This window comes from Hippoglossus stenolepis, chromosome 21 (assembly GCF_022539355.2).
Source record: "Hippoglossus stenolepis isolate QCI-W04-F060 chromosome 21, HSTE1.2, whole genome shotgun sequence".
NCBI lineage: Eukaryota > Metazoa > Chordata > Actinopteri > Pleuronectiformes > Pleuronectidae > Hippoglossus > Hippoglossus stenolepis.
The window spans coordinates 145,678-289,856 of NC_061503.1; the positions used below are offsets into that span (position 1 = coordinate 145,678).

General features: G+C 41.2%; 4 protein-coding genes and 1 long non-coding RNA gene across 11 annotated transcripts; 2 read left to right on the plus strand and 3 right to left on the minus strand.

Moving 5' to 3' along the window:
* Window positions 1-29,457: 29,457 nt before the first annotated feature.
* Window positions 29,458-66,549, minus strand: LOC118100767 (ras-related C3 botulinum toxin substrate 3). Of its 3 annotated transcripts, none has more exons than XM_035146142.1 (6): window positions 63,895-66,549; window positions 55,539-55,610; window positions 34,499-34,645; window positions 34,350-34,446; window positions 33,621-33,780; window positions 29,458-32,181 (listed from the first exon to the last, which is right to left on the minus strand). In XM_035146142.1, the coding sequence occupies exons 1-6, from the start codon at window positions 63,927-63,929 to the stop codon at window positions 32,051-32,053; spliced, it is 642 nt and encodes a 213-aa protein (XP_035002033.1). In that variant the 5' UTR covers window positions 63,930-66,549; the 3' UTR covers window positions 29,458-32,050. The 3 variants fall into 3 exon arrangements, with proteins under 3 accessions (XP_035002033.1, XP_035002031.1, XP_035002032.1); XM_035146140.1 differs by having other exon boundaries at window positions 34,350-34,412; window positions 34,528-34,645; window positions 63,895-66,545; XM_035146141.1 differs by lacking the exon at window positions 34,350-34,446 and having other exon boundaries at window positions 34,528-34,645; window positions 63,895-66,545.
* On the minus strand, window positions 61,052-63,882 carry LOC118100769. The gene is made up of 2 exons (XR_004694474.1): window positions 61,971-63,882; window positions 61,052-61,294 (listed from the first exon to the last, which is right to left on the minus strand). It is a non-coding gene; the product is annotated as an uncharacterized LOC118100769 (long non-coding RNA).
* A 4,649-nt stretch (window positions 66,550-71,198) lies between the features above and the next one.
* Window positions 71,199-109,110, minus strand: lrrc45 (leucine rich repeat containing 45). 3 transcript variants are annotated; one of them, XM_035145025.1, is made up of 19 exons: window positions 109,019-109,110; window positions 104,039-104,362; window positions 102,594-102,655; window positions 102,424-102,494; window positions 99,477-99,655; window positions 98,658-98,786; window positions 98,336-98,448; window positions 91,351-91,409; window positions 91,034-91,111; window positions 90,695-90,830; window positions 88,929-88,970; window positions 86,600-86,677; window positions 84,960-85,071; window positions 82,974-83,044; window positions 82,283-82,375; window positions 79,598-79,690; window positions 75,308-75,481; window positions 73,131-73,278; window positions 71,199-72,843 (listed from the first exon to the last, which is right to left on the minus strand). In XM_035145025.1, the coding sequence occupies exons 2-19, from the start codon at window positions 104,265-104,267 to the stop codon at window positions 72,644-72,646; spliced, it is 2,067 nt and encodes a 688-aa protein (XP_035000916.1). In that variant the 5' UTR covers window positions 104,268-104,362; window positions 109,019-109,110; the 3' UTR covers window positions 71,199-72,643. The 3 variants fall into 3 exon arrangements, with proteins under 3 accessions (XP_035000916.1, XP_035000917.1, XP_035000918.1); XM_035145026.1 differs by lacking the exon at window positions 88,929-88,970; XM_035145027.1 differs by lacking the exon at window positions 79,598-79,690.
* Window positions 109,111-109,442: 332 nt separating this feature from the next.
* trub1 (TruB pseudouridine (psi) synthase family member 1) lies at window positions 109,443-120,734 on the plus strand. 3 transcript variants are annotated; one of them, XM_035145029.2, is made up of 8 exons: window positions 109,443-110,030; window positions 110,119-110,217; window positions 111,897-111,952; window positions 115,130-115,211; window positions 115,337-115,409; window positions 119,155-119,294; window positions 119,425-119,481; window positions 119,561-120,734. In XM_035145029.2, exons 1-8 carry the CDS (start codon window positions 109,883-109,885, stop codon window positions 119,725-119,727), a joined length of 822 nt encoding a protein of 273 aa, XP_035000920.1. In that variant the 5' UTR covers window positions 109,443-109,882; the 3' UTR covers window positions 119,728-120,734. The 3 variants fall into 3 exon arrangements, with proteins under 3 accessions (XP_035000920.1, XP_035000921.1, XP_035000919.1); XM_035145030.2 differs by having other exon boundaries at window positions 109,445-110,030; window positions 119,551-119,821; XM_035145028.2 differs by having other exon boundaries at window positions 109,447-110,030; window positions 119,577-120,734.
* A 7,107-nt stretch (window positions 120,735-127,841) lies between these two features.
* hhex (hematopoietically expressed homeobox) lies at window positions 127,842-132,875 on the plus strand. The gene is made up of 4 exons (XM_035144882.2): window positions 127,842-128,524; window positions 131,330-131,508; window positions 132,079-132,129; window positions 132,248-132,875. The coding sequence occupies exons 1-4, from the start codon at window positions 128,128-128,130 to the stop codon at window positions 132,491-132,493; spliced, it is 873 nt and encodes a 290-aa protein (XP_035000773.1). The 5' UTR covers window positions 127,842-128,127; the 3' UTR covers window positions 132,494-132,875.
* Window positions 132,876-144,179: the final 11,304 nt, after the last annotated feature.

Below are 144,179 nucleotides of genomic sequence, written 5' to 3' on the forward strand. Positions count from 1 at the left end.
CTTGTCCGTTTTTGCAAGGTATTTAAATATATAATGATGTATAAACTAAGAAATAAATAATTGTTATAAAAACTAAGAAATACATAAATAATTGTTATAAAAACTAAGAAAAAAATAAATAATTGTTATAAAAACTAAGAAATAAATAAATAATTGTTATAAAAACTAAGAAAAAAATAAATAATTGTTATAAAAACTAAGAAATAAATATATAATGTTATAAAAACATTTCTTTTCCTTTCTCTCTTTTCAGATCACCATGCCTCTGTGCCCAATCTGCCAGAGCACCTATGAGCAGCTTCGCAAGCACCTTGTGAGTGCGCATGCTGTCAACAATGTGGCCGAAAGCCGAATCCTGCTAAACCTGGCTTCGGGCCGGGTTAATATCAGGCATTGCCCTTGCCCGGTCAGTGGTTGCTCATATGCACAGTCCCGGCTGGACAAACACATACTTGACACCCACACTGAGATGAGCATTAGCGAGAGGGCCAGCAGTGTGCAGGTGGCCAAGCGACGGCAGTGCCTCAAGCTCCTGCGTGAGCTCCAGGACACGAATCCCACACCAGAGGTCAGCAGAGCTGTCGACCTTCTCGCGGTGGTCGGGGAGGAGGACATCACAGTTGCAACAGAGCCCACCCCCAGTCCTCTCACTGATTGCGGCGTCCATGGGTGCCAAATCGAAAAGCGGGCATTCGCCAAGGAGGTGGAAAAACTCCATGCCCAGAGAGACGAGCTGCTGCATGATGTTAAGGTGCTCCGAACCCGAATGCAAATGATTGAGAGGAGTCTGTCACGGAAAACGAGTCTCGACAGACCAGTTGACGTGACACCCAAGTCGCCAGAGGTGAGACTCCTGGTCCTGAGCACCCTATGATAACCCTCCCGGAAAGCATGGGTAAGGATATACTCTGTGTCTGTGGGCTGGTAAAAATATTATTGTAATGTATTATAACATGACTGATTGATTGTGTCATGTACCGCGCCGGGACCCTCCGGCGCGGTACAGGGACTGGAGTGTATGCCGCCGGGACCCCCGACGCCGGAACTGGAGTGACGTCAGCCGGGACCCTACGGCGCGGTACAGGGACTGGAGTAGCGCCTGCCGGGACCTCCGACGCCGGAACAGTTTGTAACCATTTCTATAATCTATATGTACTGTACATTATCTAGAACTACATCCAGATTAAATTTGATCACTAGCCACCTTGACCATATCTCATCAAATCAATATTCACATTAATTTTGGACCTAAAAGTAATAGCCTGCATCATACCCAGCCCTACTGTCTGTACCCAAGTGTGGGTCATAGCATCTTTCACTCGTCATTGATTTGAGCACTGAATGAAAGATTTCACTAACGCGTAACAACTCTTTTCCTTTCCTTTCCCCCCTCTTTAGTCTTGATGATGTTTTCCAGGCAATGGCTGATGCAGTAACCACAGATGGCAAAACTTTTGACATCACAGTGTCACGCCAAAACATGTTGGAGAGGGGCCTAATGCAATGGCAGTGCCCAAAAAAAACATCCCCAACTAACCAACTGAAAGTTACCTTTTTAAGTGAAGCTGGTATAGATACAGGAGCTCTCCGCAAAGAATTTCTGACAGGTATGTGTAGGATACAAAAAATTAAAATATGCCATCAGAATAATTTGAAAGGTTCTAGAGTCTCACATAAGTTGTACTTTAAATATTGTATTTATGCAAGATATGTAATTGTGCATTTTATCAGGAAATGTAATGTAATGCATAATTCTAATCTTGTTTAAGGAATGGTGGAGGGCATCGAAAAGTGATTCTTTGTGGACAGCACACATGGCAGAACACCTAACTATTCACTGTCTGATTTGGACAAAGGTCATTTCAGGTATGTGCTTTATGCTCCACTTCAGTGTCTGGTATCTGGATTGGGTTAATCTGGGCAACCATTGACTACTAATAATATATTTAAACCTGGGAGCAGCTGAAACGAGCTATTAACACAACTTTGACATATCACCTTTTAAGTTGAAATGGCAAACATGGCAGCAAACAGTTGTAGATTTCCACATACAGTGGATACATATCAACATTATCATTCATTTGGAGTCATGTTTCTGTCCACTTGTTGCATCACAATCCAAACTTCCATCTCTTTTAGCTCTGTTTTTGGTCTCCACCTACTCCTGAGGGAAATATCTGTATCTTTTCCTGCTAAATGTTCCACTATGTTCACCAGTTAGTCTACAGCTAACTGGCTGTTTGCTGTTTGGTGCTGAGCAGGTACTGTACAATGGGTTTTTAGAGCTTTTTAGAGCAAAACAGCTGCCTGCTGCAGCCAAAAATGACGCTATGAGAGCACTGAGAGTGAATAAAAACAGTAAACCAAAACAATGAGCTCCAATATCTGTAAAGCTCAGGGGAATTAAAGAGTTGGGTGTTATCTTATCTCTGCGTACATCACAGCGAGCAACAACAAAAAATGGTAAATCGTTTTTTTAACAATTCATTGTGATTAACCATTTACATCAATTTTAAATTGGCACCTGTGCCCTTGTTGTTTTTTTAGGACTGTTGGAGAAATAATGGCTTCCAGCTTGGCCCAAGGAGGACCAGCTCCGAATTTCATGATGCTTTGGTGCTACAAGTTCATGTGCACTTGGTCCATGGACATTGAAAACTTGGACAAAAACCATCTGGGAGATGATCAATATACTGATCTCTTATCAAGAGTAAGAACAAAAGACACGCCTCAAGAGTCATGCCACATTAGTTTTATGGGAGGAGGGGGGGAGGGGGTTGTTGGGTTATGAAAGCTGCCTCCAATACGTCACCTGCCTCCAGATCAGCCAATAGCAACATTCCATTGAAATAGCCGGGTTTCAACCAGTAGAGGGCAGTGGCTATGCATATTTATAAACAAACTATGTAGAATTCAAATACTTTGCACTAAAATGTCAAGATTTGGACCTGAATCTATCAACAACACTACTAAATAACCATATACACTGGTTTTCAGCTGAAAAAGTTGTTTGGGGGTTTAATTACTCTTTAAATATACCAAGCGAAATTACAGTTACAGAGTCTTCGTAACATAAGCCTTTGTTGACATAAACTAAAGACTATTTAGCAGTCTAGATCTGACAAAACATGGAGACAACCAAAATACGATCACACTTTATTGATCACCTGGAAGAAAATTTAGGAATTGAACAGATCAAGGCACCAATTATCTCTGTCACTCATACAATCCTGTTATCAGGAGCAGGCCATACAATAGTCAACATACCTATAGCTCGAATTGTGTCATTCTTGAAAAATCTGCAATATAGCTTGATGTGTATGTTGACAACACAAAAGCTGTCAGCTGTTGGTTTTAATTTCAGGTGGAGGAAGCCACTGAGACAACAATTCAAGGTCTCACAGAGGAGATCTTGAACTGTGGGTACACAGGATCAATCACTTTGGAGAAAAAGGATGAAATAATCCGGTATGTTAGAGGTGCTGGTGCTTAATTGTACTGTTTCAGAATCTACACTACACTTTGGCATCATCACCTGTCAACATGGTCAAGCTATAACAATCACTTTTTCATTACTTGATTTAACCATCGTCCTATTGAGACAAAGTCATTATGTCACTGTATTACGTATAAACGTATGCCTGACCAGACTTTCTGTCAATTTGTTATTCCCTTTAGCTGCTATTGTGCCACAACTGGGTTCCCATGTTTTGGGAGTAAAATGGCCTTTGTTAATGAAATACGATACCCCAACTGCTGATTAAAAACATTTGGTGGCTATACATGGATGTACACATATGATGATGAGTAATGCTGCAAAATTTGGTTTCATTGTATTCCCAAATAACATTACATTCTCCATGAAATCCTTAAGTTTAAGTATTCTGTGATTAACCATGTTTATGTTTGTTTTAAATGTTTGTTCTATGATTTATTACAAAAACAGTGCCGTTTCCAATTCTGCTGCTGATAAGGGATGGCTTGAAGTAGTATGGCTTGTGTGATATCATGGCCAAATACCCAGATATCTGTGAGCCTTTGTTTGTACCAGGTCTAGAAGGATAAGGACAGAGAAGAGAGAAGCTGCTCTAGCAGTGTGAAGTAGCTCAGAGACAGCAAGGAGTGCAGTCTCAGTTGAGTGGCCTGCCTTGAATGGGATGGGGTCAAGGGGGCAGGTGGTTGGGCGGGCGGAGGTTACCAAGGTAAGAACTTGATAGGGAGACAGGGGGGTGAAATAGGAAAGCAAAGGGGATGAAGATGAAGTTGATTGAAATGTAGTTACAGAAGGTGGATTAGAAAATGATGAGCGTATGTCATCTATCTTTTTAGTAAAGTAGTTGACAAAGTGGCTTGGTAGAAGGGTGGAAGGAGGAGGGGGACTGGGGGGGTCAAGGAGGTTGGAAAAGATGGCTCTTCTAGTGGACGGGACAGGAAACAAATCGGAGAGTGCGTGTGTATTACCATCATCCGTACGCTGAGGGGAATTCAACACTTCCAGTGTGGGAGTAACCTTACCTCCGTCTATATCAGGGGTCAGCAACCTAAGGCACGCGTGCCGCGCCATAATCATTGGCACACAGGCGATTTGTTATTAAAGAAATATTCCAAGGTTTTGCCGTCACGCAGCCTGTATTATTTAGCTTGATTGATGTTAACACCTCCCAGCCACTAGCACTGCATGAAAAGAAGAATTTGGGTCAGTTAGTGTCGCTGCAAATTTTGGGGGAATTTCAGGTTAACGGCTGCTCACAGGAATCTGCAGGCAGCACAGAAAACTGCCAGGAACTGCCGGGAATTGACGCAGTTTCTGGCAGTTTTACAAGCCTGAGAATGTTGGCAGGTGACCCCCCTTCTCCTAGGCCTAGGGGAGGCTTTCACATGTAAATGACAATGCTGTGAGCTTTACAAATGCAAATCAGGATAGTTTCACTCAGTGGTGCAGAGGTAACACCTTTTTCTAAAAGGTACTAACTAAGGTACCAACTAAAATATCTGGCATAAGTACACCAGGCTTAAAATAAATATAAAATCTGAAATTGTAGCTTATATAGATTTCCCTTATGTAAGTAAGTGGGCTATAATGAATTACATTGTATACCATGAAAAGAATTTGAAACAGTGCAATTTATTTCAACATTTGCCTGTCAAGCTCATCCAAGATAATATGTTGTAATGGAGAGAGTGGCACCACTGTACAGTTTTCTAAGAGAAGTCTTTCTGCTGACACCAAAACACTGTGCTTCACATAAAGCATATCAGCTGTGTCATCGCTTGTCAAAGTTCCAACCATTTGGCAAACTCAGCACCATATTCACATGTCCATGGCATGCTAAGCTGTTGACTCTGCTGAAATTGCCTCATAATTTGAACTTCAATTGTCCTATTGTTGTTATTAAACTTTCTCAGTATTCCATTAAAACACTCAACACTTTTATCCAAAGCGACTTACAATAAGTGCATTCAACTATGAGGGTACAAACACAGAACAGCAAGAATCATGTAAGTACATTAACTTAACACCAGAAATAATAAACTGGTCCTCAGTCACATACTCATCCCATATAAATGTAAAGTACAATTTAAAAACTGTTATAACCGCTGCTTCAAAAGTGAAAAGGTCATTTGTGAAGTTTTACTCTGAAAACGTCACACTCAGCTTCATGCCACATCACTCGTTAACGTCAACGCGGTAGAGGGCTGGTCCAATCACCGCCTCGTGAATGAAGCGTCTGTCTCCCGCAGACAAGAAACTACCGGCTCGTGTTTTGCGTGGTCCGACGAGTGACTCTGTTTTCGGTGTAAAAAACTTACTGAAGTCGACACGACACTGTTTCCCTGGAGGAGAGGATGAGTGCGTTGGAAAGTAAAGCCATGGGCCCAGTGTGGACGAGTCGAGGCGGAGAAGACGGGCGCACAATCCTAACATTACGGTAAGAGCTAAGCTACAGAGAGAAGCCATTGCTAACTGCTAAGCTAACTCTTAGATCTGAGTAGCGTGTTAACAACTGTGGGATTAGCAAGAAAGCTGCTAAAAGAAGAAGAGAGCATCGAGTGCTTGAGCAGAACTAGTGCATGTTTAAATATGTACGAACTGCTTAAACTTAAGAGTTTGTTCTCGTTAAGTTTTTTTCATAAACGTGACTTTTTGTCCTGTTGTATTTTATAGGAAACTGCCCGTCTCTTCACACCTCTGAGGCAAATGGCCGGCGCCACGAAGTGGAGCGAGGGTAAGATTAAAGAAGAAACGCGCTGTGCTGTATACAATACATTCTCCAGGTTTACTTTATCTGATCCATTTCATCATTGTGTTTTCACAGCCTGAGCCCCCCCACACACACAACGAGGCAGTCACTGCACATTTGGCCAAGACTAGCTGCAAGTCTGGATTTGCAGTGTGGAAAATGACGCCATTGTCTGTAAGTAACTGTTTAGTAAATATGTTTTTTTACTGTGGATCTTCCAACGGTGATGTAGCGAGGCTATTTCTGTTGATTAATAATATACTCATGTTACTCATGTTGTTTTCCAGCTGCCTGTACTATGACGTACTAAGACGTACTATGAGCCAGTATGAAGGAACTTCCCGTACATCCAACCGGACCTTGCAGCTCTCGCAGCAGCATTGAGAAGTTCACGAGTCGACAGAGAAGAAAGAGGGTAAGATTAGATTCATTAGATCATTTTTCAGTTACATGTATAGGTGTATGTTGTCATTGAACTGTGCTAACTGTACTGATTGTGTTTACAGCTGATTGAAGCGGGACAGATGACATGGATCCATCCTTCCACAGCCAGGAGCTCACCGACCTGTGTGCCACACTTCAAATAAGACTGGAAGCTACACTGGATCTCACAGCTACACATCATAGACGTCTACACACTGGAGCAGATTCGGACAGAGTCCCACAAAGAACTTACCAGAGATCAATTTTGACTGCACATGTATGCGGTGTAAGGGCCAGGGAACGTACCCCATTTCAATGCCACGTAACACCGAACTATAGTCACAGGCGGACTGTGTGGAGAACGGCTAAACAGAGGCGAGATTACAGATTGTGAACCACCAGTGTCTCTCAGAATGCGAACCAGGAACTGCTCAGCAGGCTCACCTGTTAGTGACACCAAACCATCAAATACGGTGTCATCAAAATCAGTGTGAGCGCGAGGCTCTGTTTTAATTAACCCGACGCCTTTTGGCTGTGGCGCATTCTGAGAATATATCTGCTGGTTTTTATGCTTAAGAGCTCAATAACAATCGATAACATGTCCAGATTGGTGGCAATAATAACACTCGCAGCCCCCCCCCCATTGTGTTTGGCACTTTCGTACGACTAGTCTGTGTAATCGGAGTATGGCGAGGCTTCTCCAAAAACAGTTTTGTGCGTCAGCACATACTTGTCGGCTAACACAGAAGCAGCGGAGAGAGAGCTGACCTTCTGCTCATTCAAATACACCACAATGCGGTCAGGCAAACAGTTCTTAAACTCTTCGAGCAATATCAACTCTCTTAGACAATCAAAATCACTCGCTTTACAACTGGTACTCCATTTATCAAACAGAGTTCCCTTTCCCTCGCGAACTCGACATAGGTCTGACTTGGGGCTTTCCTATGATTTCTAAATCTCTGCCGATATGCTTCAGGAAGTCGGAAGTTAAAATAGTTAAATTAAAACAGTGAAGTTAAAACTGTGAAGGTAAAACTATTAAAACAGTGAAGTTAAACCAGTGTTGTTTAAATAGTTAAATTAAAACAGTGAAGTTAAACCTCTGAAGTTAAATTAGTTAAATTAAAACAGTGAAGTTAAACCAGTGAAGTTAAAACTGTTAAATTAAGGCCGTGAAGTTAAAACTGTTAAATTAAAACAGTGGTGTTAAAACTGTTAAACCAGTGAAGTTAAAACTGTTAAATTAAGACAGTGAAGTTAAAATAGTTAAATTAAGACAGTGAAGTTAAAATAGTTAAATTAAAACAGGGAATTTAAAACTGTTAACCCAGTGAAGTTAAAACAAAGAAGTTAAAACAGGGAAGTTAAAACAATGAAGTTGAAACTGTTAAACCAGTAAAGTTATAGCGGTGAAGTTAAACCAGTGAAGTTAAAACAGTGAAGTTAAAAAAGTTATGTCATGGGGTTACCCCATGTCCTGTAATATAGAAGGTGGCAAACACTTCACATACATAAACGATGGTCATACAGTTATACACCTCAGTATCAGTAGCATTAGGTAGCAAGGTAAGCTAGCAATCCCATTAACTCACATAAACCAGGTAATCGTTCTAAACTATACTGATACAGAGTTCACAACCAAAAGTTGGAAATAACCTTTGAGACACGCAGTTTTCACAAGCATTTATTCAATATTTTTGTGTACAGGTGTCTTGGCTGTATATTCACCCTCCCTCACCTTACTGCAGGGTTCCTGGTCCCACTGGCAAACAGGAAGTGGGAGATTCCAACTCCATGTGTAGAGGAGGGAATCTAGAGTGTGCCACATGAAGCCCAGACCAGAGGGGTGTATTAGGCTAATAGCACATTCTAAAGCTATCACATTTTAAGTGCCTATGTGATATTGACAGTGGTGATGGGTCGGGTGAAGTGCTGATGGGTATTTATATATTTTCAGTTTCATATCTTGTAGAGATTTGTTGATTGATATTTGTCTTTATGATTTGTCTTGTGGGAGGGGCTTCTAGTATAAAGCCAGGGGGTAGATGCCATTGATGGCGAGATGAAGCTTCATGAAGCATTAAAGCGTTCCATCCAATTGGTTCACTCATGGGCCGAAGCTTCAAGGTGCTTAATTTGCTCTACTGTGCCATCAAGTGGACAATAAATGTAAAACAGGCAGAGTGATTATAATGACTACAATGCCTCAGCATAGATGAGAGATCAGGAGAGATCAGCTCAAAATGTTCCCAGACAGGGGAAAATCTCCTCTTTCTTGCTGGTTCCATCGCAAAAAAAAGAAGCTTGAATCGATTGCAAACAAACGCGCAATAAAGTCCCAAGTCCACAAAATGTGAGGGGAGATCCATTACATTTCACTGCCCCTTATATTTCGAATCGCACGCCAAACCCGCAAACCATTTCTTGAATCAATCACGTGGTACGGCCGGCTCGCGAGGCTTCGAACGTCACCACATACGTCATCAACACAAGCCTCGATACGCGCTTCACAAAAATCTTCCTGGATTACTCGACACACGCTTTCGAAGCCTCGACACGGAAGGACACATCACTAGGCCTGGAGCCGCATGTGCTAGAGCCCAAGAATCATGGGCCTAGTAGTAGTTATCTTACTAGAGTTTAAAGAGTTTTCTTTTGTTTAGTATTTTTTCATTTTTCCAGCGCTGCATGCTTGCATATCTGTACTTGCACCGGTCTGAGCACCAGGTGAAGATTTCGACTCATGTCTCCTTCCAACAGGAAGTGAGGTGAGGAGGAAGGTGCCACCGTAGGTGCTGTGGAAGAGGATTTCCAGTCGGAAGACAAACCTATGTCAGTTGAGTCGAGTCTCATCTCTATGTTCAAGAGCTTCGTGCAGCTGCAAATTGAGAGAGACAAGAGACAACAAAAAGATGCTGGAAAGCATGAGCAGCAGTACAGTGTATTCGATCATCATATCACACAGCTCCAGTTGGACATGGAGGCAGCCAGAACTGGTCAGCCGCCAGCTCAGACTGCTGGAGTACCAAAAGGAGAACCAAAAGTGCAAAGGCTTGAAGACTCTGATGACATAGAACATTATATTTTAACCAGAGGTTTATAACTGGCCACAGCAAGAGTGGGCTGTCCGTCTGATTCCACTGCTGACAGGGAAGGCCAGAAGTGCTTTTATAGCAATGAACCCTGAGGATGCAAAGAACTATGGTTTATTAAAGGCTGTGGTACTGAAAAAATATGAAATCAATAGAGAAACTTACCGCCAACGATTTCGCTCCTATGAGACGCCAGCTGAGGAGTCCCCTCAAGAACTGTATGGCCATACCCTTTTGTCCAGTTAGAAAACCCAAAACTACAAACCTATGTTATATCCCAAGACCTGAATTAATACTTCCTCCAGACTTGTCAGAGTTACCAACAACTACAGTCCTGGTAAATGGCCGACCCCTTTCTGCATTATTAGACACAAATTGTTCGCACTCTCTTGTTCAGGCTAAATTTGTACAAAGGGACCTATGGAATGTAGAAGAGACAGTACCAGTTGTTTGCGTGCACGGCCATAGTTCAGAAGTGCCTACAGCTGAGGTGTATGTAGAAGTACACAACCAATCTTACCTCATTTTAGTGAGGGTATCTCTAGAGCTGCCTTATCCCTTGTTGTTAGGGACAGATTTTCCCATTCTCTGGGATCTAATCGAGGAGAGCAGGGGTAGGTTGTGTGGTGTTGTCACCAGGGCTAAAGCAAGGGAAATCCTAGTCCCATGAGTGTTGGAGACACCAGATATTGTACAGTCAGATCCAGGCATGTTGCAGTCAGAACCACCTGTGCCATTTCCACCTACAGAAGTGCCCGAGTCTCCCCCACTTGACTTAGGGAGGCCAGCTTCAGAGTCAGCTCCTGTAGAGAGGCAAGTAACTAGTATAAAAAGTCATGAATCCACTCAAGTTCCAGCTACATCTACGTACACAGTGCAGCTCATGCCATTTTATGAGGAGCAGGTAGAGCCAGTGTTAGGAATATCACAGGAAGAAAGGTGGGGATCACGCAGGGAGCAGGTTAGGGAGTGGCTACAACAGTCAGCTGAGCAGCCAGAGCAGGACGTTGAAGCTCCAGAGCTAGCTGAAGAGGATGTTTCTTTCCCCTGTAACCTTGCTCTGCTGCAGAAATCCGATCCCACACTAGCAGAGTGTTTTGAGAAAGCAGAAGCTAGTTCTAATTCTATGGCTGATCATTTTGTGGTTGAGAATGGTCTGTTGTATAGGCAGTCTGAATATGTGAAACAAATTGTCCTTCCTGAGGTATCAAGGGCTGAAGTGCTTAGGGTTGGTCATACTGTCCCATGGGCTGGTCATTTGGGGTTTATGAAAACTCTAATGCGAATAAGTAAAAGATTTTACTGGCCAGGAATGCATGTCCAGGTTCAAATGGAATGGAGTGTCAGCTTACTGCAGGGAAGCATACAGCTCCAGCACCCCTCATGCCACTCCCTGTCATTTCTACTCCCTTTGAGCGTGTTGGATTAGATATTGTTGGCCCTGTAGAAAGGAGTCAAGCAGGCAACAGGTTTATTTTGGTCATTTGTGATTATGCCACTAGGTAAGAGAAGTAACAACCAAACAAGTAGCCACAGCTTTGCTTAAGTTTTTCAGCCAGGTTGGGTTTCCAAAGGAGGTCCTTACAGATCAGGGTCCAAATTTCATGAGCCGCACCCTTTTGCAAGTTTATCATCTCTTAGGCATCAAAAGAGTGAGAACCACCCCTTACCCCCCTTAGGGGTCGGCGGGGGTAATATACCCCCAAAATGGGTCTGGATATTTTCCATTATTTCACCCCTTTCCCGGGGTGCTACAATTTAATAGCTTACATATTCAGAATCCTTGGATATTTTATTTATTACAAAAATATGACTTCTACAACCTTCCTGTGACAAGTTGGAAATATTGCATTACCTCAGAAAAGTAAAGGGGGTGCAGGACTTTTGGCAAGAACCCATTATCTCCTTATAATGGGTTCTTGCCACTCTACCCCTCTACCCCTCAGCCACAGCCGGCGGCTCAGCCACAGCCACGACCACTCTAGAGTGGTCGTCCTCCAACCTGAAGGTCGGTAGTTCGATCCCCAGTCTTCCCCATCTGCATGCCGAAGTGTCCTTGGGCAAGATGCTGAACCCTGAATTGCCCCTCATAGAACAACAAAAGTGCTACTAATAGATGCACTGTATGAATGGGTGAATGTAAAACTGTACTGTAAAGAGCTTTGAGTGGTCATCAAGACTAGAAAAGCGCTATATAAATACAAAACCATTTACCTTACCTGTAAGTTGGGTCTGACCATTATGTCTGTATACAGGCTGTTCCCATCCAGGTTTCGTAGGAAATGCTACGAAAAGTAATGCACAAGAATTCGTATGAAATCCACGGAATCGTGAGGCTGGGGACATTTGACCTATGCGCTTCTTTCTCTCTCTGTGAAAACAAAAAACATGGCAGACATTCATTTTATTCTTTATATGAAATTAAATATTGTCATCATTTAACTGTGTTTTTGATCAAATTTGAGCGGAAATGTGCTTTTTACTTTCATAATCTTCTTTCAGATAGTGTGTATGATCTTTAGTTTGTTAGTATTTGCAAAGGCTTTTATCGGATTTCTATTGTTGTTATGGTTGTTGCTATAGATACTTCCCTCAGTCGCGACACTCACATATAAGGTGACCACAGTTTAAAACTCCCAAACAGGGAGCATTATGTGAACCGTGTGTCGACGTGCTTGTCGTTGACGGGTACTTTGTGAAAGAATCGTCCTGGAGCTCTTTGGTAAACTTTCTCCTCAGCAGGATAGCTAAAGACTAGCATGGGCGTATTGGTTTGTCAAGCCTCAAGACCATTGGCTAGCAACAGCCATGAAAATGAGTGATTGACAGGCTTGCCAGCCAACCAGTATAATACTGACAGGTCCTGTCAGATAGAGCTGCAAGCTCATAGGTTAGCAACAGATCAATCAGTTTTGAATACATTCATGTGGTGTTTTGTTTACGTTTTTTTATTGGGTTACGTAACTAAAAGAATGTCAGCAGTGAAAACATATGTAATGCTAGATGTAATCGTTATTTTGATTCTGATTGAAACCGAGGAAATTAGGTCGTGAAAGTTGAAAATCTTTTAGTGTTTTATAGATATCTAGATCAGGAAACTGGAACAGCCCCCGACAAACTGGAACGTCTGGTCATTGCACTGCAGACCATCCGCCTGGAATTATTCACCTCGCTGAGTTTTAGAGGTTATCTTCTGACTACCCAGTCAAGACGCTGAATGGCTGAATCACACAACGCAGAGGAGGGTATAATACCGTCCCAGGAGAAGAGAGGGGAAAGCCGGGATACGGCACAACAGGACTTAACTAAAGAGGAGACACTGTGAAACTAAGTGCATATTTTGATTCTGCAAATTAGCAATGATTTCCATCTACCTGTAATTCGATGTTGTTTCGTCTAAAAGTCACTGGATGGCGCTGTAGATGTTCAACGGGGTCAACGCTACCAACTGAGAATGCAAACGAATGAGAATGCGCCATTCGCCTAGAGGTCACTTATTATTGGAAGTAAGTAAATTGTTCATCTTTAAATACTAATTATACTAAAAGCAAAACTCAGTTCTATGAAAAATATTAATCAATGGGACAGTCTGGATGAATTTGATTATTTTAAAAATGTTTCTTCTCTGTGGCGGTGGTGTGATAACTAACATTAGTCAATTGTGACCTTTATATACAGTCTTTGGTTGTGACTGCTCAAGTCAGCTACTGCATACACTAAGCTAACACATAATATTAACATAACCCCAGAGTGTGTTCAAGTAAGATAAGGTGACATGTCCAACAAGAGTTAGTTTTGATTAGCACAGTTATTTTCAGTAATGCTATATTATTGTATCATATATAGGCTAATAGCATAAATGTAGCTAATACAGTCAGTTCAAATAGTTTCCATTTTCAGTTTTCAGCAGATGTAAAGAAGATGATATTAAACTTATAGGACTGTTGACTTTGAAAGCATGATATGTCACGTGCCTATGGGGAACAGAATTTACTGCCCTGAAACCCTGAAAAGATTTTAGTAACATTCTTTTGTGTTGGGCCTCCAACGTTTTCTTTGTTCCCCAACTCCCTAGATGGCAGCAAAAGAGGCCAGGAAGTCAACCCAGCAGGTAAGATTTAATCACTATTCTATTTTGTATTTTCCAGATTCATTTCACATTTTTAACCGAGTTAAGGAAATACCTATGGAAGCCCATTTCCGCCACTGTGATGAAGAAAATAAAATTCCTGTATCTCATTATTATGACTTAATATCTCATAAATATGACTTAGTATCTCATTATTATGATTTAGTATCTCATAATTATGACTTAGTATGTCATAATTATGATAAAGTATCTCATTATTATGACTTACTATCTCATAATTATGACTTAGTAAGTCATAATAATGAGAAATGTTGCATAGGCCTATGTGTTGTTTCCTCATATGCGCCAAAGCAACAGAAGTAAGAGGATGAGATAAAGATTCAAATGGATACCATCCTTGAATCAATCAATCAATCAATCAAATTTTATTTGTATAGCCCATATTCACAAATCACAATTTGTCTCATAGGGCTTTAACAAGGTGTGACATCCTCTGCCCTTAACCCTCAACAAGAGTAAGGAAAAACTACTAAAAAACCCTTTTAACAGGGTAAAAAGAAGGTAGAAACCTCAGAGAGAGCCACATGTGAGGGATCCCTCTCCCAGGACGGACAGAAGTGCAATAGATGTCAAGTGTAAAGGAGAACATCAAGATAAAGGTTTTAGCAGCATTGATAATGGTTAAACATTTTGAAGCATAACTGAAGGTCAGTGAATTGGTGGATTAATGTCATTAATGGTCAAGTGTCTGAGGAGAAATACTATGTATCGAGCAGTCCTGCTGCAATCATGGTCTATGGTCAGCAGCCAGCAAGATCATGATCCACCATCAAGATCGGATGCCACTATAGTCCACAGTCATTGTCCACTGCCGCCATTAGGATCCATCATCAGCTGCCACCTCGGTCGTGGTCCACCACCAGTATCTGATGCCAACACGATAAAGGATCCGCCATTATTATCACGATCAGCCAGCACGATGCAGAATCCGCCATACTGGATCCACCATTACGATCTCTGATACGTGATCCACAGATCCTAATCCATGATGTGGCCACAGCCACGGCCCTGGATATGCGAACGATAAGGCAAAGGGACTCCGGGGAAGAAGTCAAGTCAGTAACATGTAGTGATGGGATATGAATTACTTTGATGTGATAACGATTGAGAAGAGGAAGGAGAAGCTGGAAAGAGAAGCTCCGTGTGTCGTGTGTCCCCCGACCTTCTAGACCTATAGCAGCATAACTAAGAGCAGGTCTAAGACAAGCCTGGACCGGCTCTAACTATAAGCTTTATCAAAAAGGAAGGTTTTAAGCCTACTCTTAAACGTACAGATGGTGTTTGCCTCCCGAACTGAAAGTGGGAGATGATTCCACAGGAGAGGAGCTTGATAGCTGAAAGCTCTGGCTCCTACTCTACTTTTAGAGACTTTAGGGACGACAAGTAAGCCTGAATTCTGGGAGCGCAGTGCTCTAGTGGGTTGATAAGGTACGAACAGCTCTTTAAGGTATAATGGTGCCATATTATTAAGGGCCTTGAAGGTGAGGAGGATAATTTTAAATTCTATTCTAGATTTAACCGGAAGCCAGTGTAGCGAAGCTAATACAGGAGAAATGTGGTCTCTTTTCTTGGTTCTTGTCAGGACACGTGCTGCGGCATTTTGGACAAGCTGCAGAGTCTTTAACGACTTACTGCTGGAGCCCGATAATAAGGAATTACAATAATCAAGTCTGGATGTAACAAAGGCATGGACTAGTTTTTCTGCATCCTTTTGAGAAAGGACATGTCTGATTTTGGAGATATTACGCAAGTGGAAAAAGGCGGTCCTAGAAATTTGTTTTAAGTGTGAATTAAAGGATAAATCAGGATTGAACATCACTCCCAAGTTCCTGACTGTTTCATTGGAAGCAAGGGCAATTTCGTCTAGCGCAGCTATATCATTAGATAATGTATCTCTAAGGTGTTTAGGGCCAAGTATTAGAACCTCTGTTTTATCTTGAAGACTACTTTAGACGTGGATTCACAAATCGTGACATTTTTGTGGTTTTGGAGGAACCACATGATATTAAACTAAGCCTCCCGACCCTAGAAAGAAGGCAACAACCAAGAACCAACTTTGGCGGAAACGGAATAAGTCAGATGAAGCTGAGGTAGCATCCTTCATTCACCAACAGCTACAAACGTCTGGCAAACAGCATGGCTAAATATGGATGCACCAGAAATGTAGGATGGTCCGGATAATTACAGACAGAGAAACTGTGCGTCAATTGATGCGACTGATGGACAGTAGTGGGGTAGATCTGCATGCCTGCAACAGTTTGAGATGGCGTATGTATGTCAGCCGTAGGCCAAACTATGTATGGCATATAGACGGCTATGAAATATTAAAGCCTTATGGCATATGTATCAGTGGTTGCATAGATGGCTTCTCAAGAAAAATGATATGGCTAGAAGCATACAAAACAAACAATGACCCTCGTATTATCGCAAGTTACTTCGTAGATGCTGTGACCGAAAACAATGGATGTCCGTAAAAATCCGGTTAGATCACGGTACAGAGAATACCCACCTTGCAATAATGCAAACGTTTCTGCACACCAATGAGGATGAGAATGGTACTGAGTGTGTCACTTTAGGTCCAAGTACTGGCAATCAAAGTATTGAACATAGGTGGTGCACCTTGAGAAGTGAATGTGCCCAGTTTTGGATGGACCATTGACCAGCTGAAAGCAGATGGCTATTTTGTTGACAGCTTCATTGACAAATCACTGATCCAGTTTTGCTTACAAAATATCATACAGGTACAGTATCCTAAAAACCTATTGATTACAGATGTAAGGAAGACCGGGGACGACTGTAACACTTTTTGTCCAAGCACCTTTCAGCTTTCAAATTTTGACACAAAGTACCCTTATTTGTAGTACAAATAAGGGTACTTTCTAGGACTCACCAACGCCCCCGCTGTTTTTCAAGCCCTCGTCAATCACGTTCTCCGTGATGCTTCATCTTTGTGTACCTGGATGACATTTTGATATTCTCTCGGAATAAGGAGGACCACGTTCAGCATGTCCGGTCAGTACTCCGCCGTCTCTGGGAGACTAAGCTTTATGTTAAAGCAGAAAAATGTGATTTCCATGTTAAATCTGTGAGCTTCTTATTATTGAGCAGGGGCAGGTGAAGACAGACCCAGCCAAGGTCCAGGCAGTAGCAGAGTGGCCCAGCCCCACTACCCGCAAGCAGTTACAGCGTTTTCTGGGTTTCGCTAATTTCTACAGGCGTTTCATCCGGAACTATAGTCGAGTGTCGACTCCTCTCACCTCTCTTGCTTTCCCATTTATTTGGACTCCTGAGGTAGAGACTGCATTTAACATGTGAAAACAACTCTTAACTAATGCTCCTGTGCTAATACATCCTGACCCTAAGCTACAGTTTGTCGAAATGGACGCCTGAGATACTGGGGTGGGAGCGGTCCTTTCCCAGCGCTCCCCAAGGATCACAAACTGCACCCGTGCCTTTTTCTCCCGTCGTCTCTCCCCAGGAGAAAGAAATTATGATTTGCGCAATCGGGAACTCCTGGCGGTAGTGTTGGCTCTGGAGGAGTGGCGACATTGGTTGAAGGGAGCCGAACAGCCATTCATCGTGTGAACGGACCACAAAAACCTCTCCTATCTTCGCTTTACCAAGCAGCTGAACTCTCGCCAGGCCCGCTGGGCCCTGTTTTTAGGCCGCTTCAACTACACACTCACTTACCGTCCTGGAACCCGCAACCCTAAGCTGGATGCTCTCTCTTGCCAAACTGCTCCTGAAAAGCCTAACGTCGAGCCTGAGACCATCCTTCCTCCCTCCTGTGTGGTTGGAGCCGCCACATTGGAGGTGGAGACCCTGGTACCGGAGGCCCAGCGCTCACACCCTGACCCAGGTAACGGCCCACCTAACACGCTCTTTGTGCCAGAGTCAGCCAGGTCCTCTAGTGGGGGCACTCCTCCAAGCTCGCCAACAATATGTCCTGAATTGTTTATTGTACATGCCATCTGAAATACAGGCACATGAAAAATTGATTTAAGTAATAGGCTGATGTTTTTATTACCCCATGTCTATATAGCCTTATCACCGCTTCTTACTTCTCAAGCTCCCTGGACTAGTATAAATACATAACACAACCTGGAAAACATTTTATGATTTTTTGTCTAATAGGATTAAGCAGGGAAACTGGAGATAGAGATCTCTTTTTTGTGACTGTGCAGCTTGATCATCAGCACACAATTTCACAAGCTTAACCTAACTACCATCATTTTCACTCACTATTTTTGCTACAGTTTCAATGTCTATCTGTAGAATATATCACAGAAATGAAACGAAAAAAATATCTAGATAATTTTTGTAACTCATCCATTTGTATCCATTTCAAATTAAAAGCCCTCTAGCGTTTCTGTGGATGGAATCCCTTCATTTGTTAATGCTTTTATTGATGGCCATCATCAAATACAACTCCATGTTTAAAGACAGGGCTGGCAGCAGGAGCGCTGTGTGTGTGGACACCAAACGCGCATGCGAGCAACTGCAGTTCAGCGAGGTAGCCAATGCACAGGTAGAGAGGTATAGGCAGTGATGCCCAGGCATAATACTGTAGCATGCATCAGCACCATTGACAGCACTACGGACACTGTAGTGCACGGGGACCGCGGACATGCACGCGGCTCCATTCATAGTTTTTTCGGAAATGTTTAAGTAGGCAAAGAGCACGTGCAGATTATGAAAACGTTTATATTTTTCATTTTGAGCATGTTCATGCCCAAATGTTACATCTGTTTGAGTTCCATTCTAGTCATTACTTTTATAATTATTATTCTGCTGATGAAGCCATTTTGTAAAATAGACTATGCTATGTGTGAAGATGTAGCCTATAGGTGAATCCTTGCGTCACCTGGTGTGGTGAAGGAAAACTGAATCGTTGGTCGGAAGATGAGCGAGACACAATAACACATGAATGACACACACGGAGGAAAAAAAACATTTCAACTACTGTTTCAAATGTGATTTTGAAATTCTTGCAACCCTGACATGTAAAGAAAACATTTTTAAGAAAAGTCAACGAAGGTGGATGATGTATCTTGTTATTAACTAAATGTACTTCATTTCTAAATGTGACTAGATGTGCCTATTGTAGGTTTCAGCACTCCTGCTAAATGAAACAAAAGGAATAAAATCACACCAGCAATTCCATTCTAAACGCACTTCAGGTGTCTGCGTGCGCAGGCCGCTGTCAATGGTGCTGAATGATGTACACCGCAGGCTTTTCCAAAGTTGGATTACCTGACCTGTCCATGTTGCCGATTGCGTAGACAGCACTGTTCATGATTGATAGCGCGCTTGGCAAGCTGATATAGACATCCTGTTATCCTATTATTCATTATTAAAGAAAACATAGACCTATAGTAAATTTTTTGGCTGGTTATTCGCTGCCCATGTTGGTCGGCAGCTATTATAAATCTACATGTTAGTGTTAGTAGCACCCTGGTCTTAAATAGGTGACAACAATGTGAAGCATTTTATTACTTTTGTACTCTGTGAAATGCGCATATAGCTGCGCAATGTCGTTATCTTGCACGGGGTGACGGATTGCCTTCTGCATGCCGTGTATGTAAATGTAACAGATTAAGGTAGACAGCTTATGAATTTCATAAAATCATTCCCATTTATTATTTTTGCTCTGTTGGGTTTGCATCTCCTACCTGTGTGTCATTTGGGGTTTGTATGTGTTCAGCTACATAGGTGTGTGCTCGTGCACGGGTGTTCTAATTCTTTCCAACTGACAGAGACAGGGAGCCAAGCACGCACGCACACGCACACGCACACACACACACCTATATATAGCTACATATAGATGCACCTGTAAAAGTATGCACCATATAGTAACAGTACAGTACAACATTTGTCAAAACTTGGACAATAAAAGAACATGACAACATGGTACCAGTGAATTTACAGCTCCCAACTAATTTCTTACACATATTCCTATCTTCCCTTTATCTGTCAACAAAAAATATTATTCGGTATCTAAATTGTGTAGGTAACATACGTACTGTATATAACGTACTGTATGAGAAAATGATGATGACCATGCTGTAGGTGTGTAACTGGATATGTCTGAAGATTTAGCCAAGGAATTCTTAGACAAAATGGTTGTTTTGAGTGACTAACCCTGAGAGTTAAACAGATAAGCAAGGGATTTGTATCATAGTGCTCTTTTCATTACACATTATGGACATTTCCCCAGAGCAAGAGAACACTGAGCAATTGTAGAATTGTTAATTCTTCCACTTTTGATATAAGATGTTTACACGACTTACTTTAGGCATGTTGTCAGAAAGTGTGGTGAGGCAGATGGACCCAGGATGCAGAGTTTAACAAAACGTGTATTTTTAATCGAAAAAGTCTTTAACAGAAAAAACAACTAAAAGCACACAGGGGAAAACACTGGAGGCTTACACGCAGAGATGCAGAGGAAGGGAGCTCAGGAGACACGGGATACAAAAAACAGGACATAACGACGGGTATTTAGACAACGAACCGACAAGGACAAGGGGAAGCACAGAGACTTATATACACACACAGGGAAGGCAGGGGCAATTGGACACAGGTGGAACACATGAGGACTGGTGCAGACAATTACAGACAGGAAGTGAAGAAAGAAAACACATTAGGAACAGAGACTACAAAATAAAACAGGAAACAGAACACAGGGACACCGAAACAACTCAGACAAACATAAACACAAGGAAGTCAAGAAACACGAGGTAATAATAAAACAGAAAACACTCTTAATAAAGAGGCGGACAAAATAAACACTCAGAATACAAAACCCTTACACATGTATTGGTTCAAAAACATGTTACAATTGTCAGTCTGCTGTTCTTCACAATGGGATTAAGACATTAAACCTTAAACTTAAGAGACATTAACTAATGCCAGCCAAAATGTTACTTTTGTAGTATCAACTTTACATAACAATTTCTTAGCTCAAAAACAAAAAAGCTAAAAGCATAGACCTTGATACCTAAAAGTGACAACAAAATTTGTTTAAATGTAAATCTTTGCCCTTCTTGATCTCCACTGGCATGATGCTGTTATGTCGTATGGTGTTATCCTTAACAAATGATCTAGGTAACAAACAGGACAGTTTAGAGCTAACTTTTGAACTATTTCAGTCTTATTCTAGGTTTTACATGAGGATGCGTGGTCACTGACATTATACAAGGAAATAACAAGATTTTACATTGAAATTGTGTGTGAATACCATAAACACACACCATCTCCCTGGACTAGATTAGATTATGTCCATTACCCACACATTAGACTCCAACACCTTGTTCATATCCTTCAAAAAGTCAGGGTAGCTGTCATAATGGACTGACTGCTCCAGGACACAGCCACAAGTATGGGCCACAGGTCTTCTCTGAAAACCTTGAATCTGAGTAAAATCAATAATAATTTTCTTTCCCCAGGAATAGATCTGACCCTGTGCAGGAACAAACACAGATGCTGCACATCAGCATTCTTTAAATATGTGGTTAGGTACTTCTGAATGTCCTTCTGGTGGACATTCATTGTCTCTGGGAAGGTGAGAGACGTAACAACTTTTCTCACAGTTGGTTGCAGGGTTTCGGATACAGTTGTAAGGTCCTGAAGGCTGTACCCGGCAGTGCTGAATATTTTTGCCAATTGTTCAATGACGTAGGCAGGCCCTTGGACAAGCCTTTTTTGGGCAAGCTCCTGGAGGATTTCATTGACATTGCTGGCTGTTGGGATCCTTCTGCAGCTGTGGTTATCTAGGATCTAAGTTAATTATTCTTGGTCAACACTATTAAACAAACACTGTATGCTCAGACTCACGCATGTATTTGAGGAAATTCTCCACTGCATCGCTCTTCACATATCCAAAGGCGGCTTGCTCTAATATGACAGGTGCGAAGATATTTCTCCCTCGCCCATCCAAAAGCAATTATTCGACCTACACTCTCCCACTGCTGCTGTCCAAAACCATGCCTTAGAAAAGGCACTTTAAGAGCATTTCCTGTTGCGCATTGGTCATAGAATTCACTCAAGAATTCTGAGAGACAATCTCTCACAACTCCTCCATCATCATACCCCATCTCATGTGTTCCATCTGGCAGGAAAAGTTGGATTTTGATGTCAACATCTTGATGTCCATCATCACAGAAATGTGCCATGAGCTCTGGCAGTAGCTGCCCTCTATGAACAACCAATACTCTCTTCACTCTTTCACTGGATGGCGTGTTTTGTGGTGAAACAGGTGTGTCATCCAAATTCTGTTGCTCATTTTCAGAAAAGTCTCCTACAAAAACAACGTTGCTGCTCTCAAAAACATCCTCACTCCCATCCTGTGTGGAATATAATACAAAGTCAATATTGTCATCACTTGTAGTGTTTCCAAGAAATATCACTTCAGGGTTGAGTGTTTCAAATGTAGCAGATGGCGGCGCTGTAGAAACACTGAGAGAAGAAGTGGAGGACTGATTCTGAGAGCTCTCTTGTCTCTCCAAAGATAGAGCCAAACCTGTGCTGTGACTGTGTGGACTGTTGATCATTTTTTTCTGTTTCATTATCAGAATGCATCCATCCTATTTCTATTTTTCTCATTGTCTTGAGAGCATTTATTTTCTGAGATGGTTGTGAGGGCTCCCCTTGGTTTGTGCTCCTGCCTCCTTCATCACAAGGTTTTCTTTTGGCCAATTTTTGTTTCAGTCGCTCAAAAAGCTTGGATTTTCGAGTGTAGTTGTGGCTGTTCTCTTTCCTCTTACAAAATCCTAACACTGCTAGGCGATCACCATATGATGGCAAATAAGTCTTAAATTCTTCATCTGTCATCAGCTGTATGGTGCTGGTATCAATCTAAACATGGACAAAGGAATTGTTTAAAAAAAGAGTAATCATGATTAGAACACCTCATCTTTTTTGATAATATTTAGTTATCTACAGTTTAATGAAACGATCTCCTAAACCTGAAAACAAGCTAGGAATAGTTATATAAAAAACATATTCATTTAAAAAGAATAAATTCAGAACAGGATGAGAACTGAAGAATATTTTAAACATAACTAAACTAACTGTTTCTAGAGCAGAAAGAGTAATGTTCATAACATCCAGAGCGCTCTGGAGCAGGTTTTCATCAAGGATGTCTCTGTACATTGCTGCATTCATCTTTCCCTCGATCCTGACTAGTCTCCCAGTTCCTGCCGCTGAAAAACATCCCCACAGCATGATGCTGCCACCACCATGCTTCACTGTAGGGATGGTATTGGCCAGGTGATGAGCAGTGCCTGGTTTCCTCCAGAAGTGACGCTTGGCATTCAGGCCAAAGAGTTCAATCTTTGTTTCATCAGACCAGAGAATTTTGTTGATGGTTGTCCTTCTGGAAGGTTCTCCTCTCTTCACAGTGCAATGCTGGAGCTCTGTCAGAGTGACCATCGGGTTCTTGGTCAACTCCCTGACTAAGGCCCTTCTCCCCCGATCGCTCAGTTTGGCTGGGCGGCCAGCTCTAGGAAGAGTCCTGGTGGTTCCAAACTTCTTCCATTTATGGATGATGGAGGCCACTGTGCTCATTGGGACCTTCAATGCTGCAGAAATTTTTCTGTACCCTTCCCCAGATCTGTGCCTCGATACAATCCTGTCTCGGAGGTCTACAGACAATTCCTTGGACTTCATGGCTTGGTTTGTGCTCTGACATGCATTGTCAACTGTGGGACCTTATATAGACAGTGTGTGCCTTTCCAAATCATGTCCAATCCACTGCATTTACCACAGGTGGACTCCAATCAAGTTGTAGAAACATCTCAAGGATGATCAGTGGATACAGGATGCACCTGAGCTCAATTTTGAGTGTCATGGCAAAGGCTGTGAATACTTATGTACATGTGATTTTTTCGGGTTTTATTTTTAATAAATTTGCAAACATTTCAAAAATACTTTTTTCACATTATCATTATGGGGTATTGTGTGTAGAATTCTGAGGAAAAAAATGAATTTAATCCATTTTGGAATAAGGCTGTAACATAACAAAATGTGGAAAAAGTGAAGCGCCGTGAATACTTTCTGGATGCACTGTATATAAGCAGTTGCGATTTTGTATTGATTTCCAAAATGTTCCTACAGTAGACCCTTTGCCACTTCATAGCCATACTCCCGAGCCATATGCTGGCAGCTACACACCAGCTCTCGTGGTTTTCCTCTGGTGAACTTTTCTCAGCGTGTTGTTTTCTTGCTGTTGTTCATTGGAGAAGCAATGATGTTTCAAAGCGGTTTTTAATTGTTGCTCAGTTTCCTTTGGTCGCACATCCTTTGATAGTGCTTTATCAAGCGTTTTGTTATGTCGATTTGTTGTGTTGGTTTCCATGATCCAGGTTTGTATAATATAATGCCAGTAAGTTTTTTCCATTTTTCCTTTTCAAAGTATGAATTCATGCCCTTTGAGGGTGCTTAAGAAGAACATTTCATATCAGAGGCCTGTAATAATTCCAGCCTAGCAGTGGATGCAGCTAGTTCAGCTTCCAGTGCTGCTCTATCTGACTCAGGTTTTATTCGTGCCGAGGATGTGGTGCTTGATTTACCACTGTTACAACTCCTGTAACTTGAGCGTTTACTGCCCACATTGGAAATACTGTCATTTGGATAATGTCATCCTCAACAATATCATGATTCATTTCCTGAAAAACATTTTTTGCAGTAGCAACGCATTCATTATAAGACAACATTTATGCTTTAAACCATATTTAATGTTTTTCCTTTTCATCACATGGTAACTCAGGCAGCAGCTGATGCCTTACGCAGAATAGTTTAATGTAGACTTGATCAAGAACGCCAGAAGGTGGACCAATATACCAACAGAGTAACATGAGCAATTGTCACCCCCAAGTCTGAAGATGTCTCACACAGCATCCCAATTTATCTTCCTCACCATTCCAACAACACGTCCAAAAAAGGCTAGAATTGCTGTCACTCTCTATGTTACATGTAGGTGTTTGCATCCTATTGGATAGTTAAGCTTAAAGCATGCATACCTAAATCAACTTGTGTCCTTACGTCTTGCTACTGATGTAATTTAGAAAAGAGTTGGAGTTGGTGCCTCTCTGTCTGGGGCATCTGAATGTTGTATGAAAGCATTGACACTACGATGTACTGCTAGTTAACCCTTTATCTATAACCTGACCTTTGGTATTGCTTGGAGAGAAAAGAGTATGTGTGGAATGAGACAGGCTCTATTCTCCTAATGGTGCTGTACTGATGTAATGTATGAGGATGGTCAACAATTCCTTCACAGTAACAGACCTAACACAGATTCATGCATGCTTTTTGCTTCACCGTACACATCAATGAATTCTTTTAGAGCATTTTATACCTACATTTTATTACCTTTTGTCATTCAACCTTTTTTATGGTGCTTGCTTTGTTGAGCTTCGCTTGTCTTGCAGCTTGTCTACTTTTTCACAAGCGCTTTTGCAGTGAGCTTAATAACCTGCTTTTTTCAGTTTGTGTTTCAACACCGCTAGTCACACTGCAGAGTTTACACATCAGTCACAATACTGTCTGACTCCACGATGTTCAGTCAGTAATCAAATGTTACAAAAACCAGGAAAGAGATCCCATTTCTCCTGTATTAGCTTCACATCACTGGCTTCCTCCTCACCTACTATGCCCTTAATAATATGGTATGTATCATAAAGTGCTCATAAAACCAACTGCACTGCACTCCCAGAATTCATGCTTACTCGTCGTCCCTGAACTCTCCAAAGTTAAAGAAGGAGCCAGACAAAAATAATAAAAATAAAAATAAAAAAGTGCTGCTAATAGATGCACTGTATCAATGTGTGTGTGAATGGGTGAACGGCAAACTGTACTGTAAAGCACTTTGAGTGGTCATCAAGACTAGAAAAGCACTATATAAATATATTTCATAATTTTTTAATTTAGACACCTTCTCTAAAACCTTCCATTTTGATAAAGATAATAGTAAGAGCTGGTTTAGGTCTGCCTTGGACATGTTCTTATGCTGCTATAGGCTTAGATTGTTATGGGACACATAGAGCTTCTCTTTCCTCCTCTCCCTCTTCTGTATTCATCACATTGATATGCTCTACAAAAAAGCCCATGGACTGTAAAAGTCCACTATGATGGATTTTTTGCTAATTTGCATAACTTGAAACAATAATCATTTGACATCTACTTTTTGGTTTCAATCAATCACCAAATATTGTATACATCATTGTGAGACTGAGATAGATGTTTCTACTGTATTATAATGTAACTCACATGAAATAAAGGGCTACTAAAACCATATATGTTGTAAAGATGTAATTGCATATTTTGTCTACACGGTGGCGCAGTTATGTTGCTGCATGTCAGATACGGTAAAAAAGTTAGATGCGCATGCACAGTAATTGCTTTGTTACACTGCTGCTTGGAATTTCTCCGTGGAAACGTGCATTGAACGAACACAGGAACAATAGTTTTTTTTTTTTGTGAACGAGAAAGAGTGAAGATTCAAATGATGGCGAGCCCAGCCCAGCAGAGCTATGGAAAGTGGTTGACACGATGTGGCCAGCCGTGAACCTGTCAATAAGAGACGACTGACTCGATCTCAATTGATGACAGATAAGCAGATACACACACAAAGCCTACCCGGGTAGCAGGGAACATAATATTCCTCACACACACACAAGTACTCAAGTACGGCACTTTTAGGGTCACAAATCCCCACATTTAAAGGACATTTATTCTTTATTTTTCTCTTTTATTTGGTACTTTAACAGAGGTCTATTTTTTTTTCATTGTGGTTCATACAACAAATCCAGTACTGTAAATGTATTTTGATTGTTGTATGGCAAAAAATTTGTCATCTGTTCAACACAGTTAAACTCCTCTCATGAATTATTATTAAGACAACCGCTCACGGACCTAGATAGATATTAGCACCTCAGTTTCAACCATTGGTTTAGAATCAAAAGGGGCTGTTACGGCTGTAGTCCGTGTGTCTGTTTCTGTATTCATTAGAGTCCCCAGATGCTCCTCCTTCTTCCTGGCCGGTGGTGGAGGGAAAGACTGATATCCTGATTGGAGCGGCATCCTCCCTAAGCATCCAATCAGCATAAAGCACTTTGGGCTGACAGTATAAATTATGCCCAGCTGTGTCAGCCGGGGCAGCTGTATGTTGTGTGTGTGTGAACAGCTCGCCAAACTAGCTCTTGCATCACATTTGTCTTAAGAGATAATATTCCTATTGTCTGAGAGTCAGACTAGCCATATTTATATTAGGAGATAATATTCCTGTTGAATTGTTATTAGAGAATTTATGTCTTTTGGTTGAACGAGTTGTGTTGTTGTTTAATGAGTATTGCCCTTGCAGTTTGGTTTACAATAAGGTTTGTGTAGCTCTTTTTTTAAGAGTCTCTTTTTGTTATATTTGTTTTTCTTATCTGAACTAGCACCCTTGTGCTTGCTTTTCTGTTAAGCGTATGTTCCTTGTATTGTCCCACAATCTCAAAACCAAGTTTAAACTAAATTAAACAACTGTGAATTTACCAAAAACACCTGGTTTTATGTTGCCACCTCATGTCTATTGAGCCGGGTAGTAACAGGGGCGCTACAATAACTAAGCAGAATTGGTAAAAAAACATGGCCGCTATTATTCAAATTCTTTTGCCAAGGGGCAAGGCAGAGCTTAGCATGAAATTGGACCATAACTCAGCAACAATTTATCCAATGATCAACAAGCTTAGGACATATGGTCATATTGTGTTAGAGAATAGGCGTGTAGAAGCATTTTGATTTTTGTTTATAGAAAGTGACAAAAATACCAAAAATGCGTACGGTAACCGAAACCGAAGTGCCATATTGATTGGAAGAAGTGGGCGTGGTCAATCGATTATTTGCATTTAAGTCAGGATACCTTTGACATTTTCTGAGCTAGAAACATAAAAAATTGGCACAATAACTGGAAATGATGTTCAAGTGGTTCGCAATAAAAAGATGAGCCCAATCGGCCACATGGTGGCTCTGTAATTAAGCTTTGAAAATGCAATTTTTGACAGTCCACGCACCTCACACTGTAAATCGGATTGACTTGAAATTTACCACACAGGTCCAGCTCAATGTGGTCTATATAAAAGCCTCTTGGATCATAACTGTTGGCCATGATGGATATTTAGGTAATTTGCATAAATTGAAAAACATTAATGTCACATATATATAATTTTTTTTCACTCAATCAATACCATATTTGGTCATAAGAATATTGAGACTATTATAAATGAGGAGGATTGGTCTGAACTTTCGCCAAGGTCAGGGCTTAGGGAATTGGCAAAAACTTGTCAAGAATTTTTCCAATTATCATGGTTTTATTAATTATCGCCTGGTAGATATGTTCATACTGTGTCGGGAAATAGGCCTTTAAAAGAATTTTGAGTTTCTCCCATAGGAGGCGCCAAAAATACAAAATATGTATCGCATTAACCACTGGACAGAATTTAACCAAATTTGGTACCAATGCTCTGGGGTCAAGTATGAACCAAAATCTGAAATGCGATATTGATTGGCCGAAAGTGGGATTGATCTGTCAAATAATGCATATAACTCATGATGCCTTTGACATATTCCCGACAAACCAGACCGATATAAACCTGTCTCCTGAACATGCTCACCAAGTTGCGTACAAATCCGATTGAGGGTGGACAAATGGTGGAACCCTGTGTGTGTAATTACCGCTCCATGCATTGAAATGATGAGACGAGCGACTGTTCTCACTTCGACTGAAGTGACTTTGCTCAACGTAGCCTGAAACCTGTTTTTGCATCTTTTCACCTTAACTTTGGCCAGCTGAGCTGCTTCCTTCTATTGAGCGCGAGAGGGGTTGAACCCTTCTTATTGCCGCTTCCGCACACACACACGGCATCTAACTATGGGCAGCATTTTTTTCTGTTAGGGGCAATTCTGGATTCAGTATCTTGCCCAAGGACACAAAAGTGCACTTTTAGCCTTAATTCAGAGTTTTAACCATTTTCCTGACAGTTGTGTAACTGAGTGATAAAAAATACCATCTTAACCAAATTGCAGCTTTAGCCAAAATTTTGTGTTTAAAGTGTGCAGTTTTTTGACTATCTAAAACTGCAGTTTAAGCATTCATTCACCATTTGAAGACTTTTCGGTTAGTGTAACTGAGAGGTGAATTTAGTTACCATTGTTAAGAAAAACTGCAGTTTCAGACTTTATTCACTGTCTTAAGCATTTTACTGCAGTGTGTGTAACTGAATGATTAAAAGTCACCATCTAAACCAAAACCACAGACGAGGCCAGTATGGGCCATGTGTTAGTATGTATGCTGTGTTTTTGTGTACCGGGTTCAGTGGGTTACTCCCTTTGTTGGGAGGGTGGATATTGTAGTAAAACTTTGGTTTAACTTTGGGCTAACTTGCACTACCTTTATCTTATCTGTTGTAAGTACTGGCCTCCCCCGTTTCGAAGAGGAGGACCACTTTCCGTTACTGCTTCATATTTATTTGTTTATGTGCAGACATTAAATCATGACAGAAAGCACAAGCACTTTACAGAGACATTTGTATTTAGTTTACAAAAACTTTAAATATTTCACCACACAAACGTGAAGTAATAAAAAATAAAACAAACAATTAAAACAAGTGTACAAGTCATCTTACATTACATACGTACATGGCCAATGCATTTCAACATACAACCTCTCCTAAGAATAACAATCGGTCGAATAACCAGTGAACTTCCATGCAATAGTAGATAAGAATTTTTTTTCGGCATTTCTCAGCTACATTTCGACACATTAGTTGGCAGGACCACATGACATGATTCAACCACACAGTTTGCTATGCCAACCAAAGACAGCATGACAGAGTGGACTGTAGTGCTGTGTCTCACCACACGAGGGAGAGAGACACACTGCAGGCCTGCAACCATACAGAAATGCAAGTCATGAAGGTGCAATCGGTGAGGTTTGCCATGACGACAAACTCCACAAAGACTGGCCCCTTTTTCAAACATTGTTAGCAACACTTCTAACTTCGACGTGAGCGACAAAAAACCCTTTAATTTTCACTTTAAGAGCTAAATAATCAGGTACATGTAGATAGATATTTTTTTTCTAAGGATTATTCTGTACATCACAAAATGTCATTGATACCCATTTTTTCTTTCTTTATGTCCACAGAGTGTTGAAAAGTATTGTGTATTCCTACAATACAATATGAAATAGTACCAAAAACTGGACACTAAAAACTTGGCTTAAAACAATACTGTGTGTGTTTTATGATCTATCCCAAACTGTCAAACAACACTGTCTCACTGACACGTTCTTGTCCAAACACAAAAACACCAGCATTCATATATACACATACAGACACATACACAAACAGAGGAAGAGAGACAAGATCGAAACGATGGGATAAATTAAGACCCATGCAAGCTCCCACACCCTCACAGGCAGAACTCAGGCAGCAAGGTTGTTCAGCCCCCATGTTTGGCATGCTCGTCTGTCACAGTTAGATAAAGTTACCCAAAGACACTTGACAAAGATCAGATTTTCATCTGAAGTAAGAACTGAAGTCTTTAAAAGAAATAGCACAGACTGGATAAAATAGTTCCACCTTGCTAAAAGTGAAACATTTCAATTAAAAAACAAATCAAATGACAGACCCCAAGATAGTGTTCGTTGATGAAGAACATGACGTGGTTAAAAAAAAAAAAAAAAGAGTTGACCTTCAGTTAATCTAGTTTTGTCTGACACTATTAACATTTGAGCTTGAATATTATTTCTTGACTTGACTAGTAAATAGCATTTTACAGCCACATCTTTTAAACTGCTTTCAGACATGTACTGAACTCCAGAGTTTTTGAGGACTTTCTCAGACCGGCCCCCTAGGAAGTCTGGAGGAGCTGATGTGAAAACACAGCAGGAGATCTTCCACAGGATTCACCGTGAGGGATGGTGGGGCTGATCCCACTTCTAACACGCGACAGATGCAAAAATGAAAAACAAAAAGAAAACAAATATCTCCAGATGAAAAAGTGGAGCCAAACACATAGAAGTCACAGACGAAGATGTGCTGTAAACAAAAACAAGTGATCTTTGCAGCGATATTAATACGTTGCATCCTGCCTCTGCCTGCTGCGCCAGTCCTCACCTGAATCCTGTGGAGGATTTGTTACTGTTGTGAATGCGTCAGAGCGGAGAATCTCCCGTTGCGTTGTGCATGTGTGTAAGGCAACCTCTGGAGAAACTCCAGACCCGATTCTCCGGACTTCCTGTCTGAAAACGGCTTTAGTTTGGTTATATATTTATGTTATTAACACTAGATTTTGACCCTAGGCCCCTCTATAAGACAGGCCTCAGAGGTCACCTTAAAGCCTTTTCCATTTCAGTATGTTTACCATTTAATCAAATCGCCACAAACTAATTACCACAGAGTGAACACGGGGCCCAGTTAGTAATCTATCACTGTTGTTTGCCTTGATTTACCCTTCAAAAGTAATGTGGCTAACCTGTATGTTTGCTGCCAAAATATCTCAGCATTTGTTTTGTTTAGCACAGCGCTATCATAACCAATAGGCCAAAACCACAAAACAAGCTGAGGCTTTGTTGTAAGAAACCAGATTCTTCCTTCAATATGTCATTCTCATTTCTTGTAGAGGAGCAACACAACATATTTTAGACTCGTGCTCAATATGTGAATTTTCAGAAATGCAGGCAGTAGTATTTTGTTTCCAAATGCTGAGGGTAACTTCTGACCTGAAGGCGGATTCATAGTTCACATATCATATCTAGTCAACACTGCATTAATTAGAGCAAACATGGCTGAGACAGAAGAGATGTTACAGTATGAGGAAGAGATATATACCATTGTCAGCCCTCATGGCAACTTGATGTGGTTCTATAAGTACAAAGAAAGTGGACAGTCACTGTCTTTCAGAACCTATGGCCTATTCAGTAATGGTAAAAAAAAAACTGATGAAGTATTGGTCTTGTTCCCAATATCACTTTGAAACATAAATATAAAGAAAGCAATCTCAGCAGTACACACTCATTCTCTCTAGTTTTCTCTCTCATCCTCTCAGAGAAGTAGTGGTTGTTGTTCATGGTGATGTAGTGTTATTGAAGTGTTTTCTCCTCAAAACATGGTACACCTTTTCCCCCTTTTCTTTACTGGTGGAGGGCAGAGCACAGCTCGGATGGCCTCATCGAATACGGTCTTCAGGCCTCGCTGGGTCAGCGCAGAGCACTCCAGGTACTTCACAGCCCCTGAGAACCAGGGAGAGGACATGATGTGAAACATAGTTCTCAGTGACACTGCTTGTGGTGCTTTTGATTGCAACAGCTAAGGAATATTTGAAAGGAGACAACTAAAATCAAACATATATCATCAACCTAGGGCAACAGGATCTGCCACCTTTTCTGTTTCTCCCTACAAAATTCTGATGCATTTGCAAATTAGTCAGGAGCCTTTCAGTTCATTTTTCCAGGGAGTATTATCAACGGTCACAGATCATAATACCCCTGGACACAATTGGATAGACCTACAACCAATCAGAGCTAATAAAACATGTGACATAGCATGTCATCAAACATGTAAGTGCAGTTTGTTGTTCTTTTAGTCAAAATATACTGTCTAGTTTGTTTAACACTGTCTCTGTAGCAGATTCATCTTGATCGTTAATGAAAATGCTTCTTTGCTTCCTTGGTAATATTTATCTGAAATGTAAATTTTCTTCCAGCCTTACAGTATGAGGGTTCCTGATACACTATTTGACCTGATTTGCGATAACTTCCTCCCTATATTTTACCTCCCTAATAACAAGGCTGCATTAACTTAAACAAGGCTACACTGTTTAAAAAGCCTATTCTTGATGCAGATCCAACCTCACCTACATTTAAAATCACAGAAAAAACTGTTGCAAAGCAATTAAGTTCTACACACACACATTCATACAATGCTTCCATTAGGAAACATTATCAGAAAGCACCACATAAATTTACATTGTTAGATGAGTCTTATAAAACTAATAAGGTAGTCAAACTTCAGGTATGTCTTCAAGACATAAAGGCCTGGATGACCTGTACTTTTTTTACTTCTAAATTCAGACGCAACTGAAGTCATTGTACTTGGCCCCTAGCATCTCAGAGAAAGTAAATTTAAAAGTAAATGGTTTAACCTTGGCCTCGGGTTCTTCTGTTAGGAATCTTATCTTTGGGACATGGGAATGTCTTTAGACACCACAACTGTTGTTTTGGCTTTATCTCTCAGTCCTCATTCTGCAGGTATCCCTGACTTCAGAGCTGCAGGTATTAATATTACTATTGCCCTATTATATATTGTAAGCACTATTATCATTACTATAACTATTGGTAGTGCTATCATTGTCTCTTTTACAACTAGTCAGTACTTAAATACACCAGTTACACATGCTCTGCGCTGCCAAAATCATAATGCAAAACATATGCAGTTGTGCATATGGTAAATGGTCTGTATTTATATAGCCCTTTTCTAGTCATAATGACCACTCAAAATGCTTTGCAGTAGTTTATTGCCACTCACACACACATTCATACAGTGCATCTATGGGCAGCACTCTTTCTATGAGGGGCAATTCGGGGTTCAGTGTCTTGCCCAAGGACATTTTGGCATGCAGATGGGGAAGACTTGGATCGAACCACTAACCATATGCCATACACAGCCTTACCAATCTCTCTTGCCATGGCCAGGCCCTGCGGGTAAGTAATGGGAGAAAGCTTCTTGTCTCGCAGCCTCTCAATGGTATCCTTGTCATCTCGCAAATCTAGCTTTGTGCCCACCAGGATGATGGGTGTGTTGGGGCAATGGTGTCTCACCTCAGGGTACCACTGTGTCGCCACACACGTACACACACAAACACACAAGCGTACATATGCATATACAAGGGACAAAGTCAATGAGAGAAGAAAAAGAGAACAGTTAGCTGGATACAGAGGGAGAGCAATGAGTGCCTTTCCAAGATTACATTCAACAGCGAGTTGTAAAAAAAAAAGAAAAATGGATCGGTCTGAAAGAAAGCATACTTGTCTAAACACAAATCTCCAGTCACATCACATCACATGATGAGAGACTAGTATACAGACTCTACAGAAGGAGGCTGGACCAAAGAAAAGTGTGATTTCATATGAGAGCATCACATGATGCTCAGCAGACTACACCACAGCTGGCCATCACGCACCCTCTGCAGAGTGTTTGCACTAGTTCAGACCTCATCTAACAACATGTCTATGTGCCACATCCCTGGGGGGAATGACTTCAAATTTAGACCGTTCTAAGCCAAGGTCTGGACAAGTGAGGTAACAGTGTAATAACCAGGTGGAGCCATAGATGTGCCTCCTTGTGGTCAGACTCGGCTTGAAGGGGAAAAGGAGGCGGGCTGGTCAGTCAGCGTACTGACCTTAGCTCGGACGTTCTCAAAGGAGGCCGGACTGACCAGGGAGAAGCATATCAAGAACACATCCTGGGAAAGAACCAGAGAGATGACTAGTTGAGATCTAAATATGTGTGTGTGTGTGTGTGTGTGTGTGCGTGTGTGTGCGTGCGTGCGTGCATGTGGGGGGAAAGAGTTTGAATACCGTCTGTGGGTAAGACAGTGGTCTTAGCCTATCGTAGTCCTCCTGTCCTGCTGTATCCCAGAGACCAAGATTCACTGGTTTCCCATCAACCATCACATTTGCAGAGTAGTTGTCAAAGCTGAAGGAAAGACATTACACTGAGTAAATGGCAGCTCCGTTCAGGGAAAGGGGGAAAACACATTGTTGATTTTGTCGCACTTCCAAACATAGTGGTTCATGGAACAATATTTTTTTGTGTGGAACTAAATAATTAGTGTAGACTCTGATGACCCTGATCATGGCCCTGTAGTGATCGATTTTACTAGATGGTGTACGTCTTCCTTTTTAGATAATAATCCAAAATCAAGGAGATCATTATAGATTTTAGGAAGAACCCAAATGTCATCTCTCCTGCAGGGATTTATGGTCAGGCTGTGGAAGTTGTACAGCAGTACATATATAGCATTTCACACTTTTTTGTACAGTTTGAACAAACAAAATGTCACATTATTAGTAGAAGCGCTTCAGAGGTATTGGGTTAGGAGGCTGGACTGGTACCGGGCTGAGAGACAAGTGTAATCCCGAATGACTCATACGGGGGAGGAAGTACGAAACGAGACATTTCGATAACTTATTTCTTAGAATGGACTGAGGGAAAAAGTCCGCGGAGGGACTGTTTTCAAACTTTGAGGATACCTACTGACCCCCTTCAAGTAATTACGGATAGTAAAAGCCCAGAAAGTGTATTTTACACAATATGGTTCCTTTAATATTCATTTTGACAATAATAATGATTGTCACAACTTCAGTCAGCTCTTAACATTTTCATTGTCTTATCTTATTTTTTTGCATGTACTAATTCTCATGTAATTTCAGAATTCAGCCACTCCCCCCTGCTCTGCATCACCTCGTTCCCACGGATCCCATTACCTGCCCCACCCCCAGACTCACCTGCTTTCCATCAGTCATTAGTCACCCAGTATATATACCGGATCATTTCCTCTGTTCTCTGCCAGATCGTCTAGTGTGTTTTCTCCTAGCTTTCCAGCGTTATCCCGTGTTTAACTCTTCTGCCTGATCTCTGCTCTGACCTGCCTTTTGGACCCTGGATTCCCTTTTGCCTGCTCCCTATCGGATTTGTTTGATATCACTGACTGTCTGCCTGGTTTTTGACCTCTGCTCGTCCAATAAACCAGAACTCTTGTCTACTCCCATGACTGCTCAAGTGTCGTGCTTCTGGGTTCATGTCTGCCATTTTGTGCATCCTGACAGTACAATCTGGCCAAAAATGAACCCAGCCGACTCTGAGAATCTCCGGAGAGTGATGGCGGCACAAGCTGGTGCTCTGTACCAACACGAGCGACAACTTACCGCCATGGCAGAGGCTTTCCAAGAAGCTTCCGCACGCCACGACCAACATTTGGAGGCTCTCAACGACCAGTTCCAGCGGTTAGCACAAGTCCGTCAACCACCAGCTGTTTCACGGCCAGCCAGTCCTCCCGCTCGTGCTATCTCCGGTCCGGAACCTCGCCTTAACACTCCCGAATGGTTCTCCGGAGCTCCAGGTACCTGCCAGTCCTTCCTTACTCTCTGTTCGTTGACTTTTGAACGACAGCCTCACATATCCCACCGAGAGGTCGAGAGTGGCTTGTATGATCACCCAGCTTTCGGGACGGGCACGGGATTGGGGAACCGCCGAGTGGGAGAAGCAGTCGATCTGTTCTTCCGTGTCAGCCTTCTCTGATGGTCTCCGGAGGGTTTTTGACCATGCTACCCCCGGCCGAGAGGCTGCCCGTGGACTTTTCAACCTGGTCCAGGGGAGTCAGCGAGTGGTGGATTATTCCATGGATTTCCGGACTCTCGATGCGGAGAGCGATTGGAATTCCTCCTCGCTGACGGACGCTTTCTACAATGGTCTCTCTGACATTATCAAGGATGAGCTGGCGGCACGGGATCCTCCGGCTGATTTGGACACGCTCATAGCAATGGCTATCCGCATCGACGGACGTCTCCAGGAACGGAGGCGAGAGAGGGCGGTGACGAGAAGTCACCGTAGCCGTCAACCCTCACCACCTCCAGACTCCTCGTTTGCATCGATCGCGAGCGTTCCCAGCAAACCAGCGGAGCCGATGCAACTCGGCAGGACCCAGCTGTCATCAGCGGAACGACAGCGCCGCCTTAGGGAGAACTGCTGCATGTACTGTGGGCAGGGAGGCCACTATGTGTCATCTTGTCCGGTAAAAAAACGGGCTCACCAGGAATTCCGAGGGCGCTGGTGAGCCACATCACAAGTTCTGTAATGCCCTCTCGGCCCCTTCTCCACGCCCAGCTCTTCTGCAAAGGACAGACTAACACAGTCTCGATCTTTATTGACTCTGGGGCCGACACCAATCTCCTGGACCGTACTCTTGCCGTGCAGCTGGGTATTGAGCAGGAGCCTTTGATCCAGCCCATCAAGGCCACTGCTCTGGATGGGCGCCTCCTCTGCACAGTAACCCACCGCACCATCCCTCTCCGTCTGGGCATGTCAGGTAACCACACAGAGCTTCTCACGTTTCACCTGATTCATGCACCACAACAACCAGTTATTCTAGGGCACCCATGGTTATGAAGACATAATCCTCACATTGACTGGGTTACTGGTTCCATTTTACAGTGGAGTAACCACTGTCATGCTGTCTGCCTCAGATCTGCGTCATCACTTGCCTCTAGCCCCTCTCCTCCTAATGAGTTTCCAGATCTTTCAGGAGTTCCATCAGAATACCAGGACGTAAAGGAGGTGTTTAACAAGGCACGGGCCACTTCGCTACCCCCACACCGCCCGTATGACTGCGCCATCGATCTCCTCCCTGGTACCTCACCACCCAGGGGGCGACTATTCTCCCTGTCTACTCCTGAGACCAAGGCCATGGAGAGGTACATAAATGACTCACTGGCTGCCGGAATTATCCGTCCTTCTTCATCCCCTGCAGGAGCTGGATTCTTTTTTTGTGGACAAGAAGGACAAGACCCTCCGGCCCTGCATTGATTACAGAGGTCTGAACAACATCACCGTTAAAAACAGGTACCCCCTCCCACTAATTTCTTCTGCATTTGAACTGTTGCAAGGGGCTACAGTGTTCACCAAGCTTGACCTCCGAAACGCCTATCACCTTGTTCGTATCAGGGAGGGGGATGAATGGAAGACTGCATTCAACACCCCTAGTGGTCATTATGAGTATCTGGTTATGCCTTTCGGACTTACTAATGCTCCTGCTATCTTCCAGGCTATGGTAAACAATGTTCTCCGGGATTTTCTTAATGTTTTTGTGTTTGTCTACCTTGACGATATCCTGATCTTCTCTAAGTCGGAACCGGAGCATGTTCAGCATGTTCACAGTGTTCTCCAGAGACTCCTGGAGAATCAGCTTTTCGTGAAAGCGGAGAAATGTGAATTTCATGCCATGGAGGTAACGTTCTTGGGGTTTATCATCAGGGCTGGTCGTATCCTGATGGACCCCACCAAGGTCAAAGCCGTGGCTGATTGGCCTAACCCCACCACTTGGAAGAGGCTTCAGCAGTTCTTGGGGTTTGCCAATTTCTACCGTCGTTTCATCCGCAATTATAGCTCTGTGGCGGCTCCTCTAACTGCTCTCACCTCCCAGAAACTCACCTTCCAATGGTCCTCTGCTGCAGAAAGAGCATTCGGTGAGTTAAAGTCACGGTTCTTGTCTGCTCCCATCCTTGTCTTTCCAGATCCAGAGCACCAGTTTACTGTGGAGGTGGACGCTTCGGACTCCGGGGTGGGAGCAGTCCTCTCCCAGCGGTCAGCAGAGGACCAGAAGATGCACCCATGTGCTTTTTTCTCCCGCAAATTGTCACCAGCCGAACAACATTATGATATTGGGAATCGAGAGTTGTTGGCTGTCAAGATGGCTGGAGGAGTGGAGGCACTGGTTAGAGGGGGCGGAGAAGCCGTTTGTGGTTTGGACCGACCACAAGAACCTGGAGTACATCCGGTCAGCCAAACGGTTGAGTTCCCGTCAAGCCAGGTGGGCATTATTCTTTAACCGGTTTGACTTTTCCCTCTCTTACCGCCCAGGTTCGAAGAATGTCAAGCCTGATGCCCTGTCCCGTCAGTTCCAGTCAGACAGTGGTCCCACATTACCGGATAGTATCCTCCCCTCCAAGGTGGTCATCGGCGTTATAACCTGGGACATTGAGGATAAGGTGAAGCAGGGTCAGGCTGATCACCCAGCGCCCAGTGCTTGCCCTGAAAATCGCCTGTTTGTCCCTGCGAATCTACGCTCTCAGGTACTCCAGTGGGGACACTCTTCTCGCCTTGCCTGTCACCCAGGGGTTAGACGCACCCTAGCTCTATTGAGGCAACGCTTCTGGTGGGGTTCCATGGAGGAGGACACTAAGGAGTTTGTCGCGGCCTGCCAGATTTGTTCCCAGCACAAGAGTGCCCACCATGCTCCTTCCGGTCTGCTCCAGCCACTGCCCATTCCTCATCGTCCATGGTCTCACATCTCTCTCGACTTCGTCACTGGACTTCCCCCATCAGACGGTAACACCACTATTCTCACCATTGTGGATAGATTCTCCAAATCTGCCCACTTCATTCCTTTGCCTAAATTACCATCAGCCAAGGAGACGGCTGAACTTATGCTGCACCACATTTTCCGTCTGCATGGCCTCCCCAGTGACATTGTCTCCGACCGGGGGCCACAATTCACCTCTCGGTTTTGGACATAGTTCTGCAGTTTGTTGGGGGCCAAGGTCAGCCTATCCTCTGGGTTCCATCCTCAATCAAATGGCCAGTCCGAGAGGATGAATCAGGAGATGGAGACTGCTTTGCGGTGCGTTGTCTCCCACAATCCTTCCTCCTGGTCCAAGCAGCTCCTGTGGGTGGAATACGCTCACAACACGCTTCCCAGTTCGGCTACTGGACTCTCACCTTTCCAGTGCTCCCGAGGTTACCAGCCCCCACTTTTTCCTGAGCAGGAGCGTGAAGCCAGTGTCCCATCTGTCCAGATGTTTATCCGGCACTGTCGCCACACCTGGTTGCAGGCCCGTTCTGCTCTCATTAAGTCCCGACGGCGGGGGAAGAGGTTTCCAGTATCTGGTGGACTGGGAGGGTTATGGACCTGAAGAGCGCTCCTGGGTCCCCTCTCGCAGTATCTTTGACCCAGACCTCATCAAAGATTTCCATGGGGTCCATCCTGACCAGCCTGATGGGACGTCAGGAGCCGTCCCTAGAGGGAGGGGTTCTGCCACAACTTCAGTCAGCTCTTAACATTTTCATTGTCTTATCTTATTTTTTGCATGTACTAATTCTCATGTCATTTCAGAATTCAGCCACTCCCCCCTGCTCTGCATCACCTCGTTCCCATGGATCCCATTACCTGCCCCACCCCCAGACTCACCTGCTTTCCATCAGTCATTAGTCACCCAGTATATATACCGGATCATTTCCTCTGTTCTCTGCCAGATCGTCTAGTGTGTTTTCTCCTAGCTTTCCAGCGTTATCCCGTGTTTAACTCTTCTGCCTGATCTCTGCTCTGACCTGCCTTTTGGACCCTGGATTCCCTTTTGCCTGCTCCCTATCGGATTTGTTTGATATCACTGACTGTCTGCCTGGTTTTTGACCTCTGCTCGTCCAATAAACCAGAACTCTTGTCTACTCCCATAACTGCTCAAGTGTCGTGCTTCTGGGTTCACGTCTGCCATTTTGCGCATCCTGACAATGATAGCCTTAGTGTTGCATTCATTTCAGTATTAGACTTAATTGGTTTCAGTCAGTGTGTACACCAACCTACTCATTGTTGTAAACACACACTTGACCTAATAAATCTAATAGTACTTCCACATAATCCGATTCTATCAGACCACAATTTAATAACCTTCGATTTCTCATCAGAATCTACCTGATAGTGCTGTAGCTAAATTTAAGGAAATAATTCCAATTATATTTAACCCCATACTATCCGTTGATATAACCAACGAATTCTTTAAAAACCCTAGCTCCACTGAGATATCTTGTAGATAGCTCTGTAAACTCATTACGATTAACATTAGACTCTAAAGTGCTTCTAAAAAGAAGCGTGTAAAACATATAATCTACCATCTCCTGCCCTCAGTGGACACTAATACCCCATCAAGCACAGAAATCTCAGAAACAGCTGAAAATCCTTTTATTTATTTCGACAGCAGAGAGAATAGAGGGCCACTGCGTCCTAATCCCTGCACCTTCCAATGAGCATTTACCACGTCACGGTATCTGGTCCATGCTAAGTTCCGCCCCGACCAATGAGAAGGTCAAAGTGACAGGTTGAACATGCCCCCACCTCCCTTGACCAATCAGCAGCTGCCACGTGGCAAACTACTCTCATTCGTACCCTTGACTTTCTATATTAATGCATACGTCACTTTGCAAAATCCATCTGGATGGATTTTAATGTTTTTAAATCGTGGCGATGTCCGGTCTCCTAATCCCTTGGTCGATGAGAAGGTAAGGGTTGAAGTTTATATTTTTATAGGTGTGGCGGGGCCTGAAAACCATCTCCGGCCATGGTAAGGACGGCAGGAGGGGCCCAGAGTCTGGAGACAAGGAGTGGGTAAATGAGCTGAATTTGTTTTTCAGCAGATTTGATTCTGTATTTCCACGCAAACTCTGACCCATGCGTACGAACGTTTTGGAGACGGGAAAGTGGCGATACAGACGTGAGGTGGTGAACTTAAGCCAGATTATTTATCCACTTCATCATTTACATTAAAACCAACAGCTTTAGTTGTGCTCGTGCGACATATCTGTTCCACACAAACCTTTTAATTGAAAAATATATAAAACAACTTACAGCAAATTACGTTCAGATTCCATTAAACAGCGGAGTTACAGAGCTGAGTCATTAATAGGTTTTAATAATATCTTCTATCACTGTGAATGTATCATCAAATCATTTCAGTGAACGTGACTGTGCCATAAGGCGCACAGAGCGCACTGGAGAACACTTACAAGAAATGAAGAAACTTTCCAAATAATATCTCAGAGTGGAGGTTAGGATCCACTGATGTGAGGTAATCAGTCCGGTTGCTCTAAATAAATAAATACTGCCGTGACACTGGTGCGTGATTCTGCGTGATGGATGCATGCGAATGGAAGGACGAGGAGGAAGCGAGGGTTGATGCCGTGACTCTGTCAGGACTCATGGTGGAAACCCATTGGTCAGCAGCATAATTTAATATTCATGACGTGCTTTGCATTGACCATTTATGGTTGAAAGTGGGCTTGTGGAGGGAGGACTTGAAGGCAGATCCAGGTACGAACGTTTCCAGGTGGAGTGTGATTTATAAAGTGAACATTGCGTTCAGGTGTGCGTGCGCATGGTTTTATTAATCGGAATTTTCTTTTGCGTACGCCATTTCCAGCTTTTGTGCGCACGAACACTTGTATGAATCCCACGCACTGTTTTATAAATGAGACCCCAGCTCTGTGAGGTGGTAGTGCACATCTTCAATCTGAGTCTCAGGCTGGAGAGAGTCCCAACCATGTGGAAAACCTCCTGTGTGGCCCCGGTACCAAAGACTGTGCACCCCAAGGAGCTAAACCACTTCAGCCCGGTAGCCTTGACCTCTCACCTGATGAAGACAATGGAAAGGATTATACTCCAGCACCTATACCCTCTAGTGAGCACTGAGCTGGACCCCCTACAGTTTGCATATCTGCCAGGCTTTGATGTGGATAACGCGGTCATCTACCTCCTGCACAGATCCCTTCAGCACCTGGAGAACACTAGGAGCACTGTGAGAGTCATGTTCTTTGACTTCTCCAGTGCTTTCAACACAATCCAGCCATCACTGCTCAGGGAAAAGCTGGAAGGTGCTGGAGTGGACTGCCACCTGGCTGCATGGACCATCAACTACCTCACCGACAGACCACAGTATGTGAGGCTTTGTGACTGTGTGTCGGATGTAGTAGTTTGGAGCACAGGGGCCCCTCAAGGAACAGTACTTTCTCTTTTCCTGTTCACCATATATACATCAGACTTCAGAAACAACACAGACAGCTGTCATATCCAGAAGTTCTCTGATGACACAGCTATCGTTGGTCGTGTATCAGAGGGCAACGAACTTGAATATAGTGGGGTCATCACTGACTTTGTCCACTTGTGTAAACTGAATCACCTTTACATCAACGCCACCAAGACAAAGGAGATGGTGATAGAATTCTGCAGGAAGTCACCCCAGACCACACAGGTGAACATCCAGGATATGGACATTGATATTGTGAAGGACTATAGATACCTGGGTGTTCACCTCAATAACAAACTGGACTGGTCCACACACGCAGACGTCCTGTACAAGAGGGGCCAGAGTCGCCTCCATCGGCTGAGGAGACTGAGGTACTTCGGAGTGTGCAGGACACTACTAAAGACTTTTTATGACACTGTGGTGGCTTCCGCAGTGTTCTATGCCGTTGTCTGCTGGGGATGTGGATGCACTGAGAGGGACAGGAAAGACTAAACAAACTGGTTAGGAGAGCCAGCTCGGTCTTGGACTGCCCTCTGGATCCCACTGAGGAGGTGGGTGAGAGGAGGATGCTAGCAAAGTTTAATTCCATCATGGATAACACCTCTCACCCCCTACATGACACCTTGGGGGCCCTTAGCAGCTCTTTCCGAAGCAGACTGCTCCACCCACGGTGCAAGAAGGAAAGCTTCCGCAGGTCCTTCATTCCCACTGCTGTCAGACTGTACAACACCATCCAGAATGTTAAATAATTTCTGCTTTGGTCATGTTTACTTACTTACACTATTTGCAAAAATTTGTCTTTTGCACAATTTTCAGTACTATTTTGCACTACTTTTAAAAGGGAAGAAACTGTTTGCACACTTGTTTTTTATGTACAACGTTTCACTCTTATGTACAAAAGATTATTTTACTTGCCACGTACTATTCATCCTGTGTGGACAGAATGTTCATACTCAGCATTTTTTATTTAATTTAAACATTTTTTACTTTAAAATTCTTTATTTTTATTCTATTGTTTATTTTTATTTCTTTATTCTCTTGTCTGCCTCATTCTGACCTGCCTGCTGCTGTAACAAGTGAATTTCCCCGATGTGTGGATAAATAAAGTTCTATCTAATCAAAAAGGGTACTGGTTCCTACTCTGCTCCTCACTGTGGTATTTAGGACGTATGCAACATCACAGGATGTGTCTGATTATTTGCCCCCTTCACTCTTGCAACACACACACACACACACACACACACACACACACACACACACACACTTTAATGAAATGCTCGGTCCTTCATCTGTGACCTCCGCACATAAAAAAAAGTGTGATATGCCTGTTGAATGAAATATTGCTTTGTTTTCTAACGTCCAGTTTTATCACCAACGGGTAAAACATATGCTTTATATCACGTCATCGTGAAATCTGCTGACAATCTCTGCTGAGGAGGTGAAACACACATATCCGATCCTTCAGCCACGGTGACCCCAACACTAAAAAGTGTGAATCGTCCACCAAAAGGCGAGAGTTTAGAATGAAATATGGCTTTGTATACTAACGTCTTGTTTTATCGCCTATGGGTAAAACACATGTATGCAGGCTTTATGGACGTCACCGGGAAATCTGCTGACAATCTCTCCTAAGGAGATGATACACGCATATCCGATCCTCCAGCCGCGGTGACCCCGGACACTAAAAAAGTGTGAATCGTCCACCAAACGGCGAGTGTCTAGAATGAAATACGGCTTTGCATACTAGCGTCTGGTTTATGTGGGCTTTATAGCAACGTCTCCGGGAGATATGTTGACAGAAAAACTCATGATAGATTTTTACGCAATATAGAACTTAAAACCGTTGATGAGATTCATCCTGCTTTTCCCCGATAAGCGACTGCCGGGTAAGTTACCTTGTTTTCATTCAGACATTTAGTCAATAAAAAAAAAACATTTCATAACATGTACTCATCTTTAAAGTTTTAGCGGAGGACCTTGAGGACTTACACCTGACGCAGAGTGATTACGGTATGTATTTACGTTCTCTCTTTATATGTTTTAAAAGTTTTTATTTGGTACTGTAGTAGTATAAAACTTACAGATTTTATAGAGGCCTCGGAGATGAGATTTGGTGTCCTGCCGTCTACCACGGAGAGATAGATCAGTTAGGTGGGGAAGAGGATCTCGCGGGGGTCATCTCCCGACGCCCGAAATGTCCAGCGCATATCCGAGCAAGAGAACCGAGAACAGTCACAGCGGAGGTCGTCTCCAGTAGTTTGGCTCCAACCGCTGAGACCCGGGTGGAAGTACCGACAAATGTTTCAGCGGAGAACAGCCCCTGCCGACTGAAATGTCCAGCACTGGCAGCCGAAATCCAAGCGGAAGAACCGACGAACGAATCCACTAAGCCGGGTAAGAATTTATCACGTTAAAAAAAAATTACAGTATGGGAAGCCGATGTATACAACGTAAGTTATGACTATAACTATGGATCTATGAGACCGAACGATGACCGTTACCATGGTCTTTACCTTGAATGATGCCCTCATCTCCCTATCCTCGAGACCATATATCAACAAAGTCACGTGAGTGAACTTAGGGGGCTGGGCTTGCCGGCCATAAAGCTCCCCGGTGAGCGCGCCACCTCCTCCTTGTCTGAACGCCTCAGCCCGTTCTGAGCGACAAGAGAGGGTGACGGTCATCGTTCGGTCTCATAGATCCACAGTTACAGTCATAACTTACGATCTATTTCGACCTCACTCAGACCGTCACCACGGTCTTTACCTTGGATGACTAGTACCATCAAGGTCGCGAGGAACAGAGGAGTCCACCACCTCACATCCTCGCCCAGCAGCTGAGAGCAGCACCGCGGAAGCCAATGGTGTGGGGGATGCCACGTTGATCCTGTAGAACCTAGAGAACGTACAGGGAGTGCTCCATGTTGCTGCTGCACAGATTTCTGAAAGAGGGACCCCACTCAAAGCAGCCCAGGAAGTGGCCACACTCCTGGTGGAATGAGCTACCAAGGTATCTGGGACTGGTAGGTTCTGTCCAGAATAGGCCTCAGCGATAGTGTTAACGATCCAATGGGACAAACACTGTTTAGACACAGGGTGGCCAACTTTTTTACCACCAAAACAGACAAATAACTGAGTGTGAGCCCCTCAGAGACTGTGTGCGTGCAATATAAGCCCTCAGTGCCCTTACTGGGCACAAAGTAGGCAGGCCTGCTTCCTCCTGCAGTAGAGCTGGATCAGGTTGAAAAGTGCTGATCTCAACCACCTGATTTACCATCTGAGGGTTTAGGACTTTAGGCAAAAACGAGGGGTTTGGCCAGAGAGACACGCCTGAGTCACCTGCCCTCCATCTTAAACAATCGTCACTTACAGACAGAGCATGCAACTCACTCACCCTCATGGCAGAGCATATAGCCAGGAGGAAAGCTGCTTTGTGAGATAGAAACTTAAGGCTGGATTGCCCTATGGGTTCATAGGGAGACTGCATCAGGGACCGTAATACCAAGGGGAGTTCCCAGGACGGAGCCCTGGGAGCCCTGCTTGGTCGCAGGCGGTATGCCCCTTTAATGAACTGAGACACTAAAGGATGTCTCCCAACTGTAACATTGCAAGAAATTGCAGCAGTGTATACCTTAATGGTGCTGGGCTGGATACACAGTCGAAGAACTGTCTGTTCTTATCAAGACATGCCTGCCCTGGATGGAGGAAAGGAGAGCCTTCTGAGCAAGGTGAACCGCTCTCAACTCCAGAACATTGACGTGTTCGCCACCCCAAGGGGGTATCCACGAACCGCGCACCATCCTGCTTTCCCAGACTGCTCCCCAACCTGTGAGGGAAGTATCTGTCGTCACCACTGTCCTCCTCGATGGAATGCTCCCGAGGGGGACTCCTTGGAGCAGGAGCACCCGGTCCGCCCATGGGCGTAAGGCTTGGAGACATGCACGTGTCACACGAAGTTTCAAGTGTCTGTCCTGCTTCGGGTGGAGCTTGAAGGCATTAAGCCACCTCTGAATTGGCCGTGCCCTGAGGAGGCCCAAAGGAACAACGGCTGCTGCGGCTGCAATCATCCCCAGCATCCTCTGAAAATTGATAAATTCTAGCTGCCTGCCGAGACGGAATTGTTCCAGGAAGGCTAGAATCCTCCTCACCCGCTGAGAGGTGAGGGATGCAGACATCGTGAGGGAATTCAAACATTAAACTGAATTCTTATTAAACTCAGATAAAACAGATGTTCTAATACTTGGCCCTAAACACCTTAGAGATACATTATCTAATGATATAGCTGCGCTAGACGACATTGCCCTTGCTTCCAATGAAACAGTCAGGAACTTGGGAGTGATCTTCGATCCTGATTTGTCCTTTAATTCTCACTTAAAACTAATTTCTAGGACCGCCTTTTTCCACTTGCGTAATATCTAAAAAATCAGACATGTCCTTTCTCAAAAAGATGCAGAAAAACTAGTCCACGCCTTTGTTCCATCCAGACTTGATTATTGTAATTCATTATTATCAGGCTCCAGCAGTAAGTCGTTAAAGACTCTGCAGCTTGTCCAAAATGCTGCAGCACGTGTCCTGACAAGAACCAAGAAAAGAGACCACATTTCTCCTGTATTAGCTTCGCTACACTGGCTTCCAGTTATATCTAGAATGGAATTAAAAATTCTCCTCCTCACCTTCAAGGCCCTTAATAATATGGCACCATTATACCTAAAAGAGCTGATAGTACCTTATCAACCCACTAGAGCACTGCGCTCCCAGAATTCAGGCGTACTTGTCGTCCCTAAAGTCTCTAAAAGTAGAGTAGGAGCCAGAGCTTTCAGCTATCAAGATCCTCTCCTGTGGAATCATCTCCCACTTTCAGTTTCGGGAGGCAGACACCATCTGTAAGTTTAAGAGTAGGCTTAAAACCTTCCTTTATGATAAAGCTTATAGTTAGAGCCGGTCCAGGCTTGTCTTAGACCTGCTCTTAGTTATGCTGCTATAGGTCTAGAATGTCGGGGGACACATGACACACGGAGCTTCTCTTCCCAGCTTCTCCTTCCTCTTCTCCATCCTTCTCACATCAAAGAAATTAATATCTCATCAATACATGTTACTGACTTGACTTCTTCCCCCGGAGTCCCTTTGCCTTATCGTCCGCAGATCCAGGGCCGCGGCTACGGCCACATTGTGGATTATGATGATGGATCGCGTATCAGAGATCATGATTGTAATGGTGGATCCTGTATGGCGGATTCTGTATCGTGCTGGGCGGATCGTGATAATAATGGCGGATCCTGTATCTAGCTGGCTGATTGTGATAATAATGGCAGATCCTGTATCGTGTTGGCATCTCATAGTGGTGGTGGACCACGATTGAGGTGGCAGCTGATGGTGGATCCTGATGGCGGCAGTGGACAATGACTGTGGACTATAGTCGCATCCGATCTTGATGGTGGATCATGATCGTGGTGGCTGCTGACAATGGACTATGATTACAACAAGACTGCTTGATATATAATATTTCTCCTCAGATACTCAACCATTACTGACAATAATCCATCAATTCATTACCTTCCATTATGCTGGAAGTGTTTATTCTAATCAATGCTGCAAATACCCTTATCTTGCTGATGTTCTCCTTTACACTTGATATCTATTGCACTTCTGTCCGTCCTGGGAGAGGGATCCCTCACATGTGGCTCTCTCTGAGGTTTCTACCTTCTTTTTACCCTGTTAAAAGGGCTTTTTAGTAGTTTTTCCTTACTCTTGTTGAGGTTTAAGGGCAGATGATGTCACACCTTGTTAAAGCCCTATGAGACAAATTGTGATTTGTGAATATGGGCTATACAATTTGATTGATTGATTGAAAGTCCCACAAAAGTCACCTGCTGCCTTGGCTCGAGGTTGCTTTTCATCACATTCAACTTGAAACCCAAGGACCGTACATACGAGATCACCCTCTGGGTATCCTCTACAACTTGGCCAAGAGATGGAGCACAAATCAGCCAGTCGTCCAGGTAGGGAAGGATTTTTTTTCCTGACATCTGGAGAGGAGACAAGGCAGCCCCAACCACTCTGGTGAACACCTGTGGTGAGAGGGAAAGGCCAAATGACAGGACCTTGAACTGATAGGCTTACCCCTGGAATGAAAACCAAAGAAAGGGTCTGTGGTTTGGACAGATTGGCACATGGAAGTAAGCATCTTCCAGATCTATCGAGGTGACCCACTCCCCTGTTTCGATAGATTCTAAGATCTGACCCTTGGTCAGCATCTTGAAAGGAAGTACCTTTATGAAGGCGTTTAATCGCCTCAGGTCCAAGATCTTTTTTCGGCACGAGGAAATACGTGGAGTAGAAGCCAGTGAGCTGTTCGTCTGGATCTACTTTCATAATTGCATCCTTCTGCAGAAGGGTCAAAATTTCCTGTGTCAGGATTTTAGACTGGACTGGGTCCCTGACTATCGTCATTCGGAGCCCAGAGTAAGGGGAGTAGTTGATAATGTAGCAAGCACCCATGGGTCTGACACAGTTTCTTCCCAGCTGCCCAGGCATAGCTGGGAATGAAATTCGGCGGCCGTCCCCCCACCCCTAGGCAGCAGCGCCCTGAGGTCCTGAACCTCTGGGGGGGCGCTTCCTCTGGGGTGCATCTCTAGTCGAAAGACGGGGATGGAACCCTCATTGACGTTGTGATGGCTGTTAGGAGTCACCAGAGGCTGTGAATCCTGTAGCCTGTCGCCTGCCATACACCCATGGCTCCTTACGAGCCCAGGATGATGATTGGTGGGGAGGCTGGGAGCCCCTAGGTCAGGGGTCGGCAACCCACGGCTCTGGAGCCGCATGCGGCTCTTCAGCCCCTCTGCAGTGGCTCCCTGTACAGTGTTCTGCATGTCGCGTGTGTGTGTCTGTGTGTGTCTGTGTCACTTTTGTGATTTAAGAATATATAAATAAATAGATAAACAATAGCGCCCAGCAGCTACGGATAGCTGATAAAGGGGAACTAATAAACAGGCTGATCACAGCTGGCCACTATCACATAAAACGAAGGAAGGGGTGAAATAAATGTAATTCACCTGAAAATGCCCACTGTATGCCTGCAATGGCAGAAAAGGGGGGCAACCCCAACTCTCTTTCTACTCATTCCTGTAAGAGAAAAACTGTATGGAAACAAACAGCGTGAGATAAACAACACTTACCCGAAGCTGCAAGCAAGTGTTGTTAGTACCAGGTGCAACAAATTAAGCTGCCTGAAACAAAGAGCAGAGTTTAACACATGCCGTGTAACCCTCTGCCTCGCTATTAGAAAAGGGGAAACCAAATACAATCCTCAGGGACACAAGGCAACTGCACAAGAGTGGCGGATTGATAAAAGTGGAGTCCCAGAGTAATCACTTACCTGCCGGTCTCGGATGAGGCTGGTGAAGCAAAGAGGAGGCGGCCCACTCACCGGGGAGCTTTATGGCCGGCGAGCCCAGCCCCCTAAGGTCACTCACGTGAGTTTGTTGATATATGGTCTCGAGGATAGGGAGATGAGGGCATCATTCAAGGTAAAGACCGTGGTGACGGTCTGAGTGAGGTCGAAATAGATCCGTTAGCACCATTTTTCTTTCTTCTTCTTCTGGCGTTAATGACGGTTGGTATCATGTAGGTGCATTAGCACCACCGTCAGGAAAGGAGTGTGAGTGGTATCTATCTTAATTCTGTGAGGTATTTTTTAATCGTTTGTTTTTAAGAATCCTGAATAGTATTTCTCTCAATCTTAGAATGTGGGCTTCAGTGTAGATTTTAACTTCAAGCTGACCGAACCTGAGTCGTTCATTTAAGGCCGTTGTATTTCTCTAACCGGTGTATTAGACTCCGTTGCAACGGACGGGTTTAAAATACATATAGCAAATCTTCATCATTATTATTAATGTTTTTGTATTATTCTACGCAGGTCTCTATTAGGCCCCAAGAAGAGACGGGCTTCCCTCACCAAAAATAGCGTCCTATGCTAATCGCTGGTTGTTCTTGCGCCACACACACACGTACGCACTCACACACTCACTCTCAGTCACACACACACACACACACACACACACACACACACACACACACACACACACAAACACACAACACACACACACACACACACACACTCACTCACTCACTCAATCACATACTCACTCACTCACTCACTCACTCTCTTCTCTTTCCACACACGCGCACGCAGAGAACTCGTCGGGGAGGAGCCATCCCACAAAGTCAGCGGCAGTTAGATACTGTTAGAATCTGTGATAATCTTTCCGAACTGATGTTACTCCTCTGTGAAAAGAATTTGTAAAGTATGGTGTGAGGTGGTGTAACTTGGAGTACGTTGTCATTCCCGATGACATTTTATCCACCATAGATTAATTAAAATCGTCAACCGTACAACGAGGCAGATATATATGCGGAGGAAATCCGCTGGTGGAGGATTCTCCCTCTTTTTCTCCCGACTCACCTCAAAATAATCTCGAGATACATTTCCCCTCTATTTCACCTGCTTCACCTCAGAATAATGTCGAGATGGACCCTGTCTCTTTTTCTCCCGGCTCACCTCAAAATTATCGCAGGAAAAGACATTTGTTGTACACAGTAGAAAATAGGGACCATCAACTCTGTTTTGCCATCAACTTGGCTCATCTCCTCCATCCTGATTGTACAGACGCTCAAGCCCTCAAACGAGGGAGAGAACTTATGCGTCTGGTGTGTCTAGACGAGCAGATCCCCGTTACCTCACATCCATAAATTTGAGAGTATGGTGAATCGCAAAATTGTCGTATTGTACAGAAACACCACCGACGACAAATCTTTCAATAAACCCAACGATCCCGCCTGTCGAGTGGATGTCTTACAGCGTGGGTTGCGTGAGGCAATTTCTCCTGCTTTTCAGGAGGCCCCTTTATCGGGGGACTACGTTTATAGCGGGTTAGGGCTAACCCTAACCCTAACACGATTCAGGAATCAGTTTCTCGAGGACACGGGCATGGACCCGTTCGGATGCGTCACCATAGCCTCGGCCTGCATGAAGGTGTTTCTCACCAACTTCCTCCCTCGTTACTCCAACGTCTCCATCCAGTGGTTAGAGTGGATTTCGCGCGATCGAGAGGGAGAGAAAGATCGGGCCCTATCACATAGATGATTTATGCGAGACGGGGGGGTGAACTTTCTTTCCCGGTTGTCCTACCTGTTTTCTCCCGCACAATGTCTTCCCGTTGACGGGCACCTCCTTTGAGGAGCTGCACGCCGAGGCGGAGAGTAAAATACAGACGTTACAGTCTGCTTACGGCGTACGCGTGGTGGTCATGAGAGAACACGAATGGAGAGAGATGAAAACGTCTCACGCTGGAGTGAGAGATTTTCTGAAGGATTTTAATCCCCCAGAACCTCTCTCACTCCGCCACGCTCTTTATGGTGGTAGGACGAGCGCCGTGAGGCTCAGGTACATGGCAGGGCCCGGAGAAACCATGCACTATGTAGACGTCACTTCCTTATATCCGTATGTCAACTGCAAATGTCCTTATCCGTTAAGTTAGCTGAGCATCATCCACAGAGACTTTGACGAACCTCAAATATATTTGGGCTTCATCAAAGCCGTCGTGTACCCTTCACACGTTCTCTATTTCCCCGCGCTGCCGTACAAAACGTCTCGAGGTAAATTGGTGTTTACCCTCTGCCGCACCTGCGCCGACATCAATCATCAGCAGGGTCCTTGCACACATGACGACGACGCCAGAGCCTTGACGGGGGTTTGGGTCACCGTCGAATTTAACAAGGCTCTGGAGTTGGGTTACAGAGTGGGTAAAATCATTGAAGTCGGGCACTTTGACCGATGCAGCGATAGCATTTTTGTCGACTATATGCACACTTTTTTGAAGGGTAAACAGGAAGCGTCGGGATATCCGCCCGAGGCGACGGATAAGGAGAGTCGGGCCGAGTATATCAGAGAGTACAGGATCCGTCAGGGTATTCAGCTAGATGCCGAGAAAATAGAGGTGAATCCCGCCAAAAGACAAGTGGCTAAACTTTGTCTCAACAGCTTCTGGGGTAAGTTTGCGCAATGCAGTAATCTGAATCAGACCGTATTTATCTCTAGATCCAAAGAATTTTTCTAAATTCATGTTTTCGGGAAAATACAACATCCGATACTTTAGTTTCCTCAACGATAAAATTGCTATGGTACAGTGGAATTAAAACGACTACCTCTGTCAGACACCGCCTAATAGGAGAAACAACGTCTTCATAGCCGCATTCACCACGGTTTATGCGCGTCTAAAACTATTTGGAACGGATGCAAGAGAACGTCCTCTATACTGATACAGTGTGATATATGTGCTGAAAGACGGTGAGACCCCTCTGGAATTAGGTCATTACTTGGGGGATCTGACGGATGAGCTCTCTTTATTGACAGGTCCATTGATTCACACTTAGGTCAACACTTTAGCCAGATAATGAAGATTGTAAAATACGTTTGAAAACAGATCTACACAGCGCCACGTCTTTTCTTTTGTTTTGCCAAACTACTTTTTGTACAATGTAGTGGAAAAATAACTAAGTGTGGTTGAAACCTATTTTGTAGTTGAAAAGTAAGTTTTTGCAGACCTGTCTAAATACTTTTATGACCTGTCTAAATACATATATAACCTGTCTAAATACTTTTATGACCTGAAATGTTTATGATCTGAACTTTTATGACCTGAAACCTTTATGATCTTTTTATTACTTATTTACTCTCCAAAGAACTGAATTTTTGTCTGCTTTATCTCCAAAGGAAACGTATGTAAATCAGTTTTCTGTGTTTTGATTCCTGTTTCAAACTGCGCCTACGGAACCAGTCTGAACTGGCTCAGACAAACAGCCTTAGTTCTCCTATATAAGATCCTTGCATTTGACTGTTCTTCATCTTCACTCTGAGATCCCTGTGACTCTCTGTGTTGATCCTTTCTGCAGAAAGCCCCTATTAAAATACACAAAGACAAATTTGGTGTTCCAGCCTCTTGTATTTTCAGATTTCCATCACAACAATCAAGAATGAACTTCATAAACCAATGTTGACGGATAAAATAACCTGACGGCAGGGTTGGAATTACAGGGGAGCTAAGGGGAGCTCGGCTCCCAGGAAAAGGACACATGCTACTCTGAAAGCCCTTCCTGAGAACTTTAGGAGGAGCTCTAACAAATTGCTCAATATTTCACTATTTGACTTACATTAAGGTTTCAGATATAAAAATAATAATAATCGGAAATATGTCAATGCTGTGTGTTTATTCACTCGTTACATTCCGTTTTCCGAACATCTGTCTGATGATGCATTATTGCCTTTTAATTGGACAAGAAAGCAATGGAGTGAGTGGAAAATACGGGAATACATGGCACTTCACTATTCTCTTCGATCTTCAGGAAATGTCACGAAAGTGAAGGAACAGTGACAGAGCGACAGAGAGGGACACAGGGATGGAGAGGCTGCTGCAAGAGGCTGCTGCAGCTGTATTATTTCATTGTAGTTAGAAATGATAATGAATAATGCTCAGCAGTTTTTATTCAAGTGGTGTGTTGTTCTTGAAGGGGTGTGTTTTAGAAACAGAAAGCTAATGCATGTGATATGGACTGGTGCGCATCGGAAAGTAGGGCTCCCCGGAAAGACACTGTGTAATTCGAACCCTACCTGACAGGTCTGTTTTCATTCAATCCTGCAAGTTAAATGTCTGTCTGATATCTTGAATCAATCATGTTTATTGATTTGCAGTATTACTAAAGTCTCAGGCGTTTTACTGCTGGTATAGTATACCAGTGTGGCAAAATCTCACTGATGGGTGAAATATTTTAATTATCTCAGCATATACAACATATTGTCATAGACTTTAAATATTGTATGGTCCTATAAAACCCTTGCTTAAAGGGGACATAGCATGCAAATTCCACTTTGCTTCTACACGTTAATGTGGGTATCTGGCATGTCTACCAACCCAAAAACTCTGGAAAAAAAACACTCGCGCGTTTTGTTATAGTTCCTCTAAGTCAGAAACGTCATGCTTGAGTGACTCGAATGAGCTTCCTGTGTTTTGTGTCGTAACAAGGCACTGGAAGTCTCCCTACATGGCCTTGGCCCACCCCCCACCTCATCCCCCCCACCACCCCACACTCGTTACGCCGGATTTACACCGGACGCAGCGAGGCTGCGAGGCAGCGCAGCGCCGTTCCCAAGCGCGCAGCCGCCTGGCTGTTCACACAGGACTCGCATTTCTCCGCGCTGGTCAGCCCGCGATTCACTCACATGTGGCATTTGTCTGGATCGTTGGGACTGGGAGGCTGCAGCAGTTGCTGGGGCGCGACCGCTCGCTCTCCCATGCGTGAGCTGGAATTTGTGTCAACGCCACACAGCCAGCAGTGTGGAAGACTTCCGTAGTGTTCAGCACTACTGTAGCACCGGCACAAACACACAGAGCCCCCACACTCATTACGCCGGGTTTACACCGGACGCAGCAAGGCTGCGAGGCAGCGCAGCACCGTTCTCAAGCGCGCAGCCGCCTGGCTGTTCACACGGGACGCGCATTTCTCCGCGCTGGTCAGCTCGCGATTCTGCTTTCTCCGCTTGTTGTTATACCCGTTGAATGTCGGGGTTCGGGGGTAAATGATGGTCTTCATAGCCCCCCCCCACCCCTCTCTTTCTCTCTCTGTCTGTCTGCTTGTGTGCTTGTAGTGGATGGGCAGAGGGGGACATTTAATTATGTGATTGGGAAAATTAAAACTCCAGGACAACAGAAGGGGAATACAAAGTATGGGATGCATATTTGATAATTTATATCATATAAAATATGTAATTTATATCGTTTAAAATCATGGGGGGAGAGGGTAAAAAGGGTGCTGTTTTAAATGATCCTTGTGGTATTTTGACCAAAGTATGTTACAGACATTTCATTAAGACCCCAAGGAACCATATCAACTTGTGGTAAAATGGGCATACAATGTCCCCTTTAAATCAAATAATTGTGAGAACATGTACAGTGTAGGTTTACTCACACAGTAGGAATGTATTCACCAGGGAAGGCATTGGTGGTGTAGCTAATCAGCAGACAGGTCTTACCAACAGCCCTGAGGAGGAGGGACAACAGAGTTCAACATTTTAATACATCTCCACAATCATGCAATGTATACAAAAATTACATCTGAATTGACTTAATGGAAGAGTGTACGGAGGACTGTTATTGTGTATGTGTGTGCTACTACTCCCTTTCAATGAGTGCTACACAGACATTGGCCTAAATTCATATTGCCTGAGGGACTCAGTTGCTCCCTATGAAATAGAGAATGAGCAAATAACAAGAGGGTGGCATTATAATGACTGATACTGACAGCTTCAATTCATCTCTTCATGTATTTATTATTATTTATTTATTCACACCATTATGTGAAAAGGACTATCCTAGTCATTTAGCATTCACTCACCCTCCATAGAGACAGGTGATTATTGAGGGACTATATAATGATTGTAATAACAATTATACACTATACACTATACACTATATACTCCCACAATCCAACTCTATATTGTTATCTCCACCAAGGAGGTTATGTTTTCATCTCTGTCCTTTGTTTGTTGGTTGGTTCGTATGTTTGTTTGTTTGTAAGCATGATTACACAAAAACAACTGAACAGATTTCCTTGAAACTTGGTTGAAGGATGTGGTATCGATCAGGGAAGAACCCATAACATTTTGGTGCGGATCATATAAGGGAGCGTATCCAGGATTTTTCTTCACTTCCTATAACGGTGCGAGATAGGGCTTTTTTCAAAACTTTCCCAAGGAATAATTCTCAGCTTTTAACAAAAATTCCAGGGTTTATGAGACCAGTATGTATATGTAATAATGGGCACTGGAAGATTTCTGTGTTAAATAACACAAACACACACACACACACACACACACACACACACACACACACACACACACACACACACACACACACACACACACACACACACACAATGCAATCACCAAGCAAATTTTATTCAAGTAAATAGGTGAAATCTTTGAGTCCAGCATCCAGTTATTCTAAGACATTTCATAAGCTTATGTCTGTGTGCTGGTTTACCTTAATCAAACCAGATATTCTGATTACTCTGTAAGAGAGGCACAGGTGCGACATGAACCACCATGAGTCCAAAAGTGTGAGTGTCAGTGAGACAGCATGAATAACAACAATAATCTGTGCTCTTTGGGGCTGATCAAGATAAACTGACAAAAACAGTCCAAAATGTCACATGGTCTATCAGGTGAAATTCGGACTGCAGTACCGTGTGCACACAGAGAAATCAGACAAACTGAAAAGAACATTAAAGAAGTCAGGAATGATTAAACGAAAATCTAAAGACAGCGCAGCACTGGACTCAAACCGTAAAAAAGTTGCTACATTTTGCAGTGTCAACAGTGGCAAAAATACCCCAAAAAAGGATACATAGAATGCAGAAACACATTCAGTGAAAGCTATATCAGGACAAAGGTGCATAATTGAAGTAAAAAAAATGTTTGATATCAGTTTTGAAGTCATAAGAAATATTGTCAAACACAGAAGAGAGAGGGGATGGGAAAGAAAAGGAAGGTGGACAGAGTTATCTGAGCTGGAGCAGCGCATAATTGGAAACACAGCACTGCAGGTGAACCTGCAGCTGAGCGTCTGTGGATACTCGACCTGAGCCTGACTGGACCCATCAGGACCGGACATGCCGGGTAGGGTTCAGACAAAATGTTTTGAATCATATTCTGGTTCAGGTCCCGCTCGGTGCACCCACAGACCAGTGTGCAGTGCGCACCCTGTGCTGCACTCTCCTAAGGAATCTCTCATTTCAGAACAGATATAAACTCGGTTTGAAGAATTAATTGGCTAAACTTGGAAAGAACATTTTAACTAAAATCTGTAGCAGTAAAATTATGGAACGTATTTAATATGTAAACACCAGTGTGAAAAACCTAAGGATGGGTGACTATTTTTGTGACTAAATATTCTCCACTCAAACATGTTCGTGTGTTTAAAAAATGTTATCTTTTGCAGTTTAGACCAAATATCCTGTGTGTTTTCTCCTCTTCAACATTTTTATGGGTTGAAATTTTACCACAGAAATATTAAAAGATATACACTACCGTTCAAAAGTTTGGGGTCACCCAGACAATTTCGTGTTTTCCATGAAAACTCACACTTTTATTTATCAAATGAGTTGCAAAATGAATAGAAAATATAGTCAAGACATTGACAAGGTTAGAAATAATGATTTTTATTTGAAATATTAATTTTGTTCTTCAAACTTTGCTTTCGTCAAAGAATGCTCCATTTGCAGCAATTACAGCATTGCAGACCTTTGGCATTCTAGCTGTTGATTTGTTGAGGTAATCTGTAGAAATTTCACCCCACGCTTCCTGAAGCACCTCCCACAAGTTGGATTGGCTTGATGGGCACTTCTTGCGTACCATACGGTCAAGCTGCTCCCACAACAGCTCAATGGGGTGGAGATCTGGTGACTGCGCTGGCCACTCCATTACAGACAGCATACCAGCTGCCTGCTTCTTCCTAAATAGTTCTTGCATAATTTGGAGGTGTGCTTTGGGTCATTGTCCTGTTGTAGGAGGAAATTGGCTCCAATCAAGCGCTGTCCACAGGGTATGGCATGGCGTTGCAAAATGGAGTGATAGCCTTCCTTATTTAAAATCCCTTTTACCTTGTACAAATCTCCCACTTTACCAGCACCAAAGCAGCCCCAGACCATCACATTACCTCCACCATGCTTGACAGATGGCGTCAGGCACTCTTCCAGCATCTTTTCACCTGTTCTGCGTCTCACAAATGTTCTTCTGTGTGATCCAAACACCTCAAACTTTGATTCGTCTGTCCATAACACTTTTTTCCAATCTTCCTCTGTCCAATGTCTGTGTTCTTTTGCCCATATCAATCTTTTCTTTTATTGGCCAGTCTCAGATATGGCTTTTTCTTTGCCACTCTGCCTAGAAGGCCAGCATCCCGGAGTCGCCTCTTCACTGTAGACGTTGACACTGGCGTTTTGCGGGTACCATTTAAAGAAGCTGCCAGTTGAGGACCTGTGAGGCGTCTATTTCTCAAACTAGAGACTCTAATATACTTGTCTTCTTGCTGAGTTGTGCACCGGGGCCTCCCACTTCTCTTTCTACTCTGGTTAGAGCCCGTTTGTGCTGTTCTCTGAAGGGAGTAGTACACACCGTTGTAGGAAATTTTCAGTTTCTTCGCAATTTCTCGCATGGAATAGCCTTCATTTCTAAGAACAAGAATAGACTGGCGAGTTTCACATGAAAGTTCTCTTTTTCTGGCCATTTTGAGAGTATAATCGAACCCACAAATGTGATGCTCCAGATACTCAACTAGCTCAAAGGAAGGCCAGTTTTATAGCTTCTCTCACCAGCAAAACAGTTTTCAGCTGTGCTAACATAATTGCACAAGGGTTTTCAAGGGTTTTCTAATCATCCATTAGTCTTCTAAGGCGATTAGCAAACACAATGTACCATTAGAACACTGGAGTGATAGTTGCTGGAAATGGGCCTCTATACACCTATGTAGATATTTCATTAAAAACCAGACGTTTCCACCTAGAATAGTCATTTACCACATTAACAATGTATAGAGTGTATTTCTGATTAATTTAATGTTATCTTCATTGAAAAAAACAGTGCTTTTCTTTGAAAAATAAGGAAATTTCTAAGTGACCCCAAACTTTTGAACGGTAGTGTATATGACACTGCATTGGCAATCATACGTCATCATTGCTGCCGTATTGGACCAGGCAACTTGTCATATTATTTCGGCTCTAATATATTTGTACAATTTCTTTTTACAATATCATTTTACTATGCTACAATGCTGTAACACATGAATTTTGCCTCTGCTATATTATAATTATCTTCGACTTGGATTATATCCACATCCTGTCACTGCCAGTGTCTCCCTATTTGATTTGAAAGTGCCCATTTTGTTCCATCTTTCTCACTGATAGTCAGCTATTAGTGCTTGCATTTGCACTATTTTAACTAAATGAGTTGTGTTCTGACCAAGTGGCAGCCTAGCATGATGTTGTTTGATGTGTGTTTCTATGTGTACCGGAGAAGGGGAAACTGTTGCTTGCTAGTTACTGTCCCAATGAATGTGAATTAAGATACGAACCAAGCTAGCTAGTTAGCTGATAGCTTTGCAATGCTGGGCCTACCAGTTCCCTCAGCGCTGCTAACCTGTGTTAACCGGGTGTTAAAGTTAAGCTCGATAAAAAGGTACATTTAACCAACATTAACATGTCAACATTTGTTTCTTTCACATGGGACTCAGTTTAAATGATGTGAGTTACATTAATGTGAGTTATTAAAGGTCCATGAGGATGTGGTGATAGTTCAGTTTAACATAATGTTTAACTTCTTACACTTTGTTAAACTGTTTTTAATGTGTGAGCAGCTTGTGTTCCTCCAGGCTTTGGACTTTGCTCTTACAGTAAACACTTGACTCCATCAAGTGCTTTAAGATTTATATGAAATACTACTTTACTATTGTGCTTTCTCAATTCTAACATTTCTACTGTAAATTATATTCACTAAATATTAAGCACTAGAGATTCATCTTCCTACAGTGGAGATCATGTTTACCTTGATCCACAACTGTATTTCACTTTTTGTTGGATTATAAATTAATGAATGTAGTTCAATGTGCAATAGAGATATCTGTCAAATTGAGTTTTACTACTCATGAGCACAGAAGCACATCTGGTAAAAAAAAAATAACAGCACAGTATTGTAATCACACAAGAACACTTTGATGAACATGTTATTGGAATTAGAAATTAATCACAGGCTTTTTACATTTTGATTTTAATCAAATCATTGACAGTTTAGATATGAGTTAATACTTCTCTTATTAGTCTTATGACAATGAAAACATTAATTAACCAAAGTGTCCTGTTTGATTTATTATAAGGAAAAGAGTAAATGTGCAAAAACCAGGCAAGTCATCTGTAGTCAATGGAAAATGTACTCAGTACAGTTTAATCATATTGGGTACTTGTGTTAAACACAAACTGTGACTTCAAAATTTTAATATCAGAGCTTAAATATGTAGGTTTGTATATCTAATACATACTGTGGAGGTGAGGGGGCTGGGAGAGCACCCTCACCTGCACAACAGAGGATCAATCAGCACAGGTGAAAGCTGTTAGCTGATTGGTCCTCATGCTTAAAAGGCAGCGTGCGAGTTCTATAACAGCAGTAAACATTTGTTATAGAAGTCACATTTAATCCAGCTGAACTTCAGGTTGTACAGTTCCAGCTGTTTACGTTTGAAGACTCTTCACGTCACATTGGTAAACACTGACCTGGGAAGTTTGTGACTGCTGAAGTTGTTCAATTGACTAATTCTAGTTAACTAATTTTCAAATTATATTTTTTAAATGTTACTACCACCTCTAAAAAAACTGAAATTAAGTAAAAGGTAAGAAACTGAACCTGAGAATATAGAGAATCAAACACAAAGTTCTGTGTACTGACATTTCATCAGAGGAAACTGAACTGAAGGTTTATTGACATCATCATCACATCTCATTAAAGAATTAAGGATGTTGTTATCCAGTCTCTCTCCTCTACATCCTGAAGAATGGCACCAAATATGCTGCTCCATACATGAGGTCTTCCTTCTTTTGACACCAGTCATCATTATCGTTGGATGAGGTCCAGTTGTTTCACGTCATCGTCATCAACTAAAGCTTCAGTCCTTCTGCCTCTGGTAGATTCATGGATGATTTAAAAAAAACAAACATACAAAAGCACGTCAGCATAGAGAAATAGAAAAATAAATAATGTATTAGTTGGTAACAATCAGACATTAACACATAAAATCACATTAAAGTAGAAATTAAGACCCTGACACAAAGAAATCCAACATCCATAGCCCAGCAGAAATCATAAAACTGAATATAATGTACTGTAGTTAACTTACTTTCCTACACAGTCAGTATAATCTGACAGCTTCACTACATAACTACATAGACTTACACACCACTTTTTACCTGATTAACTGTAGACATACACTAGGTAATCACAGCAAAACACAGAAAGTTAATGCTACAGTTTAACAACATGTAAGGAGTACATTATGTTAAACTGAACTATCACCACATCCTCATGGACTTTTAACAACTCACATGTATGTAGCTCACATCATTTAAACTGAGTCACATGTGGCAGAAACAAATGTCGTTATGTTAATGTTGGTTAAATTGAACTTTTAATCGAGCTTAACTCTAACACCTGGTTAACACATGTTAGCAGCCCTAGAATGCTAACAGTTTCCCCTTCTCTGGTCAGAACACATAGAAACACACAGTAACTTTTGTGGAGCAGAGTAAACACGTGAAGATAAAGACTGTAAAACGTTAAGAAAACAAGAGTTTACTCACCGAAGAAACCAGATATCAGCTCCTCTGTGTCTCTTGTTACTGAAGAATTCAAAACTAATTAAAAAAAACTAACAGTGTCGGTGTCAAAACCTTCTCCAGCGACTAATAACGACTGAATAAGAGTAGATGTCAGCAAAATTGAGTGAACACAATGTAAATAAGCTCTAGTTTTCCTCCAGTGAATTTTTCTCTATAGTCTCAAAAGCTGCCTGTCAATCATCCAAGTGTATGTGTGTCAAACAGACACGCCCCCAAACCTACGGCTTTTTAAGCTCTAATATCTAATTAATTACTATGGTTCTGACCTGGAGCACGAGTAATGCTACACTGGTTGGCTCGTACACTACACAAGGCATTTTCAAACTGTAAAAATGTTAATGTACATCAAATTATATCATATCCGGTAGAGATGCATTAACAAAGAAAATAAGTCAAATCCAGATTAGACAAACGGGAATTTCTACAACTCAGTGATTATATCTAACTATCAACATTCTACGTAATGTAAGTCCATCCTGTAGATCATAAACCATTGAAACAAATTGAGAATTGTAAATGCTAAAGAGCTCTGTATTCCGAAAACCGAAGCGCCATTGTTTACTTGCATGTGTTTACAGGTCAGTCTTTTCAATGTGGCAGAGATGTTAAATAGCAATTGAGTTAACACTTGATATAAACTGACCAATGTTATCTATCGCCTAGTGTCTTTAATCAGGTGTTCCTTATAGTGGGCGTAACTTATATCCTTGCAGGCTGCAGATGCTACTAACAGATGATACTGTTGGTACCATAGACAACACACACACATTGCAAGCTAGCTACATTACAAATTACTGTTTGTAGTGAATAAAAACTATAACTAAAAATTTTGACTATAAAAAAAGCACACATTTGAAAATACAATACAAAGGAAAACATCTCACTTTCAGTCTGACCACACCTTTGGACCGTCCCTGCCAAGTAAACACATGCATCTTTCCAACTCCACCAAGAGCTTATACGGTAAGTGTATCAAATAAAAAGCCTACTTTGGCATTTCTGGCAGACAAACAACGCTGATACATGCACACAGGGTATATGAGGCCCCTGACAGGTGACCAAATTACTTTTGCAGGAGACATTTGTGACAGTGAAAGTGCACAACTCAAAACTATAAAACTAGTCTATTTGTGTAGACATTTAATTAGGAAAATGTACAGATTGCACCTTCAGAAAGCTCCCAGCTAAGCAGTGGGCTACTTCACATGACCAATTAACTGAACTGTTGCTCTGTCCTTGGAGAATTATTAACTATCTTATTTGCATATTAGTGTTATACAGTATAATCTACATTCTGCCAAAACTTTTCTCTGTGTTCTGAGATGAATCCCAGAATTCAGAGAAAAATCTGAAAAAAGCAGCATTTCTATTTAAGTCAGATTTGTTGTTTCAGCATTTTGATTTCAAGCACAGAATAATGACTTATATCTGAGGCGTTTTCTTAACTTTGTCAAAATTGCATCAGGACAATTTTCCGGGTCTTTATCTACAACCAGCAATAATGTAAAGATTTTAAAACAGCAGTAAAAAGGATCCTGCTGTAGCTGCCGGACAGTGTGGGCAGAACTAGGGCAACGGGGCCTGTTTGCCACTGACAGGGCCACAGATTCCTTAGCGTGCATCAGCACTTCAGCCTGCCTTCGGTGGCCTGCCAGCAGTGCGAGGTGTTCCCCCCATAGCATCCCAGAGGGCACGATGTGAACGAATCTAATGTAACTACAGATCTATCGAACATAAGAAGAACAGAAAATCGGGTCAACCGACACATCGGTGAGCCCCCGCTCCTTTTTCTACAAAGCATCCTCCCATCATCCATTCATCCGTAGACCCATTACTGAATCACACACGAGAGAACGTGCTGATGCTGAGTGTTTTCAACTCTTACCCGTCGCCGACCACCACACATTTGATAGCCTGCATTTCTGCACGAGCTCAAAGCTTCCAGGGAGCCGCAGATGGTGCTTTGATGGATTCGACAGTCTGCGCTGAGGTGTTGGATGAGAGCAGCGGGCTAGTTCGCTCGGCGATGGAGCTGCAGTGAAAAGAGACGATTTCGAGTAGCGCCGAGCGAGTGCGGAAAGTACCGAGTGTGTTTAAAGGGACAGACAGCAGAGTAGAAGGATCGTTGTAAAAGAGAGGATTCCCCTCGTGTACTTCCGCCTTCGCTTAGCTATATTGCTCCTGTTCTTTTAGCTTTGCACTGGCTTTCGGTTGTTAAAAAGGATAAGTGATGTAGCAGATATAATAAACAATAGAGACAAAATGCATTTGGCTACGAATCGACGATGATAGTCTGTTTCTGCCAGGAGTGAAAAGTGGATGGAATGTTAAGAATCACAAAAATAAAAACACTCATATAAGAGATGCGAAGTCAAAATTACAGTATAACATATATTTGGACTGTTCAGTTATCTGACTTGCGCAGGTATAACTTGGCGTGAAAGTATAAGCGGAGCGTCTTCTTTATAAGTATTTATTCCTTACATGTGCACCGGCTATATTCATCCGTCTCTCTGCACAGCATACAAGTGAATTTAACGACATACACGTCATACACACAGGTATGAGAAACCGTAACACCTCTAATATAACAGCCAATGCTATTACCGTAATACATTGATAAGAGCGTTATCTATAATGATAGTTTAACATGGACCAACTTTAGTTATGCTGCTATAGGCTTAGATTGTCAGGGGACACATTATACATGGAGTTTCTCTTTCCTCCTCTCCGTCTTCATCACATGAATGTCTCAATACATGTTAATAACTTGACTTCTTCCCTGGAGTCCTTGTGCTTTATCTTTGCAAAACCAGGATTGCGGCTGCAACCACATCGTGGATCATGATTGTGGATTGTTATCGTCGATCGGGGAAGCAGCTGAGCATGGATTATTATTACAACTAGATTGCTAGATATACAATATGCCTACTCACATATACAACATTATACTGCTATCATTAGGAGCAGGGCTGATGTGCTGCCTGATGGAGGTGCTATAACAACCTTCTAAAGTGCTAGAACTTGGCAACTTTCATCAATTTCTAGGCCCAATTGAGTAGAAACTTTCATGCGCTTTGAGCCTACAGTGCAAATTTTTTTGTACTATAAACAGATAGTGGAAATTCTTGCTGAATAAATTTCCAATGTTCACAAAAATAATTGACAATTTAAATGTTTTGTCTGCTTTCATTGAACACTGTTGCCGTGGCGATGCATCGAACGTTGATATTAAGTTTTACAATTGATCATATTTTTGGGGGGCTATACATTCTTCAAAAGTCATGAAACTAATCACAGAAATGACAAACTTTTACTTCCAATATGGATCTTGCATATGGGCAGTGGCGGTTTGTTAATATGGGGTACCACCCTTCCAACATCCTGAGTAAAAAAACCATTTAATTAGATAATAACAGTTTACTCGGACAATGCACCTGGTAAACAATTGTATTTGGTTAATTTCTGTCTAAATACATATACTTCCTGGTGTGGGGCACCTGCCAAAAGGGAGTGAATGTGGGTCCTTAAACTTTTGGCAAACACAGGACCTGAGGTTGCTCTTTAATTGGTTGTTAATGATTTTCCACAGGACGTAGCTCTCTATGCTCCAGATACACTTTTATTTACAGTCAATTGGTTTTGATTTACGTTTTTTATCCAATGAAATTGGTCAACCCTTGACACCGTCTCAGGTAGATCCGCTGTCACTGAGTTACTTCTGCTGCGAGCTGATCAACAAAGCTATGACGACTTCAAGTGGAATTGTGGCAAATCCGGTAATTTCTTCACAAAAACACCCTTTCACCAGGTGTTCACTCAAAGAAAAAAAGGGAGCTTGGTCCGGACCGACCCGATTTACAGATTCAGGAGCAGGCAAGTGATGAGGACAAGCTGAATACCCAGGGCTTCTCCCGCTCATGTTATGAGAAACAGAGTTGGCTAACTTGATGTGGTGTAAGTAATGCCTTTTATTGCTTCCGTTTTGCTGTTTCAAAGTGTCGGCATGTAGGTAGTTTGTACATCGATAGGGGTGCAAGACCTATAACATCTCTCTGAAAAATGCAAATGGCATGAAAGTTGCCACAGTCGTTTATACAAGCTAAATTTTTGCTGCAGGCTTAGCATTGCTCAGCAGCTCGATGAAGGCTACAGGATTGGCATATTGTGTGTTGAGTTGTTTTTGTTGAGTCTGGCTTCAGTCTTGACTAAAGTGGTCCTGACCGAAATTTGGTTATTGCAATCAAAACACATTCAAGATGTATGTGGCATAATGTGGAATTTTGATGTTTTGCTTTGAGGAAGGCTGTTGCAATATGAGAGTACATGCTTAAATCACCTAAACTTCCAATATTTTTTGTATAGCCCATATTCACAAATCACAATTTCTCTCACAAGGTGCAACATCCTCTGACATTAACCCTCAAAAAGAGTAAGGAATAACTACCAAAAACTATTAACAGGGGGAAAAAACATAGAAACCTCAGAGAGAGCGACATGTGAGGGATCCCTCTCCCAGGACGGACAGAAGTGCAATATAACATTAGCAAAATAACAGTATTTACAACATTAATTAGAAGAAACAGTTTGTAACATAATGGAAAAGTATGTCAATGTTTATATTATTTGTACATAAGAAAATGTCTGATAGAGATGAAGGGAGCAGCAATGACAAATGAATTGAGTTATTGTCAGTAAAGGTAGAGTATGGTAGTAGGCGTATTGTATGTCAAGCAGTCTTGTTGTAATCATAGTCCACGATCAGCTGCCACCACGATCAGGATCCATCACCACAATCAGATGCTACCATGATCCACAATCCATCGTCATGATCCACCACGTCTATCAGGATCCACAATCATGTTCCACCACCACTATCCCGATCAGCTGCCAACACGATCATGATCCTCCACTACTATACACGATCCACCATCATGAACCACAATGTGGCCACAGCTGCGGTCCTGGATCTGAAAACAATAAAGCACAAGGACTCCGGGGAAAAGGTCAATCCTGTAATATGTATTGATGGCACATTAATTTGAAAAAGAGGGAGAAGAGGAAAGAGAAAATCCATGTGTTATGTGGCCCCCGACATTATAGATCTATAGCAGCATAACTAAGAGCAGGTCCAAGACATACCTGAACCAGCTCTAACTATAAGCTTTATCAAAAGGGAAGGTTATAAGACTAATCTTAAACGTACAGAGGGTGTCTGCCTCCCGAACTATAACTGGGAGATGATTCCACAGGAGAGGAGCTTGATAGCTGGAAGCTCTGGCTCCTACTCTACTTTTAGAGACTTTGGGGATGAGTAAGCCTGCATTCTGGGAGCGCAGTGCTCTAGTGGGGTGATATGCTACTATGAGCTCTTTAAAGTATGATGGTGCCATTTTATTAATAGACTTGTAGGTGAGGAGGGGAGTTTTAAATTATACTCTGAATTTAACAGGAAGCTAGTGTAGTGAAGCTAATACGGAGAAATGTTATCTCTTTTCTTGGTTCTTTTCAGGACACGTGCTGCAGCATTTTGGACAAGCTGCTGAGTCTTTAACGACTTACTGCTGGAGCCTGATTATAAGGAATTACAATAATCAATTCCTTGAAAAATGCTTGAAGTTTAGTTAGTTGATAACATTGTTCTAGTTTTATTGATAGGTATAACTGGGTGTCATCCGCAAAGCAGTGAAAATTGTGTCCTGATAATGTTTCCTAGTGGAAGCATATATAATGTGAATAAAATTAAGCCGGGCACAGAACCCAGAGGAACACCATGATTACCTTTGGAGCGCACAGATGACTCATTATTAATTTGCACAAATTGGAATCAATCTGATAAAAAGGATTCTAAAAAGGGTTAGGGCGGTTCACCGAAAAATTTAAATTCACTCATTATCTACTCACCACTATGCCGATGGAGGGGTGGGTAAAGTCTTTGAGTCTACAAAACACTTTGGGAGTTACAGGGGTAAACAGTGTAAGGGTAGTGTTGAGGAATTTTTGACTATCCTCACACATTACTCTATATGCCACTATATATTATGTATATTACATTATATCTGTACAAGAGAATAGTGCCCGTCTAATTCCACAGATATTCCATTCTCTCTTTCAGCAGTACCCAAGGTCAGGTTATAGATAAAGGGCCAACCAACAGTACATTGTAGTGTCTACGTTGAGGGACTTTCATATCTAATTCAGATGCGCCAGACAGAGAGGCACCAATTTCAACTCTCACCAACTTTAACTCTTTTGCGTATTTCACCAGTGGCAAGACGTAAGGACACAATGTGATTTAGGAATGCATATTTAGACTTAACTATCCAATAGGATGCAAACACCTACATGTAACATAGAGAGTGACAGCAATTCTAGCCATTCAAGGATTTGCTGTTAAAATGGGTGATGCAAGTGGAGGGAGATATGTGGTGATGCTGTGGGAGACATCTGCAGACTTGGGGGTGACAATTGCTCATGTTATTCTGTTAGCGTTTGTATATTGTTTCACCTTCTGGTCCCTTTGAAGTCTACATTAAAACCTTCTGCATAAGACATCAGCTGCTGCCTGAGTTCTCCTTTCACCAGCTTCCAGAAAAGTTCCATAACAATACAATACAACTGAAGTAACTGGTGACCAAATCTTCAGATGTAATAAAACAAAAGAAAAAACCCAACATGCCTCCATACTGCTTGTGTGGTATCATCCAAGTGTCCGCAAGCAGCAACATTCATATTCGACTCGAAACAGCGTCATTTACACCATGTTTTAAGCCTAAATGTCTTCTGATATCTTCCGACGAGGTGTGTTCAGGGACCGACATCCGCTACCTTTAGGCTTAAAACATGGTGTAATGACACAGAGTCGAATATGAATGTTGATAGATCTATTGTATTCAATACATTTATTAGCGGCAGAATGTTTTTGAGTAACTTTGTAGGAATGGGATCTAAGATACTATTTGTGGCTTTAGTATAGGTGAAATAACTGAGGTCAGCTGATCAAGGGTGATCGGAGAGAAGCTCTAAATAATTAGTAAGGATTCTTAGCTGTTCCTGAGGTTTTTGTGCTTGATGATGTATTAACATCAACTGAGGGTAGGAGATGGTTATCGTTAAAGAAGTGCATATAGACATTGCTATTTAGGGATGGAGGAAGACTGGATTCAGTGGATTCAGAAACTTCACAAGTTGTATGTAGTTGCTGAAAGTTTGGACTTCAATACAATAATGTTTTATAAGTAAACGTTGTGCTAATCATAACTTTTCCTTCAACAGCATGCCCTTGGCCATATTGCCATGAAACAGGAAGTTCAACTAATTTAACTATACATTGTCCAATCTGGGCAAGACATAACATGTTTGATAACCTGGCGTGACCATATTTATATGCGAAAATTCAACATAATCATAGCACCACCAACTAGCGACAAGATGCACACCTCAACAGGATGTGACATTTAACTCCTTCATGCACTGTGCTAACGCATTACGCAATACCAAGCTGTGTCAACCAACCTCAAGACACATCGCAGCACACACAGACTTGTGCAGACTGGGAGGGCAGCTTTAATTATTATTACTAGTATTACCTGGAGCTGCTATACCATTTTTCAATTGTAAAAACTAAACATCAAATTTTGGCTCATTGCCACAGCAACAGTGTTTGATGAAATTCACCATATACATAATCTATCATGAACCACGTTTAAAGGGTCTTCTGACCAAATTTCAGCTGGATGTGGGCAACTTTCTGAGAGGAGTACATCACAGTATAAAAATTGACACTTCTTGTTGCCAGTAGGGGGCACTATGAGTATGACTGAATATTGGCATGTATACGTGTTCAGGCCGGGACCCTTACCAAACATGAAGTTTGGTGGAGGTTGAATAATGTACACTGAAGTTACAACAACTTCCTGTTTCACGGCAAAACATTGAAATTCGATGCCACCCCAGGGACACGCCCTGTGATAAAAACTCACAGATTGCACTGACCGAATTTTAATCTTAAGGAGGAGCTCATTAAAGTACGATGTGTGTGAATCGCCAAAAATGACCACTTAACCCAAAATGGCTGACTTCCTGATGGGTTTGGAATATGGGGACTTTTTTTGTACGTCTGGGCATAATACATATGCCAAATGATTTTCAGGCATATTGGTAAAACATGCTACAGGGGCTGCACTTTATGGGGCACTATTGAGTCAATTGGGCACGTTGATGCGCGAAAACCAATTGAAACGTAAATTTCTCGCACATCTGAATCTCGTGCAGTTTCAGCAGAAGTTACTTATGTTTAGGATGCCGAAAATGCGATTTATTGGTAGGAGAAAATTGTATTATTCCTTGAATTTCACTTCGCTATTACTGAATTAGATCCATACACTTGACAATTATTGCACTTTATCCTACAAAAAATGTGGCTGATTATGATTGATGTTTCCCATTAAAGCATGACTTTCATTCAAAATTAAAGATATTGCATGCAACATTCAAAATGTCAGCTACTACTACTCAATCTGAAGATACTTTACTTATTATGATGCGGTATTGTGCAGTCTTGATCAGTGCTTTTCAGAACCTAAACAGTGCAGGAACAGAAGGAACAGATGGAATTTAAATGTGTTTGAACTACCTTGAAAATTAAAGATCTTGTGCTGTAGTATCAAAACCCAGTGACCTCATGTATCCCCAAGCGACAGACCTACTACAATCAAAAAACAATTATGTAGAATAATAGAACAATTAAGATCAACCACTGAAACATTCACACATTAAGAAAAATCACCACACAACTTTTTTCCGCAGAAATGACCACATTTTACTGATATAAAAAAATGTGTAATCAAAACAAAATTCTAAAAACAAACACTCTAATAAAATATCCATCACACATCTGAAAACTATTACAATAAAATATAATTTGTAAAAAACACAACAACAACTACAGACAATATTTCGATAAGTCTTTACCTGCTTCCTGCATCTGAACTGCAGGCAGGCAGCTGTCTGGTTTGACTGATACAATATTAAGGCACACTTAAAAGTTAATCGTGTAGAATGTAGTGACATCTAGTGGTGAAGTTGCATGTTGCAGCTGAATATCCCTCACCTCACCCTCCCCTTCCAAACATGAAAGAGAACCTGTGGTGGTCTTCAGTTGTTATAAAAACTCAAACGGTGTTTAGTTCTTCCAGTTTGGGCTACTGTAAAAAATCTGGCGGCCTCCGGCCATATAAAGGGCCCATTCTAGGATAAAGAAAACATCAAACATTCGGTTTAGATGATCATACACTTGTGAAAACATCACTAGGATTTTATTTCTGCCCATAGATCTCTTACACCTAAATTTTACACACTTAACCTTTAACCCATAACTCAGTTTGAAGGTTGTCTCTCTAATAATTCTGAGACTGGGAGAAACAAAGAACGGGTTCCACGGATTTGAGAATCTCCACAGATGATGTCATGGATGTAAGGCTGGCACTTTTTGGCCCAGCTAGCTCTGTAGCGCTACAGACTGTCAATCTATTATTCGGTCGACCATTTTGGTTCAGACTGAAATATGTCAAGTTCCAATGGATTGTTATACAATTTAGTACAGTCAGTCATGGTTTCTTAATGGTGCACCTTGATGACTCTGTTAGTAATCCACTGACTCTTCAGCTAGTGCAATGAGTTGCATGGTTTTGAGTGAAATGTCTCAACAACTGTGGGATAGATTATTGGGAAATTAGTTACACATATTCATGTTTCCTCAACATGAATTGTAATCAGTGTGGTGATCCACTGACTTTTCATCTAATGCTGGTTGTATATTGTAAATATCAATCACATTTTCATAGACTCAGCACCTGCTTTAAATTTTACAATGAAGGATTATTAATGATATTTCTGATGTGGTCGTTTACACTTAAAATAAGGGGGTTTAGATCATCTGTATAAACCTGTCTCCACCCTGTCTGATCATCTATCTACATATCTTGACTGAGTTCTTTTTAGTGAAGCCACTGAGCTCAGCTATTACTATTAGTGACTACAAACAAATCATAGATAAATAGAAATTATGGACAAAATGGAAAAAAAGAAGCGTCATTAATGCCCCGACTCGCTCACTGTGAACAGAGCAGGAGATCCCCTTTCTAACGGACTTTATACTAGGCGAGGTGGAGAAAGTCAGCAGAAACTGAGGAGCCTCTCACTCAGTGTTACGCCCGGCCTAGGGGAAACCTGAGCATAACATAAAGTTTTATTTCATTTTCATTTGCGTTCACACCTGCACCTCCTCCAGAAATAATACGGAGTATCTGCTAAATTCAGTTCATGTCATGAATTTTCCTTTTTCGGTGAACTATCACTTTAAGGATAGAGGCTATTAGGGCAATGTAGCAATAACAGTTCAATCTGGCAAACTGATAAGGTGCAAAACAGCGAACAAAACAAAGTTCCAACAGTTATAAATTAGACTATTTAAAACCTTAATTTCTTGGCTGTACTGTATATGTACATTTTGTTGTGGTCAAATCTCACTGACCAGTGCCAGTTATCTCCAGTATCAGCACTGTTAAAACTTTGAGCTGAGCAGGATCCCAGTGAGGGCTTAGAGGACATAGTTGAGGTGTTGAGTTCTGTGGTCATTTCTTGGGGCTGCTGCAGTGTCCCAGAGGCGAGCCCTGAACGTAGGTGAGGAAGGCACTCTGCAGGTAGCTTGCTCTGTTTGTCTCGTCCTCCCTCATCCTCCGGATATCTGCCTCCTTCAACCGCAGCTTCTCCAACATGGAAGACATCTCACTCTCTTTGTCAAGGAGCACCTCTCTGTGGTTACTGCTTAAAACTGCAGGACAGCAAGCAACCAATATATATATATATATATATATATATATATATTTTAAAACAGCATAATAAAATAATTCAGATTCCAAACATGATACATTTGAAATCTACAATGTTTGAACTGGTTCAACAACAAAGTATAACATTTAAAACAAATCAGTTTCAAAGTTTTTACATCTGTAAAGTTTGCTTTACAGATGTCTATATTTCACATGAAGGCAGTTTATGCTACTGGTGTCAATACATTTATTTATGTTTGTTTGCAAAAAGTAAAAAAAAAGACTTTACCTTTATTCTCTCTCTCCAGAGCACAGATCTTCTCTTTGAGTCCTCTCTGTAGTGTCCTCTCTGCCTGTAAATGTCCAATTTGCTCCTGCAGCTCCAACCTGACCTGGCTCACCTCAGCCACCTTCTCCTGGTCCTTACCTAAAAGCTCCTACAACAACACCCCAACTGTTAAACACCCAAAGCATGTTGAAGCTAACAAAAAAAACTATTTATATGTCAATTCTGGAGGCATATCAGATGGACAAGACCATGGTACAGTAGCCTTAAGTGTTAGCTGCGGTTAATCCTAGCACGGTTAAGAGAATGGTTTGTCTTCTGCAGTATACAGAAGATAATATTGTTAATGGTCAATAGTTTTCTCCCTCTGTAACTTTTGGCAAGACACCTGAGTGTTTTATATGTATTAATATCATTAAGTAGTGTGGTAATCCTGGTATTAGGTTGGGGTCAATGGCTGATTCTTTTGCTGTGATGAGGCTAACTATTGGTAAATGCTGCGGTGTGATCAATCTCTGGTTGGTTAAGTTCCCTCTGGGCACACATTATCCACCCATGTCATATGTTTCATCTTGCATGGAGTCTTTTCTTTTCCCTTGAGGTAGCTTCATTTCCTGGGTTCTTTTTAAATAACAGCTCATGTCTGTTCACACCTGGCATCAGAATGTTTCTAAATGTGTCTCCAGTGACCACTTTCGATCGGATCACTTGGAACACATAATGCAAGCTCTAAACAGGACGCATCTGTTACTAACTTTTGACTGTAGGGGTGTTTAACCTGGTCAGTTGACTCAAACCACTTTACCAACTGTTGTCACAACAGCCAGAAGCACTAAAGGAACATGTGACAATCAATCAATGGCCTTGACAATAGCCCCACAAATGTAAAATAGCTGGGTCTTCCGAACTGTCCTCCACCAAAAGTACAGTTGCCTTTAATTAATCTTTTCCTGGAAAACCATGACCTGTGTTTAAGTACCTCAAGCCTGGTGGACACAGGATTTTCAACTCTCGACCAATTTCAAAAACGTGGGAAACCAGACATGGTTAACCGATTTTGAATCCTATAATCATCTGAACGCAGAAACTAGATGATTTGCCCTGAACGTAAGACCACACACTTGCCATTTGTAGAAAACGATCTCAAAGTGGCGATTCCAGAGACTTGAAATCTCACAGAAACCTGCTTGATTCTGATGAGGTGCAGAACAGTGAACAAAACAAAGTTTCACCAATTATAAGTTAGACTATTTAAAACCAGAATTTCTTGGCTGTATATGCACATTTTGTTGTGGTCAAATCACACTGACCAGCACCAGTTTTCACCCATATAACCACTGTTAAAATTTTGTAAATTCAGGAAATTGTGATTTTTTATTCATTGGACTCTCCTGACCTGAGCAGGATCCCAGTGAAGGCTGAGAGGACACCGCTGAGGTGTTGAGTTCTGTGAGCTCTGCAGCGCGAGCTGGACGTGAGCTGGAAATGTATTGTTGTTTTTAGCCGCATTTGTACAAGTACACAACATTCGGTTGGGGACGCTTCCCGGTCAGCTTACTCTCATTGGCTATTGCGGGTTTCTGGCTATTGCAGATAATCACTGTGTGTACTTCAATCTGAATGAATAAATGTTTAACAACAGTTACTTTTACTGAAATTAATGCAACAGGGAAAAGGGAAAGTGAGTCTTGAGTGCTTGTTTGGCTACTGAGAGAGATGGAGGAGACATGCTACCAAGTGGAATGATCACATATATTCTGTTCTCTCTTGCTGCAACGTGAAGTTACATTTTTCTTAAGGTGCATATCAGGCAGGCCATGTGGCTACACCCAACCTCTCCATATATTCTTAAAATCTTTAATTGACAATCAACATCATTAGATTGACATTCTTAACTAAAAACTGAAGTGAAACTACAGTGAAATTATTTTAAAATGCTTTCACAAGTGCACATCCTTTTTTCAAAATAATTCTACTGGGAATTAGATGTCTGATGATGTGGCACAGATCAGATAATTCAGATTGATTTATACTGCGATGTAATTCATAATACAAAAATAATGGTTAAATCAACATGAATATATGGTGTGATCGCAGGAGCTACATATAGAATATAATGATGCCTACACATTGTGAGCCTGGCATGTTCTTATTGTAACAGGAATGCCATGGTTCCTCACCTGCTGGAGCTCCCCTATCCTGCGCCGCAGTCCGTCCACCTCGATGCTCTGATGGTTGGTCTTGGCCTTAAACTCAGAGATGGTTTGCTTCTGCTGGGAGCAGTGGAGCTGGACCTCCTGCAGGGAGGAATGCACCAAGCGAAGCTTCTCCTCTAAGGATGACACATGCTCCTGCTGCTCAGAGGAAATAAGAAGAAGAAAGTTGATGTAGAGGAACTAAAGGAGGAACAGGTTGTATGTGGAGGTACAGTATGTGTATGTTTTAGGCAATGCATAATTACATCTGAAATATCTAGAAAATTAAATAATCACAATTGCATTGGCACACATATGGACTTTTTGTTTTTCCAAATTCTTTCATGATAATCACAACTTCTTGTTGTAGATTTCATCATTTCATCATTGTAGATTTTCAACTTTCATCAAGTGTCATAGTCACAGCAAAGATATGGAAGCATGAGTGTGTGAGCTCTGACGCTGTTTCGAGTCGAATTTGAATGTCGGAGCTTACGTCTTACGGACACTTGGATGACACCACAGGAGCAGTATGGAGGCATTTAATGTTTTTTTTCTCTTGTTTTTATATGTTTGAAGAGGTGGTCACCATTTACTTCAATTGTATTGGATTTGGATGCAATGCTATTTACTCCTGAAACTCCAAAAGTGTTTTGTGGAGTCATTTCACCCACCCCTCCATCAGCAAAGTGGTGAGTAGATAATGAGTACATTTTCATTTTTGGGTGAACTATCCCTTTAAGGGTGAAGACAGGGAACTGTATAAAGCGACTAAATATGATTTCGAGAGAGCTTTCAGGAAAGCTAAAGCTGAATACAATTGCAAATTGGAAAACAAACTCAAGGCCAATGCAAAGTTTCTGCTTGTTTTAAGTCTGCTGTCACAATCCTGTACCTAAGAAATCTATCATCAATTGCCTGAATGATTACAGACCTGTCGCATATTAACTTCTGTAATAATTAAAATCTTTGAGCACCTCATACAGGGTTCTTGCACCATTTTAAAAGTCAAATTTAATACTTTTTAAGATATTTTTAAGACCTCAACAATGTTAAACATTTTCTTTGATAGAAAAGATAATGTATGTAAACCTTTTATAAGATTAATAAGATAAAAGAATAATAACATGAAGTAAGGTAAGTGTTGGTACTATATACTAGTGTTTAATAGTTAAACATTTGTTTTTTTAGCTTTTGTTTTGTTTAATATAACTAGTTAGATTATGCCTTTAGAATAATAATAATTAAAAACAATAATATTGTTTTAGCTATGTTAAGTTAGTTTTGGTAGTTTATGCTTTTGTTTTGAAGGTACTGAGCACCAGTTGATATTATATATATGATTAGGGGGCATAGGTAGCCAGGCACCGGGCAGGGTTCATGGTTTTTTACCAGGGCAAGAGAGACAACAGACGCCATTACCTTTTGTTTGTTTGTTTGCAAAAATGTAAAAATAAATCACACAAAGTGTGACTCCAGCCTGGAAAATTGACTTATTCCCTGCGTAAGGTTTACTCCTCAGGTACCTCAGTGGCCTTTTGAATTTGAGTTTTCTATCACATAACTATTATGTCGATAAGTGCTCACTTATCCTTTACATTCACCCCACGACCCACGGAGGGCAGTAATAAACACAGGCTACCTAACAGGAGTGCCAAGGTAGTGTTAGTGTCCATAAAACTAAATAGCAGCATTTGTGTGCTAACTTTAGCATCTGTACGCAGCCTGCAACAGGCTGGTCTCTTTCCCCCCTGTAACGGTTGTATTTTCTCTAAAACTACAGTATAGCCTAAATAAATAGTCCAACTGCTTCACACTGCTTCTTTTTTGAATTTGCAGTCGTTTGATTGTGTTAAGAATCTCTGCTGTTGAATGGTTCACACACAACAACTGACATGGAGAGACATTACTGTTCGGCATTACAGGGCTCATTGCAGTTCCATAGCTGACCACTAATTTGAAAGACTGGAATTTTGTGGCGCTGTGTCGTGCTCTGCTCACATGAATACTTAAAGATTCAGTGTGTAGAATTAAGTGACATCTAGTGCTGAAGTTGCATGTTGCAGGTGAATACCCCTCACGTCACCTTCCCCTTCCAAACATGAGAGAGAATTTGTGGTAGCCTTCAGTTGTCTCAAAAGGTGTTTAGTTTGTCCAGTTTGGACTACTGTAAACAACACGGTGGCCTCATTGATTTCAGGACAGCAAAAAATCTACACATATTCCACCGCAGGCTTAAGAATCATCATAACCATCTTCAACTCTTGTTTATATATATATATATATATAAAAAAAGAGTTTGTTGCACTTACATGTAGCACCTGTAGTTTGGCTTTTTTGAAGCCAATTGTACTTATTTGGTTCTTGCTGTTCTGGGTTTGTACCCTCATGGTTCAATGCACTTATTGTAAGTTGCTTTGGATCAAAGCGTCAGCTAAATGAAATGTCATATAATTTAATCTGAGCTGGAGCAGTGGATTATTGGAAACACAGCACTGCAAGTTAACCCTCAGCCGGGCCAGGTTTAGACAAAATGTTTTGAATCATATTTGTGTTAAGGTCCGACTTGGTGCATGATGCACACACAGACCTGCACTGCACCCTCAGACATAGGGTTGCATCTCCTGAGTCTTCTTTTGTCTCGAATATAAGTAAACTTGTTTTTCAGAATTAATAGGCTACACTTAGAGGGAACATTTGAACTAAAAGCTGTAGCAGTAAAACCATGGAACATGTGACACAAACTTGTTTTTTTTCTCTGTAAAAGGCATACATTCAAATATAATTATTAAGATCCTTATTAAGTCAAATAAGGATTAATTTATTCAATTCAACATGTCTGTCCTCAGGGGCCCATTGACTCATCTAAGACTATAAATATGGCAATATATATATATACTGCTAAAAAAAAATAAGGGAACACTTAATCATCACAGTATAACAGCAAGTCAGTTAAATTTCAGGGATATCAATCTGTCCCTTTAGGAAGCACAAGTGATAATGAATCAGTTTCACCTACTTTGGTGCAAATTAAAGTGACAACAGGTACAATGGAGAAGCAAAATCAAGACAACCCCCAAAAAGGGGATGGTTTTGCATGTGCTGGCCAAAGACAGCTGCTCTGTCTTTATCCTTCCTGACTAGTTCTTCTTTAGTTTTGTGTTCTGCTAGTGACCTTGTCACTACTGGTAGCATGAGGCGGTATCGGCAGCCCGATCAGGTTGCACAGGTAGTCCAGCTCCTCCAGGAAGGCACATCGATACGTGCTGTCGCCAGAAGGTTTGCTGTGTCTCCCAGCACTCTCTCAAGAGCATGGAGGCGATACCAGGAGACCGGCAGTTACACAAGGAGAGCTGGGCAATAACATCATCCAGCATGACTGGTTTGGCAGTGGGTCAGTGATGGTCTGGGGAGGCATATTCTTGAAGGGTCGCACAGACCTCCATGTCATAGCCAACGGTACGTTGACTGCTGTTAGGTACGGGGATGAAATCCTCAGAGAGATTGCCAGATCTTACGCTGTTGCAGTGGGCCCCGGGTTCCTCCTGGTGCAGGACAATGCCGGACCTCATGTGGCCAGAGTGTGTAGGCAGTTCCTTGATGATGAAGGCATTGATGCCATTGACTGGCCCTCTCGATCCCCTGACCTAAATCCAATTGAGCACCTATGGGACATTATTTATCAGTGCATCCGACGCTGCCAAGTACCGCCACAGACTGTGCAGGAGCTCACTGATGCCCTGATCCAGGTCTGGGAGGAAATCTTCCAGGACACCATCCGCCAACTCATCAGGAGAATGCCTAGAAGTTTTCGGTGTGCATACAGACACGTGGGGGCCATACAAAGTACGGAGTAACATTATGAGTTACTGTGATAAAAGTCACGCAAGTTGGATCACCCTGTGATTTCATATTTTTTCTTTGATTTTCGGTATGATTTTGAATCCAGCCCTAAATAGGTTCATGATTTTGGTTTCCATTGACCGTTGTTACATCATTTTATTCTCAACATATTATAGAATGTACGTCAGTAAAGATTTTCAACTTGAATAATTCGTTCATCAAGATCTGATGTGTGATTTAAGGGTTCCCTTAAATTTTTTTGAGCAGTACATATATATATATATAATATAAAAGTGGTATCTTTGGTCTGATGATAGAGGCCGATAATAGTTATATTTAGAAGCACAAAAATGAAGAGAAATCACAGTTGGGCCATTAGTTTTTTTTAAGTATAACCAATGACTGATCAAAGATGAAGATTTTTTAACCCACCTCTTCCAAACGCGCTTGAGCTCGCATTCTTCCCAACTCCTCCTTTGCCTGGGCCCTCTCTGTCACACACCCTGCTTTAGCTTTACTCAGCTCCTACAGTAAATGCACATTACATTTTCACATCAGATGGCATTTCAGCATTAATGTATCCATTTTTATTTAACTGTGTCCACCAACTGTGTCTCTCCACTAACTGAACAGATAGTATTATAATCCAGCACCCCGACAATAAGGTGTTCCCATGCTCTACATTCATGTCCAGCATGACCTGCGAAGTTGGAAATAATAGCTTGCAAAGAAAAGCCAACGTGTGAAATTTACCTGATTATAGTCCAGTGTAAATAACAAATAAATGGGTCATTTGTATATCAGACTAATAAAAGCAGGCAAAGGATGTAGCCCCCAAAAGGAATTAAATAACTAACAATATCAAAATGTAACATTTTTACAGCTGTCTAGTGAGGATGTGGAGCTTAATACTATACAATTAAAAACAAAAGCTAAATCAATTTAGAGTGATTTGTTCTCTTCCAGGTGACTCAAAACAAGATTTAACAAAATTGTAAATAGCACCTTTAGCCCTACTCCTGATTAGGAAACTGAAAGGCGGGGTATAATCTGACTTGTGTGACAATTAAAGTTTCTTACAACAGCCCTATAACACTATAGAGTTTAATTATATATTAGTATATCAGCATATGAGCTTTCTGAAAAATCTAACTTTACCAGTCATAATCACAACTTGAAAGTTGACGTGAGCTATTTACAAGTTGGAAACTAATAATTAAAATAAAACTGCTTCTACATTAATGCAGCCCAACAACTAACTACAATCTTTTATCTGTTATTAGTTACCAGTGCAGTGCCAGTTCTTAACAGGCCTGTTTGGAATGTGCTGTTTGCTTGGCCTGTGGTAATGCTCTGGGGTCTCTTTTATAACCGTTGAGTACGCACAAAACGGGGCCTGAAACGTACGTACGCCATTTGTCATGCAAACGTTGGGATTTATAAAAACAAACTTGACGGGAAAATTTGCGCATTTCCATGCAAACTCTGATCCATGCGTATGAACGTTTTGGAGACAGCAAAGTGGCGATGCAGACGTGAGGTGGTGAACTGAAGCCAGATTATTGATCCACTTCATCATTTACATTAAAACCAACAGCTTTAGTTGTGCTCGCGCGACATATCTGTTACACACAAACCTTTTAATTGAAAAATATATAAAACAACTTACAGCAAAAACTATTCACTTTCCAAATAATATCCCAGAGTGGAGGTGAGGATCCACTGATGTGAGGTAATCGGTTTGATTGCTCTAAATAAATAAATACTGCTGTGACACTGGTGCGTGATTCTGCGTGATGGATGCACGCGAATGGAAGAATGAGGAGGAAGCGAGGGTTCAGCGATGTCTGATCAGCTGATATAGATTCTATTGATCTGTGATCTGTGTGCTGAACAGTCCAGCATCACACAGATCGACCGACGGAACCGAACCATCCCAGTACAAACACAAGCATATAATAATAATTGTTAAATTCTAAGGATTGAGGACATCACACCTGTCTCTGAATTTCATAATCCTGCAGTTTTGGATGATTAAAATATGAACATGAGATACAAAAAGTTCCCCTCAAATTCTGACAGTGTGTTTTTTTTGCCTCCAACTTTGAATTGGATCTTTTTTATTTCAGGCTCCGTTCTTTCTATCGTCCTCACTCTAACTCACTGTATTATCCACAACAGCAGCAGAGTATCAGTGTATTTTCTTTATTAATGTCATCGCTGCTGTCCCATAAAATCGCTCTTCACCTCCGCCTCACTAACAAACACCTCGATGTCAGTTTCACTTCCTCTTCTCATCGCTTGATGCCGTGACTCTGTCATGAGTCACCATGGAAACCCATTGGTCATCAGCATAATTTAATATTCATGAGGTGCTTTGCATTGACCATTTATGGTTGAGAGTGGACGTGTAGAGGGCAAAGTATGAGGCAGATCCAAGTACAAACGTTTCCATGTGGACTGTGATTTATAAAGTGAACATTGCGTTCAGGTGTGCGTGCACATGGTTTTATAAATCTGAATTTTCTTTTGCGTACGCCCGAACACTTTTAGTAGTTAAAAAAAGAAGAAGAAGAAAATTCTACTCTGTCTCCAGACTGAAGGCACACTGCCCCAGCCCCACTGACTGTTATAGAGCATTGGTCGCCTGTTCGATACGTTTCAATGTTTATTAGTAGGATAGTTCACTAAAAAATGATAATTCCCTCATTATCTACTCACCACTTTGGCGATGGAGGGGTGGGTGAAGTCTTTAAGTCCTCAAAACACTTCAGGGGTAAACTCTGTTAGAGCAAAATCCAATACAATGGCCAATGATGAGTCCTGGATTCTGCTGCAACAAAGTTTACCCCGGAAATTCCAGAAGTGTTTTGTGGACTCAAACACTTCATCCCCCCCCCCCCTCCATTGTGACAAAATTTGACACTGCATTTCCCTGGGTCCTTAAAAATACACATGCAGAGGCAACACAAAGACAGTCACAGAGTTACTGTTGACTTCATTTATGTTATATTGATTGTTATTTTTTTGTCTTTAAATCGTACCAGAGATGTTACAGTTAGCTTTCAGGACATGCCAGATTGTGTCCTTTTAAACATGGACACTCTGAGCTCTGACCTCTTCCAGTTGTATCCGCTGTCCCTCCAGTTTGAAGATGTGTTCTTGCAGAGCTCTCTCACTCTCCTCTAGATTACAATTCACATGCTCCACCTGTAAAGAAATTTTTATATTTAGAATATTGTATTTTTTTAAAGTCTACATCTGTTACGGTATTGAGTTTTAGGAAATCATACAGAAATATAAAATAAAACTGTCCAATGATAACATAATTACAATTCTGTGCACTATGTACACTAATTAACATATCACATTACAAAAGCTCAGAGTTAAAAATGTCACAAAAAACTTATTTCAGGTGCATTAATTACCAACATTTCTGACTTCCTTTGATGAAGTGTTAAATTATTCCTTCAAATAAAATTGATACATTTTCCATTGAAAGCTACAAGTTAATTGTCACAGATTAAGTGTGTTTGTAAACTTTCCTTTGAAAATGTACTTAAAATTCTCTACAATAAATTTTCAGGTTTAGACTGGTACATTTTCTATGAGAGAGAGCGCGAGCTCGAGAAAGAGAGAGAGGCCATTACTCTTGTGACTACAAAATTACAGATACAGATGCAATCGACAGAAATACAATAATAGGAGCAAAAGTGCAAAAAAAAGGAAAGGTAATCAGAATGGTCTTTCTCCTTAAAATGATGTTGCATTCTCTTGCAGCCTGCATAGGACAGAGCACAGAGAGCACCTCTTTCTGTCGGAGACTGTCCATATCCCTCAGGGCTTGCTTGGACCTTCGTTTCTCTGTTTCCAGACGATCTAACAGAGGGTGACACAGGACATATCTGTTGGGAGTTGCGTGACAAGGACTGTGTGTTTGTATGCATTTGTGTATGCGTTGTGTTTATGCTTCCGCGCCGGCGACAGCCAGTGGCTGGGGGCATTATGTTTTCGGGTTGTCCGTACGTACGTACATTCCATTCCCATGAACGCGATATCTCAAGAATGCCTTGAGGGGATTTCTTCAAATTTGGTACAAATATTCACTTGGAATCAAGGAGGAACTGATTCGATTTTGGCGGTCAAAGGTTAAAGGTCACATTTTTGCCTTGTAAAGGTGATATCTCTGGAACGCCATAAAAGAATCCTTTCACATAAGGCACAAACATACACTTGGACTCAGGGGTTAACTCATTTGATTTTGGTAGCCAAAGGTGAAAGGTCAAGGTGGCCACACAAAGTATGTCTATATTTTTCTTGAACGCGATAGCTTAAAGGGCCCATATTGTGTAAAATACATTTTCTGGGCTTTTACTATCTGTAATTACTTGAAAGGGGGTCAGTAGGTACCCTCAAAGTATGAAAACAGTCACTCCGCAGACCTTTTCACTCAGTCATTCTCAGAAATATGTTATTGAAACATCTCGTTTCTTACTTCCTCTCCGTATGATGTCATCATGGAATCGCACTCTTCTCTCAGCCCCAACCAGCCGATACCAGTCCAGCCTCCGAACCCACCACCCCCGCTCCCCACCCCCACCACCAACCCTCCTCCCCTCCACATCCAACGCGACACCAAGCAGACAAGTTGCTGAGCTAGCAGCTTGTTGGCTACCACAGGCTAACCACAACAACAACACTGAAGAAACACTGCAGCGTGGAGGGATGCAAGGAAAGAATGTGTCCGTGCACATTCCTCCGTTACTATTCGAAATCAGCGGTAACGCTTTATTTCTTCTGACGTGCCCTGTCGGTGTGCTCAGTAGGGGGTAACGTAGACGTTACTCGTTACTCCGTACTGAAACTCTGTATTGAAACTCAGGACTTACTCCTACATTGGCTGACTGTCCTGCTAAAACTTGAACAAACATGAGGACAGTGTAACTTACTGTTCAGAAACATCCTGTTGTAACCGACCGGTGATAGGCCTGGTCGCGTGTCACTCAAAGTGCAGTCAGCCAATCAGAGGAGGGGCTCATAAATAATTAAAGAGGTAGGCGAAAACAGCCTGTTCTGTCTGGAGGGCCAGAGAGAGGCAGAAGAAAGGACAGGGAAATACACATTGCAGCAGTTTTTTCGACTTTAAGCCACTGATATATCATCTTAGGGGTACCAATACTTCAAATTAAATCCCAGAAAGGTGTAAAATATGGGCCCTTTAAGATCAGCTTGAGGGAATGTCATAAAATTTTGTTACACGACCTTGCGTTGTTATTAACTAGATATATATCGGGAATGCCCAAAGGGAATTTCATCACATCTGGCACAAACATCATTTGGACTCAAGGATGACCTGAATTCACAAAGCAAATGTTTTGCCTTGTGAATGCAATATCTCTGAAACACCTTGAGGGAATTCTCTCACAGTTACATATTAGGACTGCCCATAGGGAATTTCATTACATCTGGCACAATTCGACTTTGACTCAATGATTAATTGATTAGATTTCAGTGGTCAAAGGTCCAGGTCAAGGTAGCTTAAAAAAACGTGTTTTGGGCCTCTTGAATGTGATATCTCAAGACTGCTTGAGGGAATTTCTTCCAATTTTTGATCAGTGTTCACTTGGAATCAAAGATAAAGTGATTATGTTTCAGTTGTCAGAGGTAAAGGTTGCAGTGACCTTTATATGAATCTGGAACAAAAGTATGTAGAAATATATACCCAGAAACTGCATTGGTTGGCAGAGGCATACAACCGCAGTGCAATTGTAGTTTTTGCATGTATGAGTGTTACCTTCCGCCTGGGCTAGTCGTAGATTGAGCTCAGCTGTACTGTTGGTCAGTTCCTGCTTAAGCTCAAAAATCTGGTGTTGTTGTGACTTACACCATCTCTCCATCTCCTCAACCTATCCACACAAACACAAACACACACACACACACACACACACACACACACACACACACAGTTAGGTTTACATCTATCATATCTGCCACAGCTGACACTAATGTATTGTCCAGTAGTCTTAAAATCGACTGTAGCACCTGATTTATATTTAGCCTTTTCTCCTACCAATCTCTTTGAACAGATCCCAAAACTTTGGACACCTTAACCATCAACATGTCTTTTAGATCCTGTTCCAACTAGACAGTTGTAAGGATTTCTTTTAGCTTTAATAAATTCATCTTTACCGCAGGCTTTTCAGATTGGGTCAGATCTAACCTTTGTTGTCTCTAGATGTTGAAAAGTTAGTCATGGAGTTCCTCAAGGTTCTGTGCTGGGAAAGATGCTTTACATGTTTCATAAGAGTACAATGGCAGGGAGAGCCTTCAGCTATCAGGCTCCCCTCTGTGGATCCACCTCCCAGTTTGGGTTCAGGTGCCGGAAACCATCTCTACATTTAAGGCTAGCGGGAAACTTTCCTCTTTGATGAAGCGTTAAGTTAAAGAGATAGTTAACCCAAAAAAGAAAATTCACTTATTATCTTCTTACCAATATGCCGATGGACTGGATACCAGTGGACATTTAGGCAAAAACATGGTGTAAATGATGCCGTTTCGAGTCATATTTGAATGCCGGGGCTTACGGACATTTGGATGACACCACAGGAGCAGTGTGGAGGCATTTTACTTTTTTTCTTTTGTTTTTTTAATGTTTTAAGAAGTGGTCACCATTTACTTCAATTGTATTGGATTTGGCTTCAACGCTGTTTATCCCTAAAACTCCAAATGTTTTTTAGGACTCAAACAGTTCACCCACCCCTCCATTGATATAGTGGTGAGTAGATATTGAGTCAATTTTCCTTTTTGGGTAAGCTATCCCTTTAAGGTTGGTTGGGTGAGCCATTGAGGGCAATTGGAAATGGTTGTATGTAGTTAAAAAAGGTTTATTGTCTCATCCAAGAGATTTCTTCATTTGTAACTAACCTCTGAGGGATTGTTATCAAGTCCACTGATGTCACTTTGTTGTTTTCTTGGACCGCTGACAAGTAAGATTTGGCTAAACTTGTAAAAACATCATCCAAGTTGAATTCACAACTGGCCCTTGAGTCATAAATAATAATATTGATAATATCCAATCAGGAGCTGTTTATTCTTATTCTCTTTACTCTTTATTGTTTCCAAAGGTTTCAGTTTCTGCCCATCCAGCCTTTCAACTCTAGAATAGTGTGGAGGTATTATTTGGAGTCACATGAAGCCAAGTGTGAATGGTTGTTTCTGGGTTTCTCTCGTTAATATTGGAAGGTGGACCTTGCTCTGTTAGACATCTTATGTTATGATTTGGGGTTATGTAAAAACAAAATTACACTGAATTGAATTAACAGGGATCACAATCAAACGTGGTATGTGTGTGTATTTGTTGTGCATCAGCATGAATGGTTCAAGTGCAAATACTAAATACATAAATTCAATGTTCTGAACAAAAATTACTCTTACTTTATTCCTGAGTTGGCTGTTGGTTTCTGAGAGGTTTTGGATCTCTCTAAAGAGTTTTCCCTCTCGCAAAACACAGTCCTACAGAATGGAAAAAAATATGATACTGAGGGGCAAGGACATTTTATTTAAGCACCTTTCATATACAGAGGTAGATCAGGGTGCTGTACAGGAACATTAAAGAAAAACAACACAGACTTTAAAGAAATTTATTTAAAATGTGAAAGCACAATTAAAAACAAATTTCAAGCAAAATAAAATATTAAAAAAGGGTAGAATAAAAGGTATTAAGAATTAAGATAGGTAAAAGAAATAAAATACATTAATCTGTATCAATAACAAAAAATTGAGAGGGAGAAATAATACAAATAGATAAAACCTTGTAAAATAATGAAAATAGAATGAAATACAGTGGAGTGAATTGCGTTCACACACACACACACACACACACACACACACACACACACACACGCACACGCACACACGCACACACGCTACTCTGGGATCAAAGAGTCCTTGCAGGTGAGAGACCATCATCATCGATCACCCCACTGTCTTCTCAACATGTTTCGTGAAACCAATGGCTGCAGAACACAGGACAGGACAGGACTCTTCTGTGCTTTTTGGATCATCTCTGTTCTAAATCAGGGGTTCCCAAACTTTTCAGCCCGCGACCCCCAAAATAACGGTGCTTGAGACTGGCGACCCTCACCTACCCTGGATGTGGTATATAATGTTGCGCACAGCCACGCACATGCACTATTAGGCCTATGCAAACACGTGCATTAATACAACACAAAAGAACAACAGCCTTACAGCCATGATATTATTTTTATAGTAATTTAAGAAATAGAATATAACCAGAATACAGGGAATCTCCCTGTATAAACAGCAGAGTGAGCATATACTGTAAGTATAAAAAGTGCGCAGGTGATGTCTGTGTTTGTCTGTGCGCGTCTGTATGCATAACGAGCAGCAGACACCTTATTGCTGCCATGTGGAAAAACTTTAGGGTTATTTATTTTAGCCTACATATTACTTTCATTTCTTAAACTCACTAATGAGATAGGTGGGCAATATGCATGGAGCACAGCAAGTCCATTCTCGGCTTTATTTTGGAGACGGCGACTCGGAGATCATTCTCCACGTTTAGCTGTGCTCTGTATTTATTCTTTATGTATGTCAGGGCTGAGAAAGTCTTTTCGCACAAGTACGCCAGCCTTGTTAACCAGTCAGGGTCAGTGAGGTGGTCAGCGAGCTGGGATCCATGCTCCATCAGAAAAATGCGCACCTCGTCCCGCAGTTCATACATTTTATCGCAATATCAAAAATATGTTTAAGCTCTGGTTCAAGTGTTTTGCTTGCAAGAGATTCTCTGTGAATAATACAGTGTGTGAAATTTACGTGCGGTGCCACTTGTAAGACTCTCGCTTTCAGTTCTGCCTTTTTCCCCAGCATCGCTCCAGCCCTGTCCCTCTTCTTTTAGTTTTGTAAAAATGTCCACACCTGTGCACGTCCACTCCAGCACGGAGCAAAACAGCATTACGTTTTCCGTCAAAACTGTATCTGATGAAAACAAGCAGCTGGGCAGAGTTTGATATATCTGTGGATTCATCTAACTGTAAAGCATATTTCCCTTTCTTAACTCTATCCACCAGCTGGCACTTTATGTCCTGGGCCATGTCAGTGATGCGCCGGGCAATAGTCCCGTTAGACAGCGGCACTGATTCCAGCTCACGGGCTAATTTATCCCCATGCATGGCCAGATTTATAGCTACAGCAGCGGGTTTAAAAAAATGTTCGCCGATTATGTGTGGCTTTTTTGCCTGTGCAATTAAATATGCCACCTCATATGATGCCCTTTGAGCTTCAGCTGGGATTTTCTGTTTGTTTAGTAAGGACTTTCTTTTGGCCTTGTACCTCTCGCTCATTCCGCTAATCCGTGTGGTAATAACCTCATGGGTCAACAAAGAAAAAGGAAAAAACTGATGGAAATGTTTTTATTGCATGGTTTTATTCTAATTTCAACTCATATTTATGTATATATTTATACAATAATGGGTTAAATATTCCATTTTAAATTATTTAATAATTGTATTTGTTTTTTGGACGGCATCTCGCGACCCCCACTTTGGGAACCCCTGTTCTAGAGACTACATGTCTCTTGTTTTGTTATACTTATTTACCCGTGCTCCCTTTGCCACAGAATCAGCTGCGCACCTTCCGTTTGTTCAACTCTATCTGCTCTGGCCTAACCCTGCCTGGACTTTTGGATCCCCACTGCCTGCCACCACCACCCCAGCTCCAGCTTTGAACAATAAATATTTTTTACCACCATCCACCAGCTGTGTTCCTGTTCTGCATTTTGGTTCCGCTAAGAAAACAGATCATAACAACTATGTCATTGACATTGTCATGCTATACTAAGCTTATGATTGACACTTACCCCTCCTCTTTTTGTGACTTCACCCTTATGAAGTTAATTGATTCACATGTCTATGCTAAACCTATAGTAAAAGTCCTGTTGACTAGATTTAGTTAGGAAAGGAAATAAACAGACTTGAGTTTAGATGTCCCACATTACCCAATGTCCCAGATTACCCGAATTCACCCTACTTTTCTTAAATGAGTCAAATCTTTCTTCATAGCTGCGCGCGCATTCATCAGCCCGTCCCAGCCTCATCTCTCTTGTGCTGACACAAACTCGCACAAGGTTTTCAACCTGCTCATTTGTGTGTAATCCACTGTCTTTTAGGTGAGTGGCAAACCCATATCTCTCATCTTTACTGCAAAATATAAAAATTGTGACATCCAGTATTAGATTTCTGTAATGCATTTGGATAGTGATTTCATGGGACCATAATCATTTGATGAGAGAGCTAGGTAAATCTGAGTGTCGTCCGCATAACTATGGCTGGCAAGGTTATTGTTGTGAATGATATGGCCCCATAAAAGTGGAAGATATATGGATAAGGGACACCACAGGTCATCGGCATATTTACATTAAAAACCCAGTTTTCGAGTCTTTGTGAAAGTATACTGTAACCCACAGTGTCAAAGGCTACAGTAAGATCTAACAGCACCAAAATTAAATTTTTGCCCAAGTCAGTGTGTGCATAAATGGATAACAAATATATATTATTACAGTGTGTCAGTCTGTAATAATGTTGTTTTGCAGGATTTCATTGGACAAACATTGACGATAAGCAGATAATAGCAGGAAACAGACAATGTGAGTTAATGTAGCTTTGCTAAACACTCAACATTAATTTTATTCTAGATGTCTGCCATGTTAGACTGTATACTGTTACCACAAAAGTTGTTATATTTAGTATTGCAAGGTTGAGTTTTTTTATTCCACCCAAAGCCTGTCTCATGGAGCAATTTCAACATACTCAGACTGTCTCCTAACAATGGTGATCCTGCATAACTGGTCCCATAGAGCTGGTGAACAACTGGCTCAGTTAACGTGGGTTCAATTCCTTCATTGCGTCAGTTAATAGTAATAATCCCATAAATCAAGTCACTTGTCACTATAATATAGAAAGCAGCAGTGGATAATAATTCTTACTTTATAAGTTTTATTAGGCTTAAATATTTAACAAGACCCATATGATAAGTACCAAAAACAAAGGGAAGAGATTCTTAGATCGGATGGGACTTATGGTCCTGAAGGCAATAAATATCCACAAAGAGGACAGTGGATTCACCTTTGTGTGTACTACAATTAGATGGGTTTTTTTAAACAAAAGTAGTTGACAGTGAAAAATCCTATTACAGTGAATCTTTTGACAGTTGTGCTGTCTGTTCTATTGATGTCGTCAGGGATACTGCAGAGTTATTAGAAGAAAAAAATACTTTTAAAAGATGTATGGGATAGTGTATAGACATTTGTGCATGTCAAAGTCAAAGGCTGATAACTGCCATTGGAGGACATGTACCTTTTATTTATATATACATCAATGTACTCTATTCACAAAATGATCTCATATCATTCATTTCTAAAACTGATTACTTACACTACTTAAACATTCTAGTGCTCTACAGTGTTTTCTAACCATAGGACATTGACTGAGTGAACTGTGTTTCCAGCCTTACCTCTTGCTCTTTCTTTCTCTCTCTACTCTGTCGCTCCCTCTGTTCTTCTTTCTCAACCTTCACTTGAGTCAGCAGTTCTACCATGTTGTGATTTTTCTGCTCAGAGAGAGCGAGGGCCTCCTCTGTCATCTGCAGTCTACAAATCAAATCATTAACAGATCCGAGTTTTAGTTAGAGCTCCATCAATAAAGCTAGTATTACAGCTAGTATTATTGCAGTATAGATAATGGACAGATGGGTTAAGTAATGTTGATTAAAGTCACATAGGTTACACAAAACACTAAAACTGTGCCGGTCTTCATATCATGAACATGGAGTAAAGAAAGATGAAATACGTACTTGGCAGTGAGAGAGTTGACAGCTGACTTCCTCTCATTCAGAGCTTCCTGGAGTTGGCCTATCTGAATGGAAGTGGATCTAATGAAGCAGAGGGGAGATAAGATAAACATTTTACAATCTTAATATTTCTTTTTTTGAAAAGTGCAGTGTGACTATTATATTTTGATTATAATAGTGAAAACATGCTATATCTATCCAAGCTGTATTTCAATTCCAGTCCAAATATAGAGGGTTTTATTCTGAAATGGAGTTTTGTGACTCTCAGTTATACAATAGTGTTTATGTAAATAATTAAACATGGTAACACACTCTCGCACCTTTTAGAACATCTTATCTCCTCCCGCTGGCTGTCTATAGTTTCCATTAGACTCAGGACCTGAAAGAGAATGAACATGAGTGTGTTTGCAGTCACAAAGCTGTCTGTGTCTATAACGGTTATTTCCACTGTGAGGTGCAAGTGTGCTGCGTTGCCCATTTATTTCATTAACCTTTGATTCATTTACTTTTTCTATTTTAGTATTTGTCTACTACTTATTATAGTTTCTACACTGAATTGTCATCTATTTGAGCAAGATTTATCCTTTCTAAGAGTTTTGAGGTATTTTATTTTACTCCCATCATGCAATTTCTTACATGTCATTCTGCCGTTGGCGTGTCAGACACCATGGCCAGCGGGAACTTTAAAAACTTAACCCGCAAACATGGCATTAAAATTGCTGCCACCTTCCGCTGCAGCGTGGAGGACATCGGCCTCACTGTGGGGGAGATGGTCGGCCACAGCATCTCATGTTGTACTGTACACAAAATGTTGAGAGTAATTTTTCATGATATTTAAATGCAGTCTCATAAACTCAGGAGCGAATCAAACAAACACTAAGTTACTTCATGTACTGATCAGGTCCTGATAACTAGTGATGAGTGTTTCTAAGTTACAGTGAGAGCAGGTCAGAGTGGAGGAGGAAACAGAAACTCCAGCTCGGTACAAGCCAAATGCAGCTTCTGCTCTGATCATGAAGCAGCTGTGATCAGAGAAACTGTGTTTTCATTTTTCCACTGTTCTTCATTGCAAATTTCCCCATTGTGGGACGAATAAAGGATTTCTGAATCTTAATCTTCAACAAAGTCACTGACCGGCTGCTGAACGAGCTCTGATCTCACTGCGTGTGTCGCTCTGAGCGAGTGAGTGGGGGGGCGGAGCCCCGGGGCCTTTGTGTGTGTGTGTGTGTGTGTGTGTGTGTGTGTGTGTGCGTGTGTGTGTGTGTGTGTGTGTGTGTGTGTGTGTGTGTGTGTACATTTTCTCTTGCTACTGGTATTTCACATGATGGCCTGATACGATGATGATTTGAAAAATAAACATAAGTGACGTTCACTCTTGCTGGATAACTGTAAAATGTACAATATAATTCATGCACAACACTGTACAGGGAGCCACTGCAGAGGGGCTGAAGAGCCGCATGCAGCTGCAGAGCCGCGGGTAGCCTACCCTTGCCCTAGACCAAAAAAAAAGGCGTTTGACCACGTTGAAACCAGCGCTGAACCCAGACTTCTCCATTATTTTCCACAGGAAGTTGTGTTCAGTGCTGTTTCATAGCTAAGATCAAGGTACTGTACAGTGATGTTGAGTGTGCTAAAGTTAAACGGCAGTCGTTTTAGAGTGTGTAGAGGCGTCAGGCAGGGCTGTGCTCTGTCAGGGATGCTCTACGCACTCTCCCTGGAACCTCTCCTCCACAAAATACGTTCCAGCCTTCAGGGTTTGTTTTATCCTTGTTTTATTAAGAACATGATTTTATCTGCCTACACCGACGATCTTGTTGTTTTTATTTAAAACCAGGTAGATGTAGATCTTTTAGCAGACATCATCAAAGATTTTAGCTTGGCTTCAGCAGCGAGGGTTAACTGGAAAAAAAGTGAAGCCCTCGCTGTTGGTGAGTGGCGTGACAGTCTCCCAGTTCTCCCCCAAAATCTGGAGTGGAAAAAAGATGGAATAAAGTTCCTGGGGGTGTTTTTAGGAGCTGACGACTTAGTAAAGAACTGGGAGAACGTCACAGAAAAAATAGAAAGCAAACTCAAAAAATGGAAAAGGCTGCTCCCTCACATGTCTCTCAGAGGTAGAGTACTGCCTTTAAACAACCTTGTGGCATCCCAACTGTGGCACCGATTAACTTGTGTGGACCCCCCCAGGCTTACTTTCTTCCCCCTTTTTTCTGGGGTGATCTGCACTGGGTGCCACAGGGGGTGCTGTTTTTAGCCAGAGAGGAGGGGGGACAGGGCCTTGTCCACCTGGCCAGCCGGACTGCCACTTTCAGACTTCAGTTCATTCAAAAGTACCTCACAGGTCTGGCAGATCTGGTGAGGAGAGATGTGGCCAGCAGCATCCTTAGGCGTGACAATAATCTGGGGTTGGATGATGCTCTGTTCTTAACTGATTCTAAATTTCTAAAATTAAATGGGTTGCCTCCTTTTTGTCAAGGTGTTTTTAAATCATGGGCCCTTTTTTACCATAAAAGGTGCCCAAAAGCTGACTCTCTCTACTGGTTGTTGAGGGAAACATTAATCCACAGAGCCTGACTCGACATCAGCAACCAAACGACACCCAGAGCTGACCTGGTCTGGGACTCTGACCCTGCAGCAGCTGGTGGATGCAGTGGGGCCGGCGCTGAATGACACCCAGGCCCTGGGCTCTCTGCTGGGGCTGCAGTCTACCCGGGTGGCCCAGAGGATCCTGGAGCTCTGGACCCAGAGTCTCTCAGGGAAAGAAAATAACCTCCTGATGGCCTACCACAGCAAAGAAGCTGAACCTGATGCTGCAGACCCCTACCCTGACATCATCCTGAGCCCAGGACTGGGGGAGAAGACCGGTCCCCTACTCACTGTAGTAAACAAACTGAAACTGACCCTACACAGAGTTGACAAGGAAACCCTCTACAGCAGTGGTCTCCAACCTTTTCGAGCCTAAGATCACTTTTTAAATCCAAACGTAAACTTAGATCTACCACCCTGTTATCTTCCAAGAAACCCACTTAGGAGGGTCATATTTATTATTTTTGCATTTTCTGTTAAAGGCTGAATGTACGAGCATAAATATACACAAAGAGAGGCAGTTATGCAACTTTATCTATTCAATGAACAATATTCACATTAATATCAATTCATATTTACAGCATCTGTTCAGTGCACAATATTTAGCACTGCAGCACTATGTTTTTTTTTACATGGCCTTTGATTTGAATATGGCCATAAATGTGACTATTTCCTTGTGTGAAAGTAGTCCCTTGTACTCAAATAAATACAAATACTATACAGTTTGAAGCCGTGCATATTCTGCTCCTGCAAATATTTCACAATAAAATCTCCTTGTTAAACAAAAAATAATGGATTCCGTCAACAGAAACGCTGGGGTGCTTTTATTTTGAAACACCTATCAGTAAAGTTAACGTTACTAGCTTCAGCTGTCGTACTAGTACTGGGTGGTGTAACAACGTTAGCTGAGGAAGGTGTTGCCCAATGCTCGATGGACAACCGCTGTCTGCGTGCCGCAACGGATTTGTGGCTAGTGCCTTGCATATGTGACCAGAGAGCATTGATCCCCATTGAAGCTACACTCATTTTCTTTTTACAGACCGAACAGTAAGCCTCCCGGTCATTCCCAGCGACGGGCTTCAACCAGGGCTTGAACTGCTCGTGTTCCAACCACGACTCTGCGAATTTACACTTCCCCATTGCCTATTCCTTTGCAGCCATGTAAAGAATTAATAGCGCAATATTTGCAGCAAGCCGTCCTCTACATGGAAGATTCGACAACGACAAGCGCCATTCGCGCCGCGGTCTCGCGCTCTGAGACCAACGTTACCTAGCAACGCTGCTCGAACCCCGTCCCCGCTTGAACGCCAGGTATTTTTTTGTTGCGCTGTTGTGAGGACTAGAATAAATGAATTCACATAAACTTTTAACAAAATCTTTGGACAAATATGCTATTCACATCGAAAAAACAACACATGTAAAGGGTCTTGAATTTTAAAAAGATTCAAGACTTTTTAAATACTTTTTAAGGGTCTTGATTTTCCCTAAATTGATATATCAACTTTATATACTTTTCAAGACCCCGCGGATACCCTGCTTTAGTACATAAACCAACTTGTTTTGAAGGCAATGCAGTAGATAAACTAGCAGCACCGCCGCCAGCAGCGGACACGCTGCCGTGTAAACAACCGACACACAGCTGATCTGCGGCGAAACCGCAGCCAGTGAATCCAGAGAGTTCGGGGATCGACAGTGAAGACTGCGAGATCGACCGGTAGATCGCGATCGACGGGTTGGCTCTGCAGGAACTGTGTGAAGAGCAGCCACCAGTCCGGACTGAGCAACCGGCCCCCCACTGTGTGATCACAGAGGTGGGGCGAAAATGGACCCAGCCCACAGTGTAGGATTTTATATAAACCTCCCCTCAAAAAACTGACTGGTGACCTCCTGTAGAGAATTTTACAGGGTGCCGTTGCTTCCAACGCTTTTATTTCTGTTTTTAATCCCACTGTTCTTAATAAGTGTCCATTCTGCGACCTACGTGAGACTGTTTAACTGTGTTTTTATTTCTCAGATAGGACTAATAGTTTTTGAACAAGACACATTTGTTCGAGGGTTGCGCCAGAGCTCAGATCTGTCTCTTCCCATACACAGGTGTGCTCATTAGTGCCTTACACACGCAGAGGAGGGGGGCCAGAGGGGGACTTAAGAACTCTTTAAAAAACTACTTTCACAACTGATATTCAACAATGTGTTTAGGTCAGTTGGTTGAGACACGGAATCAGTAACCCATTGGTCATGAGTTCGAAATCAAGTGAGGGCATTACATTTTATTTTGCTTTTAACTGCTTTTAATGTTAGAGACTTTCTGATTAAAATTACATCTGTGTGTGAGTTTTCATCAGGGGGCATGGCCGTTGCATGGAAGAGGGTTTCAATGATTCGCCAGAAAACAATTAAGTGCTTATATCTTCCATGTATATTGTCCAATCTGCCTCAAACCTCATATGTACAACAAAGGTCCCGCCCTCAACAGCTCCATATGAAAATATTGGATAATAGTCATAGCGCCCGCTAGCTGTAACAGGAAATATCGTGTTTTACATTTAAGAAGTCCTTATCAGGTCCATGTATATTGTCCAAGGTGCCTCAAACCGTATATGTACACAATCATCCTGCCCTGAACAGCTCCATATGATAATATTCAATAACAGTCATAGCGCCCCCTAGCTGTAAAAGGAAATGTCATGTTTTACATTTAAGTGTCCTGAAGCTAGCCCGTTCACACGATTCATGTGAAATTTGGTCAGGAGAGCCTAAAGAAGTAGCAAATGCCATAGAATCAAACTTGTGACTTTTCATTTGGGGGGCGTGTCCTTGGCATGGCGGGGAATCTTGATGACTCGCCAATAGCTGTAACTTCCATGTTTTCGCTCCAATCACCATCAAACTTTGTTTGTGATTGGGAACCTGCCCTGAAGAGTTCTATATGCAAATTTTATTTAATAGTCAATGCTCCCCTAGCTGTGACAGGAAGTACCATGTTTTATACTTTGACATTCTACGCCAACATTTCTCATTTGATCCACCTCAAAATAGGTCAGGGAAGCATTGAGAAGCTGGTGAGACCATGTTGTGACACTTAAGCCTTTACATTGAACCGCTACGGCGTGCATTACGATGGAACGCCAACACACAGGAAGTGGTTGTAACGTCACTGCACATGCTCCATTCTGCCTCAAAATGGACATGTACGATTCGAGTCACTATGTGAACAAGGACAATATTTGGTGAGGCAGAATGGCTCAACAGCACCACCTAGTGGAAACTGCAAGTAGTCCCTCTGGATTTTCAATATAACCCCCCAGATAGTTACAGGAAGTTACCAGGAAACCCGAAAAGAGGCTGGATTTTCAAAACAAACCCCCCCAGATAGTTACAGGAAGTTACCAGGAAACCCAAAAGCAGGCTGGAATTTCAAAATAAAACCACCCAGATAGTTACAGGAATTGCCAGGAAACCCGAAAGGAGTCTGGATTGTCAAAATAAAACACCCCAAATAGTTACAGGATGTCACCAGAAAACCTGAAAGGAGCCTGGATTTTCAAAATAAAACACTCCAGATAGTTACAGGATGTTACCAGGAAGCCTGAATAGAGGCTGGATTTTCAAGATAAATGCCCCTGGATGGTGATAGGAATGTGCCTGGAAGCCTGAAGGAGGCTGGACTTTCAAAATAAAAGTCCTGGATGTTAATAAGACCTTACCAGGAAGCCTGAAGGAGGCTGGATTTTCAAAAATTAAAGCACCCAGGTGGTTAAAAGCCCCCGGATAGTTACAGGATGTGACCAGGAAACCTGAAAGGAGGCTGGCAGAGTCTCTCTCTCTCTGAAATTGGCCCAGTCTCTCTCTCTCTCTCTCTCACCAACCTGGATCATGTTATAATCCTGCAACTTTTATAAATGTAGCAGCAAGCACTATGCACACATTAAAAATTTCTCGGGAGGAATTTTCTAGTTGATTTTTAGGATTGGCTGCATGTAAACTTTGATTTCAATGAGCAAATGCGATGAGCGAATGAGGAGGAGCTTTTTTTCCCACAGAGTATCCGAACACTCGATCGGGCCAACACCTAGGGCCAGACTCTGCACAACACCCACACCCACCAACACCACACACCCCTACATTTCTTCATCTTTCATATTCTTTCTATCATATTCATTACATGCTGATCAACTACCTCTACCTCTCCACTTGCCCCAGTTCAAACTCTAACAGCCAGTGTTATTGGTCTTTAGGCATAGGTTCAGGACTACTGTGGAATTGCTGTATAACTACTGTTGAATCCATTTTCTGGCTATGAACTATAAAGCAATCTTTAAACCATAAACATTTTTATGCATATAATTTGGTAACCATGGTAACACATATGCACATCAGCAAAGGAGCAAGAGGCTCAATCAGAAAGTGAAAAGGCGTTTCCAACTCTGTACATACACACATTTTCCATTTATAGTCAAATTAAAATAATGTTTATCCGTTTTTTGATAAGCTCTTTACGATACCAGAGACGATGAGGTTCAGTATAGAGTTACATGTTCATGGAATTCACCATGGGAGTCCATGCTGATGATACAGGATGACCTCTTCAAAACTGTCCAATTAAATAGCCACTTGTAAGCCCATGCCATTTCATGTTTCCCTGTTTCATTAACAGGTTTATGTGAACATGAGCCAGATTCTTCTGGACCAAATGAATCAAATTAAAAGAGTGAATGTTACCTGATGGCTCTTCTTGTCTTTCAGTGTCTGGATCTCTTTGCTGAGGACCTGGGTCTTCCTGTGGTTCTCTCTCAGGGTGGACTGTCTGTCTGAGTTGTGCCCAGTGGTCCGCTCTGAAATGGTTTAACAACAAAAAGAGCAAAATGGTAATAGATGAGGACAGAGAAATGTGGGTCCAGAAGAGGCAGCGTACATGGTAAAGAGTTATCACTGTAACACTATTGAGAGGCATAGCAAGTTTTATTGAAGGTGACTCTATTCTGTTACAGCTACAATCACAGATGTAGCTTTAATTATTACTGCATCTAAATAAAAGACTTACCGAGTGCTTTGAGTGTGTCACTGGGAATATTGTTCCCTGCCAGCTCCAGCTGCACGATCCTCTTGTTTTTCTGCAAAGCCTCGAGCAATATCCTGCCACCCAGCAGACCAATGTTGTTCCATCTCAGGTCTGTCAACAGACAGTAACAGTGATCTAACTTTAAATAAGAGTGGACCACCATTCGATCATGAATACTGTATTTATGTACATCAGAACAGTAACAATGTCAGACTGACCCCAACTGAAAAAAAACAAATTGAGAAAAAACTAAGTCTACTCGAGATAAAATATATTCACAACTATAAGAAAAGGTCAGGTGTGAAAATATTCCTGCATGAAGCCAATCCCAGCTGACAGACAGGATACACCCTCAACCATGACATGTGGATGACCATTCAAGCTCACATTCACAGCTATGGGCAATTTAGAGTCACCAGCTAGTCTAACCTGCACCTCTTTGGACTGTGGGAGGAAAGCCGCACAGGGAGTACATGCAAACTCAAAAAAAATGCCTTAGCCAGCCAGCAGATTCAAACCAGAGGCAACAATGGTAATCACTGTACCACTGTATTGCCCTGTTTAATAACTTATATTGAGAAATGTCTTTTTTAACTGAAAACCAGGATGAGAATAGTCTAGATAAAAAGCTAAAGTTTTACTGACAAATATAATTACTGTGGCAATGTACAAAGTTCATGAGATTTCATACATTGCTTTCTAATTTATGTATATTAAATTGAAAAAAGAAATCATGCAACTTAATATTGTGCACTGTCTTGTGAAAGTGAAAGGGTGTTGTTCGATGTCATTGTATATCACCTAACACTTCCAGTGTGGTGTTGTGTTTGAGTGCCAGAGCAAGCTCAGATGCTCCGTGGTGGTTGATCTGATTGTTGCGCAGGTCCAGCTGCGTCAGCATGCTGTTGGAGGCCAAACCCTGACAAAAGGCTAAGAAGGCCTCATCCCACACCCCCAACGCATTCCACTCCAACACAAGCCTGCAAAAAATATTTCAAGTCTTTAAAGTGGAGGGTACTTTATTGATGAAACACAAGTTTCACAAATCTGGTTTATGTCGTGATTACGAATCCTTTCTCAGATGATATATGAGAGATTTATTTGTTGGCTGCTACTATATGTTGTAGCAGTCGGCTTTGATTTATAAATATACTATTACCAATTTCTTCTATTTTTGCTTATTTGTCACATTTAAATGTAGAGATGATTGAACATATTTTAGTTTTAAGTAGACAGTAAGAGTAAGCAAAAATTGCTTTTAAAATAATCATCCCATTTATTGAAGGTAGAGTTCAAAACCTATATCACCTTGTGAAAAAGAAATTGCCCCCCAAAACTTAATAAATAACTACAGCAACAATTGCAATTAAACGTTTGTGATAACTGTGATTTGGACCCAATTGTTTTTTTAGTTTTTTAAAAAAGTTTATTAGTGAAATAGTGACATAAGTGACCTACAAGATAGATAAGACATTCAGATATAGATATATAATGAGAAGACATACAGAAAAAACAAAGCATGTAAATGATGTAAATCATAATGTCATAAATGAGTGACTTAGAAGCTCGGCTCCGCAGCTTAGACCCTCCGTTAGCTGTAGTTAGCCAGCCCGCGCTAGCCGCTACGGAGCCACCTAGCTTAGCCTCCGCTAGCAGTCCCTCGACTTGTCCCTGGCAGCCGGGAGCCCAGGACGGCTGGGAGACTGTCCGGAGGGGGCATAGTGCTACCTCAAAGCCCACGATTAAGGACATACCAGTTCAAGTTTCGAACAGATTATCTCCACTCAACGACGCACCCGTTGAGAAGCAAACTCTGGTCATTGGTGACTCGGTCTTGAGAAACGTGAGGTTGGCGAAACCAGCGACCATAGTCAATTGCATGCCAGAGGCCAGAGCAGGCAACATCAAATCCAAACTGAAGCTGCTGACTAAAGCTAAACCTAAATACAGAACGCTCCGAGATAATTATCTCGGAAAATCTGAACTTTTTTTTTTTTCAAGTGAATGCAATACGCTTCCGTAGAAAAACATTGTGCTTTGAAGAAAATTAAGCAGCACTCACGTCAACCTTAGGTGTAAACGCTGACATAGACCTGAGTTTGAAGGAATTAATGGGAGAACTGGGCATTTGAAAATAAACTTTGCGGGGGTTCTTCTATGCTGTGAAATGGCGGGTGTCTATTAGCATTACAAGGCATTAACGCCAAATACTGTTTCACCGGAGTGTGAATAGACTGCACTCAGCTGCATCAAAAATCCCCTTCAAAACAGGATTTTCTTCTTAACATTTTTATTTTTATTTATTTTTTGCCCAGGCAAAGGCCCGCGACCCACTGGAAACGGGTCCGCGACCCACTTTTGGGTCGCGACCCACCAGTTGAGAGTCACTGCTCTAAATACCCTTATCTTTCTGATGTTCTCCATTACACGTGGTATCTATTGCACTTCTGTTCGTCCTGGGAGAGGGATCCCACAAAGATGTGGTGTTAATAAAATAATTATAATGTAAAATCACAAGAGAAATAATGAACCAATAGAATACTGTTGCTATCACCATTATTGTATATGTAATATTATTATTTGCCATATAATTTTATTATACATCCTATAAAATAATAATGACCATTATATAATTAACATGCATCTCTACAGCGGTGAGGTGTGATGCCAGACTGGGCGACCAGCGAGACGAGCGAGGGCCACCCCACCTGGTCCCCAAGCACCACGGCCGCGAGGACAGAGACAGAATCCTTATCCCCCCTTTGTTGGTTTGGAGAATTTTTTTAAATTCAGCCACATCGGTGGGTTTTCAAGCATGAACTGCCCACTCAAGGTCTCATCACGCACCATCTCAATTGCATTTAAGTCAGGACTTTAGGCCGCTACAAAACCTTATTTATTATGAGCCATTCAGAGGTGGAGTTGCTTGTGTGGTTCAGACCATTGACCTGCTGCATTTTTTAGTTAAGTGCAGAATTCATGATTGCATCAAAGATGGCAAGTCATACAGGTCCTCAAGAAGCAAAGCAGCTGCAGACCATCACACTACCACAAACGCATTTGACTGTTGGTATGATGTTCTTATTGTGGAATGCTGGGTTGTCTTTAGATGTAACAGGAGCCAAAAGGCTTAAAAAAAGTTCTACTTTTGAATTGTTTTACTTTTGACTCAACTGTCCACAGGATATTATCCTGAATCAGGTCATCAAGATATTTTTTTGGCAAATGTGAGATAAGACATTGTGTTATTTTTGGTCAGCAGTGGTTTAACCTTGCAACTCTCTAATGGATGCATTTAGGCTTAAACATGGTGTAAATGACGCTGTTTTGAGTCGAATATGAATGTCGAGGCTTCTGGACAATTGAATGACAGTATGGAGGCATTTAATGTTTATTTTATGTTGTTATTTTATGTTTAAAGAATTGATCCCGTTACTTTAATTGTATTGGATTTGACTGCAATATTGTTTACCCCCAAAAGTGTTTTGTGGACTCAAAACACTTCACCCATTCCCCCATTGGCATAGAGGTGAGCAGATAATGAGGGAATTTTCATTTTTTGGTGAATTATCCCATTAAGTACATTGTGTAGTGACTAAGATGAAGATCAGATAACCTTTAATGACCAATTAATATAGAAAACCAGGTCATTCCAAAGGGTTCACCCTTTTCTCTTGACACTGTAAAAATAAACATGTTGTGACACAGTGACAGAAAATGTTCAGAAATGTATCTGTATCATTCTTACCTGCGCAGGGTCTTGTTGCATGCCAACAACGTTCCCAACACCTCCACCCCTGCTGATTTCAGGTTATTTCCCTGTGGACAAAATTTTACATGATGCGACTATCAACAAATGTCTCATGAAAAATCCATTAGTGTCTGAGAGAGCCATACGTCTAATTTGGCAGGTGGTACCTTCAAATCCAGGATTTTCACAGTTGTGTTGCCACACAGTCCAGTCAGGAGTACTTTTGCACCTGAGTCACAAACATAGCAGACTCATAAATACACATCTTATGTGCAGAGCTGAAACACCAATTAATGTAAGTAATGTATGTTAACAAGTTCTATGTTTGTATCCAAAGTCCAATATACTGTAGCCTACACCTCTGAGCCACAGAGCTCCATGGTTTCCGGGTCACACTTTTGTACTGGGCGACATGTTCCTTCATCACAATGTAGTTAACTGTCCTGATGCAGGAAAATACACCAGAGCACCAAATGTGGTGACAATAGCCCCCAACATATATCCTCTTGTTTGAGTAAATAGTCTGTATCTATATAGCGGTTTTCTGGTCTTGGTGACCAATCAAAGAACTGTCATCCACCCATTCACACACGACTCATAAAGTGCATTTATGTGCAGCACTGTGTCTATAGCCGTTTTCAGACATGACCTATGGGTAAAGTCCAGAGAATTGGGTCCGGGGTTTACCCAGTTTGCATTTCACACATGCACAACCCAGCGAGAGGTTCTCTGCCAGGACACATTCACAACAGCAACGAATCATCTGCATTATTCAGCCGAAAGGTAGTGCATCACACAGAGGCAGGAAGTAACGTTTTAACTCTGCTGCGGAGATAACGTGATCATGTTGACAGCATTTATTTTGTCAAAACATTCCTCCGTTATCAGTAGTTGATGACGCTTCTAACACGAGACAGACGCAAAACTGAAAAAAATAATGAAGTCATATGAAATGATATGTAATGAAGAAAACATATCTCCTAGTGAAAAAGCAGTGTCATAAACATAGAAGACACAGATGAAGATATAAAGAGTTTGTGGTGATAAGAGCTGACAACAGTGTCGGGGTGCTGTAAACATGATCATGTGATCTCTGCAGCGGAATTAATGGTTACATCCTGCCTCTGCCTGCTGCACCCAGCAGCTACACCTCTCGCCTAAATAATGCGGGAGTTTGCTGCTGGTTTGAAAGCGTCTGCGCAGAGAACGTCCCGCTGTGTTGTGCATGTGTGAAAGGCAAAATCCAGGTAAAGTCCAGACCCAATTCTCCGGACTTTGCCCGCAGTTCATGTCTGAAAACGGCTATAATAAGAACAAAACCCTAGCTTTATCCATTAAAAGGCATTTGATTTGAAGACAGCTACTTCAGGCACTCAGGCAGGTTTTAGTGAAATGTCACAAACAGCACTAAGTAATCACACTGCAGTGACTTCTCTTGCAGCTTCAGTCATTCCACAGTACCAATCATTGTAATCAACATGGAAACGCAAAAGATGTATCAAGCATATATTTGTTTAGTTTTTTGCATAATAATTTGCACATGCTTCTATACTAAACAACTACTTATGTATTATCAGCCATCATACACATGGTTTGTCTGTCTCTCACACACCTTCCTCGCTGAGCATGCAGTCACTTAGCGACACATCTGTGAAGGTGATATCTTTTTGGAAGGCCCTGGCCAGCACAGAGCACGTATCCAAAGACAGGCTTTGTCCACTCAGGTCCAATCTGGAGCTGTGAGCAGCCCTGCTCTCCTGGATCTGAGCTACAACACTCTCCTGGGGCTTCACACCTCCCTCCTTACACAGACTCAGGTATGTCTGCCTGAAATCCTGCATTCTGCATCACCAGTCTCTCCTTATATCTGAGATGCAAATTCCATCCTCACGTCTTCTTTCTTTCCATTGTGACTTGACCCGTTGTCAATCTAGAACTGAGAGGATCCGATGATTAATGAATCGACAGAAATTGAATCACCAGCAGTTTTGATCATTTATTCATTCTTGAAGTCATATTAAACAATAAGTCCAACATTGTTTTAGCTTTCAACATGAGGGAGTTTCTGCTTTTTTCCTCTTGCAATTTTAAACTCGTGAAATCTGCCTTGCTTTTGGTAAAATTACCTTTGGCTCAAGCCAATCATGATGCACAATGCTCACCAACAGAAGAATCAAAAAGTAATGGACACCTGAACTGATACAGAAAATAATTGTTTGCAGCAGCTGTAACTGAACCAGTTCAATGAAATAATGGCCACAAATCGTACTGTAGTCTTTTGAAGATTTACTTTTTTCTCTCTCTGTTTCCTCATTAGACCCTGTGAAAACTACAAGAAAATAAAAGAATGAAGGTTTCAGATATACATCTCTCCATAATTTTCTGAAAGTCTCTCAAGATAATGTCTGTTGATAAACATATTAGCACAACAGAAATGTGCAAAAATTGTATACACTGCTAAGAAAATGAAGGGAACACTTCAATCACACATCAGATCTTGAGGAACAAATTAACCAAGTTGAAAATATTTACTGATGTACATTGTATAGTTGGAACAAAATGACGTAACAACGGTCAATGGAAACCAAAATTGAGGGCATTGAGGGCTGGATTCAAAACCACACCGCAGACTTTGTTATACTTTGACAATTAAGTGTTCCCTTATTATTTTTGAGATGCGTATAATTTCTAGAAATGTCCATATTGTTCACATAGTCACTTAAACAAGTATTTGTGAATGAACAACTGAAATACAGTTACAATGTGCGTCTCTTAAACCATGTACAGAATGTGGGTACTCCACGGCCGTATGTGTCCTCTGTGTCCATGTTAGCTGTATCCTATAATGCCACGCTTACATACGTAACCTCTGACCTATGGTCATGTGACTGCCTACATTACACATTAAATGAACCCTATTTTAAACAGCATTTGATTTTTAAACCAAAATTATATTACATGGTATACTTTTAACAAATATTGTATCTATCATTACACTTTTACTCTCTTATAACATTTTAAATCATTTTAATGACAAATTGAACTCAAATTCTTATGAATTTATGACAAAGTATATCAAATTAGGTATTGTCTCTCAGACAGTTACAGCAGCACTGGGCAGGGCTGGGCGATATGGGAAAAAATCTTATCACGATAATTATATTCATATCAGTCGATAACGATATATCACGATATAAATCAAATCAGCTCCACTGCACTGAGGCGCATTACTCTGCGCAGGTCAACAAGTGACTCTGCTCCTCTGATGTTTTCGCATCACTCACACTTAGAACTGATCTTTATAAAAACCTGCTGAATTCATATAACCTAACTTGACATGGCAGTAACTCTATTCCAGCAACATGAATAGTTTGGCGCGGCTCTGTTCTCATTATCATTGCTTGTTCATGTTGTCTGTCAAAACATGTATGGAATGAGTTCTATCGATGTTGTATCGACCATGTCTTCTATTTATATCGAGGAAAAGTTATATTGTGATAAATACCTTTATCGTTTTTTCACCCAGCCTATCATAGGTCTAGTAAAAAACAGATTTCATTACTCTGTAGGGCTGCAACAACTAATCGATTTAATTAATTGTAAAAAATAGTTGGGAACTACTTTAGTAATTGATTAGTTGGGTCTTTTATAATCACGGCACACACTGTGGCAATATCTCCTGAGGTGGGGGCAATACCATGCCTTGTATAGCTCACGTGAGAGCGCTGTCTCCTCAGTGTTGCCAATTTAGCTACTTTCTCGCTAGATTTAGTGACTTTTTACCTTCCCTAGAGACTAAAAATCGTATCTAGCGACTAGCGACAAATCTGGGGACTTTCTGCTACCTCTGCAATCTCCATTTTCATTGTTGAGCAACAGCAAAATCACGTTCACTGATTTGTCATGTTTGCCTTTCATAGCATTCTAGTGCTCCTTATATTAGATCTGTATTTTTACTTCCGTCTTGTCACAGCGGCTCACCTTTGTAGAATGAGCCGCTATGACTACATGGAAGTACATCTACAGATCTAACAGGCATCTCAGTGATATGATTGGAGGGCAGTCATGCAGGCAGCAGCTTGCATCGATGCAGTGACTGAACAAAACCCGATTCATGTTTTTTGGTATGCTCATTGTTTTAGCGTTTTCCCACCACTGAATATTTATAACAACCACTGCTTCAGGACCAGCACAGACGCACATTAAAGGTCCAGTCGTACTGTATGTGTCAGAGTCTCTGTCGGAGTCTGCTTCATCCTCACTCCCCCACTGACCTGCACTCACTTTACACTTTAACAATAAATTCCATCACTAATTTCTATATCGTCATACATATCGTTATCCCAAATTTCCTTGAAATATTGGGATATAATTTTGAGGCTATATCGCCCAACCCTAATCCAGTCATTTTGACTAGTCATACTTTCACTGTGACGAGTAAGAATTTTCATCTAAGATTTATACAACATAATTCTAAGTATTTAAAACAATATCTTTAATTATGTTTTAACTACTCAAAACTCAAATTTTCAACATATGTAATTACATCGTAAGATTCATACTACTTTTGTAATTCATGTGTATGTTATTTCATTATAGAAATCTAAAATTCAGTAGAATTATATTATATACTATAATCTTTCATTCCAGTTTCCGATATACACAATTCAATTATGACTAGTCATAAATACAACACCATACTGACTAGTTCAAACTTAATTTAAGGTATCTTGAATTTAGATAAATTTAAGACATCTTATACTTAGATTCTGGCCAGTCAGAATTATATATACTGCTCAAATAAATTATGGGAAAACCTAATCATCACAGTATAACAGCAAGTCAGTTAAATTTCAGGGATATCAATCTGTCCATTTAGGAAGCACAAGTGTGGTGAACGTTATGCTGCCTGTAATATCATCCAGCATGACTGGTTTGGCGGTGGGTCAGTGATGGTCTGGGGAGGCATATCCTTGGAGGGTTGCACAGACCTTCATGTCATACCTCAACTGCTGTTAGGTACCGGGATGAAATCCTCAGAGAGATTGCCAGACCTTAAGCTGGGTTCCTCCTGGTGCAGGACAATGCCCGGCTTCATGTGGCCAGAGTGTGTAGGCAGTTCCTTGATGATGAAGGCATTGATGCCATTGACTGGCCCTTTCGATCCCCTGACCTAAATCCAATTGAGCACCTATGGGACATTATGTATCGTGCATCCGATGCCGCCAAGTACCGCCACAGACTGTGCAGGAGCTCACTGAGTCGGGTGTGCATACAGGCACGTGGGGGCCATACACAGTACTGAATAACATTATGAATTGCTGAGATAAAAGTCACACAAGTTGGATCACCCTGTGATTTCATTTTTTTTCTTTGATTTTCAGTATGATTTTGAATCCAGCCCTCGATGGGTTAATGATTTTGGTTTCCATTGACAGTTGTTGCATCATTTTGTTCTCAACAAATTATAGAATATACATCAGTAAAGATTTTTAACTTAAATAATTCGTTCAGCAAGATCTGATGTGTGATTTAAGTGTTCCCTTAATTTTTTTGAGCAGTTATAATTAAATTGCAGTGTCTGTAATACATGTAAAAACAGCATTGTACCAAAAGAACTCATGGAAAGGTTAAAATTTAACTTTTTGTCTTTTTATACGATTAATCAAAAAAATAATCGACAGATTAATTAAAATAATCACTAGTTGCAGCCCTATTACTCTTCTGATTCTCTGTGCCCTGAATCAAATACGTCCAAACTGCAGCCCAAAGGGGAGTCTCTCCACTACATGTAGAGAACCACAGACAGGTTATAACCATAGACTCTATACATTATATACAGTCTATTAACATCAGTTAGTGGGTAGAAGTGGATAAAAGAGGACTGCAGTAGGACCAGAGTTTAACAGCCGTAATCAGCTGTTTTTTGACAAAATCTTTTGGGGTTAGTAGCAGCTGACACACTGTCTATACTTCCTGATTAACTCTCTGTTTAACCAAAACAGGCAAGATCCAACATTTCAGAAATATTAGCAAGCATCCCATTAGAAAACCTAAACAGCTGCTGCACCCATTAACTAATACTGAGAGCTTAACTCAGACGGAATCTATGAAAACTGCAGCGGTTTAATACGACAAAAACACAAGCAGCGTAAGGTAATATGAAGAGAAATCTACCCGACAACTGCAGAATAAACATTTTAAAATCTGGGTAACAAATTTTGCCTTTAGGAACGGATGTGATGTTAGCTAGCGGACATAAGCACTGTGACAAGGAATAACATTTTGAATTTGAACGAAACAAAACCTGTCTGGTGAATTATATGTTTGCCGAATCGGAATAGAGTGTATACTGATTCTAAACCAGCATTCCCTCATATTTCATAAAATATGCAGCTCGGTGATAAGTAAGACAAAATGTTATTGCCAAAGTCTGAAAGGGAGTTTCGCGCAACCGTGTCGTTACAGTATCTCCACACTAGTCAAAAGTCCGCACGGGGCCGATAAACGGTTAACATGTAACGTGACGTGAATGTTTGACAGCTTTCTCGATCAGTATTCATATAACCTTCAGACATGGAACAACACAAACCTTGGTCACTACAGCACGATTAATTTCCTGGCTGTTGTATCAGGCGACACTACTGATATGGCCGAAACCAAACGACATTAGAAGGAAATGTATTTTCGCGCAAAGCATCTTGGTCAGTGTAGTTTCAAAAGCATATGCATGTTCCCACCAACCTATCCTTATTAGTGAGGATAACTACAAACCAATATAAAACCGTGTTTTAATCCAACTTTATCCGTCAACGTCACATGGGCCATAGCGTTATACCATGCTATGTTATATACTTTGTGTTTTTTCGGTTTGTTGGGGTTCCAGTCATAGTTAACGCGTTGAACCGGTAGATGGCGGTAAAATCCCAGCGCTTATACCACCATTCATCCATACCATACATCTATACCAGCTGGTGGCGGTAATTCACCAAATCGTAGAGGACGAGAAGAGGACGAGGAAGAGGACGAGGAAGAAGAAGAAGAAGAAGAAGAAGAAGAAGAGTAGTTAAATTTGTCAAACGAATCAGTGATGGGTTATCAGTGTATACTGGGGAGATGGTGACGATTTTGTTGTCATTGCAGTCGATTGAAGAGGTGACACCTAACAGGGCAGTATTATGTTCTGATTCCAGTTCACATTGACATCACACTATCCTTTAGTCAAACGGAAATGAAGACATAAGCATAAGTTAACAAAAAGGTGTCAAAAGCAATGGGAAGAAAAGAAAACAGGAAGGTGGTTTTGACCGAATTCAAAGAAAAGTATATATATACTTTTATAACTCCATACCAGTTGGTGGCGGTAATGCACCATAACGTTGTTTGCTGACCTTATATAACATCAAAAAGAAGAAGAGTATCCACCGGAGGGCTAAAACCATAGGGTAAAACAAGCATGGCCGGAAACATGAGTAGCAGCTTTGCCCCTATAACTAGTTCTCTGTCTAAATTGCAGTCTCTGAATGGGCTCTTTGCCATTTATAAAAAACAAGGGCCTACGTCAGCAGAATTGTTGAATACGTTCAAAGAGGCTCTGCTCAAAGGTAACAGCAAAGGAAAACACCCAAGAAGTAAGTCCACTGTCAGTTTTTGAAGCTGACAGTGAAATGTTTTGTGTCTCGTGTCTTTCAGAAGCCGGTGTACAAAACCCAAATCCGCGAAAGAGAAAGAAGCAGAGCCTGAAGCTGGGGCATGGAGGGACTCTGGACAGTGCTGCCAGTGGAGTGTTAGGTAAGTTGACTGTACCATGTTCACAAAGCTGCCACTGTTACCTTTACTGCCTAGATTGGGTTGTAATGATGGGGGCCGTCATTTCAAGTGGCCGTTCCACCCAAACGCTTGTAAAACATGTTCAAAGTTTGGGCTTGAAAATGTCCAGGAGGCAGGTATATCAGAGATAATGGTTGTTTTAATCTTATATTTTTAATTTAAATAATGCACATTAGGTTGAAAAGTGCTGTTTAAAAAAAATTAAAGAAAACTGCTATATAACTTGCTTAAAACTAATGATATATTGAAGGAGTCATAATGTGTTTTTCAATAAACCTTAATCTGATTCAACTTTTTGAGTCAAATTGCCCAGTCCAGCTCAGATGTATGTGAACATTAATCGATTTGCAGGTATTCGGTCATAAACCAGAAATGATCAAATGTAAAATTTACTTGATGTAGCTGGTTGAAAATGTCAGAGCATAAAGATAGGATCAGTCAAATGGTCACCAAAATGACCAACATTCATTCTAAGAAGAACATGAATGTCTGAACTTAATTTCACACCCAAAAAATGTATTTAGGAGAAGTCAATGTATCAACAAAGTTTGTAGGGCTCATCTACATGAATGTCCCATTTCAGTTGGAACCTTTCTGTCTGACATGGAGAACTGTAAGTCCTCAGTGGCAGCATGGCTAAAGCATTCTATGGGTTATAGCAGTGGTCACCAACCTTTTCAAGCCCAAGATCACTTTTTAATTCCAAACGTAAGCCGAGATCTACCACCCTGATATCTTCCAAAAATCCCACCTAGGAGGGTCATATTTTTTATTTTTGCAATTTCTGTTAAAGGCTGAATGTACAAGCATAAACATACACAAAGAGAGGCAGTTATGCAACTTTATCTATTCAATGCACAATATTCACATTAATATTAATTAATATTTACAGCATCTGTTCAATGCACAATATTTAGCTCCTCAGTTCAACAGTATGTTTTGCAGAGGAGCTGCTACTGCAGCACAATGTTTTCACATAGGCTTTGCCTTGAATATGTCCATAAATATGACTATTTTCTTGTATAAAAGTAGTCCTATGTACTCAAATAAACACCAGTACTTTTTCACAATTAAAAACACCTTTTTAAACAAAAGAATGGATTTGGTCAACAGAAATGCTGGAGCAGGGGCGGCTGGCCAATAGGGCGCGATAGGGCACCACCCTCCCTAAAGAAAAAATTAAAAAAAGATGATAGTGATAAATTTAGTTAATTATCATTATAATCATCTATTATTTTAACAATGTATGAAATTATACAAATTATCAAGACAGTTTGTTCTGCCTGCATCCTCTGAATATCATAGTCCAATCAGCTGCAGCGGCGAGCCTGCATTTAAACATCATGAAAAATGACTCGTCAACATTTTGTTCTCAGTCTACACATGACATCTGAAAATCTATTCGACAGAAATAAAAGTAGACATGAGATTTTGATGCACCACCCTCAGAAAAAACGTGAGATTTCCTAGGCCAGCTACATTCTATGTAAAAAAAAAATAATAAATAAATAATTTAAAAAAACGCAAAAGGGAAATCTTCATTATCATCTGTCCAGCACAATTTTGCCTTTGTGTGTAATGAACATTTCGTCCTCTAGAGGGTTGCAAGCAGGACTCTAAAACTCTTATGTTCCTTTCAGTTGTTGGTGTTGGATATGGCACAAAAAAGCTCAGTACCATGTTAGCGGGTTCAAAGGTAAGTTTGTTTGCACTTTACACACAAAGAGTAAATGGAGCTATAAATACATACAGTGACAAGAAAAATTGAAGCCTTTAGCATAATCTGGTTTCCTGTTTTGATTAAGCATAAAATATGATCATCGAACTCACAACTACAGACAAACACAATGTGCTTAATCTACTCACAGAAAAATAAAAATGTACTCATTATCTACTCACCACAATGTCGATGGAGGGGTGGGTATTACATATATGGGTAGGCAGACATAAGCAGCCACACACCGGAAATGAATCCCCCAACATTCAATTTCGACTCGAAACGGCGTCATTTACATCCTGACAAATATTCTGTAAGATACACTGATATACTGGTTTATCCATCAACACATAAATATGAATTCAGGCGTTTTTTATAAAGTACTACATGTGAGTGATTAGAAAAGAGCAGAGGAGTACTCTCCAACCCACACCTCCAGTCTTGTTTCATTGATTTCACTCTAGGTTGACTAACTCCTATCTCCACTTAGCTTTTGTTAATGTGATTTGAATGTGTGTGTGTGTGTGTGTGTGTGTGTGTGTGTGTGTGAGGTTCTTTTCTGTTTTACCAGCGATTAATTCCACTGTTAAAAAATGAGGCGCCCGGGAGGGCCTTTTTATAAGAAAAGGTTTAAAACCAATAAAATGCCACAATAAAAACAAAAGGTGCTAAGCTAAAACAAATAAAAGACAGCCACTTGAAAAAATTATAAAACTTGATAGATTAAACAAAAGGTTCCAAAAAAAAAAACAAGGGTATTCAAATTGCTGAAATCACTCAAATGTACTCAGGTAGATAAATAACCAGCGTCACTTTAACAAAACACAAATAACTGTTCTTGGAGTGGCGGTACTAAAATCTGAATGTCTCTGTTGGGTAATAAAATCCTTCAAGAAGGGGAATGTTATACTTAAGTCCCAGGGGGTGACCACAGCGGGGATCCCGTTTCGCCATCTACCTGTTCTCTCTCTGGTTTCGGATCTGTGTCTCGTCCTCACCACGGTCCTGCTCCCCTCCTCACTCAAACTGCTGCGGCCAGTTGGGAAGAGAAGGAAGCACCCTGAGTCACAGGCACACAAATGAAGGCTCACTCACAAACGTTGCATTTCTTTGCTCACTTTCCTTTACTTATCTTACAGCAAGCATTAAACCAAGTCTTTCGGCCTCCTGGTCACATCTGACCCTTTCACGGATCTTCGTCCAGTACCTCATCTCTGGCTTATTTTCGCTTTGCCGCCCTGTTAACAGTCCGCAAACTGCCTCGGTGGAACAGCCTTAACTCCGTGGTGTATAGAACTCTCCAGTTTTTTCTGCCCCCCTCGTGTCTGTCTTGCCTGTGTTTTCCATCGTCTTTCCTTCTGCCGTACCTGTCCTAAACCAATCCCTAAAAAGCAGACTGTCCTGTGTCGACCAATCCTGAGCTGTGTGAGGTGTGGTCCAGTTGGTCACAGCTGTTTTTCATTATTTTGATCCATAATCCAAATAAACAGCACACAAAAACTACTAAAACCATGTGTAGCGTGAGGGCGGGTTGATGAAATTTGTTGCAACAATGCCACCTGGGGAGTTTCACCTCCAGGAAATTATTACGCCTATTTTTTGTATCAGCAAGGTTTGATAAACTAACCACCCGTGACACTGCAGACCAACAAAAACGGGTCGTGAAGAAACCACCAGCCCTCCAGCACCCTCCAGCACCAGGGATTGGGTTGCCGTCTCAGGCCCACAGCACCTGTCTGACAACGGAAAGATAGTTAAAACAAGCCACAAATGTTAAGCAAAACTGGTGTCGAAAAAAAACAAAACATTGAAAACAGAATGACAAAAAAGAATCCAAATCAATGTAGATAAAAAGTTAACAACCAAAACAATATATGTGAACAAAATAAATATTAATACAGATCCCAGAAATAATACAAAGGAAAATGAACGCAATATTATTTAAAACCAGGCATTCCTCTGAGGTGGGTTACTTAGAGATTTTAAAACATAAACCACAGAGCCGGAAAGCCACAGCTCAAAGAAGCCACAGCACAAAGGAGCCACAGCGCTAAGCGCCACGGTGTAAAAAGAGAGCCAAAACAGCAGGGCAGTCCAGAGTGTGGTGGCCAATGACGGCAAACAAATAACCGGCCTCTTAGAAAGGCAATTAAACAGATTTAGTAAATGAAACGTGAAATATATATATATACAGTTCCAGAGATAATGAGACCATACGTACCACCCTGTTAAGCCGCAGCGCAGCCCAACAGCAACCGGAAGGTGAGAGCCTCAACGGCCGCAGCTGGATCAGGCTGTAGCATAAAATGCGCAACAATAATCAGCTGGGAATAAAATAGGCCACGAAGCTAGGCAGACAACATTACCTTCCGAGCAGACACGCAACTTCACCCAGACAGCCTCCGGCGGAGCAATCTGTCTCCCCCCTCACCAGTAGTCAGCCGCGCTACAATAAGAGGTGCATATGTCATAAATACGCACATAACGCACCTGGATGAAAGAAATGGCAAGAGCGCATTATCTGCATATGGGGATGATCGTGTTCAGCGATGGCTGCCACGCCAAACAAAAGCTCCGCAACGCCAATGGGACGTTAAAACGGAGCTTAAAATAATGTCCCACATCGACAAATGTTGAATTTTTACCAATATGGACAAGAACAGTACAATACTCACAATTGTAACTTAAATAAAGGACTGATGACATTTAAGACCAATTTATACATAAATGCAGAAAATTCCACAGGTTTGCTTAAATTTCTTGCCCCTCTATATTTAAACAATATTTTGCTCGTAAATAATCATTGCTTTTTTGGCAAACTACAAAAACATGCAAATCAGTAAGACTTGGGATTGGTTGGATGTGTGGGTGGACTCATTACAACAATGACATGCTCTGATTTTAGCTCTTATAGCACAATTTTTTACGAAAAGTTATGATGGACTCAAGGAAAGGGAATTGGAAACCCATAAATCACCAAAGGGGCACTTTAGCAATCTCCAAGATATATTGTTATTTCAATCAGTATTTACATTTCTCGGTACCCATCGGCTGACATACACCGATACACTGGGATATATGTGACAGCAGTGTTGACTAATAATATCAGCCCAGCTAGATTGTACACAAGACCAAACCAGTGTATTTATTTTTCAGAAATATGTTGCTGTGGGGGAGCTGGGAAAAGCAACAGACACTCTTGATGCTACTGGTAAAGTGATTTTAGAGAAAGACTTTGGTAAGACGGTGCGCAAAAAAATCACATCACATCATCTGAACAGTTGTATTGTATTAATTCGAGGCACAGTTTCTGCTGGAGCAGTTTGTGATTTATTTTTTTCTTGTTTCTTTTTTAAACAACAGAACACATTACCAGGCAGGACTTTGAGGAGAAGCTGAAATCCTTCACTGGTGACATCATGCAAGTTCCTCCACTGTGAGTAAGGCCTCAAATCTGACTGAACCGTTGTAGTGCTTCACTTACAGATCATTTCTAGATAATATCCCATCCATTAGGTCAAAGTCATATTTTGATGATCCTGTGGACTTTGGGTGCTTCAGGACAGACGCTCATTAAAGGTCTGGGCTGTGTCAAAGTCTCTGTTCGGAGCTTCCTCCTTACTCCTCCTCTGACCTGTACTCACTTTACACTTTAACAATAAACATAATCTTTGATCACAAGTTATTTGGACTTGTACGGGACTGATGTTCACTTTGTGCTTGTTTGATTCTCTAGAGTTTATCAGACACATGTGTAAACCTGCTACACAAGACGTAATGTGACGCGCACAGTCAGGACATCAGGGTTAAAGTGACCGGAGCGATCTGCAGTCATGATCCGACATCATCGATTAATAACTAAATTAACGTGATGATCAGTTTGTGTGTGAAGAGGGACAGAGACGAGCAGACACACACACACACACACACACACACACACACACACACACACACACACACACACACAAACTCCTGCAGACAGACGTTCTTTCTGCAGATTACGCCGTAATGCAGTGTTTTAACTTCATTGTTTATCCAGGAACATAAATATGAATTCAGCAGGTTTTTATAAAGATCAGTTCTACGTTTGAGTGATTAGAAATCCTCAGAGGAGCACAGTCACTTGTTGACCAGCGGAGTAATGCGCCTGCGCTGATTTAAGATAAGATAAAACTCTATTAATCCACACACAGGGGAAATTCAGTTGTTAGCACAAGAGAATAAAAATAAAACATTTTATGAAAACAGTATGTACAATATATACACCTTATCACTGTAGTGGTTTGTATGAAATGTTATAAGTAAAGTGCAGTGGCGCAGGATGATTGTATGAGCAGGTAAAAATTTGTTTTGTGCATAAGAAAAAACGTTTGTACATAAACACAATTGTGCGAGAAAGTTATCTTCTGGTCATTTAAACTATATCGCAATATATATCTATACCGACTGATATGAAAAAAATTATCGTGATAAGATTTTTTTCCATATCGCCCAGCCCTATCAAGAACTCATATTCACGATAATGTCAAATAATCAATAGAAAACTAATTCACTTCCAAATTAAATGTCCAATAAATAATCAAATTAAATAAGTGTTAATTTGAGTCATTGAGTTTATAGTCAGAGTTCAGATGATGTGAGATTGTGTGTGTGTGTGTGTGTGTGTGTGTGTGTGTGTGTGTGTGTGTGTGTGTGTGTGTGTGTTTTGTTTGTTGTGTGTGCTTGGAGAGGAGAGTTAAGGTCCAATGAAAGTGGACTATGTAGGTGTTTGAGGGGGTGCTTTAATCTCCAGGCAGAGTGAAGATGAGGGGTGAATTTATAATAATAATAAAGATAATGGCTTGCATTTATATAGCGCCTTTCAAAGGGGCCAAGGATGCTTTACATATGTCCATGAGGACAAAACAGAAGAGAAAGGGAAAAGTAATAGTTCAAAACAGAATAGAAATAAACCTGTGCGGGTCGAGCCAGGGTGACGGCGACACATTCAAACGAGGTTGCATTGGGTACAGGAAGCTCTTCAACCAAGAAGTCAGCTCTATGTATTATGGCCAGCCCACCACCCCGGCCCATAGAGCCGGGCTTTTGAATGCAAGAGTAACCTGGGGGTGTGGCCTGGTTTAGTGTGAGAAAGTTCAGTTGGATCTGCCATGTTTGAGTTAGACAAAGAAAATCAGTTTTCCTATCAGTGATGATGTCATGGATGAGTAGTGCTTTATTGTTAAGGGAGCGAGTATTCTGTCACATAAAAGTTGCGGTGTTGATGTTAGAAGCTGAGGTAGAGGGGGTGAGGGGAATGATGCTGTCAACAGAGACGAGGGGTCTCAGATTTTAGGTGTGCATGTGTGGTTTGTTACCGCGCTGGCGTGCCGGTCAAACACCACAACGGGGATGGAATGGTTGGTGTGTAAACAAATTTGAATCAGGCTGCCCTGTGCACATAGCAAGGACGGCGCAGGAGTCCAAGGGATTTAATGATCGCCAGGCAGTTGGGCAAACGAGATTCAGGAGATGCACAGCGGAGTATTTCATGAGCACCATCTCAGCAGCGCAGAGAAGCAGCTGCTAACCAGTTAGCTACTAGCCAGGGAGTGGGCTGCGGTAGGAAAACAATTCCAAGCGGGCCAGGGAGGGATAGTCCTGAGATCACGGCAGATGAGGGTCCAGTCCGAACGCAATCCGAGGGGGAAAATCTCCAGGTTGGTGTGTACACCAGCTATGAGGTGAAGCTAACCACTGACCGGCAGTTAACATCCAACAGCCGATGTTCAGAGATGGTGAGTATGCTGACTAGACAGGCAGCAAAGAGTCACCAAAAGTTAACCCAAGAGCAGGAGATGAAGCGACTCTGCTAGCAGTCAACCAGCACAGGATCTAGTAGCAATGAGAATGATAGATTGCATGAAAAAACACGATTTAGCTGCGGACTGCGAAGTGGCGACATACACACCAGCGTCCTCGCCGCCATTACAGAGCGAGACACATAGAGCAAACACCAGAGGCAAAGGGAATCGGGGAAGCCAGGAGAGTTTCAGTACGGAAAGACTTAGCTTTTATGGTTCAACCAGGACAGAGGGGATCACGGCCCAATCCGAGCAGGTTAGACAGATTTTCAAATCCTCTTCATCAGTCTCTGTAGGAATCAACTTCTTTTCCTCTTGATCCAGAACGATTTGTGGGGGAAAAAAATAACAGCCGGTTCTTCGATCAACTGTCCAGAAACTAGATTATCTTTTTGTGATCTCTTTCCTTCAGTTACTCTGACTTCACATTTTCTCTTCCATGCTGCCTTTGTTTGAATTTCCCTCCTCTTTGGCTCACAGGTGTGTCCAACTTATCAGCTCCCTCGGCCCTCCTTCTTTTCCTGTTGAGGTGTAAAGGGCTGGTCTGTATCAAATTTTCTCCTTACTGCTACAATGTACAGTAAATGGATTGCATATGAACCACTGTATTGCACAGTCAGAATGAATATTTCACAGTTAAGAGAGCTAAACCAGATTTAAAGTGCAGTCCATAATGTGTGTGTGTGTGTGTGTAGTTCTACTGGGAGCTGAGCTGATTTTACAATCTTACTGCTGCAGAAATGACCGGCAATACCTCTCCTTCAGACACTTGAGACTTATTCATGCTTTTGCGTCAAAGCTATGCCATAGGTACGCACATAGCCTACGCATGGGGCCGAGCATTCATAGTTGTGCGTAGGTGTGTGTCCGCTTATTTACAAATTCTCTGGCGTCTCTGTTTACTACAGGACAATGGTGAGTGTTACCACGCGGATCGTGGTGGAGTTGAAGCTGATCTATCAATTGTTAGAGCTAGTGATGGAGAATGACCTCCTGTTTGCCTTTCTTGGCGTTCCCAATCATAGATCTGTAATTGTACTTCTGGGTTAGGGTTAATATTTTATTTGAAATTGTTTTTGATGCTGTAACTTCAGCTGGCTTGCCAGCGGTGTGGCAGGCAGGCAGGCAGGTCAGTTGGTTACAGACAGGAAACTTTATTTATTTATGGATATTGGGACAAGAAGAGGATATCAACAAATAAAATAAAAGTGCCTCAAACGACTTACCAACCCAACCCTTTAATTAAAAACAAATTGCTAGTTGCAGCCTGACTGATTTTATTACGGAAAAACCTGTAGCTAACAAAATGTTGATTATTATTGATTTTTGTCTCTTCAGCTACTCTGCTCTGAAAAAGGATGGCCAGCGTCTGTCTGTCCTGCTGAAAAAAGGTCACAAGGTTGAGGCCAAACCTGCTAGACCAGTCACTGTGTACAACCTGACTCTGCAGGAGTTCAAGCCTCCTTTCTTCACTCTAGGTTAGCACATGATGTATCATGAAGTACCGCAGTCTTTCTTAAAACAGGATTTATGATTGAATTTCCTAATTCTCCAATGCAAAAATACAGTTAGAAAAAATTGTCACATTTAATTGTGTTTCCATGACAGATGTTGAATGTGGTGGGGGATTTTATGTCAGAAGCTTGGTGGATGACCTGGGGAAAGGTGAGATGAATTCATCATATTTCAGTTTCCCAACTCATCAGAAATCAGCCTGCTAACACTTAATTGTAGGAATAATCAGTGTCTCCATGCTGCAGCTCTGTCATCCTGTGCTCATGTGAAGAATCTGGTGCGGACCAAGCAGGGTCAGTTCACCCTGGAGGAGCATGCCTTACACGAGGAGCAGTGGACACTGGAGCATGTCCTGCACTCTCTGCAACCCTGTACAGAGTCGGAGCAGGGTACTAAACCATCAGATCAACACAATGTGAACAGGACCCAGGCTAATAATATGACATGACTAACTTGTTTGGCTTTTCAATGAAGAAAACAGTTGGTCTCAGTTTGGCTATTTGTCTTGGTTATTTTAGGGTGTGTTTGTTAAAATCATAACAAATTGAGACACTTGTTGAAACCTCTTTTTGAGGACTCTTTTGACCAGTGTCATTATTCCCGCCCTGGACTTTAGATTTTTGAGTCCACGTGGTTTCTATTTGTCTCTGTCTCACCTGCAGTTTAATTTTAGTTTAATTTGTGAATAGTTATGTATTTGAACTTTGTAAACACTCCAACCCCAGCTTCTATCTTCATTTTCTCATTGTCCCCTTATTAAAGTGTTAGGTAATAGAAACCCAAAGTGTGTGTGTGTGTGTGTGTGTGTGTGTGTGTGTGTGTGTGTGTGTGTGTGTGTGTGTGTGTGTGTGTGTGTGTGTGTGTGTGTGTGTGTGTGTGTGTGTGTGTGTGTGTGTGTGTGTGTGTGTGTGTGTGTGTGTGAAAAATACAGTATCACTGCTCTATGAAACTGAGAAGGAAAGGCTGTGATAGGAAAAAGTGCTTGACAATACACACAGGAAATAGACTGGTGGTATATTAAACATAATTTAGGGAAGCATGACCCACTACTGGACCCATGATGAAAAGGTTTAGAGTATTACTTTATTTTTGTAGAAATTCTGTATAAAGACAGATTTTTCTGTGTGTGACACAGTTGTGAGGAATCTTTGAAAAATCAGAAATATTGACTTCAGTTGTATTATGATATAATGGTAAATCAGTTATGGTTTATATGCATGGTCTTGTTTTGGACCTAACATGCATTTCTTACAAAGCAGGAAAAATATATGAATCAGTTGATTTGCAGCAAAGGTCAAAACAGTGCTCTCTTTTCATGATCTCCACATCTGTTGTTTCATCAGCACTGTTGTATGCCATGTTTTCTGTATTTTCAGATTGAATAAATATTCAAGTGAAACTATTATCTTTGTTAAATACTAATGTTTTTTTTTTTTTACTAACGTCTTTTTGCAAAAACAGCATTAATCTGAAATGCAAAGCAAACAACACAGCATTATTAGAGTATACTAAGTGGTTTATGAGTGGTGTGATGTCATGAGGCTGCTATCGTCCACACTGAAGGTACAGTGCCTTGCATAAGTATTCACCCCCCCTTGGACTTTTCTACATTTTGTCATGTATAACCACAGATTTATAAAATTTATTTCATTGTGATTTTATGTAATGAACAAAATATAGTCCATCATTTGGAAGTGGGGGGGAAATATTACATGGATTTCAAAATGATTTACAAATAAAAATCTGAAAAGTGTTGAGTGCATATGTATCCACCCCCTTTACTGTGAAACCCCTAACAAAGATCTGGTGCGACCAATTGCCTTCACAAGTCACATTTGCAAGTCACATAATTAGTAAATAGGGTCCAAATGTTTGCAATTTGATCTCAGTATAAATACACCTGTTCTGTGAAGGCCTCAGAGTTTGTTAGAGATCATTACTGAACAAACAGCATCATGAAGAGCAAGGAGCTCACCAAACAGGTCAGGGATAAAGTTGTGGAGAAGTATGAAGCAGGGTTAGGTTATAAAAACATATCCCAAGCTTTGAACATCTCACGGAGCACCATAAAATCCATCATCAGAAAATGGAAAGAATACGGCACAACCGCAAACCTACCAAGACAATGCCGTCCACCCAAACTGTTGTCAGCTGTCCCAGACAAGGAGAAAATTAATCAGAGGAGCAACCAAGAGGCCCATGGTAACTCTGGAGGAGCTGCAAAGATCCACAGCTGAGGTGGGAGAATCTGTCCCCAACACTGCCCATCACCCTGAGCACACCATCCCAACAGTGAAACATGGTGGTGGTAGCATCATGCTGTGGGGATGCTTCTCTTCAGCAGGTACAGGGAAACTGGTCAGAATTGAGGGAAAGATAGATGGAGCCAAATACAGGGCAATCCTTGAAGAAAATCTGATGCAGTCTGCAAAAGACTTGAGACTGGGGCAGAGGTTCATCTTTCAGCAGGACAATGACCCTAAACATACAGCCAGAGCTACAATGGCTTAGATCAAAGCATGTTAATGTCTTAAAATGGCCCAGTCAAAGCCCAGACCTAAATCCAATTGAGAATCTATGGCAAGACTTGAAAATTGCTGTTCACAGACGGTCTCCATCCAATCTGACTGAGCTTCATCTTTTTTGCCAAGAAGAATGGACAAACATTTCCATCTCTAGATGTGCAAAGCTGGTAGAGACATACCCCAAAAGACTTGCAGCTGTAATTGCAGCGAAAGGGGGTTCTACCAAGTATTGACACAGGGGGGTGAATACTTATGCATCCAACAGATGTCAACTTTTTTGTTCTCATTATTGTTTGTGTCACAATACACGGTATTTTTCACCTTCAAAGTACTATGCATGTTGTGTTGATCAAATGGGAAAAAGTCTATTTAAGTCTATTTGAATTCCATAAAAACTACTTTTAATAAAAGTTTTATATATTTTTTATTTTTGGTTTGGAAGTGATTCTTATAATTTGAACCTCAATTGTATTTTTGTATTACAATTTTCTTTTCTAATTCATAGTTTCAATTTATGCTCTTCATCTCAAAAAACACAAAATAAAAAGCTAGGTGCTTTGTATATGATGAGGAGTATTACATCAAATATAATATACATCTGTCCAAAGTTAAGACGACATCAAAATCTTAATTTGAATCTTTAAATCATTGGTTACGTCCTCATTCTGTCTTCTTTCTGCAAAGCACTGAACCCTAAACTATTCTGTTGTCAGTGTGTGAAGGGTGTATGAAAAAGCGCACATATAGCAACACTAAATTAATGTGTGTGTGAGATGTACTGCACAGCACTTTGAGTGGCAATATAAATGCAAACCATTTACCATAGCAGGAAAGCAAAGGTTTAATCAGTAACAATCACAACAGATGACATGACCTAATGGGTCACTAAATGGAACTGAGCCATTGATAATGTTATTAATTGCACCTGTGCGATGCTGTGTCTTTGGTTTTTGGGCTTTGTCAATACACACATATACATGTATGTTCATATACAGATATGGTCACCGTGATATATATATGTTCATAGACATGTGTACATAGATGGGCATAAGTTCATGGATATATTTATGTTAACATACATTCTCTAGGTATATAGACACATGTTTATAGACAGATATATATTAATAAACATGTATATTCACAGACAGATACACTTTGTTAATAGACAGGGACGGGCAAAGGATGTCAGATGGGCGGGGGCCCAAATAAAAAAAAAAAGCACTTTTTGCAATTAATGAAATGAATATATGTGTAAAAAGACAACTTTTGTTTAACGCTTTAAAGGGATATTGAGTTCTATGTATTTTCAACAAACCCATGACTGAGGTTGGTTCAAACACTGCTTACATAGTTAAATGCACATGCACATGTTAACCATGCCTCACATGTATGTAGTCCTCACTTGCAGAATATCAGTTTAATACTGCTGATGCACATTTGGCCGCATGGTTGTCTCTCTCGCCTCCATATCCATCTCTTACTACCTCTCCTTTGAATATACAATTACTTAAGAAAATCCTTATTTTTCCATACAAAAAATGTATAGAAAAAATAACAAGTAGTAAAAACCATTATGAAGTGGTGTTCTAATTGGCCAGTATAGTATTACAATTTGGAATAAATGTATAGTCACTGGGTCACATGACATGGAAGCCCCCCAAAAAAGTTTTTACTTAAAAATATTAATACAAAATAAAAGAAGCACTCAAATCTAGTTTAAAGAGGTGTGTTTTAATTTCCAAATGTGGGATTACAATTTGGTATTGATTAAGAATCATTGGGTCACATGACATGGAAGCGGTTGAAAAAAAATCCTTATTTTTCCATTAGAATTTTATTATAAAGTAGAAAAAGCACTAAAATCCAATATAACAAGACGGTTCTAATGCCAAGTATTGGATTACAATTTGGCATTGATTTAGAGTCACTGGGTCACATGACATGGAAGCTAAAAAACTGCAATTTGTTTATTTTATTTTTTTGTAATAAATGATTCTGAATTTAGCAATCAAAAACGGTGTGTTGCATGACATTATTTTCTTAGATTGGTATGTAATCACAAAGCCTATAATAACATTGGTTGTGTGTCATTTCAACTGTAATTAATTGATGGTCCCTAAGTGAAACCCCTGGCTTTGGGGGGCTTGTATGTAGAGCGAATATCCAACCTAAAACGAGCTTCACGGCCATGTCCAGTTACTGTTACTGCCTGCCAGAAGACCGCATTCTGTTTATAATCTTAGAGAACAAGTGCTAAATAGTGTCAATTCATTGAGTGGGGCTAGGCAAGTGTCAATCAAAAGCTCCCCCTTGGAATTGCATGACAAGGTCAATGACATAGGATTCTGACAAGATTAATGTTAAGGATATACATGTGTTATAAATAAGACATTGTTCCTTTGTTTGTTATCAAATTATGTTTGTGATGTATTCGAGCAAAATAATACGCATTGCGTTGTTGAAAATGTGTCATTTTTTAGCTGTCCCACTTTATCAAATATGATTGATAATGTGGGACAGCATGCTTTGGGTAATCTGGGACAGTCATTTAAATTCTCTAAATGGGGAAATATACATTAAGGGACTTTCTGAAGTACAAAAATTATAAACTAAAGAGATGTAGCATATGGTCTGCAGTTGTCAGACAAGAGTTAATGGTAAATACAGTCTGTCCCTGTCTGTTCAAACTGATTGTCTAGTTAGCTAACTAGTGCATTATCAGTTAGCTCTCTAAATCAGAGACGATTAAAAAAGCACAGAAGATGTTTGTTCCCCGAGTAACCCCAATAGTCATTTTTTCATAATGCTTTTTAAAATTTGGTAATATGGAGCTTGGCATGCATAAAGCACGGTGATTAGGCTTTTTTTTATCCTAAAAAAGTGTCCCAGATTACAAAGTGACCTGTCCCAGATTATGAAATTCAGGCAGAATTGTCTTTCTTGGCACAAAGAATGGATAGATAGATAGATAGATAGATAGATAGATAGATAGATAGATAGATAGATAGCACAGATTCTTGAGAAGTGGGATAAAACAGGATCCAATATTGAAAAAAAAAAAAAATTTACTTCGACAAATTAAACTACATATACTGTATATGCATCTACCATGTACTAGGCTTTGAGGTATGCTTTGATACTACCTCCCAGCTTTTCTCTTTTTTAACTAAATGTGCTTTTTGCCTTGCCATTTTTGTGTCAACACCATCAGACACCAAAAACACAGATTCATTTTCACTCACATTATGCTTGACCTATAAAAACTGTAACAAAAACAAATTTTCACCAAGGCTGACAGAGCCCTCAAGAAAAATACTTTCAATATGTATATATTTTTATATTAAAAAGAGTTTTGTCTGTGTTTTTTTTATTGGACTATATAATAGAATTTGAACTTTACCCGAATTATTTTTAAGATTTAATAACACATTCTAATGTTAGGAGACACATTGCATTTTCACATATGACTAACTATTCCTTAAAAATATAAAAATATCATACTGAAATATTATCAAAATATTAATCTGACAGAGGTGACATAGCCCTGACGGAGTTGAGCCATATCTGACGGTATAAACCTATAAAACCTATTTGACCCGGCTCCCACAGATGCATCCTGCATAGGTGAAATGTGAAAATGGATCCTTTAGAGTGACTGCTTCCTCTTATATTGTCTGATTTTATTACATTTTAATGAATGTTTGACGGTGTTGACAAAAAGTGGGGACACAACATTGAAATATGCATGTGTCATTGAAAATAAACTTTGCTCTGATATGAGATATCATTTCATTTGTCTTTTGATGAAGCAAGGTCCTTTTAATCATTAAAAATATTTGTATCCATTTTATTGCACATGAATGATTAAACCTTCTCTTTCAACATGCTGTTTTAATGTAGTGGGAAGACAGTAAGTGTCATAGATTTGATATAATAATTATTAAATTAATTGAAGGAGATAATTGTGTTAAATGTGTTTTGTCCCATGTCTCAAGAATCAGATAGATGGATGGATGGATAGATAGATAGATAGATAGATAGATAGATAGATAGATAGATAGATAGATAGATAGATAGATAGACAGACAGACAGACAGACAGACAGACAGATATATGGCGCCAGCTGCCAGAGCCTCTGTCGTAAAGTTTTCAATCGTTTGTGGACAGCGGTCTGACGCCACCAGACGCTGGACAGATCAATTAGCTGTAATCATTGTCTCCGTCCAAATATTAGTCCTTTAGTGACTTCTTTCATGTCTTCAAGGCTGCTTATATCCCTGTTTGCACTCTGAGTCAACTTTATCTAAATTACAGCCGTTAGAAAGTTGGCAGGCTTGGGCGCGCGCTTTAAAGACGCATCAGAAAATCGAACAATCGGCTTGTATTTGTCCGCACGTTTATCGGTCAGAAGCAATAGTTAGCTCAGCCTGCGCTGAGGCGAACTGATCTCAGCTGCTCACAACATAACTAGATGACTATAACACGTGCAACTGGTCGCAGACGCACGAGAGAGGCAGTGTTACTGACAGTATTGTAGCTCTGCAAACACACGACTCTGTTATTGTTTAACACTTTGCGGAAACGTGTGTTGGGGAATAAGGGTAATCCTTGTATCACCTCAGCCGCACTGATAGGTAGATTTTACAGGAAAACTCCAAACATTGAAATCATGAGTTAATCACTCGCCATTCAGCTGCGCTGTTAGGCCAGTGGATTGCAGTTACCCTATACATTACCTTGTTAGATAACACTAAACAGTTTCAGAGAGCCCTTTAACGCAAGATGCCGCTCATACAGCGACTTTAGGACATGCCCTCTGGGTGTTCTTTTTCTCTTATGTCCCTGTTCTACATTGTTAAATTCCACAACTGGTTACTACAGTACACAATATTATTTACAGTGAGCTGTAAATAATATTACTTATTGATTCAGGTAGTTTTAAACTTAAATGTAAAATTCCTATAGACCAACAAAATACATGACATACATGGTTCAGTATATGCATGTGTGTGGTGTTGTGGGGCCCAAAGTGTTATTAGGCCCCTAAGCAGGAGTCTGGACAAAGTTACTGATAAAAGCGTTTTCTTTAAAAGGTCAAGTAGCTCAGTGAAGCATATACTATACAGATGTAACTGTAAAATGTAGATTCTGATTCTTCAGTATTTAATATCTGCTTACTGTGATACTTGCTTACTGCTTACTATGTATGATTCTTGTATTCATTTATTTTTCTAATACAGCTGCAGCGAATTATGCTCTACTCATTTACCTGTATCACGGTTTTCTTTTAGTAATTTGTTTAATGATGTTTAAGAGACGTATTATTTATTTGTATTTGCAAAGACAGTTTTTTCTCAATCTCCAACATTATCAAAGGGTTCTACCAACAATATAAGTTAAGTTAAGTTAAGTTAAGTTTAGTTAAGTTAACCGGAAGGATACAAGGGAGAACGATGCTTGGTGGAGGTGTCCTATAAAAGTCTTTATCCAGGGGAACTTGATACAAATACAAGACAAAGGAGATAAGAAGCAGAAGAAAAGTCCCCGCTTTGGTATTAAGCTTACAGCTAAATGATAAAATACAGTAATGTGTGATTACTTTATAATCACTATACATTTACATTATTTAGTTTATACATATATGTTGCGTATGCAAGTTACATAAAATGTAAGATCATCTAATTAAACTGATTCAAAGGATTCAGTTTGAAGACAAATGCATGATGTAGCCACTGCTGTAACCAAGGTTTTCAGGAGAGAGATCATTTTAGGACTTTCTATTATTATTTTGTGTGTGTGTGTGTGTATGTGTCCCAGTAGCTGCCGAATAGCCCACTGATTCACCTGAAATACAATAATCTCTTCTACCCTGCCATCTGGATCACTGTGGCGCCATTGGAGCTGAAAATAAGCCAATCAGGAATGGCCGTTGGCCACCTGCAGGAAGTTGACCGCACTTATCACCACCCACCTCCGCCTGCAGCCAGATAACAGCCTCAACAGTTGGACCGAGTATCTGCTTGTTCACCCTTGCAACGTGATGGACACCAAAACACTCTAACGGTGTTATCCACAACCCAGAGGGACTGTGTTTGGTTTGTAAAGGGCAGCCCGCAGACTGAAGGTTTCACTCAAAGTTACAGTAGATGGTTGATAACATGTAAAAACTTGAGGGTATTATTTAAAAACGAGAGAGACGTAGTCGTTAAATAGGAAGGCTGTTGTGAGACTGTAAATTGAGTTCCAGTGCACAGCGGCGGCAAACAGCACCATGAGCGTCCCGCTTTTTGCACCAACTCCGATCCAGCCGGCTCATCCGACTCCCTTCTACATCGAGGACATTCTGGGGACGACTGCCTCTACTACCTACTCTCCCTCCTCTTCTTCATCCTCCGCCTCTTCATCCTCCTCCTGCTCCACGCTGATTATCCCCACACCGACTCTCGCATCGCCCAATTCTTCGTTCACGAGTGTAATCTCACCGTACCGGGCGCCGATTTATGAACCCACGCCGATCCACGCGGCGCTGTCTCACCATGCAGCTGCAATGTTGACAACGACGTACGCCTCCGCCGGAGCTTTCGCTGGCCCCATCTACCCGTTCCACCACCAGCACAACCGCTCCATGGGGGAGTACGCACAGGCTCTGCTGAGGCGCGACCCGCTCGGTGAGTTGGGCAAATGACTTGCGTGAAACTCATAGATAATTTGGGGTGTAGGCATAGGTATTGTTTGCTCATTTATAGTGAACGTAATTCACAGAATGTCCCTGAAGATTCTGCAAGAGAAACTAACTGATCTAAATTTAGCCCATTTCAGCCCAACAGTCAGACTTGCGCAGATGATGTGAGAGCACTTAACATACTGTGCATTAAAACGATGTTTTTTATTTTTCACAAACTTCGTTTCAGTACCAACGAAACCAATTTTGCATAAGTGTATCACGCTTGGTCATGCTTGCATATCGAGCTCGCGACCATATAGTTTCATATAACCTATACATAAGTGAGTGTGGAGTTTTGGTAGCTTGTTGCTCTGAGTGCTCGGCTCATATCAGTCCTGAAGAAACAGTTGTGCCTCACCACGAACATATGGGTCACATTGTCATTGCAACAGACATATTTGGGGCCTTTCATTCCATTCAGTCTGCTGTGGTGGTGGTGTGCGTGTGTGCGTGTGTGTTTGTGTGTGTGTGTGTGTGTGTGTGTGTGTGTGTGTGTGTACGTGTGTGTGTGTGTGTGTGTGTGTGTGTGTGTGTGTGTGTGTGTGTGTGTGTGTCTGGGTTGGTTGGGGGGGGTAGCCTTGACTCGTTTTCCTGACTCCCATTGTTCTGAAACATCAGAGGCGCAAGTGAGTCGGTGACTTAAACATATTTGTGCTCTAAATCACTTGGTATTTCACTGCTCTCTCTCTCTCTCTCTCTCTCTCTCTCTCTCTCTCTCTCTCTCTCTCTCTCTCTCTCTCTCTCCCTCTCTTTATGCCAGCTTTATCAGGCCCTGGTTCAAATGTGGTAACTGGATTAAATGTAAGCGTCACATATAGACACCGGGGGCAGAGGTTATGTCTACTGTTAATGGCTACTGTTATTTTTTTGGGTGAATATTTGTCTCCCTTTCGCTCTGTGATCCTCTTGTGTGACAAGCGGAACGGCTGACTTTGTGTTGCGCTAAACAAGCTGGGCCTTTCCGTTCATAACGGAAGCCGCAAGCCTGTCAATAGGAATAAATCTGCTTTCAGAAGCTGTTAAATGTTTTCCTGGCTCACCCGGCCAGTCACTTCCTCGGGAGCCCGCTGCACGCTGCTGATTATTTTATCGACATCCTCAATACAGACATATTCAGGAAACACTCGGCCTCTGATAGCCCGGGATCCGTTTTTCACATATTGTTACACTTCCTCTGGCTGGCCAGCGAGGATGTGGCATGGTTAGCGGCGAGAAGAAAATAAAGCATACAGAGCAGCACGACAGACCTAATGGGATCTTAGAGAAAAGATAAAGGCTAGTTTGAAAGGCTAGTTATTTTGTGAAACTATATTGAGGTTAGGGAATGAATCATTATAATACACAATAAAGTAATATTCATTATTATTATTATTACTTTATTTTATATCATATAGCACATTTCAAAAGAACCGCTACAAAGTGGACAATGAAGACAAAAATACAAAACATCAAAAACAAGAAGCAAATTAATACAATGCCATTTAAAATCTAAGACAGCAAATTATGTGTATCTAAAGCTGATGATAGTAGCAGTTGAAACGGATTTTCTCCAGTTTTAACACTATCTCCTCCCTCTTAAATGTTCTTAATTCATTTAATAAGCTCAGCTTCACCGTAGCCCAGCTATTTCATTTTAATAGGAATAAACACCAGATGAATTAAGGTCATCAGAAAGAAAAGCTGTCGACACTAAGAAGTCATTGTATGTGTGATCTCGACATCGTTTTAATCATAACAGTAAACAATACATACAATCATAAATACTCCCGAATAAAGGACATGAGATCTTTACAGAATCTTTTTGAATTTCACGACATTTTTTTGGTTTTAGAAACAGATCACATGGGCCTGGATTAGCTAACTTCCTTTGGAAAAGAGCCGCAGTAAGGTCTTTGACAGCAGTTTCGACCGCAACAGATTTATATTGTGTCAGTGAGTCTGTGTCTGTTGGTGGATGCTATCGCCTATAATCACGCCACAAAGGAGGAAGCACATGCAGCGGATATTTGGCCATAGTTTTTACTCTGTCACGACCTTCCTTTAAAGACAGCATGCAACAGGCCGGTGGGGGGTGGGGGCAGTCTTCCCGGCCGTTAACTGCAGAGGAAACCAGGCCTGAACCCACTGCTGCGTCCTTTCTCTCAATAAACCTTTACAGTCATTTCAAACAACCTGCAAAACGAAGATTAATTTAGCTGAACAATTCACAATATTTCCTCATTTATCTGAACTCTAACTGTACACTTTGACCACTATATCTTATTGTTATTGAATCATAAAGTACAGTGAGACTGTTAGTGTGTTACACAGTCAGATGTTTTAATGAATGTGTGCACAGGGGTCGCATGCTCATGATCTGAAAGTCTTCCTAGGTTTTTTATTTTTATTTTCAGTGTCTGTCCACTTTCCTTCGATTCCTTTTTTAAAGCTCTTAATGATATTCAGCTATATAAGCAGTCTGTGTAAATATTTTGAAAAACTAAAAAGTGATCAATCTTCAATTTCGATTCATTAGATTTTTCTTCATATTTTAAGTGACTGTCATGGTTTTCCCTAGCGAGAGTAATCTGAAAACCTTTAACTTTCAATTGGGAAAATGTAATAACGTTGCCTTTAATAGAATGTTAGTGATACAAATGAGCAGGCCTGCCACATCCAACAGTCAAAATGATGGCGACTGTCTTCGTATATAATGCAACTTTGTGGGGACTTGTATTAAATGCGCTGTTCTTCCCTCCCTCCTCTAAAGGGAAGCCGCTGCTATGGACTCCCTTCATGCAGCGGCCGCTGCACAAGAGAAAAGGCGGCCAGGTCCGGTTTTCTAACGACCAGACCATTGAGCTGGAGAAGAAGTTTGAGACGCAAAAGTACCTCTCTCCTCCAGAGAGGAAGCGATTGGCAAAGATGCTGCAGCTCAGCGAGAGACAGGTGATAATGAAGGGGGGAAAAAAATATTACATGAAGAAACCTCCAGCAGAATCAGACTCAATGCGAGAGAGAGAGAGAGAGAGAGAGAGAGAGAGAGAGAGAGAGAGAGAGAGAGAGAGCAGAACTATTCCCGACAGTGTTAATAATCTGTTACAATGTTTTATATTTATTTGTTAATAGAAGTTATTAATTGGGTTTGTATTTTAAGTATTTGTTTAAGGTCAAGTTCATTTGGTTATAAATGAGTCCTCATGGTGTAGTCCTACGGCACAAGCCTCTACCGTCTAATTTAATGCGGTGTGCATTCCACCATTAAAATTATGGAAGGGAAGTATGTAATAATTAATAATAATGATGAAGTTTCACTCAATTAATAGGCCCTAACAGCAGAAACAAACTGACATGTTTCAATATTGAAATCTTCTTTGACAATTGCACATCAGTTCGGATAAAAACATATTATAATCCGTTAATAACTGACCCAAAAATGACACATTTTGTCTGGAGCAGGATTCTAGCTAAATGGAATATAATAAGATATATTTTGGTTTGAATTGTTTCCTCTCCAAGGTTAAAACCTGGTTCCAAAATCGACGTGCGAAGTGGCGAAGACTGAAACAGGTGAGGACTTTTGACAAATGTCACATGACAAGCATTCATTAAAAATAATTCTGTTCAACCAGGTATACAGTTGTCCAGACCCTTCATTCATAAAATCATCTGTTTCAATTTCTTTCAGGAGAATCCTCAGGGAGGTAAAAGGGAGCTGGAGAATGACAGTCCAGCCGGGAGGAGTAATAAAGGTGATGAGATGATCGAGTCAACTGTGATGCAGAGCCCGGAACAGAAGCAGACAGTCTATGTGCGCTCTGTGTCCCCGCAACATCTGCACACAGCACTGGACTCTAACGTGACATCAGATGACACTGACCAGGAGCTGGACATAGTGGACGACGAAGAATTCACACGGAAACTGCAATTCTGAAGGGTATAATCCACAATGACACTGGATCCAATGGACATTCAGAGCTGGATGATGAAGGCTAGCGGAATCTTCTCACACCTGAGTCTGGTCACTCATCTCCATTCAGACAACTTGACAAAATAGTTACTGGTGTAATATTTAGGTAACGTTTACATTACTTAATCCTGCCATGACGCGTCTTTTTGTATATAAAACATATTCGTTTTGATTGTCACTTTGTTATGTTGACCACTGTAAATGACTTGTACTGTATGTTGTTTTAAATGAGAAACATTCTTAATTCAGGCTGTTGCCTTAAAATATGATATATGAAATCAATACAGACCAAATAATGATGTGGTTAATTGCTTATAATAATAATAAACACATTTTCTGATGAGAATAATTTTGTCAAACACAGCTAGAATTTCATTGTGATTTAGTATTTAGTATTTTTCAAATTGCTACAGGAAAAAGAAAATCAATAAATTACGACATTATAGACCATTTATAATTTGGCAAAAAACTGAAATATAAATTAATATAAACAAGTTAATAAACCAAAATAAATATCCTATAGTATTTAAACATATCAAGAAAAATTTGGCTTTTATCCTACATGGCCATTAAATAGTCATAATTTGAACGAGAGCAAATATTGAGTTTACAAGGGGAAAATAAGTTGTAAGAATGTGTTGTATATTCCCAGGCTACATTGCCAATCATGTTAAATACATTAAAACCCAATTAAAATGCTACCTATGTAGCTATGGTTGGCTGCTCTCACATGAGATCTAAGATTATTTGTAGTTTGTAGTTTTTTATCTTGTGACTTAATTATACACAATGATAAATCATTAGACTTATAGTTGGAATTAAGTGAAATTATTTCCCAAGTTAGGTGTTTCCTTTTTTCTTTCCACTGGTTTAATCGGACCCTGTTGGTAGTCTGGAATGTTTCATCTAATTAACTAATAATCCAGTTTTATGTACTACAATAATATAATTTTTTGGGGGGATTTTTGCGTAAATGGTAAATGGTGTATATCTAGCACTGTTCTAGTCTGGCTGGCCACTGAAAGCGCTTTACTGTTGTGTTTTCCATTCACCCTCTTTAACTAATTCATCATTCAGTGCAGGACTTTCTCTATGAGAAGGGGGAATTTGAGGTTCAGTATCTTTCCCAAGGAAACATATAGGGAAGACCGGGATCGAACCATCGACCGTCTGGTTAGAGGACGACTGCTCTACCCTCCTATGGTTTAGTTTACAAAAGCAAGAAAAACTATATGAAAAGTTATGATGGAGAGGAGGTAATTAGATCTTTTACTCAGACAAAACATATATTGAATAATTGCAACTGAGAATAACACAAAAAACTTTACTTAAAAATACAAAGGTATTGTTTGCAAACTAATACTTAAAATAAATACAGTTATTCATATGACACCTTCACAATATATTATTATATGATATATTGTTTCGGATTAGCCTAACGTTATTGATGCATCAATAATTTTATGTATAGCTGGTCAAGTTGTAAGTAATGTTAACTACTTAATTAGCTACTCTGTTAAATCTATATCTGCATTAAATTCTAAAAATTCATCAATTGTTCTGGGTGAATTTTTTGAACTGGAAAGTAATCACAACTGATGCGTAGACCTGGAAATTGTTGTTATGTGTTTCATTTATTTAAAGCTGCCCTCTGGACGTGAGGGTCCTACCTTAGCTGTGTATAACCTGAAGATTCTGGCTGTTGAAGAAAACTCTGGCGCCTATGTGCACCAGTTCCTGCTCTGTCCTTTATTGTAACAATTTCAAATACCCATACATTTTTATGATAATGTGCACAGTATGATGCAAATTTGTTTTTATTAATTTGCTTTCATATAATGAAAACAAATTACACTCCGGAAGCCACCTGACCTCAGAAAACAAGAAACTGTGAGTGTGAAAAAGTTTAAATCACTGAATGGAAAATCTGCTGTTGAAACATATGTTGCTGGATACATAAGTTTCCCACTTAAAGATGCAGACCCTCATTGCTCTATTTTACTGCCTCCTGATTTCCCAGCAAATCAAAGTAGCCAGAGATTAGCAAACAGTTTAGTCCATGTCGATCGTTGTCCCATCACCACCTTCATCTTCAAATAGCTTATCACTGAGCTCTCATGCAGACACTGTGAGTGGGAGTTTTTCAGTAAGTAGATTAGGTTAATGATTGAGTGAACCTTCAGAACAGCAGGAACTACAGACAGATAGCAGGGCACTGATTGATAGTCATACAATATGTTCGCAGTAGTTTTTAATATAAGGAATGATTATAGTTGTTGAGACTGACATTTAAACTGAGATTATGGCCCTGATTTGTAAATTAGGGAAGACTAATTTTTAACCATTTGTGATTCTTAAAGGCAAAAGGTCATTGCTCCCATAACCTGTTTGAGTTGCATTACTGAGGTTCAATGGCCTTCCACGTACAAGACTATTCCTAAACCAACAGTATGCACATTGATCTAAGCCTCTGTATTGTGTAATGGTTCACAAATTGTGCTGGGTAAAGTCAACATTCGGAGGAATAGCACACACAGTTGGTGGGTAAAATTTTAAGCAGATAGCTGGCCTGTTCTTGAGTGCCTGTCTGATCTGGTCAATTCACACACACAGACACACACACACACACACACACACACACACACACACACACACACACACACACACACACACACACACACACACACACACACACACACACACACACAAATTAGTGTATGCATCAGATATGATCAATATGTGACACATTTTTCTACTAATGACCAGATATGACAAATACTGTGGAATGTCATTATTCAGAGGCATCAAGAATAAATCTGAATAAACACTTAAGTGCTGTTCAGAAACAACCTTTAATTCTCTGTATTTATTCCCGGAAACCATAATTATAAATGATACAGTGAAAAGCAATGGCACCTGAATTATAACAATGAAAAGTCTTTCATGACTGTATCTGCATAGTATTTTATTTATTTTCCTACAATATCTAGATCAAATAAAGCATTTTAATGTTTTATTGTTTTGTCCAGGCAATTTAAAGCTTGTGGTTAAGGTTATGAAAAGATTAAAAAGGGTGGCTTGAAGCAAAAGACATGATGTGTTTACTTCCTCAGTAATTATTTAAATCATGAGTGGCCTAAGCGTAAGAACATGGACACAGGACATGAACCAACGCTAACTTCTTGTGAGTGGGAATGTTTTGTCTGTGAAGATTATCAGTTACATCTATGGTGGGTGTGAAGTGCAAATCAACATCAACATCATCAAAAAATAGAAAATCTCAACATCAAAACACAATTGCAAATTGGGAATGGAGAATCATTCAACAACATCTAGCCTACAAGAAAAGGCATGTGCTTCATTAGGCACAAACTGAGGAAAACAGCAGAGGGACCAAAATTGGGAAATTTAAAAACATTAGAATATATTGGCCTCCCTGTGGTAAAAAAGTCACCAAGACCTACAGCCAGACTTTTGCATTGGTTGTGATGGGGGGCATCGCAAGACTCTTGAGGCTGAGCCCTTCCTTGGTGATACAAAGACAGACAGTGAATCCGTTCAATTAGCAACAACCCTGGTAGACAGCATGTATATCATGTCTTCTGCTTTGTGGTTACAGTTTCTGTATTGAGAGTTGTTGTGTTTTGATTTGTTGTTGCTTTTTACCCATCTGTCGTGATTTTCCCCTGTAATGGCATTAAGTTGTAAATAAACCAGTAGTGGGCTCAATGGAGTTCCAGGTTTTATGATTTTATGTTCTTATATATTTTCAAATATTAGCCCACATGTTCATGTGGACTGAAGACATTCTCTTTTTTTGTAATTAATGTTTTTATTGACTTAAACATGTACAAACAGACAGCACAAACAAACTGTATTATTACTTTGAGTTACAAAATACCCAAAGACCTGTGAGAAATACACCCACTAAGAACAACAAACAAACATTTAGCAGTTACAGTAATGCAACCAGATCATCACAGTGTCCCAGCAATGCTTTGAGCGAGCAAGCGTTACCATGTCCTCTGAAAGTTCTCAACTTCATTATTAATTCTAGCTAACATGTGTTCATATGATAGTATTTCCAACATAGATTCCCTCCATTTCTTAATATCTGGAGAGGATTTACTTTTCCATAATCTGAGGATCATTTGGGCAGCCGTGACAGCCCTGACCTTTATCACTGCAAAGTGGGATTTTGATATATTGGACAGTTCTGTCTGGTCCCCCAGTAGGCAAAGTCTTGGTGATACAGATACCGCAGTACCTATACACTTCCCTATGTATTCTAGTACTTTTTCCAAAATGGGTAGACAAATTTACTCTTTAAAATTGCAAGTAAAAACGTTCCTGTCTCGGTCTAACATTTCCAACATCCTGTTAAGCTTAGAAGGAGTAAACTAAAACCTATGTATTCATTTATGTTGAGTAAATTTTCCTCTAGCCTCATTTACAGAAGACATTCTCAAACCTCTGACGATCACAATTACCCTCACCAAAATTATTATAATCTGATTACTACCCTGAAAAATTTACATTATTAAAATATTAGACTAATAGTATTAGACTTTCCAGCTACTAAACAAATGCAGATATCCTGGGTCATCTGGGTTCTGATGAGGTAAAGTCCTTTATTTGTCTGTAGCTGTTATCTATAGCTGTTATCTGAAGTTGACCATTCTGATATTCAAGTGATTTTTAGATCAGGATCAGTGTATTAACTCTGTAATAGGATGAAACCCTCATTGACAGGACAGTGTTACCACAATCTATTGGCTGTGTGTGTGTGTCCGTCTGTGTGTGTGTGTGTGTGTGTGTGTGTGTGTGTGTGTGTGTGTGTGTGTGTGTGTGTGTGTGTGTGTGTGTGTGTGTGTGTGTGTGTGTGTGTGTGTGTGTGTGTGTGTGTGTGGTATTGGTGCACACAAGTTAATGTGTGGTTATATTTGAACGACTGAGGAATGTGTTGACTGTTGACCTTGGCCAAATGGCAGCCATTATCTCCCCCTGCTGAGGCCTCCCTCCTCTGCTAAGCTGATAAATTAATGAGAGAAAACATCTCTTACATCGATACTAGTGTCGCCAGCAGCCACACAGACAAAGAGAGGTAGAGGAGGAGGGGGAGAATTGGTAAGGAGGAAACAGAGACAAGCATATACAGATAGCATGGACAAATATAATTGGTGAGACACAGGTTGATAGAATTAGTGGAAAATATAATCTGTTTATTTTTGATTATTCATTCCAGCATTAACTTCCTGTAATGATTGAGAAATATGAAATAAACAGAAGATGGGCTCAGATAACAAGATGGAAGAGTATAGCCTTCAGTGCAGTATTTAGGTAGAAGCAAACTATTCTAATTGATTCTGTGTATGACTTAAAGACCAAACAATAATAATTTCATTTGGATTTACGTCCCTCCATAGGTGTGAAATGGCTCCAGTAGCAGCATTATTCACAAATACAGCAGTCCAGTGTTTGGTTTACTGGAAACACTTGTTTTGTATTTCAACACAGTGTTATTGGTAGAGGATCTCTTTTGCAGAAACTATTTGATATGCTGGTTTTACCTCATTTGTAGTTATGCATAAAATACTAAATGCTTTATTACTTGTATACATCTGTTTACATATGTATGTATCATCCTGGCAAAATGTCTATCCCAAACATCATACTAACAAACCTCATAGAAACTGACAGAGAGTGACAAATTCTCCAGTGCAGATTATTAACGAAAATGTGTCCCTCATAGTTGTTGGCAGAATTATCCTTCCAGCCTGGGAATATTTAGTTCATATTTTAGGAATTGGCTGTGCACTGATTTATGTAGAAAGAGAGCAAAAAAAGTGAACCATGTGCTTTTCTGGGTGGCAGAAGACAGGACCAAACAGTTCTTTGAAGATTTTTAATGATAGCAAATGCACAGCACGAAGAGGGAAGGAGTGAACCATTAACCCATCAAGAATGACAATTAATTATTATAATAATTATTATTGGCAATAATAATTATAATAATAATAACAAACAAGGCAATAAAAGGAAATAATTCGGTATATTGCCAAATAGAGTAAATAATCTAATGTAAACAGATGTGATTCATAAAGTGACCTCCAAGGTATCTGTATTGCTCCACCACCTCCACCTACTCTCTGTAGGTAAATGGGGATTAACATCATCCTAGTCTTCCTTGGGAAGTCTATATATATATATATATATATATATATATATATATATATATAAGAGAGAGAGAGAGAGAGAGAGAGAGAGAGAGAGAGAGAGAGAGAGATACCTTGGAGACCACTTTGATAGCATGGATAGGAAATACAACACAGAGGCTGTGAGCAGGAAAGAACAGAGCTGACTACTGTGGAAGCTTAGGTGTTATATATATATAAAATAATCTTATATTATATATACTAACTCCATGTTTTTATGTATACTGTGAGGACCCTGGCTTTATGTGTTTTCCTGGATGTTTTCTCTATTGCAGGTGTTTTGCCCACCTCTGTGCTAAGTCTGCTATGCCCTGGTCTCCTACTTTGTTTTGCTTGGCTTCCTATAATAAAAGCCAGGCTTCATTAGACCGATCTCTCTCTTCCTGGACAGCCAAGCTCCTGCCATCCTCGTTTGTACTTTTGCTTACCACCACACACTGACAACTGATGTGTCATTCCATAAATTTTGTTATTCTTTTGAATCCATTAAAAAGGTCTGTGTAGACCTCCCTTAATTGTTGTGGCCTAAAACGAGCTGGTCATAACAAAACAAACTCCATGTCATCACTATGACCCATGGTCCGTGTCAGACATGGAGGATTCCATGTCATCTAAACTTATTTATTTTGGTTTCATTAGACCAAAGTATGATTATATTTATTACCTTGTTCATGTATTTATCCTGAATTGTAAATCATAGGTTTGATCACTTTTCTTACATTTAGTTTCTACTTCAGGGTTCATATTTTCAATGTCATCTAACTAACTTCGATGTTCAAGCTCAAAAACTACACTATGACTTGAAAAATAATACAATTATTATAAGATGACACAATATTGAATCATTTAACAGTTGAGTGGTTTTTAGCTTTGTTTTTTTTATTACTATAACTTAATGTCCCTCCTCTTGTCTCTGCTCTACATTTTATTATATACATTAATAATACAAAATGCATTAGACATTAAAGATGATTATTTTCAGACTTCAGTCCATACCTATTCTGCAGAAATAATTCCAAACGATACACTACTGCCCATTTAACTTTCCCCCTTTACCTTCTCACGATGCAAAATCCACTTCAAATTCAAATTGTACATTGAATGTATCTGTCAGCCTTTGTTCAGCATCCCATATGGTGAGTCAACACTGAGGACTGGAGTTGTCCGAGAAACCACTTACTGTGTGTGTAAAAAGAATCCACATCGAGACATTAATCCCTAAAACAATGTTTCAATAGATTATGCGTGAGAGAGGCCATTTGAAGCAATGGAAACCAAGGAAAGAAGGGACAAGGGGGCTTGGCAGGAGAGATTAATTCCTGTGTCAGCTAAGGAGATATCACTCACCGATTCATGGGTGCACTCAAGTGTACTATTTGCTTTTCAATTAGGCCGTATCCAAATGGAGGATAGCAAGGTTTTAAAAGTATTCATATGCTAGTCAAAAGAGTACAGGATTTTCTGCCTCACCATCCAATTTAGATAGCCCATCTGAACAATTAGCTGCTCAAACAAACTGCCCTGGCAGGGTACACACACTGATAATAAATAGCTATGGCCAAATGTTGCAAACATCCGACTGAATTAAGGTGCTATTAGGGCACAAGTGAATTCAGAAAGAAAATTAATATGTGCTGGAAAGTTAAGAATATTTTTCCACTGCGATAAAACCCTAAAAATTTGTCTTTTTCACAGGGTGTCTGTGTAAATGCCTTTACACCTCTAAGAGGGAACCGTTCACTGTATGAATCACCAACAATTTTTTTAATTCAACAAAACTGACAATCCATAAACCACCTGCTATTTTTTCTCAAACAAGAAATTTATGATTCTAGCTTTAAGAAGAATTACATTGTGTGATAAGCATAAACTGAAATAAAAAGGAATCTAGAAATATATTTATTCATATTCAATTATTTTTGATTCAAATATTCCTTATTCAACTATACTTTTTCTTATCGGGGTTCATCTCTCCACTATTGGAGACAATAATACACATACACAGTTTCCCATGGGAAGCACAGTTCACACAAACCATGCAGATTCAATGGTGTTAATAGCTTTCATTCCCAAAAAAAAGTTAAACACATCACCCTATTTTACATCTTACCTGCACCTAAGCGAATACAAGTTCACACTGTTAACACATAAAGTGAGTGCTCTGTCATTTGATCTGTCCATGTGATTGGTTTGTAAAAATGTATCTCTCAGATGCATATTTTCCCATCACTCATGTCACACACAGTTTTGCATCTCAGAGTTGAGCCTACAAAGTCATTCCAGTCAGGCTTTCATTAGTATGGAGGGTGTTGAGCAAGTGTGTGAAAGGAGTCTCGAATAAAACACAGCAGCATCAGAATATTCTCATACACCAGAATTTGATATGCTCCCACACGTGGGAATATGCCAATGCCCTTTACAGCCTCATGGCCTTAGTAATATCTGTTGATAATTTTGGATTTCTGATGATAACGGATTTTCAATGTTTTATGGCAGCATTATGCATGTGTCTCGATGGTGCTCGTACCAGGTGTTCCGAGGGGGCAGTGTCATCAAGTGTAACCATGAGAACGAGTTTGTCCCTGTCAAGGTGGGGCGACTATGTAGGGCACTTTCGCTGAGGTCACCATGACCTAAAAACAGATAATTCTTCTGTTGTGGTTCTTCTAATCAACTGTTAGGGTGGGACTTGCTGACTTCACTTACATAAGTTAGCTACATAATGGAGCAACACCAGACTTCTGTCCCTTCATGCGACACATGTGCCAGGTATGTTGAACAGTGGGGCAGATCTCTCACAAGAGAACCTTCTTTACATGGAGTAGACTCTCTACCTACAGGTGGTGGAACAAATTTGGCAGAGATAACGCCTTGAAAGGCCTTACTTGAAAATAGTTATCACCAGGAAGAAACACAAATGTACATCCAAACCAGGTCGCATCCTCTGCATACTGCTGCAGGGGCATCATCCTTCACTGCCTTGGAAACAGGCACTCATCCTCTTGGGCTACTACTTTTTAGATGTTCTGCTGTTGCCTTCTGAAACCTAGTTTGTTTCAATGCTCTCCAGAGGTACAGCCCTCGGAAACCTATAGTTCAAACCTCCACTGGCAGGTGCTTTGATCTATCCTTTCTTAGTGCATTTATTTACCAGTGGCTATAATTTTGTCTGAGGTCGCCATGTCCTAAAAAATTACAATTCTCCTATTGTAGTGATAATTCTTCTGTTGTAGTTATCAGAAGTTAATGGAGCAACCCCAGGCACCATTCCTTTCACACAATACATGTGCCAGGCATGTTAAACAGTTGGGCAGATCTGTCACATGAGAACCTCCTTCAAATAGAGTGGACTCTCTATCTGCAGGTGCTGAAGCAACTTTGTCAGAGATAAGACCAGGCAGACGTACATCTCGTCACCTCACAGGGCTTGTCGCTAATCCTGTCACTTGCTGTAATTTATTCTACAGTGGCTTTTATTTTGCAGCATCCTCTCATAGGCCTATCCCATGCACTCTTCCCATGGTAGTGTCAGGTCCAGTGTGATGATGGTATGGCTTTTCAGTAAGTCTGGCATCAAGGTCATGTTGACAATATCCTTTAGGAAGGTGAGGTAGGTAATAAACTGCAATCTCTTGACATACCCTTTGGATTTCTGTGCCACGGTACCTGAGACTTGATAGCTCCCACATCGCTTGTAGCCCAGATCTTCTCTCAGTTTGTGGGGATTGTAGTTTTACCATTTTACCTTTCTAATCTACTTAGATCTTATATTCCATCCCATGCTCTTCGCTCTCGGAATGCAGTTTCCTGTCTGTTTCAAGAGTTAAAAAGAAGTCAGCAGGGTGCAAGTCTTTTTCTTATTGTGCCTAGCTCCTCTGGAACAACCTCAGTGCTCATATCAGTATTCTCTGGACCTCAAACTTATATGACCATTGATGACATGTTTAGCCGCATGTTGTTATTTACCGCTGGCTGTCGACTTTGTAGACAATTGGCAAACTTTTTGGAGGAAACCTGGTCTTGTGAGGAGAGACGGTGTCCATCCTACTCTGGATTGAGAGGCTCTCTTATCTAGGAATATAGCTCAGTTTATGAACCCAAAATGACAACCCAGAGTTGGGACCAGGATGCAGAGCAGCAGTCCTATACACTTCTCTGCACCAACTTTAGATCAGTCACACAACCACAACCCCATAGAGACTGTGTCTGCCTCCCGTCCCATTAAATTATTTAAATCAAACATTAAGAGAGGGAGAATTCCACACAAAAACCTAAGTAAACCTAATAAAAACAACCTCTGCAACAACACAACAAAGCAAGACAATTAAATGTGGACTCTAAAACGTAAGATCATTGTCACGAAAGGCTGTTTTAGTTAATGAATTAGTCTCAGATCACATTTTTCAATCAATTAATCAATCAATCAAATTTTATTTGTATAGCCTATTTGCACAAATCACAATTTGTCTCATAGGGCTTTAACAAGGTGTGACATCATCTGCCCTTAACCCTCAACAAGATTAAGGAAAAAATAAAAAAAATAAAACCTTTAACAGGGGAAAAAGAACGTAGAAACCTCAAAGAGAGCCACACGTGAGGGATCCCTCCCCCAGGACGGACAGAAGTGCAACAGATGCCACGTGTAATAGAGAACATCAGAAAAATATTAGTATTTACAGCATTGGTTAGTATAAACAGTTTGTAGCATAATGGAAGGTGAAATCGAGCACTACCTGCAACCCCTGGTTCCGTTCTGGGCGTCCGCCGCTCGGCTTTCCGGTGTAGACTTGCATCTTCCAAGCGTAGCTGGATTTTGCGTCGCAGGCCACCCACGACTTGATCCCGTATTTCGCCGGCTTGCTGGGCATGTACTGTCGGAAAGGACACCGGCCTGGGGAGAAGAAGAGGAGGAGAAGAGATGAGAGGAGAGGAGATGAAAAAAAGAATAACCTCTGAACGGAACCAGTTGCTCGTCCACGGTCACTTCGGGCCCCGGGTTGTAGAGGTGTGGCAGCCACGCCACCCACGCTTCCCAGACCTCTCGCACGGCCACCAATTTGTCCGTGGCATGTCTCGTCTCGCGGTCGTCAAAGCGCAGCAGTCTGGAGTACGTGTGAAAGACTTTGAGCGGCATCGTGGCACTATGAAATATCGCCCGGCCGCTCTCGGCGTCCCACAGGCTGGTGGCGGCCTCACCCCGCGACCTGTACATGCCCACTAAGATCAGCAGCCCTACGTAGGCGAGCAGGTCGGTCTCGTGCATTCCTTTCCAGTCGTCGCCGTATTTTCGACGACCCTCCCTCGTCATCTCCAGGATGATGTTGTCTACCGTCGGCATGATGAACAGGCGGAACGTCGAGGCTAGGTCACGGGCGCGGGACGTCGCGGGACGTCGCATGCGTCGTGGGGCCCGGGGGGACCCCGATGGGCGTAGC

Excerpts from the sequence above, each read along its gene's own strand:
- LOC118100767 (XM_035146142.1), bottom strand. The coding sequence starts at position 63,929 with ATGCAGGCTATCAAATGTGTGGTGGTCGGCGACGG. Across the intron at positions 33,781-34,349 it reads TTGAGAACGTCCGAGCTAAG|TGGTACCCTGAGGTGAGACA; the intron begins GTCAGTACGCTG and ends GTGGCGACACAG. Across the intron at positions 32,182-33,620 it reads GGCCATGGCAAGAGAGATTG|GGGCTGTGAAGTACCTGGAG; the intron begins GTAAGGCTGTGT and ends CCTGGTTCTCAG.
- lrrc45 (XM_035145025.1), bottom strand. The coding sequence starts at position 104,267 with ATGCAGGATTTCAGGCAGACATACCTGAGTCTGTGTAAGGAGGGAGGT. Across the intron at positions 91,112-91,350 it reads GAGATAAGATGTTCTAAAAG|ATCCACTTCCATTCAGATAG; the intron begins GTGCGAGAGTGT and ends CTGCTTCATTAG. Across the intron at positions 85,072-86,599 it reads ACAGCCAACTCAGGAATAAA|GTTGAGGAGATGGAGAGATG; the intron begins GTAAGAGTAATT and ends TTGTGTGGATAG.
- trub1 (XM_035145028.2), top strand. The coding sequence starts at position 109,883 with ATGGCCGGAAACATGAGTAGCAGCTTTGCCCCTATAACTAGTTCTCTG. Across the intron at positions 115,212-115,336 it reads GATTTTAGAGAAAGACTTTG|AACACATTACCAGGCAGGAC; the intron begins GTAAGACGGTGC and ends TTTAAACAACAG. Across the intron at positions 119,482-119,576 it reads GGTGGATGACCTGGGGAAAG|CTCTGTCATCCTGTGCTCAT; the intron begins GTGAGATGAATT and ends TCCATGCTGCAG.
- hhex (XM_035144882.2), top strand. The coding sequence starts at position 128,128 with ATGAGCGTCCCGCTTTTTGCACCAACTCCGATCCAGCCGGCTCATCCG. Across the intron at positions 128,525-131,329 it reads GCTGAGGCGCGACCCGCTCG|GGAAGCCGCTGCTATGGACT; the intron begins GTGAGTTGGGCA and ends CCTCCTCTAAAG. Across the intron at positions 131,509-132,078 it reads TGCAGCTCAGCGAGAGACAG|GTTAAAACCTGGTTCCAAAA; the intron begins GTGATAATGAAG and ends TTCCTCTCCAAG.